The sequence below is a fragment of the Nymphaea colorata genome, chromosome 2 (assembly GCF_008831285.2).
Source record: "Nymphaea colorata isolate Beijing-Zhang1983 chromosome 2, ASM883128v2, whole genome shotgun sequence".
In the NCBI taxonomy this organism is placed as follows: Eukaryota; Viridiplantae; Streptophyta; class Magnoliopsida; order Nymphaeales; family Nymphaeaceae; genus Nymphaea; species Nymphaea colorata.
Genome location: NC_045139.1, coordinates 6,473,578 through 6,578,181, shown reverse-complemented (window position 1 = coordinate 6,578,181; position 104,604 = coordinate 6,473,578). Strand labels below are relative to the sequence as shown.

Below are 104,604 nucleotides of genomic sequence, written 5' to 3'. Positions count from 1 at the left end.
CTAACACTCAAAGGCGCTTTTACCAAAAAAAAGAAAAAATAACATAAAAAATTATCCTTTAAACTATTAACAACTCGCTTTAATAAAGAACTTTATAACATGAATAAAAAATAATATCACGTCACCACTTCAAATATTAAACGAAAAGCTAAGTTATTTGGATACAATTATTCATGCATTAACATTATTGAATGTAGTTTAAAAAGCTAATACAAATTAATAATTTACAATTTACCTCTATTTAATGTATTTTGATCGCTTTGTCTCATTTGCCCAAGCTTAAGTTAGCAGCTAGAATTATGGAACAAACGATTGCTTCCTATGTCTTTCTAAGAATACAAAAAGGTTACGTGCTTTTTATTATTTGTGGAGTCTTTCTTTTATTGTGCATTTTTAGTTAGCGTCACTTGAGTGCAATTGCCTGAGTCCGCAAAAAAAAAAATTGTATCTACACTCTTTCTTAAACTTTAAAACTTCAACTCTTAATGTTGTGGACTGACTATGTTTAACTCGGTCAAGCCAGCAGTATGGAATGTTCCTTGGCCAGTTTGAGCATTGCTCGAAAAGCATGTAGGATACAATCAAACGTTGAGTAAAGCAGAAAACAATGCACTTGAAATGTGCAACGCGGTGGTATAACGACAAAGTGTAAAAGAGCATCATGGTCTTCAGTCCCTTTGAAACATGCAAGTCCGTCGTTGAAAAATCGATAGGTTCTCCACAAATAGTGTTTGGATGCACACGAAGGCCTGCATGGGTTAGGGGCAATTCCCTTGGTGGACGCATATGTTGCGTCCACAACCACGTAGAGTCACACGGAGGCGAGCAAATGAAAGCTCGTTGTCGAGTAAGGGGATGGTCGGCCGCCTTGCTTAATGACATATAGTCGGCAATTGGCTTCGGCTGGTAACTTCCTTCTAATTGAAGTCTACTCCCACCCAGATTTTATATAGAAGCAGATAAGCGCTTTGAGGAATGATGGCGTTTTGACAGGATTCCATGGCCACGGCTTGCCGATGGTCAACTGTGGTATAATCCTAAATGATGGAGTGCCGAGCACCGAGCACTCCTCGTCTAGTCCATGGTTCTAAAAGTTTGATGAATGTTTTCGCTACATTAACTGACTGAAGGCTTAGAAAACCTTCAATATCACACAGACTAAATAAGGTTTTACAAAATCAGCCTTTGATACTTAATGCCCTTCAACTAAAAACTTTTTGGCTCCCTGTGATCGCTTAAAAGAATGTTGAGAATGTGATGTCAACAAAAAATGCAACCAATTTTTGAGTTGAGAAAAAGCTGAAGCTTCTGTTGGACTCTTTGTCGGAATCTCTTTTTCTCCTTTTCTGTCTCTCAGGATAAGGAAATGCAAACTAATTTGCTACTATAAACAACCCAATCTTTAGCTATTTGTCTTTCTTATCATGATAAGGAAAGGCATAAAAGTGCAACTAATTTGCTACTGTAAACAAACCAATCACTAGACCGGTAGTGTGAAAATAGCAGTCCGACCAATGACTTGAAAGCTCAACATAAATTCCTCGCGCTGTTTGACCTTAAAATAACATGCAAAATTTAAAAAGGTTTGAAAATATTTTGTAAAATTAATGTAAAAAAGTGTTTTAATATTCAACTGATTATATATTTTTTCATTTATTGATATTTTTCACCGATTTAAGCATTCAAGTGGGTTGAAATTGGATCTATTCCGAACAATGACATAGTATTAATAAACATCATTACGACTAATAAACAACGTCTCACTTAAAATGTCACGTTTGTTGGTAGAGACAATCATTGGTGGTTTCAATCTAAACTCGATAGACTTATTATTTTAATATGTTCTATAAGGCATGGACCCAATGTAGCAACGAATAAGTATTAAGGAACCTCCGGTTACTATTATTGTCATTATCGGCGTTATACCTCAGTTTACAATAGGAACTATATGTTTACGGATATTAATATATGAAATTTGGATCAGATATATATAATTTAGAAATCGAATCGGGTTTAGATTTAAGAAACCACATTTGATTGGATTCAGATAACTAAATATCCAATCATAATTGGATTTGGATTGAGGTCAAGTTTAGCTTTAAGTAAATATCATATATCCAATGGCCTTTAGCTATATTCGGTTTAAAAATTGGATTTGAATTCATATGTGAATTTAAAATCTGATTGAGGATGCGAGATCCTTTTTTTTTTTTTTTATTGGACGTTGGCATGACTTTTATTCATTTTAATTAAAGTCCGAACATTGAAAAACTGGGTTTAATTAAAATTACATTAAATTCAAATCCAATCCATTGACTTTCCTAAGCATCTTACTATTCCCATTGCCAAATGTCCTTCTATTGGCATGAATCATGCAACCCGACATACAATAATATCACGATCTCATTTTTAAGAACAAGTTAAACCAGGAAAATTCTCATTATTTCTATTTTTTTTTAGTTTTTTTTTTCCATGACAGATTTCAGAAAAAACTTGCTAGTATATTTAAAGATGTCAACGGATAATATTCAAATTAGGTGTTCCATTAAACTACTTTAAATAAATCGAATATGTGAAAAAAAGATTGACATCTAAGTAAAATATGAGATTGGGTTCGAGTACAAGAAATGACATGTGATTAAGTACAGATTCAATTTTCAATAAATATCCGATTAGATAATAATAATCGATTTGACCAATTGAATTTGCCTATGTTTAATATCTGTACATGAGAAAGTTATTTTTTAAAGTACAATATACGGTTCAGGTTTGATTGTGAATTTAAAACTCAGATTCAGATATTATGTATGTCTTATTTATTAGCATTTTGGTGAGCATGGCGCTATTCCCGCAACACAAGGCCAAAGGCCCCATTCCTTCATCCCGAGGGGCGGAGGTAGAAAATTTTCATGAGTGAAGCCGAATTAAAGTTTCTAAATTTTGATTGAGACCGAAATGTCATTTTGTAAATTTTTTATATAAGACAAACAAAATTTTATAAAATTTACATATAAAAATTGTTTAATATATATATATTAGGTGGAGCCAGGGCCCATGTGGTTTCCCCTTAGCTCCGCCCCTACTCACCCCCAAGGTTTAGGGCTGTTATATGGTACATCAGAGAGTGACACTCTCACTATGTTTCAATTTGCACATTGATGACTGCTTGTTTACAACAAAGAGGGATGAGGGGTGGAGTCAGGATTTTTTTTAGGGGCGAAACAAACGGTCAATTGAACTTATTTAGGTAGGGTCAAACTAAACCTAAACTCGAATATAAAAAATACATTATCCAACAAAAATTTATCAATTTTTGTAATGTAATTTTTTTTTCCAACAAGTTGTGGTAGGGCCATGGCCTAGGCGAGCCCCCCCTCCCCCATCCCTATATGAAACAAAGACGGGCTACCTACCAGCACTAACTCCCATTTTAATCCTAAAAATGAATATCCCATAAATCAGATATACTATAAACTAATACATCAATGTGACTCATTTACATTCTTACGTACTTTTATCTTAAATACATAAAAATGCAAATAAATACCAAACAAATTTCCAAAAAGAGTGTGCGATCCACTTAATGCACACTTACTGACACAGAATGGGCCCTTTTTCAGCAGTGCGACTAGTTTAGGTGCATTCCGTTCATGGCTGGAACCAAAAACTCTTTCAAGTGCTTTCATTTCTCACGACCATGACGTCCTAGCTATTTAATGTCCTTCGTTAACTTATCTTAATGTAGAGGATTTATATGTGGTAATTATTGGATAGATTTGTTGATTTCTCTATTAAAGTTTGGATAGAGAAATAGTTATGCCTTTTATATATTAGCATTTGATATGTTTTGTTTTAATCACACCCACCCGATACAATGTGTTAAATGATTATAATTAAAACGATCTCTCCTAATTTTTTCAGCTGGTCCATGTTGGACTAGTAAAACTATAAAAGTGCTAGTTAAAACTACTTTTTTACCATGAATGAAGAAGAAAAGTGTGTTTTTCTTATGGTGCCGGTCGCATCATCGCATGCTTGGTAAATTTAAATGGCAAATCTAAACATTGGGCAATAATATAAAAACGGCCTTGTGTTTTCAATATTATCAAAAGCATGTTAAGACGTTGTGTGGTAAATTAAAAAAAAAGGTTCGCAGAGTCTCATTCTAATTAGGTCAGCAACTAAATTGGTGGAATAATTACTGTTTTGTCCTTCAAAAAGAATCCAAGGGACAAACCTATGACCTAAGTTTTTGAATAATTAACACAGCCATAAGTATTGCAATATAAAAAAAATAGCACACACCTAACCATTAAAAGATTCATCTAACCAATTTAGATGCTGCTAAAACATTTATTTTGATGAAGGTGACATGCCGATGGAGTTGAATATAAAAGAGAAAGAATAAAACTAACGGGGCGTATATATTTTGAGGAATGTTTTGGTAATTTTAACCCACTAAATCAGCTCCGGTTAGAGAGAATCGAGGACAAATTGATAGAACAATATTGATCATTTACTTTATTATAACTGCGTTTTGAAACTATGCCCAAAAAAGATTCAAAATATAATAAAAATTAGTGTCAGAACGAGGAACCTGAGGGGGATATATTTTTTTTAAAATCATTCCCCTTTTGCCTTTATAAAAAGAGAAGAAGGGATCTTTCATGTAGTCAATGTGGGTATTCTGATCATTTTTCAGTTTATAATAAGCAATTAGTCATAACGTATAACATAATGGTCTTTTAACAGCTTAATAAAACCCTAAAAAACGTAACTAAAAGAGAAAATAGAGGGCCTTGTTATAACAACAGGTCGCTTAAGCACTTGGGATATTATAAGCCTTGGCATCGGGCCCGCCCAAACTAGGCTCGAGCCTGAGCCAATACTTAAAACTCGAGCTTGATTCGATTGAATTTAAAAATATATAATTTAATATGAATAATATTGAATTTAAAAATATATAATTTAATATGAATAATATATAAATATAATTAATAATAATAAAATATTATAATTATATAAAAAATTAATATATATTAAAAATATTATCAAGTTCACTCAAGTCGGTCCGTTAAGCCTAAGCTCGAGCTCGACTTGTGTCAGATACTCTCCAACAACATGACCCGATGCTCAGGCTTAGGCTCCACCAAGTAAACAAAGCCAATCCAATGTCCCTGACCCATAATAAATCGGTTGATTTAGACACTTAATTATAGCCATATTCATGAGAACCGATCAATCAATATATGAACGATTGAGAGATAAAAAAATAACTACAAGTATGATATATATATATATATATATATATATATATATATAAACACACATTGTGGTTGGTAGCCTAGGTACTAGTGGGGGCCACCGGGTGGCTCGTCGGCCTCTCTCTCATGTGTCTGTCAGATGACGAGGCAAATAAATGCGTGATTCGACCCGAAAGTTCGGGCGAAGAAGCCGTCTGAATCTGGATCTGGACCCCTTTTCGAATCCGAAACCTAAATGAGAGGTGAAGCGAACCAGCAGGCTCGGGCTTGTTAGGCTTTGACTCGGGCTGGGCCCCATTAGGCGCCAACCGAACAACTGAACAAGGGAAACGTCTTATATTGCCATCTAGGGACCTCCTTCTTTTATGTATTTTGAAAAAAGAAAGTCTGCAATTGTTTTCAATATATTATCGACAAGAACCTGGCGTATTTGGAATTATCTGGGTAAGCTATGGACTGTATTCAGAATTTTGGGGATAGTTTGGCGGTATTGGAAATAAAGGTCAAAAGTTGGCTAAAATGTGGTGGTCTTGAAAACATAATTTTCTTGTGCACCAGCTAATTTTTGTAATCATTGAATATAGATCTAGCTTTATCGTTGCTTTATTACTCAGATAAAATGATAAAAAATAGATAACAAGACGAAAAATTTCTTGTTACATATTGAGACAAAAGTTTTGTTTTCTACTTAAAAGGGAAAAATAAAAAGGTATATGTTGTGATATAAAAATTTTAAAAAATGATATATCGATATCAATCAACCTAAGCAATACATGAGCACTTAAAAGGAGAAAATACCAGCTTAATTTAGGACCTTGTTCGGTCTCGAGACAGGCAAGAAAAAGAAGCTAGCGAGGTTCGGAATCAAAGTTCAGGCATGGTGTCTACCTCTCACACTAACGCAAAACAGATTAAGATTAATGAGTCCTAATCGGTTCGCGCTCACAACTAAGCTAAGATTACGCTAAAAAACTTACTAAAACCAAAGCAAATTGCTAGACTAAAAAGGAAGAACAGAGCAAAATTAACATGGAACAAAGATCTTGTATTTCATTTATTTTCCAACTGTACTATACAAAATGAAACCCATTCTCCCTTATATAACGGAGGGAATGAATTTCGGTTCTGGATCCATTTACATGCAACTTCTCGCTTTTGTTTGCGTTGCAGGATTCGATCTCTTTTGCAGAAAGGAAGGACGGAAACGAAGAAGAAGGGTAAAGGCAGGTGGTCAACCAAATACAGTGATTTTGAGAATATTGAATATAAGATATTTATTTAAAATTAAATATAATCGAAATCCAACCAAATATTTATGTATATCCGAGTCCAAATCCAACGGATGTCCAAATGTGGTCAGATTTGTTAATCAAATATTAAAGAAAAGAAAAGTTTTTGGATGACACTTTCCTATAACCCAATTTTGTAAAAACTATATTTTATGAAAACCAAGTGCTCTGTGTTTTTTCTTTTTGGGTGATACATATTGGTTTTTGAATAACTTAAAGCTTTTCACTCCGTTTCACAAAACTGGACTTCATTCAAACACCCCTTCAATTTTTTGAAGATCTTAATATAATTTTATAATTGATTTTCTTTGTGTAAACTTCATTCTTGCAGGCAATTATTAAATATAGATTCAGCTTTATCATTCTTTCCTTACTCGGATAAAAAGATGATCCACTCGAATTAAAAACGGCAGATTCTCTAGGGAATGTCGGAAAAGTACCTTTTTTTTTAACTTAAAAAGGGTAACGTGGAAAAGGTATGAATTTTCGTTTGTTCCCAAATGAAAATATTATACACCAACCTGACGAAGCCTGTTTTGATATTTTCACAAAATTTAATGTGAAAATAGAAAAAAGCATAATTATAAGTGCCTTTTTAAGTTATAGTTGAAAATTGTGCGCCATTGACGAACGTTCCCGTTCGGCGAAAAGCCTCGACTTTAGGGTTTTCGGTTTGGAAACAGGCAAGGGAAGGGAGCTAACGAGGTTTGGAGTCGAGGCTCAGGCATGGCCTCTCTCTCTCTCCTCCCCACCCCGAGAAACTAGCCGTTGTGAGGACTCAAATTCTCCCGCGTCTCTCCCATGGCACTGAGATTACTTCCCTCTCTTATTTGCAGGATTCGATTTGTTTTGAAGAAGGAAGAAGACGAAACCGAAGAAGAAGAAGGATGAAGAGGGCGGTTGCAGAATTGGGGGTTGGAAGAAGCATGTCTTTTTTGTTCTTCCTCTAGAAGAGGAGAGAAGGGGGAGGTTGGGGTGGGGGTGGGGTGGAGGAGAGGAGAGAGAGAGATGGGGACAAGGATCCCCGTGCAGCACTACAATATCAGGTCCGCCGGCTCCTTCATAGGAAGCCCCCTGCACGATCTCAACACGGTCGACGCGAGGCCTGGAGGCATCAAACGGATAGGAGCGGTGGAGCGTGATGCCGTCACGGAGGATAGCTTGGACAACGACGAAGAACCCAGTTCGGTGGTGGGTTCTTCTGCTTGTGGTTGGTGGCAATTTAGTTAGGAGTGTTTCCTGAGTTTGTAATTTGTTTGATTGCTAATAACTTTCAATTGCAGTTACTGGTAGCTCCTTTTTGTGCTGAGAGATAAATGCAACTAAAAATTGTGATCTTGGACTTATTTTGGGGTGCTTGTGAAATCGTCGTACTTATTGTTTTTTCTGTTAATAAATTTAAGATGATTCTTTGAATATGTCAATGCAACAGATACTGCATTTATGTTCACTATTCGAGAATTGTGCTTTCTAACCACTAATTATAACCTTGAGATGTCTTTTTCACGTGTTCTGTCTTGCAATTTGTTGAAATTTTATGTAGACTACTGTTTGGATAGGCAATCCTGGGTTAGGACCCTCTTGGTGTGAGAGGATGAGACAGTGACCTTCAAATGATGGATTCAGTTTCCACTTACAGTTCGAATTTCACAATAAGGGTATCAAAGGAAGACGGATTTTTCTGTGTCCTCTTGGCCCAACCCAAGGTGAACATGGTTAGTCCAAATATAGATGGTGGTTAATGAGGAACCCTCTTTTGCCAAAGAGGCAAAAAAGGAAAAGATATTTTGTGTGAAGCTGGCGTTGTATTGTATGTTTTATCTATTACTGTTTTCTTTGTCAATATCTGCTTGTGGTTTTATATTTAGTGATTTGCCTCTTCAAATTGCACATACGAATATTCAGAGCTGAATTCCTTAAGAATCTCACTTGTGTTGTTTCACATAATCCATTATCTTCGTATCTGCATCAGACAGGTCTGGACAAATTGGTGAGTTCCTTTGCACTAAATGGAATATTGGCTAAGAAACACGTGGCAAGTTTTTTACCAAGAAAGGGATATTAAGAAAGTTAAGTGGTGTTTCTACTTGAAGATTGTGAAGTGAAGATGAAAGGATAGATATGCTTTAGTTTTATAAGCAAAGGTTTAGTTGCTTCCAACCTTTTTTTGTGTTACCAGATATGAGCATTGAGAAGTAATCTAAGAACACTGAATGCAACAAAAGCAGTGACACTGAAGGATGTGGGCCGCAAGGAAGACAATGTTTTTTGATGCAAACTTCCTTCGTATGAACTGTCAAGCCCACATAATTGCCACAAAAACAGTAGCGAGACTGTTCAAAAGGAGATAATAAAAGCATGAAGAAGAAAGCCTGAGAAGATATATTTATTTTCATTGAAAGCTTGTCCAATGATAGTATTCTCCACATAATTACCACAAAAACAGTAGCGAGAATGTTCGAAATGAGATGATAAAAGCTCACAAAAAGATGCAGGAGAAAATATATTTATTTTCATTGAAAGCTCATCCAATGATGGTAGAGCACATGGTGCTGCTAATCAATTGAGTTTTCTGGGAGCTGTTCTTTCATTCTCAATATGTCAAAGCTGAAGATGCTCCTTGCTGGCTAAAACTGTTGATAGAGAACATAGACGATGCCCCTTGCCGGCTAAAATTGTTGATAGAGAACATAGACGATGCCCCTTGCCAGCTAAAATTGTTGATAGAGAAAATGGAATTTGTTTCGAACATTCCATGACATGTATTAGATTAGCTTTGCTTAAATATTCTAAGTTCTTCTATTCTGTTTTATTATCATTGTATTCGTCTTATATCCTTGGCTTCTGCATTTGTTAGGACTGCATGCACGAATCCTATGGAAACTCTCTGCCACTGCATACTGTTGGAGTTGAAGGTGATCATGTTGCACTGGAGAGTGATGATCCGTCTAGAACATCCTGTGGCATTCTGAGTATTGAAGGTGACTTCCATATTGTCGTTTTCTGAACATAAGGTCCTATGCTTATGTAGTTTACATGATTGATCGGTTGACTTCTAAAGAAGCTAAACTAACTTCTGATTTAATTGTTTTTAGATGTTTCTCCAATTGAAACAGCTAGAGCAAGGTTTCTGGATGTTATTGTGGACCATTTTCTCAGGGAGCATGTCATTGAGGTGCAAGATTATATGGATTCAGATTTTAATAACCAATCTGGGCAGGACAAGCTAAGCAAGCGAAAGTCAAAAGAAACACAGTATGAAGGTGACTCAAGGTTTGTCTTACCCTTGATGTATGTGGCTAATTTATATGAGACATTGGTACATGATGTGAATATGCGGCTATCCTCATTGAATGGTACACGTGAGAAGAATATTGGTGTCGCTCTTGAGGCAGCAGGTGGTTTGTACAGAAAGCTTGCAAAAAAGTTTCCAAGAAAAGGTATTGTTAACTTTGTGTATTTGATTCTTCATATATTTTATGAATTTTTTTCCTTGGAGATTTTACTCATTAGAGTGTTTGACACCCCCACATGTTTAGGACCTTGTTCCTTCAAAAGAAGGGAACTTGCAACTTCCCTTGAAACAAGAACAAGATTTCCAGAGCTAGTGATACAAGAAGAAAAGCGTGTACGTTTTGTTGTTGTTAATGGTTTGGAAATAGTTGAAAAACCAGATAATATGTCAGCAGAGAATGCTGAATGGTAAGTTTTAGAATGGCCTTTTGCATTCTTCTGGTTCTTATGATCATACTTATTATCGCATATGAATCTATAGCCTTTCTGCAAAGCGGTTTTCCTTCTACATATACTTTATCTCTGGTCTGTGTTCTCAATTCCAGTACAAGTTTACTTCCTATATCTCTTCCATATCTGCATACTGGAAACCTAAAATTCTAAAACTCATGGCTTGATTCTTTGTTTTGTATAAAGCAGATATCTTTTATGTTTATCGAAATATGGTACTCTTGTCTACTACCTAATCATAAATGTTTGTTGCAGGTTTAAATGCTTGACTGGTCGGCATGAAGTTGCTGTATCAGCAAGAGACTATAAGTTTTATTCACCTAGGCACAAATACAGACGTGTGGCATCCCCTTCCATTTCCAGCATTCACGGTCTCCAAGTGAGTAATGCATACTTTGCATATTAATGTCAGGTTGATTTGTGAATATGCCGGAGCTTCTTATTCTTGCTGATCAATCTACTTTCAGGCATTCCCGAGTATTGAACATTCTCCTTCCCTTTCAAATGCCCCTGACATCCGGCCTCCTGTGAGTATGCTTATTGCAACTCATTTTTCTTCTTAGCTTAGGCTACCAACAAAACTTCATTTCTCGCCCTTCAATTATTTCTATGTCCATTTTTCTTTAGGATCTTGTGTCTTTAACTCCAAAGAAACCTTATCTTTATGTGATTCAACTTTTAAGGTTTTCTGTTTAAGCATGGGAATTTGTATTCTGATGTTTTGTATACTCTTAAATTTTTTTTAATATCTTGGGTCTCCCTATCATCAAGGATTAAGCAAACCCATTGAAGAATGACCTCTGTCGATTAAATAACTTGATGCCACTTTAAGAAATAGGGGTTACGGGATACCCCATTCTCTTATACTTGAAGATTGAATTCTGTCAATTACAAAATGGTTTGAGAATCTGTTGATGCCAGGAAGAATTTTACCTTCTTTTTTACTGTAGCAAAACCATGATTGTGTTGGGGCACAGAAAAGCCATCATTAAAGCCTTAAAATGTAAAAAGCCTTTGAAAGTTGTGAGGTCTGCAGGGCTACTCCATCTTTGCTTCATTTTAGCTCTTATGGTCTGTCAACAATTTCTGCAGTAGAATGCTGGTCAATGTACAAATTTTTGAACTCCATCCCATCATATGTTTTATCAGCACTACATGTGTTTTTATGCTGGATAACTGTTAGTGTCCTTAATGCTGGTTGAATCTATGCAGTTTAGGAAGCCATATAATTGGTAATGTTTTTTTGTGTACAAAAACATTTGTCTTAGATTGTCAAAAAGAGTTAATCCTTTCACTTTCTGGAAACATTTTCATCTATTATGGAAAGCTCCAAGGATGTAATTGTGCTTAGTCTCAAAAGAGAAATATCACCTTTATTTTTCATTTGTTGAAGCTTTTGTAATCTTCTGATACTGCTGAACACCTTAAGCTGTATTTCTACAGCAATGCAACAATAAAAATGATAAAGGAGAAAGTTTTTAGCAATATTATGTTTCCTAGTAAATACATTGGCTTCTTTCCTTTAACAATAAGGATTAACAACATTTGCATAACAACTTCTTTTTCCATACCAACCCATAGTGAAACAGAACAGATGTGAAGGAAATAAATGGCAAGTATTACAACAAGGAACGTCTCATAATTTTCTAATGACTAATGCAACTTATGCAACATTATGGACCTCAAAAAATCTAGATCTGGATCTGAATCTATATCCTGATTCATCAACTTATTTTTCAATAATAATATCATGTCATGTTAGACCTTAAGGCTATTAATAATTTATGAGTTGAACTATATGTGAAGGACAATTATTTTCCTATCAGATTTTTTTCACGATATCTAATCTTTTGACCTTGTTCCTGTTTATTGTTTCCAATTTTTTTTTATCATTTATGCTAACAGTTAGATTCATATCTCAATGGTAGAGCCTATGCTTTGGTTTGGTAGTTTTTGTTCTCTTGCAAATTAGTAAAATCATGTTGAACTGTAACTTGACTGCCACTTTTTCACTATCCCTTTTGATAGATCTTGTCTATATGAAATATATGTTCTTTTAACAAGAAAACAAACCACATTTCAACATTCAGTACCAATATTTCTGTCGCTCAATCCTCATCTATTTGTGTGTTGCTAGCTGCAGCATCAGCAGGATCCTCAAGCCAAACATCATTTGCCATCTTTGATGCATGAACCACAGGTTCATTCTGTGCATCAACTGCAACACCAATCTATTCACCAAAACCAGCAGGTACCACACTTGTCGCATCCATCTCATGCACAACAGTGTGCCCATGCTTCTCATGTATCAGATATATCTCATACACATCAATCACCAAGCGTCTCTCATCAAATGTCCTGCCTCCAACCTTTACCTGGAGCTCATGTTGCAGGGCGCCTACATGTCTTGGTAAGGATATATGTTCACTTAATATTCTTTTTCTCAGAAGTAGAGATTTGAATACATTCATCCATCTTAAGTTGGTACCTTTTATCTGCAATTTCATGTTACCTTTGAGTGATGGATCTAAAAGCTATTACGATTCATGAAGCATGATGATGATAGGCCCATTCCGTTGGTTGTCAAGGACCTGGGCTTTGAACTCCAAGATGAAGAGTTTAGTTATATAATCAACTTGCATCTTTGTTAACAAGATGCTATAACCATGACAGGTTTAATGATAATAACGTTTCAGGTCTCCTTATCATGCCATTAGGAATGATGGAACAATTACAAGAAAGTGTGAAAAGGGATGTTGTAAGACGGAAATGTTTAATGCTGATTAGGCCAATCATGAAAACTCTGAAGCATCTTTTCAATAAATATTGACAAGTATTGCCCTGCTACTGGTAGCTCAGCTCATGCTAGACAAGGAATGCATGAAAGGAAAGCATATTTAACTTTTTAATTTCAATTCTGGAATATAACCTTTCAAACCTCGATTGGTTATTACCTTGTTGCAGCTGCTTTTGTTTGAAGTTATTTGCAACTATGAATACTATTTATATGGGTTGGATAACTTGGTTGCAGCAGCTTTTGAATTAGGTGTCATGACCTTACTAAACATGATTCTCCCCAGTGGACTGACCAAACCCTTCACTCGTTGAACAATTGCGGAAACTACTAAAATCATGATGGGATCTAATGCTAGTTATCTCAGTTATAGTGATTCTGAAGCATCATCGCTCGAGAACGTTATAAGATATTCATTTGACAATGTCATATTTATTTTATACATATCTATCTTGACATATAAACTTTTAAAAGATTATCAATCTTTATCTTGTGACAGACAGCCAATTTTTTCAAAGCTACTAGGTATAGCTTTATGCAGCCATGGTTACGTACCTAATGGTTTGGATTTAGATGGCACTTTTAACTGGGGTTGACACATTAGTGATCAGTTGCCATTTCTGCTATTTATTTTTGGTGCATAAAAATGTTTATTTAACATTTGTCTGAACCATTTGATTTCGAGGGCTCTCCTTGGACTTCAAATGTTAGTACTGAATTACTGATTCGTTTATTTATTCTGTAGTACTAATTTTTCTCTTTCCTTTTTTCTCCTCTTAAACCATTTCAGTCAACTACTCCAGCAAAGTTTTGTGATGAATGTGGAGCTCCTTATTTACGTGAGACCTCAAAATTTTGCTCAGAATGTGGTGTTAAGCGGCTTGGCATTTGATTGGTACATAGGTTTGTTGCATTTACTGAGTACCATACCATGCAGCACACCCTATTTTTTGAATGGGATCGGCATTGCTACCTAAGCGAAAATTTATGGTACAAATGGTCATGAGCCATGCTCACCGTCAAAAGAGAAAGGACAAAGGATTTTGTTCTTTAAATTCTGATTCTTGGGTTATGGGAGGTCCCTTGCTGCATCCTGCTGATAACGTGGATGGTCACTCAATCTCATTCCGGGCCTAACGAAGGGTTTTATGTAGCAATTAGCTGATACCATGGAAGAAGTCTCATGACTCTCATCCCTGCACTAACAGAGGGTCTTGAACTTAACGCAAAAGTGCATGAGTTTAGAAGATGGCTGCTGCTTTTGTTTTTTATTTCTGGAATGATTCCCTTTTAGATGCCAGATCCGTATAATTTTTTTTTGTCTTGTGATGTAAACAGTGGCCTCAGATCGTACACATGGAACAATTGTATAATACATCAAGTTTTTAAGTAATTCTTTTACTGATTGGCATCAACTTTTATTTCAAGATTCAGCCTGCAACAATGTTAACTGAATTGTTTACTTGATGAGACACTGGTAAGTTGTAAATGAATCATAATCATCTATCTGATTATGATAATTCTACAATCAAATACAGTCATCACCAACTTTCTTCATGTGCCTCATGTTTCTTCATATTTACTACTTGCCATATCAACTCTTAGTCAAGATGACAACAACCTGACCAGGATCGAGCCTTAAAAATCCCACGTTCATAGCTGTTACACGTGTTAACCTAGTTTTTTTAGGGAAAAAGAGACGTAACATTCCGTTTTCACAAAATAATTTTTTAATGGAAGTGTAAGAAAGAAAAAGCAAAAAAAACCTTGAGCCCCACTTTCTCGGAACAAAAATGAAATATTTACGAAAAAGAAGGCCGTGAAAAAAATGTGGAGGTCGCAAGATGAATTGAACCAATTTCTTTTCCTCATCAGTTACTTGTCACGTTTCAGTTACACATTCGATTCGGAAGTGTTTTGTCTGCTCCTGTACATGTCATGTCAAAAAGTAGCGGCTCTCAATGTTATGTGACCTGAGAAGACATGTTCCTACGTTTTTATTAGAGGGGTATTTTCGTATTTTTTTACATCTTTTTTTGTTTTTTTTAAAGAGAATATTTTGGTCATTTTATAATAACACATAATCCCTTATTAGAGACCATAACATATAGCCTGCTCTCAATGTGAAGCTAACAATGAGAAAAGAGCATCTTCCCTTGCATTCCTAAAAAAAAGCTCGGAACATTATATATCAAATTAGCAAAAAAAGCAAACCAGAACAAGGTCTTATAAATGGAAGAATACCAAGCCTAATTACCATGTCTGCTATTTTTTGCTAAAGCAAAGCAGTTTCTTTGCTCTTGCACATTATGTGAACCTAATGGGGAAAATACCATCTTACCTGAATCTTAACTTTTCAATATTTCTGAGTGGATGAGAAGGAGTGATGAAAGAGTTGAAGCCCCAACCCTTCTTAGGATATCATGTCTGTTTTCATTGTCTTGGGCTAGCGCCTCTGCTATGCTGCAACTTGCATATAGTGCCTCCTCTTTTGCAGCACAGGAAATTAACGCTTCGAAAGCTTCAAAGATTGGATCACCCACCACCCTCTGCCTCATCCGTGGCACCAATCCTCCAAGAGATTTATCTTTCTCATACTTAATATGAAGTGTTAAAAACAAATGAAGCCTTAAGATAGAAAAGTAAACCAGCAAAGACAGAAGTTTGGAACATGTGGACGAAAATAGATCTTACAAGAAGCCAAGGAAGTGCAATCTTTCCTGAGCATTCATGAATTCTTTCCTCATTCTGCTTGGGAAAAGTTGTACTTTGGTTAATGGAACAGGGATTGCTCATGTTTCATTACTACTCCAAATGTACTAAATGTAGAAAAAGACACATTATTTATTAACTTAGCAGAAAAAGCTAACTAGAACAAGGCCTTATGAATTGCAAGAATATCAAGGGAAATTGCCATGGATGGTATTTCTTTTTTTAGATTATAGAAATGTACGTTTAACATTTCCCTAAATCATTTGCGCTAGAGAGCTATTCTTGGGCTTCTATTGTTATTATTGAATTACTAATTCTTTTAGTTCATCCCTAGTACTAATTTTGATCTTTCGTGATTTCCCGTCTTAAACCGTTTCAGCCAACTAGTCTGTTAAATGGGAGCAAGAGCAAATCGACCCCAAAAAGAAGGTTTAATACTTGTTTTCAAATCGACCCCAAACGTGGAAAAATGGGAGATTGTATATCATATTAGCAGAAAGCATCTAACTAGAACAAGTCATATTGTTTAAAGAATACCACATTAAAAAAGAAAACCTAAAATGGATTTTCATGAATTGGATTAAAAAACTATGAGAATGGATCTCCCATAGATTTAGTAGGAAAAGCCTTATATTCCAATTTGAAGCGAGTTTTATTATCGAATCCAGATTGATACTTGATTCTTACTGCAACCAATATCAGATTATATGGAAACGATTGACAACAGTATACCACCTTATTCTCACATTGCTTCAGTTTTACTTTCCAATGAAGCAAGCCGCACCTACTGTTTGGAATGTGAAGCAAACAAGAAATCTGTTTGGATGGATGGTCGATCCACGTCTGAAGCACACTGTACATTAATTTTACAGGAAAAGAATTCTCTACGAGCTAATCAGCTCTGAATCTAGTCGTACAAGAAACGGAATGCCAAATCTGAGCAGCTTATATCCTTTGCCGCAGATGGAAAAAGTAGGAAAGATGTACTTGTTCATGGGGATCATCCTTTCCATTACATAAGATTTCCTTGCACATGCCGTGACCCTTTTCCCTAGTTTGTAGGTCATGCAAGCAAAGAATAATGCATGGGTACCTGAAGTTTCAAACCCAAAAAGCTGATCCATTTCTTGCTGGGTACGAGCAGAAACCAGTGGGCAATTGGGTCTAGGTCATATTCCATTGAGGCGCCATTTGGTCTCTAAGATGATGTTTGGCGATAGTAAAAGTTTGTTACTGTTCCATGAATGTGAGTACTGTCCCACAATAATGTTACAGTATTTCATGAAAAATTTGTGGCACAATAATTGCTCCTATTTCTGAGTGGCCCTTCATATAAATATTTGCCCATTTACAGTTGAACTTGGTCAGGTCCTTGAACTAATATGTATCATTGAGCTTGGGGGTTCCACAAACCAGCCCATGCATGCTGCATGTCTATGTTCAGTAAAGAGTTGTTTGGCAGTTGGGCCGCTCAATGAGGATCACATAAATGTGCCCCAAAGATTGAGGCAGATTTGTGGTACACTAGAACTGGTATTTCATGAATTTATCCAATCTTAACACTGAGTGCTTCAATATGCTCCGTTATATTTTTTTGCTTTGTTTCGGTTCCACCTTTGAAAGTGCCACAAAAATTTTCAGATCTAGGGGTTGCCTCGTTTGTGACGAAGCGTGTGGGGTTTCTTTCAACCACACCTTTAAGGTTTTGTCTCAGTGCCTGCTTCTCATGATGGCATGCTGAGATGGGCTTCTCTACCTAAACAGGCTTTAAGATAAGCAGCTTCTTGTTTTCTAAAATGTAGCCTTGAGATGAGCACCTTCTTTTTCTCCAAAATGTATGTTGACATGGAGAATTCAGTTCAGTTCAGTTCAAAAAATTGGTCAATCGAATGAGCTGGTTATCTTTACTTTTACCTTTGCCTCTTTGGTTTATAAAATAGTTTGTAATTGTTCCATGAATCTAACTTAATAGTTGTCTCGGAACAAATTAATATAATACTTTTTAAGGTGTTTCATAAATCTGTTCTAATTTTGAATTATATTCATGCAATAGTTTCGTCCTTTCGTTTGTGAAACGGTGGCAGGACCCTCTTGTATGAAATGGGTTAGAAGAAGCGGCTGCCGGCTAATGGTCTGTCACCAGAACTGCTGCTTTCTTCGCCGGTCTCCTGGCACCAAAGGATCCAGGTTTGAAAGATTGGTGTCGGTGAATGGTGCAAAACGGTAGGTGCAGTACGAGACACACCAAAAGCGTTAGGTAGCAGCTACGAAGCAAAGCGGGAGCCAGAAGTCAGAATCAAAACGGTGCATTTATCAGAAATAAAACAGGTGACAGAAGGAAGAGGAGAGAGAGGTCTCGCAGCTTTAAAACAGAGCTAGGGACTCCGTGACTCTCAACTCAGGTCACTCGTCTGAGAGAGGGAAAAGAGAGAGTCTTACAGGCTGTAGAAACCTCGAAACCTCTCTCTCTGCTCTCCGTAGGCTTTGTTCGGTTGTTCCCTCCTCAGAGCAACACAGGGGAAGAGAAAAAAGGGAAACGAGAATGCATCTATCGACCTCCCTCCCCAATCACAAAGCCCTTCATCACCTTCCTCTCTCACCTTTCCTAACCAGCAATTTCCCCTTCCAACGACCCACCTTGATCTCCACAACCCCACGCTTTTCCACCGCTCTCACCGTATCCGCCCGCCGGAACACCACTCCCCAAATCAGCCCCTTCCTCAGGACCGCCGGAACAGCTGTTCTCACCACTGCCCTTCTCTTCGGACGCTTCTCCCTCGCCCCTGCCAAAGCCGATGCCCCACCGACGCCGCTGCATCCTCCTTATTCTGCTGAAGAAGAGCCCGAAGCGCAGAAGCCCGTGTTGGAACAATTTCTCGAGTCTCACCCAGAATCGAGCACCCATTTGAGAGCTCTGGTCCAGCAGAAGATCGAGGCCGGAGAAGACGCCGAGGCTCTCTCTGTTCTTCAATCCCTCATCCGCTCCCAGCCCCGGGAATCCGAGTGGAAGTTCCTGGCGGCGAGGCTCCTCAATGAGATGGGCCGGCCGGAGGAGTCGCGGGCGCTCTTCGAAGAGATCCTTGCCGAGAACCCGCTCTCCTTCGAGGCTCTGTTCGAGAACTCCATCCTCATGGACCGGTGCGGCGAGGGTAAGGCTGCCCTTGAGCGCCTCGAATCGGCTCTAAGCGCGGCGAAATCGGAGGCCAAGGAGAAGGAGGCCAGAGACGTCCGATTCATCATTGCCCAAATCCTGTTTCTGCAGAAGAAGGTGGAAGAATCGTTGGCGAGCTACCGCGAGTTGGCCATGGAAGACCCCAAGGATTTCCGTCCATACTTCTGTCAGGGGGTAATCTACAGTTTGCTGGACCGCAATGCAGAGGCGAAGGAGCAGTTCAGGAAGTACAAGGAATTGGCGCCGCGGAAATTCGAGGTTGAAGGTTACTTGCAGACGCCATTGTCAAGGATGAAGATCTTCGGTTCGGACGATTCGACGCCTGGAAAGGTCAGCGAGCCCGCGGCAGCGGTTGCAGAAAGGTGAAGCTCATCTCAATCTGAAGCAAGATTTTGGTAGTACAAAATAATGGCTTAGAAATACTGAATTATGGGGTCATGGAGAGGTTCTCCATTCGAAGTTCTGCTTCTGTTTTGGAGATTTTCTCTTTCTTCTATTGTTTTCTGACAGACCAGGAGACTGAAGAGGCTTTCTCGTTGTCAACAAATAGGAAGCGACATAATAATGATATCGTCTCTTTTTTGACAAGAATGATTAGATTGCTTATCCATGATGTCCTTTGTTGGTTTTCATTTCTACTGAAGTATGTTCACGCAGGAATTTGAGTTACAACACCTACCCTTTAGAATCTTAGGTTGGTATTGTGTAAAGTGAATGAATACTGAATAATTAGAGTCAAATGGTTATTGGGCAAGAAACTCGAATGATCTAAACATGCATATTGTGGTGATCTTTTAGTAGCCCAACTGCCCAAGCATAGAACTAGCTTATTCAATCTTTAAGTTCCTGCAGTTGTCTGTTTGGAAACTTGTTACCATTGTGCTCCTCGTCCTCATTGCCCGTCTTGGTAGCGATTTACTATGTTCTCCCTTCCTAACCAGTCTTGCGAGTGATAGACAGCAAGATGAGGCGTTTAGATGAAAATCCTATCTTCTGTTTCAGTCCCTACTGCGAATGGGGTGGGTCGAGAAGCTGCTACATGCATTTTCATGGCGAATCATCCCTTGTCTATCAGTTTCATTCACATATCAAACTCGTGTTCCTCAAACCCAGTTCTGATGCATTCAAAACTCCAAAAACATGTACCTGGTTTTGGAGTGCCATCCAAACGCCTCCTTAGTCTTGATATGTTCTAGATTATCACTTGGGGGAACCACCTCGGGAGATTTGATTGCTAAGCCCTCTGCTCTCAATATCCTTATAGGTGATAGATAGGCTTTTCCAAAAATTGGGCACGATTCGTATTGGCAACCCGCCTTCTACCAGCCACTGGATACCTCTTGGGGTTAACATGAGGTTTACACACGTTGAACAATGTTAGAATTGACACCAGATCTTTAAGCAGAATACGATGGTGGGACAGTGGCATACATAGAGAACTAAATCAACTACCACTGTTGTGTTTTGGCTGACGTCTTCAAGAAATATCATTTTTTGAAGATCAGGTTTTGTGAAAACTTAATGTTTTAACTAGTGTTTGAAATCTAGTTCGTATATTTAGGTAACATGACCAAAGGGACATTTTCCCCTAAGGAGGGGCCAGCTTATTCACGCTTTTTAAAATGTCATCTTGTCAATAAACGCCATTTTGCCTTCAAAACAGTGTTTTAAGGAGCTGTTTGAGAACAGCAACACTATGTTATTGTTTCATTCATCTGTCCGAGGCAGATTTATGGAACACTTGTTAAGGTGTCCAATGATTCTAGAGTTAAATGCACAAGGCAATGTAACGTTACTGTTCCCAAACAACCCAAATATCAAAGAAAAGGCTTTACAATTTGTCCACGAACAAACCCGGAAACAACAAATCCCTGCCCCATTTCACTGGTGTAATTGGAAGGTGCGGTATACATATTCAAAAGGTTGATCATGGATGACCACGTTCTTCATCAAATTGGCGTTAAGAGCATAAAGCAACTCCACCCACCAATTATCCGCATCACCTTTTTCTTCTGTACCGCGCAGATCAGATGAAAGCCAAAGTTGCTTAAAGAAGCAGAGAGCAGGTGGCATGGTGCGCGTGCGGCTACCGCGAGACAAGTGGTGAAAAAGGTTAGCGTTCATACCTTGCAATAAGCAAGTCTTGTGGACTCGAGCGAACGACTCTGGGCGTATCGAAAAGACAAATTAATTTACAATGAGAAATAATGCTTGCAGAGAACAGGCCGTCAGGGACGTATCAGGACGTGAGAGACATCAGTGATACGAGATTCATGTCCCCTGAATCGAACCGAATTAATGGCAGATTCATTCTATTCTATGACAGATTCAAATATCAACTATTGTTTAATACGTATCAAAATTTTAATTTGCGCTTATTTTTAGTAAATTCTTTATTACCTTTTTAGTTAATGACTTTTTATTTTTGGCAAAGAATCAATGGAGCAGCCGATTCACCGAATCAACGGCTACATTGACTCATTTTACAAACCAATTTTATCTCTTTAGGGTGGCATAGTGGAAGTTAGGGATGCCAACAGATGAGATTCAAATCGGATCTATATTTCACCATATCTGTTTTTTTTTAATATGTATATATTCGGATTGACTTTAGATTCATAAGCCAAACTGACCTTCAAAATTAACATATGAATCTGAATCCGACTTTTAAACAGAATCCAAACTACATTATACATGTTTAAGTATATTGTATTATTGAAAACTATATCACATTGTAATCTGAATCTAGTCAATATTTACTTAAATACAAATCTGAACGGATGGCATTTCTTATATGCGAATCAAACCTGAGTTCTTAACTGAATATCAATTTTCTTTTTCACATTCATTTTTTTTTTCAAATGTAGTTTGGTCGGATATTAGTCCCAAATTGGATCTATTGGTATCCCTGCATGGAGCATCTAACGTGGGACAATCAATCCTCGGTGCCGTTTTTAACAAGCTCTTAACAGTAGTGGAATGACTACAGTTGTAATATAAAAATTATGCAGATCATGAATAACTGTTAGATTCATTCAGGTGAATCTGCATATTTCTTGTTTTTTTAAAAAGAATAACGAAAAAATAATTTAAACCAATTAATAAAAAATAAACTTGTCCAATATTGTTTCAGCATACCCTACATTTGAAATATATAATCCAAGCTCTTTAAAAAGGTCTTGGGGTGCTGGACTCGTGTTTGATTGTTAAAAAATTGTTTTATATATATAGAGAAATTGGTATCATCCATGGCCACGGGAGCGACGGGACAAAAACCAGACAGCTCAACTTATTGGTTAAAAATAATTTAGACAAGAGATCAACGTCCCAATCTTTATACACACTAGTAAACACTAGTTTAACATGAAAAACGTTTTAACTCAAGCTGCATTTATGAAAAATATTGATTTTATACTATCTTGAAGTTGTAAAATCCATCCATTTTTTATTACCATAAAAACATTCCTAAACTAAAAATGATTAACCTAACATATGTTTCTCACCAAAACATTGTTAAGATCGTGTGTGTGTGTGTGTGTATATACATATATATATAGCGGTGAGGGGGATCTTCTGGTTTGAGATATATATTGCAATAAAAAAGCATATATATACAAACTTGGACATGTTTGAGACACCGATAGTCGAGATAAATCATACAAAGCTCCACAAGATCGCTTCATCGAGGTGTGCAAATGCTAAATGCATCTGTATTTCTTGGACTGTCATTTTTTTCGTCGATTGCGAGACTTGTTTTTTGGTCTCTGTTCATTTCTGCTTTCGGATTGAGGAGCCACGGCGGACTCTGCAGCCTGCCTGCACTTTTTCCTGCTCTTTTTCGATTTGGCGTTTGGTTTATTTGAAGCAGCATTGTCTTGAGAAGGTGCGGTTTTAACATCCGAAGGCGTGGAGTCAGTACCCTTTTCACGTGGAATCATGGAATCCACAACTTGTTGAAGCCTAGGTTGATGCTTCTGCAACTGTTCACACAAGGCTTTGATGAAATGAGCGTCTTCTTCAGATCTCTCACTGGAATGAACATATGAAATTTTTAGATCAGACCAAAATTGAGGCAGGATTGACTATTTATTATTAGAGAATAAATGAAAAACTAACCATTTCTGCATAGCCATGGAGAGCTGCTTCAGTTCACTGAGCATATTATTTATTTCATTGGGTAAATCTTTGACTCTATCAACTTGATCGTTCTGAAAATTGCTTGCCCCATGTAAGAATTCTTCTGCAGCCACCTACATAAATGACCAACTTAACCGTAAGACGCAAATATCATGTGGCGTGCTTTCTTTCTCTTTCTCTCTCTGAAATATAAAATAAACGACGAAGAAATTCAACGATGATAACAAGCTGACATGTGATTTGTACCTTCACGCTTTCTATAGTGGAAGCAAAGCCTTCTGCCCTCGTGTTCCCATCGTCCACAAAAGAAGAGAAGGCGATGAACATGTTCCACAATTGGATAAAGCTGCCTTGAAGGTCATCACATTTTTTTTCTATGTTAGATTTCTGATCGTCCTCCGCCATATTTGGACTATCACTGACCAATTCATCAACACAAGCACTATTACGAACAACATCCTCAGACGAATTTTTCATCTGGCTGTCCCTCTTGGTCGATTTTGGGAAAAATACGTCCAGGACGTTGTTTCTACATTGAACTAGCTCAGGAGTAAGAATCAAAGCTTCCTGCTGCAAAAGCTGCAAATTGACATTTTTCAAATTCATGACCACCATTGGATTATCAATTGCCTTCAATGCTTTAGCAAAACCCACAAGAAAGTGGATGTTTGAAACCCTAAGACGACTTCCTGCGTTACAAAACTGCTCACGGAAACTTTTAGGCAGAATGAAAAGGATGTTTGGGCTATTCAATAGCCTACAGAGTACTCCAAAATGACTTCTAGAGTTCACATGTATGATAACGATACAAACAACCAGCTGCAATATCAGCAATGGATAATACTTGCTCACATTCATCCCCGACATCTTAATCCATTCCTTGGTCACGCCACCCTGAAATAAAAGTTCTTCCAGAATTTTCAATACCAAATTGAAAGTATGCAAGAATGTGTCTGGACAAACATTCTCGCCCACAGAACACAAACCTACAAAAGGCTCAAAATCTGAATGCATGAGCAGACCACAGAATATGGACTTCGTACAGTACCAGCAGTCATCTGACACTTGAGAAGCTGATGTTAACAACACAAGTTGCTCAATAAGAAACATGAAACACTGGGGAGATATATAATCAACCTCCTTAGTCCAGTTGGCATCATAACTACACTGCAAGGCAGCGGCAAAGGCACATATAAAGGAAGGCCTTACGCATCTTGAGCCCAAGTATTCCTTCAGTTCTACAATAAAAGGTCTCCAAATAGGCATGCCATTCAGCCTATCCTTGACCAACTCAAAGTGTTCATCACCAAATTTTCCACGCAAAAACAGGAGCACTACAAGCCTCCCTATCCAGCCATGTGTCATTCTGTTCTGCTTTACATGGAAGACCTTTTCATGTATTAGTTCATCAAGGAGCCGCAAAGCTTTATCATTCTGTCTCAAGTGAAGCAACTTCTCTGACATTCCTTCTTGCCAATCAAGAGGGAAAATGATGTTAAAAAACAAAAACTTCGAATCGCCGAGCAATTTATGCAGCTTGCTAGCGTGACATTTAGCCTCCACTGGTGTCTCTCTCAAAAGGAAGCTTGATATGTCAAAAACCTGAAGCACAACCAGACCCTGAGAGAAGCGATCTGACTTCTGACTAGAATACGTACAAAGTGCTTCCAGTTTCTCCAAGACTTGAAAACCAACATAAACAAGCTCTGAACACCAATATTTGCGTGCACATGACTGAACATGTTGAGAAGACAGATGGTAACTATTGCCTTTCTTACAGAGTATAGATTTACCATTTGCTTTGAGCCAGCTAGCCTCAGGCTTTACTGCAACATAGAACTTTGGATCGTCCAGCTTTTGGATGCCCATATACTCTAGACAGAAGCACTCATAGTTCTCCAACTCACTGCCAGAATTTTGCTCAAGTGATTGAATGCATTGAAGAACAGACAAAATCATATTTTTAAACAGATTCCAGAAGTAAACTAGTACCTCTGGCGAGGTACGGTTGTGGAGCATCATCTCTGTCACATGCTCCAATGGATTCAAAACCAGTTCAGATTCGAAACTGTACCTTGAGGGGTTTACTTTACAACATAGGTCAAGAACTCCACGATAAACCAAAGCCTCAAGCTTGATATTTCCCAACCTACGTGCAGTGTTGAAGTCTTGTAACAATTCTGAGAAGCTTGTTTCTTGCCTAGCTAGAAAATCAGCCTCAACAAAAACAGATTCGTTAGAGGCGAGTGGTTGCATTGTAGCAAGTAATTTCGCTTTCCTTATTAGCTCATCCTTCTGCTCAAATTGCTTCAGCGGCCAACCCCTGCTCCCTGACGTCCAAAGTGAAGAAATAACAACATGAAAGATAATCAACCTAGAAGATTCCCCAAAACATCCTGCCTTTTCTAGCATTTCAGCTTCCGACAAAAGGTTGCCCATCATTTTTGCAGTTTTAGCAGCTTCCAGAAAGTTACCGCATTGCTTTTCAATGGCCAATAACTCACCAAAACAATGCCTGTCCCTAAGAAAGGAACGAGTCAAGTCCATTGATGGAAAAGCACAGACAAATTTCATCATGGACTTGTAGTCATTGCGCTTGTGATAAAGAAGGGCACACCTCTCCAAGTAATCATGAATGATCCTATTGAATTCTTCAGAGATTTCACGTTCATGAGTTGAAACTTCTTTCCATAGTTCAATGAAGTTCAGACCTTCATCTAAAAGCTCTCTTTTTTCACACGAAGCCAAGCATTTTGCAAAGAACTTCAGATCTATGAATGGTAAAGCACGGACAAATTTCATCATGGACTTGTGATCATTAAGTTCATGATAATGAAAGGCACACCTCTCCAAGTAATCATGAATGATCCTATTGAATTCTTCAGAGATTTCACGTTCATGAGTTGAAACTTCTTTCCATAGTTCAATGAAGTTCAGACCTTCAACTAAAAGCTCTCTTTTTTCACATGAAGCCAAGCTTTTTGCAAAGAACTTCAGATCTATGAATGGTAAAGCTCGGACAAATTTCATCATGGACTTGTGATCATTAAGTTCATGATAATGAAAGGCACAACTCTCCAAATATTCACGTATGACTTTGTCAAGTTCTCCAGAGTTCCTAGCATCATGTTCAAAAGCTGAAACCTCTTTCCATAGTTTGATGAAATCCAAACCTTTATTGAAAAGCTTTCCTTTCTTACAAGAATCCAAGCATTTGGCAAAGAACTTCCCTTTAGCATATACATCAGCAGCCTCCGACCAACATGTTGCCAAGGCAAAGCAGTCACCAGCATCCTCCAACCTTTCGTTCCCACATTTCTCCATGTAAATTTGACCTTCAGTTGTTCACGGAAATACCAATGTCAGGACTGCAAAGTATTATCTCATTCGGAACAAATACTTTGCTGCTACAGATAAATTGAAAAGTGCCCCTATGTTGATAGCTAAGATATGGCTGCTGATTAAGTGAAGAAGACAATACATTAAGCATGAAATTAATAACACCAAACGGATATAAATGAAGTCTTTCAATCAACTTTGCAGATTTATGGATTTCTTCTTATAAGGATAATATCTTTCTGGTGAGACAAAGCTTGCAATGGTGTTATCAAGCAGGAAACTCCACATTTAGGATGGTCCAACTCAAAGAATTACCTATTCAAATCAATGTGGTAAACATCGGTTTTTGAACCAAACCAGCAAGGCCTCTGACTCAGTGAATTGGCCGATAAAGTCAGTCAGCTGAATTTGTTGTGAATAAGCCAAATGAAAATTTTCATAAAAATAAATCAAAAACACAAAACCATAAATATTTAAAAAATAGCTAAAAGCTAATGCTTGGCACCCTTAAACCGACCGCCGCATTGAATCGGCTGATGCAGGCCAATTTTGACAATGTTGACAGACTATTTGCACCACAGGGGAAAGACCCCTTTATGTGCATCATTGAATCATTGAGTACAATTGGTCGACCCTTCTATTCTTTTCCACCAACCAATACCGTATCATTGTCCTGGAAATGCACTTACGAGAAGATCCCAAAAAATATAGAATGTTAGGATGGCTCAAAAAATAATGCAACTGGGATACGTTTGGCAAGAAGTCTGGCCACAGGGCTCGATGCAAAACGCCCCTCTCCCTCTCCAGACTCCACATTCACATATAGACACGAGCATGGGAAGGCACAACAGAATATTCAGGGTGCATGCATAAAAACCATATAAAAAACGAAAGAGCATAGAACTCTGAAGCATTAAATGAAGATCAAACAGAAGCATGTATAATTTATGACCTGCAATCCTATATTCTTGTAACTTCATATAGCAATTTGCAGCTGCCTCCATTTTTCCTATGGTTTGATAAATCTCAGCAGCTTGCGTCAGCACGTTTGTAGCCATACAAATATTTGTGCAAAGAAGATGATCACCAGTTGCTTCAAGGCTGGCAGCTTTAGCCATCATTGCGCCATAGACATCTCCAGCTCTTTCAAAACACATGGTGGCCATAACAAAGTTTCCTTCATTAAAAAGCTTTAGCATGCCAAAAAAAAATGTCAGAAATGTCATGCTAGGAACCATAACTAATTTGAAAAAAGGTGAAAAGCATAACAACTAAAGGCACACCTTGATTCCACGGATTTTCCACTCCTCTGCAGTGCTTGCAACTCCCATTGACTGTATAATTGAGCTATCAATTTGCCTTGTCTGAACAAGGCCTAGAGACTTCCAGTAATCAAACATTGGCTTAGAAAATTCATCATCTGTCTCACAAAACCAAAGTCTTTGACGAGTACGAGTTATAGCAACATATAGTTGCTTTAGTTCTGAGCAAAGGATGAGGTGTTTTGTCTCTTCAAATCTTGGGAAACCGCTGGGATGGTGGACATTGAGCAAGTTTTTCTTTTCCATAAATTGATATATCACCCTCCAGTGATTCTTCAACGGTGATGTACTAAAAAAGTTGTACAACAGAACATCCTACAGAACAATTGATTTTCTGGTGAGTGTATAAAGGGAGAATCATAGACATGCATAAAGACACAAAACAAAAGGCTCAGGTAAGTATTGGTTGCATCTACCCAACTTACCTGAAACTCCAAACCCTTGCACTCAACAATCGTCAAGACAAGTGCTTGATTTCCAACGTGATCAACAACGAGTTTCTTCATGCAATCATCACGCACCAAAATCACTTGTTCTGCTCCAAAACCTTCAAATTTTGCAGTGAAGTTCCCGTTACCACCAAAGATTTTTATCATGATGTTTTCATTGCTTCCTGATTCTAGCACGATTGGAACTTCCCCGCAAATAAGACTCACTTCAGGGCTTAAAATATCAACAGACATTGGGAAAAAATTGTATATGAGCTCAATAACAGTCCGTGCCAATTTGAGGACACCATCATGCGTTCGAAAATTTTGGTCGAGAAAGAACAAGTCAGACATCTTCAAGTCTCTATCCTTTACTTTCTCCATGGAGAAGGTACTAAATTCTGAAAGAAATTCCCTATAAAATAGGGATCTAATTTCTTGAAACCGAAAATCAACTCCCTTCGCAATTGTTTGTGCAGTATCACCGGCAAAAATAAACCCATGACAGACATTGCTGCAAACATACTTGAAAAGGGCAATTTGTCTCATTGTAAGGTCTTGCACCTCATCAACGAAAACAAAGTCCAGCTTCTTTCCTCTATATGGCTGATTCTTCAAACGATAATGAAGATTGATGATTAGATCAGACAAGTCAAAATCACCACTTTCCAGTTTCCTTTTCTCATAATCAAGAAAAATATCATATATAACTTCTCTTTCTTCCAAGTTCAAAGTGGAGACACGCTTTTGGGAAAGCATAAGATACTGACTGCGACTAAGCGTGCAATCAAGTTCTGCACCAGACTCGTAACCACCCTTAATATGAGAAATTATCTGAGAAAAAACTGTTAATGCATCAAGTTTTTTTGTCTTTTTTGCATCGAAGTGGGGCCAGTAAAATGAATGAAAGCGATCAAACACAACCTCTTTCCTTTTTATAAAAGCCAGCAATGCAAGAGATTTTGATTGTCCACCTTCATGCAACCAAATATCTGTCACATCACGGAACCTAGCAAAATACGATTGAGGTATTGTGCCGTCTAACATCAACAAGAACTTCTCGAAGGTGATAACCAGAGGAAATTGTTCATCATGGACGTCTGTAAAGCTATCTGGAATATTCATTAACTCAGAAAGACTATCATTGATGTCATACAGATGGGCAGAATCATCAACATGAGAACATTCTCCCTCCAAGACAACTCTGTCCAAGAAAAAACACTTTTAGCAGATAAAGACAAAAAAACACATAGAAAAACCATGGCTAAAGTTTCCAGATTCTAAAAACCTCTATTAAACAAAATAACATTGACCATATGTTACTACAGTTGCATGGACATTATGGCCTGATTTTTCCCCTTCAAAGTTATCAGTATATTTAAAGTTTAACCAACAATGAAGGGAAGATACAAATGAGTAGCAAATCTTGTATAGAAAAGCAATCTAAAAGATATACATTAACAAGCCAAATGCTATATAACAGATTGTCCATATGCCAGAATGTCATTATATGATAAACCCCCAAGCTACAATTCAGAAACAACAAATGCAGTAGGATACACAATTACATACCTTTGCAGCTTAACTACATGATTTTTGACTGCTGAACAAAGTCTTTGGCTGACAGTAACAAACATCTGCCTTAATGGATTCTCTATTGTAACTGGCTCTTTTAAACTTAGAGTGTTGGTGGACAGTCCTTTTGAAGCAAGACGATAATTTTGTTCATTCTGGATCAGCTTCATTGTAAGGGCAGTCGTCTTCCCTGTACCAGACCTTCCTAGAATAAAAGTACTGTTTGGGAACAATATTATTTCCTGTTCCCTATCAGTGACTTCAAAGGGAAGTTCAATTTCATTCCCATCTTTTGAAGTAAGCAGATGCTTGACAACCCCATATGACAGCGAGTAAAACTTCATTAAAAGCAAACTTTCATGTACATTTGACTTCTCCATAGACACTGGAAGATCCGAAGCCTCAGGTCCCTCTGAAGCATAATTCTCTACTGCGCCAACAGCCTTATAACGAACAAAACCCTCACTATATTCCCAGGTCATTGGCACTACAAGCTTTCTGTAATACCAAATTATTAGATCAGAAGTACAAATCAGAAAGAGCAAAAGTGGAAAAAAGGAATAATTAAACACATCAAAGTGCAAAAAATAAGCATACAAGTACAACAGCATTAATTAGAGCAGTTTCAGCAGACATCTCAGGTGCGTGTGGCACTTCTGTGTTCACTTTTTATATATCAAAATAACTCCTTTTATGGTTGGAAAAACCACGGGTCCACAACATTTCCTTGAACGACTAACCATAACAGTCTAGGCCAGCCTAGCAAAAATGAATTTAAATGTCCAAATGCTCAAAAAAAATCCTTCGCTACTTTGTGAATGATTCTAAGAACAGCCAACTATGAGTCACAAGCAAAATTTTGAAAACTATTTTACATGTCTTGCTTGATGGTGTAGGTTTCTAGGTCTAATTGATGCATCATTTGCTTGTTTGAATGATCCACCTATCAAGTGAAATTTCAAGGTAATACTGCTCGTTATGTATTAATTTCAAGGAAATTTCTAATGCACAGTAAAAAATTTGACTGCAATTACTGTATAGATTTTCATGCTCGTGTGATTTAAGCTTATAGCTATAATTGATACACTAGTTGTTTTGGTGACTTATGATCTGTTCTGTTTTACTAATTACTGCACCTTCTATACAAATCCGCTAGAGAGAGAGAGAGAGAGATGCACATACAAGGATCAAGTAAAACCAAAGTTCTGCATGTGACAGTAATATTAACAGCACCAAGAAGATCAATAAGCAAAACATACCCTTGAATATGCCTTGTCTTGCAATAATTTGTATAGATGTCAGTATACATCAAGAAAATGTTTTCAAGCCGCTTAACAAGTTTAGGGACACCAGCTGGTGGCAGGATATCCCAAACCTTCAATATCTGGACAAGGACAGAATCCTTAATGACATCAACCGTCCATACAAGTTGAAGTCCTTCAATCTTATGATGGTTCACAAGCTGAGAAGCACTTTCCTCAGTTCTCATCCACATTTTTGGTCGCCAACCACCGGCAAGTTTCAATAAGAAACTAATGATGAACTTTTTTGTATGAAGAGATGCTAATTTCATGAAAGACTTCTTGAATTCATTGCTGAAAACAACCTATATAATCAGACAACATCGAAGATTTCTAATCAAATGGCTTGCAGAAAAACAAAGACAAATAATTCGTCCAATAAAAGGTAAATGCAACAATATAATATGTTCTGCCTCTAAGACGGCAATCATAAAGTATTGTCAGTAAAGCATATCTTTTCAAAACATTGAAAAAACTCACCTGTCAAGTACACAGGAAAATTTCCATCAAATGGACGCAATATATGTGACATTGTGATGCTTATTGTTATATAAATGTGCTCCTTTTCCAACAAATACCACGAACAGTAATTAAAATAAAAATTATTTAACTAATGGTACTAAAATACTGGTTGACATAATTTTAATGTGGATTATGTATCTAGAAATAAAAAAAAACGTTTGTGGAAATTGGAGATTGATGGAAGAAAATTGATCCAATAAAGACCAAACTGGACATTTGACAAACTGCAAACTGTAAGCACTGTGTGAAATACACTTTGAATTTTAAGTGCACCTGATGTTTGAAAACTCTAAAGAAGGCAACAAACTTTTTAGTTGCATACATCGTGGAAGAAAGTACATTTTTGTGCCTACTAAACAGAGATCAAGATAACACTGCTCGTTATGTATTAATTTGTAAACATGTTGGACATTTTGTCAGGCTCAAGAATACATCCACTGACACATGTCAAGAAAAAAAATTGTCTCTTGAGCTTTATCCGCAGTTTTACTCTCTTATTGTTTCATTGGACATAGTACTGCAGCCAGTTGGACCGGGGCTTGGTCTGAATCAGAATGTGCTAAATGCTTGGGCCAACTCTGAAATGAGGAGCTTGGCATTCATTGTGAGCTTTCAACTGCTTAGTGCCATCAACAGGTGACAGACACTGTTTAGGGCTTGTAACCACACCTCAATGATTGGTTTTGGCCTAACATCAACAGGGTTTTTTAAGTAATATTATGGCACAAGCTACCATAAGATTATTCTTTTACATAATTATCAATCATTAAACTAAAATTCAGACACACCCTTACCTTCCATCTTGAATGCATAAAAAGAACTGAATCTTCAGAAAGCAAATCATCAAGTTGATCAAGTTCTTGTTTAGTCTCAATTATAACTTGAGCCAAGAATTTGCACTCTCCAGCATTGAAGAAAAAACCACGTTGCTTTGCATCAAGGACCAGATGCTTCCAGACAGAACCACTGGAAATCAAAGTTGATTCGTTTCCTATAACCCATAAACAGTACCTGCATTGGTTAAGAAGGACCATGATGAGAGTGCAAACATTTGAGAAGTGCAAACACAGAAAGAATTACTAGCATAAATGCAAGAAACGTATATTGCAATATGTAAATGTTCATACTTGTTAATAAAGCTAATACACACAAAGGAAGTACCTAGCCCTTGTTAATGCTACATTTGCTCGATTAAGATTTGAAAGAAAACCTATAGAACCCCCAGCATTGCACCTCACAGTTGAAAGAATTATCACGTCAGTTTCACCTCCTTGATACCCATCTATAGACTTGACGCTCAAAACGAAGTCAGCATGCAGGTCATACAGCCCAATAAGCTTCTCTTGGATTGCAAGAACTTGTGCAGTATATGGAGAAACTATGCCAATGCTGAGTCTGTCCTTTTTGCCAACCCAAGCTGCAAAAGAAAGATGGAGATTGTCAATATGCCTTTTCCAGAAAGGTGAAGAATAGTACGCTTCAGGAGAAAAAGAAAAAGAAAAATCAGATGAGTTGTCAATCTGATATCTGCAGAATCATGGATTTAACTAGGCAAGTTGGCAAGTTCGTGAGCATCATATATTACAGCAGCAAAGGTAATAAACCAGCCGACAACTAGAACCACAGACTTGAGCTGATGTTCAGGCTTCAGAGTTCTCAAAAACACCAACAGGAGGACCAAATATATGTGCTGAAGGACCCCGATCAAGTACACTTATATAGCATTGAAAGAAAGTGTAGACAGAGAAGGAAATATCCCAGTCTAAGCAATGAACGAGCAAAATAAACAATTTTTTCAAAAAACCATGCATAGCAAAGGTAAGTAACAAGTTATTACCTTCAAAAAGCCTTCTTACAATTTGGCTTATAACAGCAACTTCTACAATATTCTTCCAACTACCTGTCTCATCTTTAATCTCCTTTCCCTCAGAAACATTTATAAAAGAGTATGTGCTGTACATACGTTCAGGAAGGTAAAACTTTGTATATTCAGCACAACGCACATTTGGACCATCCAATATTTTCTTGCCATAAAATGCTGAATTTGGGAAAATACTTATAGATGGATGCATCCTATACTGCACATTGAGCAGATCCTTAGAGTGGCCTAATAAAACCAGCCGCTCAAAAAGACTTCGGCCGAAACCACATTCTTCAGAAATCTAAGAAGTAAAGAAAAATGAACCCATTCAGCCAGCAAAAAGTAGTGAAGCAAAAAAAATCAGTAAAATAAGCAAACCTTGCTTTTGACAGTTGCGCACAGTTGTCGTTCATCCCCAATCAAGACAGCATGTCTCAATCCATCAAGTTGCAAAGGAATGGCTGACTCACATTCTTTTATTTGGGCAGCTTCGTCAATGACCAATACTGACAAATGGTTGATCTCAAAACTATGTAAGAAAGCAGCACTGGAGGTGGTGCAGAAAACCAGAGAAGCACAGCGCAACAAATCCTTTCTCCCAATTGAGGATCGTTTGAAAGATCTCTTAAGATACTGAAGAGTATCAAGGCAAGCAATTCTAACCACTTGTAATGACCTACAGGTAGCACCTTCAGAAAAAACATCATTCAGACTGTTTTTCGTGGATGAAATTTCGGGAATGTCAGTGTTCATAGGACTTGAAAATATTCTTTCCAGTTCTATACTTCTGCTGTCCATGCTAGACATAAGTTTTCTCAAATGAGAGAGCAACTTGAGAAGCAAGTCAATATATTCTATCTCAAGGTCCGATATAAACTCTCTGGGCAGATGTGTCGATATAATGACAGCATAATCTTCAAGGGTTACTGCAATAGAGTCGAAGCGTGGTCTCAAAAAATCCACAAAGCATACTGCAGCTTTACTGTCCATATCAGCTGTGCACCTATTGTACTCAAAGGCACACGTGTCAAGAAATTTGATCATTGATGCTAGCTTATGCTCCCATCCAGTGCGTAGATCAAGGCATTCACTAAGCCTAGCAACTCGATGGTCGAGAAATATTTCATTCAGATCATCATCAACATCAAGGCTCAGTCTTTCTTTGTTGCCAACCAACAATATATCTCCTAAGAAACAACCATGCATGTAATCTCTGGAGCCCCAATTTGAGTCTCTAACTAACTTAAGGACACGTGATGCAACCTCCTTAATTGCAACATTGGTTGATGCACAAGTAAGGATGGTAAAGTTCTGTTGTAATAGTGTCCACAAAAGTTTAGAGACAGTATTTGTCTTCCCTGTTCCAGGAGGCCCCTGGATGAGTTTCACTGCATGTGAATGCGTGCATTTGATCGTTGAAATGGCAGAAGATATAGCGCTAACTTGCGAATCATTTAAATTATACTGGCTCAGAGATGAAACTAGAGATTCTCTGAAAGAGTCCTCACACTGCTCAGATGCACAGATCATACAAGCTTCCCGTTCCTAGAAGAGAACATTTCCAAGATTTAAAAAGAGAAAAAGTTTGTATATACGTCTTAGAACCGCAACTTTAGAACCCATGAAATTGGACTTGCTTCAGCACGACCAGATGGAAAGACAAAAAATACTTTACAGAATGCAAAAAAGGGAAACGCAAGAAAAATAAAATTGACGCACCCAGGACTTAACACGGAGGACGTTTCTGATGATCTTCAAATTTACATTAGCATATTGCATCTTCAGTGCAGTATGAATCCTTTTGATTGTCGTTAAATTCATCAAAATTTTCAAAGATGTAAATTTCTCCTCGCCACCGGTTAACTTCATGCATTTCGATGCCTTTATTGACAGCATTCTTCTGAATTCCATGTCTTCTGGAACGTCAGTTACTAAGGCAAGAAAATAAGCGGCTCCATACCTACCCAAGTCAGAGACTTGATTAGGTCGTAGAGTTGATATAATTACAAGGTCACCCACATGTACTGCATCGGATTTATCATAATCGACAATATACTCAGTCTCCCAAAAGCGAATTCGAACATCATAACCGCAAGACTGTCGCTTGGATTTCTTCATAACTATCCCCGCTGAAGGAAGATCTTTAATTCTCTCCAAGCTTGAACACAGTTCAGCTCGAGTGTCGTCAACCAGAGGAAATATAAAAGATCCCAGGTGATCTTCAACTGATGAAAATTCGAAAGGAATCTCCTTGACCTGCAGAGCAGGAGATTTAGTTCAATTCTGCAACCGAGAAACTTGCATAGTAAACAAATTGTACTGCCACTACCAACATCCCTCCTTCCTACGTCCCACTTACTTACACCTGAATACCTCAAATAGTGAGGACTTTCGTAAATGTATGCTTCCCTGTAGTAGTTTAGCACAAATAGTGAGGACTTTCGTAAACGTATGCTGCCCTGTAGCAGTCTAGCAGATTAACGGAATTTAGTAGAACAATAATAAAATGAGCAATTGTACTTTATAAATAAGTTTTCATTTATGGACCATTTATGTTTAATTTCCCAAAGATGATCCTCACGTTCCCCAGTTTCCATATAGAGGCTTCACTTTTGACGGACAACTTTCAAAAAGTGGCTTCAGGTTAAAGATGGGTTGAAAGTTGAAACCATTGCCACATATGTGTATGGCGAAAAATTTCTCGAGTCTAATACTTACAAAGTTGTAAATCTTGAGAATTTCTCAGCAAATTTTTAAAAATTCAAAACATTTAATAAATTATAAAAATTATGAACAGAAAAATTAATAAAAATATGAAAACCATGAAAAAACACATATTATACGTGCTTTTTTCACATTTTTTATTTTCTAGAGTTAAAAACACATTTTATGAATGCCCTCAAATATCTTACGAGGCAACCGCTGCAAATTTAAGCAATTGTCACAAACATCGTGGGCGTTTTCAAAAATATTGCGCTAAATATGAAATAATAAGGAACAAAAAAAATGCAAAATCTCAATATTATGACAAAAATTGCGTTTCCACAATCTGGGGAAAATTTATTTTTAGTATAATTTGATCTTTTAAAATTTTTATCAATGTTTTTCTAGGAAAATCAATATAAAACTCAAATATGCACAATTATTCTATTAATATGCGTACATATTAATGAATAAAATTTTAGTCTCAACATTCTTACGGAAACAATTTCTTAATCTGAAATTTCAACGTAAAAGGCACCGGTCCACCGATTCATAGCTGCCATCGCTCCATCTACCATGAAAATTTCAACGCCATCCCACATGCATACTCATTAGATTGATCAGTGACAAAGTCTCTCCACCTAAGTGTGCTCATCGATAGACGATTAAAAACAACTGCCTGCTTGCTTTACTGATCAATCTGTGCAAATTTAACTGCATCTAGTGACTACCAAAAAAGGATGAAGCCGTTTACCTTGTCCTTCAGAAGATCTTCATTGAATATATCTTCCACTGACCAGTTAAGGACCGTCTCCACCAAATCCAGTCTTCTTCCATCATCCAAGTCGCTAGCCATCTCTTCTGCATGCATTGACAGGGGAAACAAAAAAAGGAACAGTATCAACTTCTGTTCTTCACCTCGGCCTTATATCTTCCTCCAGGACTTCTCTTAACCATTAAGAAACAACGTCGAGAAGGACAGGTTCGCACCAACGCCACCAACTACTGTACTATCATGCTTTTTGGGAGATTCCAAAAGAGAAAGGGAAAAAGCAATTCAAGAGGAAACACGAACTACAACAGTAGTACGGAATTGTAAAAAGGCCCAAATAAAGAATTGTAAAATTGAAGCAACGGACCGATGATTTTGCAGAAATTTAAAAAGCCATCTTCAGAAAAAAAGAAAAAGTGATGACAGAAGAAGAGAGGACGATGCAAAGACAAAATAAGGATGCCATTTGACTCAGGAAAACCAGGAAACGACAATGGAGCAGCTAGAGTGGCTTTGAAAGAGAGAACAACAACTTATAATCTTGTATTCCAAAAACATCACCAAGAATGAATCAAGTACCTGCGGCGGAGCTGGTGAAGAAGAACCCAGAAAGACGACGATGAATCGTTTCAACTTTATCCGATGATTGGCACGCTAGAAAGGGAAGGAAAAAAAGGAGATCAAGGGTGTACGGCCGTGAGGATATTAACTGTCATAATGCACGAAGCCACCGCGCGCTCCTTCGTCTTGAATACGGCAAAAACGACAATCCACCTTCGTCTTGAATACGGCAAAAACGACGAACCTCTGCTTCTTCTTCGTCATATTGGGCGCGAATCTCCATTACCGAACGAAGCGAATAAGAGAAGGCGGAAAGCTCGAGAGATTTTGAATCTTTTGATGCGTGCATTTCCCGGCGTTTTGTCTACCCGCCGTTTTTTCTTTTTCCGGGAGGTCGGTGAACTCCACTCGGTACGACGGATCCGATTATAGTGTTATTCTGGATCCCGCCATCACAACACGCCATTCCTCTGCAAATCCAAATCCACTCGCATCAATATCCTCTTTGGCCGTTGGTATCGAATCGTAATTCAAAGTCTTTCATTAGAGGCCGGGTGTTGAAATACCTACAGTATAAAGTATACCATTAGAATACTTAGTTTGGAAAACAAGATCCAGGTATAATTTACATCAGATCAGAGTTTCTAAAACAATGTAATGTAATTTGGACACTGTCAGACCCAGAAGTCGGACGTGATTCAGTGTATTAGTTTGATCTTTATGCAATGCTAGCAGTGCATGGTATGGTGATATCGACTTATTATTACTGTTGTTGTTATTAGGAAAGTGATGTTACGCTTTAACATTTTGGAACATGTTGTGGATCCGAGTCCCATGATTTTGAATTGATAAGCTGTTCAACATTTCAAGGAAAAGCAGATCAGTTGTCTGGAAGCAAAACCAGAGAAAAAACTTATAAGGTCGTTCGTAGCTTCATCTTACAAGGTTTTTACATGTGAACTTTATTTTCTACATGATAAATTTTATAAACAATTGATGCCAAGGTTTGATTTTCAATTCTAATTGTGGAGTCCTTTGTTTTCACAGCTTTAGTGTTACAGTAACGGCGCAGATAAAAAAAAGCTAGGAACAAAAACAACAAATCACATAGCCACTTTGTTTATAAGTCATTTACGATTTATTACGATCTTAATTACGAGACTAAACTTTTTATGGCATTGTAATCTAATCATTCATGCACACGCTTGCATGTGAAACCTTAAATCTAAGTGTTGAACTGACTCTGATACCAAATGTTACAACTTTGTTTGACAAATTCTAGCCCATCCCCTAACAACTTGGATTCAAGCCCAAAAAAATGTAAGAACCAAGACAATCAATTACGAGTCTCAAAATATTTTACAAGTTACAACCCTAAATATAAGACTCAACTTTTAAGGTGTTAAAATTATGGTTTGTTAAAAAAATTCAATTAAATTGAACGGATGGCAAGTTACCGCCAACAAAAGTAAGTTTAAATTGAAAAAAGTTAATGAAGAGTTAAATTAACCAGTTTTTGAATTGCATGAGGAGCGATTGTTGGTAAAGAAGATTATAAAGGGCGCTTAATTGAAGATCGTGTAAGAAGTTTGAACTCTCTTTTATTTATCAGTGTTTAACAGAAGTAACTGAAAGGTGGTTTGAAAAGATGTGTTATTCTCAACTACAAAATTTTGAGAAGGGTGAAAATTATATTTTGGATCCGAATCTGTAATCCCATTTTTACTTTTGAAGCGCAAAAGATTCATGATCCGAGTGCACGGGCACTTCATTGGATCCAAATGAGAGCCTAAGAACCGATCTGATAGACCTATTTCTTTGTGGGATTAGTAATCCTAAAGGTTCGACCCGACCCGCTTATTGTCCCCGACCATTCCATTTCCCACTGCAGAAAGCGCGCCAAAAGATGGTCGTTCATCTCTCTCTCTCTCTCTCTTCATTCTCCCTCTCTCTCTCTCTGCGTCCCCTCCCTCCAAAAAACCGAGAAAACGGGAAGAGGAAAAGAGGGATATGGAGAGGGGGGATCATCTTGGGAATTTAAGCGCAATAATGCTCACGGCGGCGGCTCCTTCTCCTCCTCCTTTTCTTCTTCTGCAAGATTCCTGTCTGGCCTTCTGCTACTCTTTGTCGACCGGAGTGCTGTGTTCTCTCGGAGGTGAGCATCTTCTTCCTCAAACCATGGATTCTTTATGTTTTCCTTGACTCCATGTCTATATTTATTTCTTTTTAAATAATATACAGTGTAGCTCTTGAACCATCTATTACTTAGTAGGGAACTGAGTATTCCTCAAACGAGTTATGATTGCAAAAAATTCAAGAGGAAGAATATGCGCGAAACGATTATCTCTTTTTTTCCTGTTCCTTTTTCAGTTGAATGACACGGCGCTAAAGTTGAAAGCATATTCTACCAGTTTTTTTTTTAAATCTCTTGGTGCCTTTTTTCATGAGTACTACATAATTCTCTTCCTTTGGTAAATTCGATTGCTTTTAGTTTGAAGAATTTCTAAGCCTTTGAGGTTTCTTTTGGATATTCTTCCCCTCGCTTATGGTCCAATGACAGATTCCACCTTGTTTCTAAATATCATTTTCCGATTCTTCTCAAGCAGAAAAACTAACATCTGGTATATGAAGTTGAATTTGGTAACAAAATATTTCTTTCTTCTGGGTAGAAAGAATGATTCGAGTTCCTTCTCAGAAGAGAAATAATAAATGAGTTGGATCGAATGGTCCACAAGGAACTGCTGTTCAATTGCATGATTTGGAAGGACTGCACCGTAATCATGGTTGGTAACAGAAGATTGAATTTGTTTGAAAAGCCCAGATTTGTGTGAAAAGGTTATTTGGAAAACGGCTGGGTTTTGTAAGGGTAGCATGATTCTTTTAAGTAATATTGATTGAATCCATGCATCTCCAACCAGTAATAAGCTTCTCACTTTGGTCTGATGCTCTTCTTTCTTTATGGTCTGTATTGTATGGCGTGTTCATGGATAAAGTTTTTGTACGTAAGAAGTCAGTGGGGGACATGGTTGGGCCATGATTTTAGCCGCCCATATGGTCCCCAACCCACTACACTCTGCTGGGCTGGTCGTATAAAATTTAGGAAGATAAAAGTATTTTTTATTTCATTAAATATTTGAACATATTTTTTATTAATTTTAATTAAACTGAAAATAGCCGAACGTAAGTCGTACTGGTTTAGCAAACCCATTGTGGATCTGTTGAATTCCGATCCAAAACACTTTCAAAAGAGAGTGGTGGCTTGCAAAGGGACCTCCAAACAGATTTATAAGAAACACGTTGTTCTCTTTCGATCCAGGAAACGCGTTTCACAAGATGGATAAGCGGTTCCTGGATTCCTCTGGGGGAAGCGGCAAGCTTCTCGCCCTAAGAATGATCTTATGGGCAAGATTACACTTTTCTTTTTCCAAAAATGCTTGAAATACTCCTCAAGTAGAGTGGAACCATGCAGGTAGTGTTCGGCCGAATACCCACCATTCCCTTTGCACAGAGAAGTCAGCAACTCAGATGACCCCGATATCATGAAGGAGGTCGAGGAGCCCTTTACTTGGCCAAGGGATCATATTTTTGCAAATAATTGTCACTTTCTCTTTTGGTTCATTTGTCCGATATTTTGGCCTTCCATATGTTCTGGTTGATATCCTTGTGGGACTGCTGCTTTGAGGGTGTTTGATAAGAAAAATATTATGTTAAAGACATGACAATACACAACGTAAAAATATTATATTTTGTATCTGTAATTATAAATATTATTTCTGTATCAAATAATAAGATCTCTAACATTGGAAAGAAGTGTTATAAGAACAAGTGGGAACATCTACTTAGAAAAAAAAAAAAGACAATATTCTTCCTAGGAGAAGCCCTTTTTGTGTCTCTCTTATCGACTGAGAAGGCTAAGCTTCGTGTAAAATTGAAACGAAGGAAATGCAAAGGTAATTGCTTTATTGGACTAAGAAACACGCGTCCTACACTGAGAGGGCTCCATTAAGTTGCTTCAATGCAAAGACATTACGCTTGATACTAGTGGACGAATCTTCTTTGTACCTTGTATTTTGGTGCTTGTGTTGTCCATTCGATCACTGTTCGCCTCTCCTCCTTTATTGGAGGCCCATTTCTTAGTGACCAAGAAAAGACACCGAGTTTTTTCTTTCAAAGTGGAACTTCTTTGTTCAATTTGCTGCATCTTTGTCTTCCTCATCGGTGCAGTGGGGAAAAGCCCATGGAGCGCAGTACGAAGGTCATCAGGCCAGACGTTGTGGACACGATGCTGAGATGGTCGATCGAGGACGTGTTCAACGAAGATCTTTTCAAGGATAAGGTGAGCTTCGTTTCGTTGATCTCTTCTACTCATCGTAGCTACCGACTGACAAGGCCTCTGCTCCCTTGGTCGGTCCTCCTTCTAACATTTCCCAAAATGACTTACATACCCAAGCCGAAGAGACGTTTACAGTGTGCTTTTCTTGCTAACGGTTGAAATCTCATTGTAAATCATGGGGAATTTCAAATATTTACCTATTATCAGCTCTGGAACTTTCACTTTGAATGAACTTAAAGCCGTGTATGATAGGCTGTAGAAATCCACTTCTAGTTTTTGAAAGCAAAATTCTTGGTGCCCGAGTTTTGCAATCAAACGCTTAGTGGGGGTTCAATGGGTCCATGCATAGAAATATGACGGCAATTCGCATTGTTTTTCAAGACACTATTCGGTTGCTCATGCATATGTATATAGCAAGTTACCACATAACACGTCAAAAACACAAAGCACAACATTACGTGGTTTTCTTGTTAACAGCTTGACAGGGCTTTCTCATCTTCTATTCCTGCCATTCAGGGAGCTAGATGAGTGGAAAATAAACCAGCAGTTCAACATCACCGATAATCACAAGGTTGGCTAAGCATACCAGTCATAGACGGCTTGCCAAAATAAGAAATCATGTATCTGTTATTAAATGAACCGTTATATATTCTGATGCTGGATTCTTTTTTTTTTTTTGTCTCAATGGTATATTCCCTTCAAAGCTGGAGGACTTAAGGTAGAAGAAGAGGCAACTTTGGATATAATAAAGCTGTATTCCCTTCCCAAGAAAATGTTCATCTAGTTGGCCATTCTTTTAAAAGTTAGCGTTTTCTGAATTTTTTAATTCGCGAGGTCATCTCTTGCTAATAATGTCTACATAGGGGGTTCGGTCTAAATTTTCATAGAACTGAATTAGACTGAGTGAATTGGCTTTCTCTCTTTCTCTTTCTCATGTTTAAGAAAACAAACTCGAACTTAAAAAAGCAAAATGCGACAGTAGAAGGTTTCTGACTTAAAATGTAGACTCTAATCGCGGACCTTTACTCGGTAGGTGAATCCAGAAATGAGAGGCCAGCTTTTTCGGTTTATAGCAGAAGATAGGTGCGCGATTGCTACGGATCGATGATACGCACCATGGTTTTCTGACTTCGTCCTGTTGTCGCACGTTGTTAATTCTGGCTAACTGTTTCTCTACCATGCAGGTTTCGCGAATTCCATCGACATTTCCTTTGCTTGTGCATTACCTTGGATCATTCATCTTCCCGCTGATGGAGGAAGCACGAGCCGAGTTGTGCTCCAGCTTTGAAGTTGTCTCCAAGGCACTGAGAGGGGACATACTAGTAGCAGAAGAGTGTCCTGACCGTGGTCGTCCTTATTTCAAGATTGTGATTGGTCATTTGGAATCCAGAGGAGAACCTGATGGCGAACTTGCAAAGCCAAGGAACGGAGATCTTATCATCTTGTCGACCATCAAACCGAAACATATATCTGACTTTAGGAAGCACGGTACATCTTATGCTTTTGCTGTTGCTTCCGGGATGCCGCCAGATGAGAAGGACATAGATGCTGAGGTCATAGATGATCCTAATGGGCTATATGAGATGACAGTTTATGCACCAAAATGGGTTGGGGAAGCCACGTTTCTTTATGCCGTCTTCCTTACAAACTTGACCACTTATGATAGGATTTCGGATGCATTGAACTTTGAGATTTGCCAGGGTAGGAACATGAACATCATCGGACAGTTACTGAATACCAAGTCAATGTTGGCGACGGTAAGTGGATTCATCTTTTAATTTCTTTGTCTGGAATTGTGGTTACTAATCAGCAAACATTCAATTCTTGCTTTATATTTAGATGGTCGTGAACCTTCGAGTTTATAGTCTGTGCAGTTTAAATCTGTGCAGTTTATTGAAAACACAGATAATGTTGATACTGAAACTTATATATTCATAAGTATTGTAGCATATGCAAGATCTTAACAGCTAAAAATATTGCGCAAGGGTTGCAAGAGATGGATGAGATCTGGCAAACTTCAGATTGAGGATGAAGAGAAATCACACATCTTGCATAATAAATTGGGGAGGAAATTGTTTTGCATGACAAATTTGGAGAAATATTCTCCAAAAGCGTAACAGTAATCCTCTATTTTATCAAAACATATCAACACAACACAAAATTAACTAACTCTGAAGACTAAAAAGAAGGCTGTCGCCGTAGTCATCCGCCGCCATCCATCAACGGTCGATCAGCTTCTAGCCTTCTATCACTACTACTGCCGGTCGTCATAGAGAGGAAAGAGATATTCGGGAGGACTCGAATCCAATTCAAATGTGCTTGTTGATATAGTCGTACCCATATTTTCTACTGAGTGGGCCTACCGATATGGCCCGGTCGTTGCTCTGCCTATCTCTCGTAGCCATGTCATTCATGTAATGTCGCACGCGAAAATGGTTTTTATTTATTTCTATTTGTCATGCAAGCCCATCCTCCTTTATGCATTCCGTATTACCCTTCTTTTCATTTCCTCAAAATGTTACTCATGAAAAAAGGCAATCCACATAATTCCCTTCTTCATGAGACTTTTGCAATGACATGTCTGCATTTTTAAACACATTGTGGCTTCATCTGGAACTACCCTTCTGGTTTAAGGAAATGCTTAATGCTGACTCTTAATCCTGTGAAGATTATTTTTTGTCAGAAGAGATTCTATAATGATTTTCCTTCACATCTATCAGGATGGTTGTGAGAAATGCTCTTCGGAGCATGTTGACAGGAGCATGGAGAAAGAGATAGGCAGTGAATTAAGGTCGTCGAGGCTGAATGGGTCGCAGGTTGAGGCTGTCGTGTCTGCGTTAGTGGCTGCATCTTGCACTCACTCGAATTTGGTGAAGCTCATCTGGGGCCCCCCTGGCACGGGCAAGACAACCACCATCTGTAATCTCTTGGAGAGACTTTCGGAGATGACTTACGGCACTCTCACCTGCGCCCCAACAAATGTTGCGGTCATGGAGATTGCTTCGCGTCTGGTTAAATTGGTCAGAAAGTCACGCGAGAAACTTGGAAATGGATTCTCTTGTTGTCGCTTGGGAGACATATTGCTGTTTGGCAACAAGGAAAAGATGAAGGAGAGGGTGAAAGCTGATCGTGACCTCCGGGACATATTTCTTGACACAAGGGTTAAGAAACTGGCTGCCTTCTTCTCTCCAACTACTGGGTGGAAGCGTTGGTCAACAATCATGATTGACCTTCTCAAGGATCCCACAGTACAGTACCATAAATTTCTGGAGGAGAAAAAGCGGAAAGCCCTTTGTGCAAAGGAAGACAATGTCGAACAAGAAGACAGAGGTAACGCAGAAGGCGAAGGTAAGGGAGCTGGTAAAGGTGAACAGACAGTTCTTAGTTCTCGAATCAAACGGAAGGAAGAAGAGAAAGCTGGTGAGCAAGGGACGGATGAAGTCATCGATAAATGCGAAGAAGGCAGTGACGGTCATGAAGAAGTTAGTTTCCGGCAGTTTCTGACCGAAAGTTGTGACAGAACTATGATTCGACTCGAGGAACTTGCAGCTACCTTCTATACCGATCTCACTGTGCCCTTTATTCCAAAAGATGGTCTCCAGATTATCAAGGAGCTTCTTAACAAGTTTGCATCTTTTAAACATTTACTACGTGTTGCTAACAGTAATGAGGTTGCTCTGGAGCTTCTATTTACTTGTCTTGAAGAGGCTGAAGAGTCTGGCATTGACAGGAAGTTCGATGGTCTCTGTCTACAATGGACTACTGAAGCTGAGCTTTTGCAGACTAGAAAAGAATGCATTAGCATTCTCGAGTATCTTGACAATGTTATGAAAATGCCAGATGTGGTTACCCGTGATTTCTTAGAGCGTTTATGCCTGAGTGCTTCCCTACTATTCTGCACCGTTGGGAGCTCTGCTAGGCTGCATCGTTTGCCAATTCATCACCTGAAACTCTTGGTCATTGATGAAGCAGCACAACTTAAAGAATGCGAAGCACTAATAGCATTGGAGCTTCAAGGCTTACAGCACTCGGTTCTTATAGGGGACGAGTTGCAGTTACCAGCAGTAGTCAAGAGCAAGGTTCGACTTCTTTTTTGTCAGATTGATTATGCTCGTAAAACTCGACTCACATCATTTTTTTTTCCTTCATTGCTTCAGATCTCAGAGAAATCGGGGTTTGGAAGGAGCCTATTTGAAAGGATGAGCCTGCTGGGCCACCGCAAACACTTGTTAAACGTGCAATACAGAATGCACCCAGATATAAGCCTTTTTCCAAATAATAAATTCTATAAAAAGATGATTTTGGATGGAGAAAATGTCAAGCAAAGAAGTTACGAAAAGCGCTATCTTGAAGGCCGCATGTTTGGGACCTTTTCGTTTATAAGTGTCACTGGTGGGAAGGAGGAAAAGGATGCGAGAGGCCACAGCTGGAAGAACGTAATGGAGGCTTCTGTGGTCTGCGATATCGTTGAAAGGCTTTTTAGAGGTGATTTAATTTTGTTCCTGCCAATTTATTATTTGTATATTATTTGCTTTTCTAACTGGTTTCTTATTTTTTATCAACTAGTATTTCCTTTTTCCTTCTCATTCACGAGTATTTTGCTTTAGCTGCTTTTACCTTCATGGGTTTCCTTCTGTTCGTCCTTAGAGATTCTGCTAGTTGAAGTTTTACTGAACGGTATTGTTCATTGGATTCCATATTTGAAGCTTAAAATGAATCGTGCTTGTGCTGAAGGTCTGCATTTACAGTTTGGAATCACGCAGCTACAAGACTGAGCATCGGTGTCATATGCCCATACACCGCTCAGGTTGCTATTCTTCATAAGAAGCTCTCCTGCAGGTACAAGATGTGCGGAAACTTTTCCGTTGAAGTCAAATCGGTTGACGGCTTCCAAGGGAGCGAGGAGGATGTCATAATCCTTTCCACCGTGAGATCCAACAATGGTGGATCAATTGGCTTCTTATCCAATCTCAACCGTACGAATGTAGCGCTAACAAGGGCTAGGTATTTCCGTGCCTCCTGTCTCTTTCTAGGTCTCCAGCATCTTCCTGCATCGGTAAATGAAACGGACTAAGCTGGGCAGGCACTGTTTGTGGATCGTTGGAAATGGAAACACTCTGAGCTTGAAGCCCTCCATATGGAGAGATGTAGTCAATGATGCCAAAAAACGTCGACGCTTCTTCAGCGCTGAAGAGGATGATTTCCTGACGAGAGCCATTCTTGATACCAACCGTGAACTTGGCCGCGTTGATAAGTTTGTTGGGAGAGAATCTAATCGCAGTCGTTGGAATTCTAAGGTAATTTCTTAATTGTGTGCTGCTCGGTTTTTTGTTCCTCGTTTCTTTCTTATTGATTCAAAAAATCTAGTTGGTTTGGTATGTGCCCATAAAATGGAAATTCATGCCAAAGTGGGTGACAAAATGCAACTATATAGTACAAAAAACAAGTTAGTTTGGCATGTGGAATCAAACTAGTGTTCAATGACTCCAACATTACGGCAGACCAAGTAAAGACGTTGGAAAACATCTCAACAAAAATGTTCTCTACGTCTTTTTTTTGTTCTTAATGAAATGGGAAGCTTTGCTAGAGATTAAATGTGGGGGAATGGAAGGAACAATCTCGCCTGAAGGGATGTAGTAGAACAATCTAGTTTGGAACTGCTGTGGAAGAATGGTCTTTATCCCATGCCGGTTCTTCATCTCTTGTCAACTTTAACCATCCAACTTATAAACGACGGACGTTTGTGGAATCTTCCGCTTCGTGCTTTGTTAGCTCAATCTAATTGTATACTGTGAACTTCAGTTTGTCTCTTTCAAAATAAAAGAAAATGATCAATAGCCTTATCCTCTCCCAAATAAAACTCTATTACTGCATTCAGGGTAAGGAGAATGCTGCTGAAGAGCTTGAGTTATCCAATCAGTTTGATCAGCTTCATCTGCACAAGGCGTCCAGTTCATCTTCTTCCTTTCGGTGAGAGTACTAGATTTGCTTTCATGTCATAGCCAACAGTGCACGTAAACTTTTTAGTTTAATTGCTATACAACTTTTCTCCGGAAATCCATATAGCCAAGTGCTTTTGAAAATTTTCCAACAAACGGTCTGTTAAAAATGTCATTTAATTTTCAACGCTGCTGGAAAATCTCAAGGGGTGGGATTTATGGCTATGGTTCTTACTTACTGCTTTGAATTTTTTATCTTTTTTAACAAAACATATTAGATTGTCTAAATCATTTCCACTAACCATTTATTGCAGGAAAAAGGAATCTTCAAAGAAGCCGGATTTTGATGTTGCAGAATGCAAAACCCAGTGATAAACTTGAGAAAAGTGGCCGGGGCAATCTCTCCTTCTCTTGCTCTCTCTTTTTCCGTAACTCAATAGAGCTTACATATTTTCAACTGCTGACCATACAATAGATGCTTACAATTTTGTCTCCTTATTGCTTTGGTTCATGGTAATCAAAATGTTAGGTATAATATGGGATGGACGTAATGATGGTGGTTTTTTTGTTTTTTTAATCAAAAGTGGCTATACAGCAAGAAACAAGCGTAACAAGAAATGATGTTTTAATTTCTTACTTTCAAGAACAATGGAATGTAAAAAATTGAGATTTTCTTAAATGACTTGTTTTTTTTTCTTGAGCAACCTTGCCGGGAATTGCCCCAAATCTTATTAGTAAATACAAAATCACTGTAAAAGTGTGCAAAAAGTGTGCAGAAAAAAGATAGGGTACCAGTAGTCGGAATGTAGGTCTTCCAAAAGATGTCCGACGATCTTGAGAAATTATAAAGTAGAATGATGTCCGACGATTTTGAGAAATTACAAACTAGAGAATAACAATTGCGATGGTTGTTGGGGATGGGAATGAAATGCGTATTTCCGGTGAGTACGGAGTAGGGGTAGTTTCGGTGAAGTGGTTTTTTAAGGGGTTGTCCAAAATACATGGCTTTCTTCGGTTCCCAAAATAAGTTACTTGTCCCATGTTTTTGCTCGAAGACAATGTTTTTGGTGGAAAACATTGGCAGCTTCATTGAAATGAAAAACACTGTTACTGTTGCCAAATATTCCATAAGATAGATGCCTGAATGAAAGTTCTCCATTTGATATATGGGAAGGTATCTCAGTGACTACGAGGAGTTTCCCTGTCTCAAACACGTCCGCCTTTTCACTGTGGCGGAGCCATCCTCACAAAGTTCACTTATTCTTATATTAGTAATTTATATATTTGATTGTTTGTATATATATCTTCAAAAACATTAAAATTATTGAACTAGTGCCCTCACCAGTCAAAATTTCTGGCTCCACTAAGGTTTCTTCATTGGTAATGACGATAGTTGACAACAGAAAAGAAGCTGTGGAGATGTAGGTTGGCCAGCTCCAGCATGTCTACTGTTTGCCGTGGGCAATGATATCACTCCTGCGGGTGCTTGATCGTGTCTAATTTGAATCAACCTCCTTGGGGTCCAGATCCAATAGCATGAACATGCTGCAAAGGGGTCATTGGAGGGGGAAGGCCGGAGGTTTTATGGCAGCCGCAGCAAGCAAGCGCAGTAGTGGACGAACGCAGCAGGCCAGTGGTAGAAACTTGACCTACTGGGCAGAAGTAGACCAGCGTTAGGTTTTATGGATAGTTAAACAAACATTGGCGGTGAGGAGTTGCCGGTGGCGGAAGCTAACAGCCCATCGGACTCCCATGGTGACCAGTAGGGCAGCATGGTTGCTGGAAGCCCTTGAACAGTCGGGGTTACAGTCATCTGGCTGAGCCACAACTTTCTGGCCGAGGGGCACGCTGCTTTGTCTTCACAAGGCTGCAGGGTAAGAAAACGGGTGCAATAGGGGCAGCTCCATTAGGTAGGGCTGCACACATATTCAACTTGCTCATAAAAACTCATTCGAGATCGGCTCAATTCATCTACCGTGAGCTTAAATTTATGCTTGAAACGGGTCGAGTTCGATTTACAAGACTTTGACTCATTTAAAGTTGGCTTGACTCGACTATGTAAATGTGTCATGAATGAGAAATTTTTGTTTACGAAGTTTTTCTTTAAGGAATATCTAGATGCGGAATAAGTGCAGGTTTTCCTGTTAGATGGTAGTTTATAGTTGAACTAATTAAAAGAAACCAATTAAACCAGTCAGTGAGTTAAGTCACTTAATGAGTTAAAAGAAATAGGATAGCTTAAGTTAATAGAAACGAGTTAACCAAGTTAAGTGAGTCCAACTTGAGCTTGATACTACCTTGTCGAGTCGAGCTTGAGCCGGTTCTATAGATCTCTACTTGTTCTGGATTCAACACAACTTGGCTTGTATGCAGCCCTACCATTTGATTGCACCCGGACCTAGCTTTTATACAAAGGAGTTTTCAGGGACCTGGATGGACATGCACATGTGGCTGCGCCCATTAGAAACCCTAGTCCACCTCTTTCCCACACAATGTAAAAACACACACAAACCTACGAGTGTGGCAGGTCGCAGTGTCTTGCATGACTATAGTGTTTATGAATGTCGATAAAGCCACAATGAAAAAACATGTCTCCTTAGTAGTCTCCATCTTGCGCCTGGGGCAAGTTGGGGTTGGGTCCATTTGGATTTCAGGTTTCATTTGGTAGCTGGTGGTGAGCATGTACTTTTTCTTTTCAACCATTCAGCCGTTGGACTTTTTCCAGACGTAAATATAGAATTTGTCTTTCCTCACGCAAATGCCAGCCGGCTGGTATGGGGCCATGGGCCGTCCACGGGAGAGGCCATCTCCCCCCATCACTGCCGCCGGCAGCGGACCGTCCGTCGGTAAGAGGAGGGCGGTGGTGGTGGCAATGGGGGAGGCTCGCCTCCCTTTTTTCTTATGTTGAGACAGGGGAGGTCCTCGCCTCCCCTTTGCTGAAGAGGCTCACCCTACCCAACTCGTGGAATCTCTCTCTCTCTCTCTCTTTCTATATATATATATATATATATGATACCTTACTTTGGTTTCCTGTCGTGTATACAAATGGTTCTTGAAGGCAAGGAGTAGTGGTTGTCGTTGAGACAATGTAGAGAGATTTTGAAAATCTGCTTCTGGAATCCGGTAGAGATAAAAAAAGACAAAATTCCAAAATCATACCTAGCTCTTCCCATTTGTTGTTATGTGCAGATGCATTGTCCGTTCATATTTTCGTATCATGGCAGATGGCAGCAACCATTTATCCCTTGACAACGTCAAAAATTTAAAATAGTTCAATGAGTAAACGTATAATAGGCATTTTCCCATTGTTGAAAAGTCAAAAAAGGAAAAGAAAATTATTTCTATTTTCACGTTTGTTGAATCCTCTCTCTCTCTCTCTCTCTCTCTCTCTCTCTCTTTTGCAACACAAACTCTTTGAAGGCAAACAGTCGTATGTTGAGCGACTGATGCAAAGATCTCTCCTCTCTCTCTCACACACACACGCTGGCAAACACGCGCGCGCACGCACAAACACACAAAGAATTAAAGGGTGCAGAAATATTGATAAACATGGAAATTTTATTTGGAAGACAATAGAAAAAGGATATCCAATTTTTAATACAAGCCTATGTAGCTTTCGCCCGTATGTAGTTCAGAGTACATGTCATAATGTAGGAATCGAACAGGACGGCAAGTACAATGTGCAAGATGCAATACATATAAAAATTTAATTGCACATTTCCATATTGGAAGAAAAACTTCTCATAGAATGTCTCACAAGTATAATCACTTTCACACTTTCAAACTTCAATCAAGCTCAGATCTGTGCATGTAACTTGGAAAAAATCCTTACTTCAGACAGTTAGCATCGATCCTTGGATAAGCTGCAAGATGCAAAACATATAAAAATTTAATTGCACATTTCATATTGGAAAAAAAAACTCGTAGAATGTCTCACAAGTATAATCACTTTCACACTCTCAAACTTCAATGAAGCTCAGTTCTGTGTATGTAACTTGGAAAATCCTTACTTCAAATTGACAGTTAGCATCGATCCTTGGATAAGCTATATTCCACGGTGTTGCATCATATTCTTTTGGACTACAAATTTCTAGAAAACAACTTATGGTTTGCCGTCTAAATAGATCTTGGAGAAGTAGTCCGACATATCATCAATATCAAAAGCAGGACCCTGTATTGCAGAAACAGCATTTTGGATGTCAGACAGCAAAACTGAGTAAACCAAAGGTTGTACAATTGGGAAAGGACAAGAATGAATGGGGTTATGAAAGTATTGGAAGTTGTAGAAACGTCTCCCAAGTAATTCTGTAGTAACTTTTGGCATAAGAGGCGTACTTCATCCCCTATACATTGTCTGAAGGAGTCGGAAGTATTTATGCCATTCGTAACACACGATTTACTTGTCGATTGCAGAGAATTAACGCTTGATTTATTTTTTCTTCTCCGAGATTTCCTGCATCCAGGAAAGAAAGTCCAATGTGATGGTCTGATCCAAAAAAAGACAAGCATGCAATGACTTTCCTGCTTGGTAAGTATTGCACTCACTTGGTCTTTGTGGTTGATGCTTTTGTATCCCCATTGACGTCCTTCTGATCTAAGAGGTCTGAATTTGATGACCTCTCAAGATCATCTTTCTTAGCCTACATGAAAAAGTATATTCTTAGTCGAGCTTTGATTCACTTTTTCATTGCTATGCAGCTTTGGTTACATGTAAGAGTTTTTCTTTTCCATTTTTTAAAGAAGTCTGCTCAAGACATAACCGGAAGAGCTTCAGCACAGGCATATTAAGAATAGAATACATCACATCATATTTTCTAAAGAAAGATCGTTCAGCAAAATATTGGATGCACCCAGTTTAGATATCTTAGGTTCTACCTTGGCCTTCGATATGCTCCTGCTGCCTGGGAGCAAAGAATCCAACAGTTCATTAGCTTTATTCCTGCCACAGTTGACTGCCTTGACCAACTCTTTGTCATGAGAAACATCAAAAAAGCAGCCACGGACCTTTGCGTCGTAAACAAGACTAGTCCAAACTGAGTCACTTTTCATTAATGTAGGCCCGTTCCCAATAATCCAAAGGCAGAATCTGATATGAACCCATGAGTTTGAAACTTAGAATGAAAGACCTCGATATAAAGAATTCAACAACACCCATGAATTTAAGCGAAGAAGAAAAAAAGAAAATCAAGCTTTCAAGAGAAAAACCTAAAACCAGAAAAACATCTAAAGAATTTACACATATAGCTTACCTTGCTCTTGTCAAAGCAACATTTGTCCTGTTATGGTCAGCAAGGAACCCAATAGAACCTCTGCTATTACCACGGACAGTAGAGATAATAATAACATCCTCTTCACATCCTTCGAATCCATCTATTGACTTGGCTCTCACAATAAACTTGCTCTGGGACTTGTATCTTCGCAACAGTTTTGAGTTGATAGACCCAACTTGGGCTGCATATGGAGATATGATGCCAACACTAAGGCTCAGGTTACTGCCAGAAGCAAGGAAAGCTGCAAATTGAAAAATTGGAAACTGTTACTCGGATGAAAATGCAACATAATACGTGACTGGAGCAAAAAGAGGAAATATCGTAACATGCCAAGAAACAGAGCATGACAACTATCAAACAGATACATGGTTGGTTGTGAACAGATCAGGATGTACAGCAGAATGTGTTGTAGGTCAGATTGGAATAGGATGTCAAACATTACGAACTGAAAAGATCCTGAAACCAGAACCAGACCCACCTGCAATCCTAATGCACACATAAGATAACCTGCTAATAAACTATGAAGAAGATGGGACAAAAAATACTTAGTGTGAAGAACAGTTCTATTAAATTAAAGTGTGCGTGCACAACTCAGCTAGCAACTCGGAAGCAAGAGAATCTGACAGGAAACCAACTTGAAAGTCACTAGCAAGACAAAGATGAAATGGCCAAATTAGAGCACTACAAGCACATCAGCTAATTAGGAATTCATAGTTACAGAAATGGCGTTTTTTTTAAAAAAAAAAATCCAAAAAAAAACGCGATAAATTAACTAGCCATTTAAAATTAAAAAAATAAACGAAATTAGTGAGTTTTTAACACGTTTTTTCAGTTTTTTTAACGTCAAACAGTTTTTTTTTTCATTTTATATTTTTTTATTTGTTGCAAATCTATTTATCTTTTGATGTTTGTGTTATTAATTTCTCACTTATTTTATTTTTTCCTTATTTTTAGTTTTTTAAAATTTTAAAAAATTTACCGTATTTTTTCTGTATTATACCAAAAAAAAAAACTCAACGTTTTAAACATCGAAGCGTTATTTGTGACTAATAGGAAATACCGAACTCAAAGTTGGTATTAATACCTTTGAAAAGTTTATCAACTATATGTAATACAACAGAAGCCTCCATGGGGTTTTCCCAACTTCGCCCATCACCAAGTACTTCCGTTCCATCAGCTACATTTATAAACGCGTAAGTGCCATACATCCTCCCCCGAAGCAGGTTCTTTGTATATGATGAAGATGTTACGTTAGGACCATCTTGAATCAAACTGTCATAGAAATTAACATTGGGGAAGTGGCTGATGGAAGGGTGCATTCGATACTGCTGGTTAAGAAGATGTGTCGTATGATCGAGGGAACGCAACCTTTCAAATAAGCTCCTTCCGTAGCCAACGTTCGTAGAAGCCTAAAACAAGCCAAAAGAAGAAAGCAGGGAATGAATTACAAAAAAGCGACTAAGAATCAGAAAAAAGAGAACAACCAATAAATGTGACACCTTGCTCATAACCATGGCAGGAAGTTGACGTTCATCACCAATTAAAATAGCATGACGCAGTCCGTTAAGCTGCAGCGGAATCAAGGACTCTGCTTCTTTCAATTGTGATGCTTCATCAATGATCAGGAGTCTTGGATGTTTTGAGACCTTGAATGAGTGCAGTTTGGAAGAAACGGATGCAGTGCAGAAGACTAAAGAAGCATGATCTAAACAAAATCGTTTGATCTTGCGCCGGTTATTTAAACGTGGCAGTCTCCTACAAAGAGTATCTCGTATTTCACGTAAAATATCGACGCATTCCAAAGTTTTTGCCAAGAATTTTCCTTCTGGGCTATCTTTTCCTGCACCTTTCTTGACTTGAAAATCTTTCACCAACTTTGCACCATCAAGCTTCTGCTTCTTGGTCAACTTCAAGATTTCTGTCATCAGGTTAAGGAGCTTATTTGTTTTCTGTGTCTCCTTTTCCACCATGAAGGTTGATGGCAGATGAACCTGCAATACTCCTAGACATTCTTTCAACGGCCTAACGTGCTCACTGAAATTTTTATGGAAAAAACTTGAAAAATCGGATACATTTTTTTCAGAGCTCTTCTTTAGGAGTGAGTTGTACTGTAGGGGATAGCTTTCAAGAAAATGCATGAAGGTAGCCACCTTCTTCCTCACACCTTTTGTGCCAAGACAAGCAAGCAACTTATGGGTCCTCTCATTAGAAGTCCATTCATCAAGAAACACCTCAGTAAGGTCATCATCCACATTAAGTCGATCCCTGTTACCTAGCAACACCATATCTCCCAAAGTGAAGGAACCATGCAGCCCTTTGCTTTCCTTCCTCGAGTTCTTAACCAGTTGAATGGTTCGAGTGACGACTTCATGAATGGCAATGTTGGTTGGGGCACAGATAACAGTCTTGCACTTAGCTAATAAAGCCGCCCATAGAATGGAACACAAGGTCTTAGTCTTACCTGTCCCAGGCGGCCCCCAGATTAACTCTATCGAGCACGAGTGATCACAACGAATCGAAGAAACTGCACTGCGCACTGCACTCATCTGGGAGTTGTTCAATCCAAATGAGTCCAATCCCGCCGGCAACTTCCGACCAGTTGCAGTTTCTGGTTCGGAACTACAGGAAACGCAGGAAGAGTTTTCCTGCACAAGGTCAAACCCAACCATTCAGTTAACATATATCATAGTGGACTGAATCAGGAAAACACGGTAGGAATTCCATACCATGTTGCCCAAACACAATGCCTGCGCAATTAAATTAGGTTCAGCAGCAGTGTTCTTCTTTAATCCCCGCACCAGAGCATCCCATACTCGCTGCTGGGCAGTCAGATTTGTCACAACAACAGCAAAGTATCCATCCTCTGCTCCAACAGAAGGAAATCGTCTCGCTGTCAACGTAGTCTTGGACATGTTCTTGGTAGGTTGTGCAATGGATGCGGATGCGACGGCAGCTAAAACGCACAGTGAGCTAAAGTGATGGCAGTAAAGCTCACCGATAGGACGAGATGACAGACTACACAAGATGACCAAATCAGCTTTTCTTAATATGTTGCCATCTTTTAAGCTTTCCGCTGCAGTCTTGATCTCCCAAGAACTAGTTCGCTCGTTGAACGTCCAATTTGAACCATTTGAATTCCCTATGCGAAAAGTGTGCTTGTGCGGATCCTTTGATACGCTCTCGAGGCAAGATTTCAGCTCCGCGCGAGCTTCCTCTAAAAGAGGAACCATGAATGACGAGAAGTACTGCTCTGTAGAACCGAACCTCTGTGGAATGGGTAACATCTGTGGCGAAGGTTGCACCCGTTTATATGAAGATGAACTCATATGATACATTGGCGTTATCTCATCGCAATATCGCAAGCCATAAACAGCTTCTAGTCCCAAAACAATATGCCTAAAATTATAATTTTTTTAAATCAAAATGCTCACTTTTTAACAAATTGAAATTATTAGACAAACTGGGTGTTCTGTTTTCGAAATTAGGAAATTGAAACTCAGAGTTTTGATTCTATTCCAACTTGAGGAGGAAGTATGATTCTAGAATTTTCATTCTCTTATCAAAGTTCCAAATCATCAAACGCTCCCTTCAGGGTTGGCATAATGGGGAAGGCTTTAATGTTATGAAACGGGTCATAGTTTAAAATTTCATGAATGTCATTGGACCCAAATAATGTTTGCTTGAAATATTTCACAAAAATGAAGCGCTCATGTTTCAATGGTCTAACAAAAAGCACATTCATGTCTAGATTTCCTTTATTTGATATTGCTTCTTATGTAATCTAAGATGTTAAATCAAAGGTAGGCAGGTTTTTATTTCTCGAAAGTTTCATTTTTTTTGGGATCTCATACACACCCTAAATTTCCAGGGCATCAAAACGTCTTTTTCGCCAAAACTCAAAGAAAAAAAAAGTATGCTAGTTTGATAAGCAATTTTTATAAGCGAGTTTAGTAAGAGGAAAATGGGGTACCTTATCTTGGTAAAGGTCATCGTTGACGATATCCACTAGGGACCAGCTCAGGATGATATCCACCAGACCCAACGGCCTCTCCTTCTTGTCCTTCATGGCTCTTTGAGACATGGGCAACCTCCAAAGGACCGCAAAAGAAAAAAGCACCTATAGGCGTTTAGGACCATCAGCAAAGGGATATATTCGAGATCAGAGGAAGAACATTTCTCAAACCAACTGTAAATGTATAGATCTAGATCCACAATGTTCATAATGACCAACAATTTTAATTGATTAAAATATATATATCCTTAAGTCGATCGGTCTATCGTCTAAGGAAATTAATCGACTAAAATGTACAAAATGGAAGGTCTAACCTTTTGTATATTATCTAATTTTGACATGATTCTGAGTAAAGAAGCTTTGTTATTAACCAAGTAATGAATTATCATGAGAGTAAAAAGATTAATCATCATGACATAACCAAGTAATTGATTATCGTTTGAGGAAAGATTAATCATCGTGGCGTGCTTATAAAGTGCATGATTTAATTGCACATTCCACAAAACTCTCATGGGGGGTAGAGAGAGAGAGGGATCCTAATGAACCTATGGATTTATCCGAAACTTGAAACAGATTCCATAAGAGCTTGGAGACAGCTCGCCATTGCATATATATAACAAAACATTGTCGGAACCGGGGTGGCTCAAGCCCATTTTTACAGGCTTGGTCCGAGTCCGACTCGTGAAAAGGACATCAAACCTCATGATTAGGAGTGAGCATTGGACTTCCCAAACTGACCTGGCCCGATTCAAAGTCGGAGCTGAGCATTTTGAGTCTTTTTCATGTTTTCTATTGCACTGAATGTGATTAAACCCCACTCTGAATGAAGGAGGCCGTCCTCTTTGGTCCCACCCGTCCACTTCACGTTTCCGCTTTCCACCTCAGACGAGTGCAATTCAAAACTAAAGCGACTTGTGAGTTCCCATTGTCCACCTTCTCTTGGCTTGGCAGCGAAGAAATGGAGGTACAAATTCCACGTTCATCCTTCTCTTCCCTCCGAAGAAATCGGGGTACAGAACTAAAAAGCGACAAGGCGGCAGTGGTTGGTCGGTTATTTCCCAGATGTGTAGGGGCATTTGAGTTGAGAACCTGGTTCCTTGACCTTTCATGACTACCAGCAGAAGAAACCACGAAAAAACATCTGCTGACCAAAGAGGAAGCGGGTCGCGTGCTTTGCCCTAACGACGAAAAGAGTAGCTTTTTTGCGTATGCATTTCTTGTTTTTTGAAGAGTTTCATTCCAAATAGCAATGGCTCCGCCATCGGGCCTGGTTCTCTTAAATTTTGGAAATCAATTTAATTTCTATATGGAAACGTTCTTTTTCAAAGGAATTCTCACGGCTGATCGTCGCTTTTCTGACGAAACAAAACGAGTCGAAATTTGTAATGTTCCAGCGTTTGATATGGACCAAGCTCGGAACATACACAGACGATGAAAATGAAAACGAACAAAAAAACGCTAAGCAAAATGAAACCGTAGATGTCCGTCGCCTCCGAGAAGAAGATGAAAAGAAATTCCGTACCTATATGCGATACACTGATGTCATGAGAGTTGAGAAAGAGAGAGAACCTCGGTCTGCTGAAATGGACGAGATGGCCGGCCCTTTTATGCAAATACAATCAGCAAGGATGGTGAAGAGGAAAAGGTGGGAGGAGGACGGCGACGATGATCGGAAAAGAGCTCCGGCAACAACAGCCTTGCTCTGTCTTTGCACTCTCTGCTCACACAGCAGGAAGTGGCGCTTCTCTCTCTCTCTGACAATGCGGAGGGAAGTGCTGATAAAGCAAGGAAGCTCGGGAAGGTGAAACGACGCAATGCATCCCCGCCGCCGGCCCCACAAGTCCAACAAATTATAAAAGTACCCCGACTCTTTAGGAAATAGTGAAAATACCTTGGAAAAGCATTGGGGTCAGGTTGGACCGGCTAAAAAGCTTTTCAAACCGGTTCGGGTCGGACCCAAGCTATTAGTTATTGAATTGGGCTTCATGGTACCGAATTCGATGTCTACCGTTGTACATCACGCTAAGATATATATATATATATATATATTAAAAAAGAACAAATTAATATATATACCTGATCGAATCAAAGTCCTATATATTAAAAAAGAACAAATTAATATATATACCTGATCGAATCAAAGTCCTTAATACTTGACTCAAACCAGTTCAACCTAGTGAAAAATTTTCTGAGTTACGACGAATAAAGTGTCCGACCCATCACAAACTTCTCGGCTTAATGCTCTTATAAACCTCTTAAGTAAATAACTTGGCATGAACTCGTTCACGAGCCGAGTTTTAATAACGAGTAGATGGACTTGTTATTCACGCTTAATTGTGAGGCAAGTAGAAAGTAAAGGGAAACTTTGAATTCAGGTACAATTTAACAAAGGGTTCGATATGAATCAATTGAAAAGCAGCAGCCAGATTTGACCAAACCCAAGAAAGAACGTCAAGTCTCCATTGACCCTTCACGTCAAGGTGAACTCCAACTGTCTAATTGGTTTCTGGTAAATGGAAGGAAACGGACTATGGTCAATTCAAAAAATCAATAACAATACACATCACATATTCACAATCACCCTCACAATAAATAAATTCATTATATATATACATATATTTATATTTATATATATTTATATATGATTTTAACGTCATTTTGAGCTCCGTCCAATCACGGTCGTATGATTAAAACATTAATCGATGTAAGCTGTGAGATTGTGAAAGATTTTGTCATTCAAATTCCATTAGAGAAGTCCACAAATGATATATATATATTCAAAACTGATGGGACTTACCTGGGTTTCCATTGCTTTGTCCTTCATATTTTATGAACTGCACGAACTCTAACTTCAAATCAATGGAAGATCAGGTGACCACACGAATTTGAAGGGTTATTTCCCTCAGAGACTTAGTCCGGTAAAGACAGAATTAAACTACGAAGATTGTGGTTAAAAAATATTTGAAACAAAATGTAAGCATGTGTGCTTATGATAGCTAATTCAGTGCAACATATAATTTAGTTTAACACAGCGTTTGTGAAAAGACATTGGTTTTTTTTTTGTTCATTATCAAATCTTTAATGTTACAAGAGCCATCGTTCTTGCATTCAAATTGATTGGTTGGTAGGAGTGGAGCCAGAACTCGTTTTTTTGTTAAAGGTGGATAAATGACATCATCAAAATTATCCATAAATGACATCATCAAAATTGTAAACCTACCACGAAAGTGATGACTGAATCTTTCCCTACTTTTTAATCTTCCTTAGCAAGCCTGGGCAACCCCCGATAAGAAGTCGGGTTTGGTCAGTCCAACACCTAAAACTCTGGACCCAGCCCGACCATTAAAAAGGAGTCCCAGCCCAGCTTGATTAAATAAAAAATTAATATAAAATAATATATAAATATAATTAATCATAATAAAATATTATATTTATATATATAAAATAATAATAAAAAAAAATATCCAGCACACTAGGGCCAGCCCCATATATTATCGGGTTGGCCTCTTTTGGGCTCGAGTCAAGTCGGGTAGTACCTAATGGCGGCCTGGCCGGGTGCCCAGGTTTGCTCTGTAGTCATGTTATGCTTCAACTTATACATTGGTGTTCCGTTTTTTACGTCACAAAAAATTGATGTCATGGAAATAAAGACCAACTACTTACCAACTTCCATCCTTTTCAGAAATCAATGTTCCTTGATAATTGCCTCAACACCATTTCATCATATATTCACCAATGGATTGTGCACTAGATTTAATTTATTTATCCCATTCCCTCTGTAAATAATGGGAGAGAAGTGTGGCATAGTTAGACAGAGACAAACATTTATGATCGATCGTGCTTTAGCATGGATGGACTAAAAAGTCGAAACATAACTTATTTGTACCTTGTGTTTATATATATATATCTTTTTGTTGCATGTTTGCATTAAGAATATGGATGCATATGCATTTATAATTATAATTAGGATTGCAATCCATATATGCAATAAGAATGTTATATGCATTTGCAATTATAATTATAATTACGATTGCAGTTTATAAATAATTAAACTTTGGGAGCATTTTATGTCATTTTTTAAGTTCTTAGCTGGTACATGTGTATTATACATCATCTTATCATTTTTGTTTAGGAGGATTAGAACAGAAGACGCTTTTACGTCGAACAATGTTATGTCAACATGAATTATGATTTTTTATTCCTTTTTTTTAAGATTAGACAATTAATTTTAGGTCCCATTTTGAATTTTTTATTTTTAGAAATTAAAATTAGAAAATCTAACAGTACGCATATAGCATGGTAAGCGCGCAGACAGAAAGGTAGCGTATGGCAACTATAAAGTTTATCTGTACAGTCACTCGATGCACGCAACCATACATGCGTATAAGTGTCTGGATATTTATTTAATCTCTTGGTATTATTTTTAATAATATATATTAGGGGATTGTATACGTGATTATATATAATAACATAGAGCGTGGAACTTTATTAATTTTTTGGCCACTTAAAGAGTCTAGTCGAGCTTAGATGCGCCTAGCCGTGCTAATGACCGGCATGGGTTCCTTGCGTTATATTATATTTAGTCGGCCGATACTTATAAAATATGAAAAGTTCTTGTTACATTATGTTACTAATTAATGATCAAGATTAGTGCTTCAACATTTTTTTTCTGGATCTTCGAGCTCCAAATCTGAAATCCAAACCCGAATTGTATTGGGCAGATTTCAAAATCATCAAATTGGGATTATACTCGAAAATCGAATTCAAACTTCAGCCGTTTTCTTGGGACTTAGTAGCAAGATGCGTTGTGGATCCAAATTAGCTTCTGCAAGTTTAGATTTCGGTGATGATAATTGGCCGGGATTGTATTTTAGCATGATTCGATCCGTTTGCTCACCCACCCTCCTGAAATTTTAAATGCTCTTTAAAATTGCATTTTGCAAGTCACTCTCCCTCTCTTCCTTCGCCAGCAAGACGTAGAAGAAGAGGGGCAGCAGCGGCCGCAGGAGGCGAAGGAGGAGGAGGAGGAGGAGGAGTTGGAAGGCGAGTAAAGGGAGGACAGAGAGCGATGGAGGCGGAGATGATTAGAATCAGATGGCTCCGTTGCTTCCTGTGGCACGCAATCCTCTCCACCTTCTTGTTGACCTCCTACCACTATCTCCTCCTCAGCCCAGCCCTACGCAGCGCCTTCTCCCTTCTCCTCCACCTCCTCATCTCTATTCCACTCTCCTTTCTTGCTTTCTCTTCCCTCACTTCCCCCGACCTTGAGCCCTCGGCCTCCCTTGCAGAGCTCGCCTTTGGTCTCGCCCGGGTCGTCCTCAATGCAGTCGTCGGCGCCTCCCCGGGATTCCCGACAACCGCCTCTCGCCGGCGTGCTCAGGCCTTCCTCCGACGCGCGGCTTTTGTGGTCTTCTTGGGACTCTCAGCTGGATTGTCTCTGGTCTCTGCCCGTGGAGGTGGTTGGAGTTGGAGGGAGTTAGGGTTTAGAGGGGTTTTGGTTGGGGTTGTTTACGCCGGGGTATATGTTTATAGAAAGAGATTTGTGTTAGCTTTCCCAATCGTTCAGGTTTGTTGTTCTTCCTTTTCTTTATGCTCCCTCGTTTTTTCCCAAGTTTTGGTTACTTGAATTTTGAAGTTGCCCATCCCATGATTTATTTCGAAATTGATGATGAAATGCTGTGAATTCATGATCGGGATTTACTTCTAATGAATTGCTACTACTGCTGTTCGTGCCCTGAATGACGTTCGTCGTATGCTTTACATCTAAACGGAAATCAAGTCGACCACACACTTGATTTGTTGAGTAAGAAACAGTAAGACAATTCAGTTAGCGAAGGCTTTGAATGATTTATTTTTCCTATGTTCTGACAAGTAGTAATTGGAAAAAATCTAATTGAATAACTTTAACGCTTGTAAGTGGCAGATCACTGTCAGAAAGTTGTTTTCTAGGATATTGCAATTTTAATAGAGTTCCATTGCAGTAGTGCACTTTATGCGAGTATCAAGAATTATACGTACTCTACTTATTCGGGATTATACATGCATAGAATTGACAGATTTCATATATTTAAAGATTAATAGTTGCATAAAGCGGGAAAAACTGATTTTATAGTCTGACCTTGGTTACTGCGAGCTGCATTGGGAAACTGGTTCTGCGACCAGATCCTAATTTCATCTAAATTGGTTTTCTTGAAAATTTATCAGGTTAAACAAAATGAGTATGCATCCTGACTAGCGTACTTTTTTTATTTTTTTATTTTTCCAAGTTATATAAATGCCTGTTGAGTTTCATCTGGAGATGTGAATATCTGTTGCACAGGGAGAATTGGAACTGGCCATATATATGCAGGCTTTTGCCAGTATTGTATATTTCACATTTGAGGCATCCAGTATCTCCTTTATCTGCAGCGAGAAAAGGATAAACTGTATCATAAATGTCAAAGTCGTGTTTGTCCATACCCATGTGACGATAGGATGATGCCTAGACCAAACTAAATGTATTTCTGTTTATCTTTTCCATGAGGTCAAATTAGAATTTGATATTGGTTAAGTCCTAATCCTTGTTTGGTCCATAAGTCTAACTAAGTTTTCTATTCTATATTTATCATTTTTGTGTTTGGTCTGTATCTTGATAATGTTCTTCAGGTGAATGTGTGTCACTTTGACCGCATATACAGCTGCTAGGCATGTTATGTTAATCATTTCATTTTTAATTAAGACTTGAACATATCAGGTGCTTCTTGCAACCGTGAATGTCAGACCCCTGGAAGTGAGGGCTTGCTAGTGTTAGAGGGCCCCTATGCTAAAACATAAGGTTTTGCAAACACCATTGCAGATTAGAGGATATCTCATATTTGATATCCTTACTTGTTTTAGACAAAAGTGTGAGGGTCAGGTATCTAAATTCCTGTGGGGGGCAATGTTTGAAATTGAGATCCTCAAATCTGTATCCTTCGGATCTGATATGGTACCAAGCATACCCTTAGTATGACATATCGGTACTTTATTAGGTGTTCACTTGTTACTTCTTTGCAAAACATATTCGTGCTTAATGATTGTTGGGTGATGTTGTGCAGCGGCCCCTTTTCTTTAGTTTCAAGATGGGAATTCCTGCAGCCTTCAAGCATGCAGTGAGGCTGTCATTTGTTGCAGTGATGTTCTCAGCATTCGTTGTGGCAGTTCTTCCTAATCCAGTAGAAAGGAAGAAATCCTTGGGGCAGTTTATTGTACAGCAAATCAATCTGTGGCTTGGAACTTGTACTCTTTTGTTCTCTTGGGAGCTAACTCATCATTTGTTACAGGTTTGATTCTAAAACCTGTTTCTTATGTTTCATTGTCATAAGACAGTAATTTAACATTTCAGAAGTTCTCTACTACACCTGGCCTGCGTTAGCTGGCTTTCTAATTTTGTCAGGTTTCTTATAGGTGCTGTACACAAGGAGGTTTCTCTTTGCACCACCACAGGGTTCAGCTGCAGCTGAAACAAATCCCAGTGGTCTCTTGCTTGAGGCTCTGGAGCAAAGCACTCCAAGGTCTCTTTTGCAGTATCTTGCATACCTGGACATGTGTATGGTTTGTGAGAGTAATGTTGATTCCTGGCGCAGAGCAGCTTTCTTTGAAGAGAGTGGTGAGACCTACAAAAGAGTGGTAATAGCATGCTTGAGACATTTGGAACAACTCACTTCTAGGTTGGGTGAAGGTTTGGAGGGTCACTTATCGGGTTCTAAGGATTTATTGTCTCAGCAAATGTCATCTCCATTTGATACTCCTATGGCCTTGAGTGCTGATGAAACATTCATTGATTTTCAGGTATATTTGTTATTGGTTGTATTCAATGTGCTATGCGTCCACTTTTGCTTTTTCTAGTTCATATGCAGATGCATTGCCAATCTCTGTTTTAGTGCTGATCATGTTTTGCAGTTTTCTCCTTAACAACCCTTTTCTTTCCAATGCACTTTGGTGTGGTATCATTGGTCCATTTTCTTTCATTTTGTTACCAATTGTAGGGCTTAGTTGGTTGATTTGGACTCAAGAATGCCAAAAGAAATGTAGAAACTTATCTTATTATGAGGTTGAGTTGATCTCAGCTTGATTCATGCACCAAACCAACTTGAACACATCATGCTCAGCTATTGCCTCGTCTACTGGCTCTGATTGGGGGTGATATCAGTTGCATTTGCAATCACATATTGTCCTTTCTGACCACAACATCCACACACACAGCTGAGACTTGTGCAACAAATGATACCGATGGAAATCAAACCATGACTGCTTATCTGACAGCTTGAAGGCCGTGCAGGCCGTGTCCTATTTACTCTTTAATTTATCAGCATCACTTATCATGTGGATGTTAGACATGAACTGTTTGGACGGGCTTATGGGTGCTTCAGAAGGTAAGGCTTCAGCTTGGGATGTCTGATAATGGTTCGTACTTCCCTCAATAGTTGGTCTTGGTGTCTGAAACTCAACGTTTAATTAACCTGACAAAGTGAGTTATATTTTTTCTTGCATGCGTGATAACTTCTATTGCTGGTAGGTTGCAAAGCAAATAGCAGTCATTAACAGTATAGCAGTGTTTAGTTTGGCATTGTAAATTTGTCTAGGAGAAATTATTCTTCAGCTTATGATGAAGAAGTTCATCACAAAATCAGTGTCCGAGCAAGTGACTGAAAATTAGTAACATCAGTATCATGGTGGCTTAATTGTTGTTGTTCCCATTTCTTTGTATGCGCTACAAGCATGCATATGATCCTCTCTAACTTGGTTTTATCTGGCTTTCAATCAGCTGAGGCTATTGAATGCTGCTTAGAAATGAAAATTGTCTGGAAATCTCATTTTTCTACATTCTTGTGTAGTTATTTCCTCTGTTTTTTGAGACCCATCCTTTATTCCCTCTCCCTCTTCTGAAAATTAGTAATATCAATATCATGGTGGCTTAATTGTTGTTTTCCTCATTTCTTTGTATACGTGACAAGCATGCATATGATCAATCTCTAACTTGGTTTTATCTGGCTTCCAAAAACCTGAGGCTATTGAATGTTGCTTAGAAATGAAAATTGTCTGGAAATCTCAATTTTCTACGTTCTTGTGTAGTTATTACCTTTGTTTTTTGAGACCCATCCTTCATTCCCTCTCGCTCTTAGCGTATGGTTTGTTTAATTGTGTTTGTGTAACATGATGCAGCTTTGTGCTTGGGGTGCAAGGGCAGTTGCAGAACTGACAGCTAAGTCACATAGTGAAGACAGGTACGGGGTTGCTCAACTTACAGGCTGCAATGCTGGAGTTTTGACAACATTGCTGTCATGTCTCGTCGCCGTAGAGCTATGCCTTGGTAAAAAGACCAGTCCACACGCTGGACAATTGATGGGTCCTGCTTCCATTAAGTGGGCAGCGCCTGCTGGAGGTCCAGTCGATGTAACTGCGAGGAGGCAAGGTGCGATAGGTGTCCTGGGCAAGAAGAGAGGTGCTGCTCTGCACAGCAAGGCTTACGCCATGGCTGATGTGCTTAGGACTTCTATCTATCTAATTGTTTCAGTATTCCATGCTGAGATGCAGCAAAGTTTGAAGTCAGGAAATCTCGAGAAGGATTGGATTAGTGTGAACAAGCCGCTGTTCGGAACTCGTGAAGTTCTTGTACACAAACTGAGTCTTTTTATTGATTTCCGAGCCAGTTGAGTTCCTTTCTCTGGTCAGATTCGTGTTCAGATATCTGTTCTTTCTTTTGTTTTGTTTTTTGGGTTTTGGGGAAAGGTCCCATTTCTTTGGTTTTGGTGACTGAAGATGGGGATGCCCATTTTAGAAATGAGATTTTTTGACGATCCCCGTGTTAGAAATGCAATGGTATTGTACCAAAATGTTGAGTATTTGTGTATCTTGTTTATCATCTGGGCAAATTGTTGCCTTCATTTCTGTCAATGATCCTAGTACGTGCCTTTCAAATGAGAGAACGCTGGGCCTTTAAGGGTGTGGTTGAAACTCGTGGAAACTAATTTGTTCTGTTAGCAACATTTGGTGTCTTTTCATGGGAGACGTGGGACATGCAAACAAGCGGTTCATTTTCCTAGTGGAAAACTGCCTTAAAATACCAAATGAAGTGTATATAAGAATGGCTCGAGTCGCTACCAACTGAGCTCATGCTCTCATAAGCTTTTGAAGGAAGGCAAGGGAAGGTGCTGGATTCATCCTACTATGTAATAAAACGAAAACCAAAACACAGAACCCGGTGGCGTACAGCATACCTAGTTGGTTTGAGGGTCACATAGACTATGCTCTTTCAATTAGATTGTTAAAGGTGCTATTTCTTTTGGCTGTAAATGGTGATATGCACGACATTTTAATAGTGGTATATGCAGCATTTGTAATGTTGAAGGAGATATTATAGAACCATGTAAATTTGAAGATATTGTAGAAACACCCAAGTATCTTAACTCGAACTCTCGAGGTGGGGGGAAGGGAGTAACATAAGGCAAGCATTTTCATGAGCCAGGGTGAACACAGCCACCGCGCTGCTTCCGAGCCTAACAAGGAAATGGGTCCTGGTTTGACGCCGGTTGGAGGCCTTGTCTCTGTCGTTAAAACACTTGATTGGACATAGCCCCGCCCATCTCCGAGGGACTGACTGGTAACCTGCCTAGTGCCTCCTGCAACTCTCTCCCTCTCCGGCTCTGTCAAGCCCCTCCTTCCTTCTTGAATTAGGGTTACAGCTCCTTTCTCCGTCGGAAGCGCTTCACACTCCACAGCGGGAGGGTCATCCATTCCTTTGAAGGGATTATTAGGGTTAGGTTTTTCGACCACTACGGGATAGGCTTCTCTATTTTTCCAAGAGAGCGGCTTCGAGGCTGTATCTTTGAAGCGCAGAAAGGAACGACCTTGTCGCTGGTCGCCATTGGATTAGAGGCGTTTTCTTTTCTTTATCTATTAGTCGATCCGCTGGGCCATGGAGTACGCGAACTCCAATGACCTTGGAGGGAAACGGAAGAGGGACGCGTTCGAGCCGGACGAAGCGGAAAACGGCGGCGTTGATTTCGCCCTCTTGGAGGCGATTGAGCGGTCGCAGAGCGCTGTCGAGGCCATCGACGCCCGCGCCGTGAAGAAGCTCGTTCTTGCCTTCGAGCGGCGCCTGAACAGCAACCTGGAAGCTCGCCTGAAGTACCCGGAGCAGCCGGAGAAGTTCGCCGACTCGGAGGTGGAGCTCCACGAGGAGATTGAGAAGCTCAAGATCCTTGCCGGCGCGCCTGAGCTCTACCCGGAACTCGTCCAGTTGAACTCCGTTCCTTCCATCTTGGGGCTCCTAGCGCATGATAACACCGACATAGCCATTGACGTTGTCAGCCTCCTCCGCGACCTCACTGATGAAGACGTGGTCGAGGACAGCGACGAGGGCGCTCAGGTTCTTGTTGATGCTTTGCTGGAGAACAATGCCCTCGAGTCTCTGGTCCAGAACCTTGGCCGCCTTGACGAGTCCGATCCTGATGAGATGAGCGCGGTATACAACACGCTAGCGACGATTGAAAACTTGATCGAGGTGAAGCCGGCGGTTGCAGAACTCGTCTGCGAGCGGACGAAATTCTTGCGGTGGCTGCAGAACCGGATTAAGGCCCGTGAATTCGATAGCAACAAGCAGTATGCAGCGGAAATCCTCGCAATACTCCTGCAAAACAGTGCGGCCAACCAGAGGCGGCTTGGTCAGATTAATGGAGTGGACACTGTGCTCCAGTCTGTGGCCATGTACAAGTCGAGGGATCCGAAAAGTGCTGATGAAGAGGAGATGGTCGAGAATCTGTTTGATTGCTTGTGCAGCTTGGTGATGCCTATGGAGAACAAGGAAAAATTCGTCGGTGCAGAAGGGGTGGAGCTGATGATCATCATCATGAAACAGAAGAAATCTGCATATGGTTCGGCGATCAGGGTACTCAATTTTGCCATGACGAAGTTCCCGCGAGCCTGCGAACGGTTTGTTGATGTGTTGGGGCTGAAAACAGCGTTCGCTGCTTTCATGGGTAAGGCAAGTTCCGTCCTTCCACGCCAATCACTAGTTAACGAAAATGTTAATCATCCCTATGTCTTCGAAGTCTTACCTATAAATTACCTCGTTGAGTTTGTAAGGTTATTAGAGATTGGTAGGAGCATGTATAACATGAATTTCTAATGCTCGATTCTTGTCCTGTGATCATGCTATAGAAGAACTGGTATTAATGTGCTTGCTACCTATCTCTCTTGATAGGTAGGATCCAAACTTATAAGACAGTTGATAGGTATTAAAATCAGTTCATAGGTATTAGAATCTCTTTATAGAGATTAGAACCTTTTATTATTGACAAGAAGCAGGAAGTGGAAGCAGTTGCAGATCGAATTTCTTGGGGAAGAATGATGATTCCAATGCCTGTCAGTAATGGCACTGTTATTCTGAACTTTTATTGTTGTCATGTTGATGATAAATGAGAACATTGCAAATATGGTGAAAATATAATGATGGTATCCAAAGTTTTTTTTTTTTTTCCTTTCAAGATTTAGAGAACTGCACTTTCTATTTTTCAAGTATCCGTTCTTTCCCTTTGCTTCTTCTATCTAAAAAGTCTTGTGTGCTTGTTTCTTTATAGTTTTGCAAGAAAAAGTGTAATGCAGAAATTATTATTTCATAATCTATTTTATCATTTTTATGTCTTTCAGTTTAAAGAGCTTCTAAAACATTCTCAACAGGAAGCACTTTTTTAGAACTCTGAAGAACAACCTTGCTGAGATTGCTAAGAATTGATAGAGTGACCACGTCCTAAGCATGTGAATCTTGATGATATGGCATGATATTTTGATTGATATTTTTAGGAGCGACAGTGCCTTTTGACTTTTGAGTTATCGATTTTGTCAATGGTACTGTTTCTCCAATTTACTAGATTTTACATGTTACTTTTGTAAAGATTGTTGTAACTGCATTTTTTCCTTTTTGGAACCTTGACATTTGAAATGAGCACATTTTGGTTTCAATCTTTTATGGTTTTCATCCTTGCTTTGGGGTCTGTGAGTTGACTCTTTTTTTTGGTGACAGAGAGTGGGTGGGAAGTTTTCTTTTCAACTTCAGTTCTATGGGGACAGTTTTCAGTTTTAATGCTCTGGAACTTCTTTTCTGTCGTGGCCTGACAGTTGGCCCTTGAGAGCTTCTCTTTCAAATTAAACCTCCCTGCTTTTCCATTATAATGTGTTTCTTGCAGAGAATTGTTGAGAAGGTAGATATTTCATCTGTGTACCTAGGCATTTCACCGTATAACCACCATCATCAGCGAGTAAGTGCTTTGTATGCCTAACTAGGTATTGTTTAAAACCCAAGATAGAGGAGGTATAAAGTTCAACAACTTGGCGTTAAGTTCTCTGTGTCAAGGCTTAAATGAGAGTGAAAGGTACAGCAGGGGAAAGAGTGTAAATGGGCAAGAGAGAAAATGGTCATTAAATTTGTAGAGAAAAATCAGGGCAGGTCTTTTTTTCTCAAATGTCATCTAATGTCATTAGCATGGAGGAAGAAATAGTAGGACAAACAATTTTATTTTTGAACGACATGCATGTACATGTCTTCCTTATTCGTTTTGCAGCTCTTATTCTCCTGATTGTAGCCCTTCCTTCTTATAGATGATTTGCAAATTTTTGGAATTCAGTTGTGATAAATTAAACCTTCTATGTGACTGTCAAGTGTGAAGGGTACTTATGAATGTCAAAAAGAGTTCAATATTTTGTGGTGAGAACTTCACCTCTGTGTGCCAAAATTACAGATACTTTTCATTGTAATCCAGAAAATTGGCTGACATCTTTTAAAGGCATTTAGTTCTTTATCAGCAGTGTTTCGACTTCATCTTATAACCTTTTGTTTCTCCTTCCTAAACATGGTGGATAAGTTGTTTAATGTACCTTGGTTGCCTTGTGTTTGGGTATTTAGGTTCCTGTGCACAAGAGGAATAAGAAAGAAAGCTATCAGGAAGAGTTGGAAGAGCGTATTGTGTCGCTAATCGCATCGTTATTTGGTAAGAAGGCAAGTCAGGTGTCAAAACTTGTTTCTTACGAAGTTTTCTGCTGGATCTATTGCATTCATTTGCAACATGGAAGTGTTACTCTGATTGATTTAATAACCTTGATTTCTGTTTACATCTCAAAATTACCTAACCTCTGTACTTTATGGTCTTGAAACTAGTGTTTTGGAAGATGTGAAACGTGATGTATGTTCATTTCCATCCTTGTATGCAGGCAGATATGAAAATGATTGCTTATATCCTCTGCCTGTCCTATTTCTTGTGTGTTTTAAATCAATAAGTACTCCACTTTGCTGTCTTAGCATTTTCTATGATGTTCTCCTATGATAACTCATTTTGAACATGAAATTGTTTTGTCACTTGGAGTGTCATGTATAGCATTAATCCTGCATCTGTGTAGATACAGCTAAAAAGTGTTTGTGACCTTTTGATTTGAAGCCAGGTTCTTTTTATTGGTTTATGTTGCTTTTCTATCTTCACTTGTATCTGATGTAGGTAACTGTTTAATAATGTAAAGTTGTAAACATAGTTTAATCTGATTAAAGTAAATTCAAATTTCAGCGATTGTCTTACTTTGATCTTTGTTGAACTTAGGTGGCATCACTCGTGGTTCAAGAAGGGATCGGCTGCTTAGCAAGTTCATTGAAAATGAATGTGAAAAGATAGATCGGTTGATGGAACTCTACATGAGGTAAAGTTGGGAGGATGCTGTAAGGTGTTAGTATTCTTCCTGGGGGATTTAATGTTTGAAATGTGTCATGATATGGTTGCTCAGAAGTTTGTGACTTAAAAATGTTTAGGTTTCTGTTATAAGTGAGCCAATTGTTGTTCTGCTATCCTGATCAGGATATGCTTTAATTCAGGTATTCAAATCGTGTTAAAGCAGAAACAGAACGGCTTGACCAACTTGAGCTTGATGACTTAGAGGTACCTCGTCTGTCATTTGTAGGCTAAGACAAATTTACATTGTATTATTCATGGAACTTAACAAATGCTATTCTCCACTTTTCATCCGCTGTCTTCTTATAATTTGATAGATGGACGAAGAGGAGCGTTACAATCGCAAATTGGAATCTGGTCTTTACACACTGCAAGTATATATAATATTGGTTATTTCTTTACATAAGTTTTGTATATTTATGTTGAAATGGATATAAATTTTAGTTTTTATTTCTTTTCAGTTAATTGCAGTTATTCTTGGTCATCTATGGTCGTCTGAGTAAGTAAACTATGTTCTGCTTTGCATAAATTTTGCTGATATTTTGAATGTTAAGATGTTGTGTCCTGATTCAAGCTTAAATTGTCCATTCAGCCATGCTCGAATGAGAGCCCGGATTGAGCTTTTGTTAAAGCAGCATAGACTATCAAAGAACGATGTCAAGAATGTGCTGCAGGTGTGTCCTATTTCTCCATCTTTTTGACCATGCTGCTCCGTTCTTGTTTTAGAGTCTTAGACTAACCTGACTCCTAATGTAAATTCTTGCAAGCGGCTTTCAAAGTCTGCCTTCTTAAAATAGTAAAGTTAATTGGTTCCAGCACTCTACCAGTGTTTTAAAATTTGCCGGGTTAGCTTTTCTCAGTTGACTCGGCTCAACTTGGCCCTTATCGAGTCAACCCAGTAAGGAGACTTGTATCTTGGTGGCTTGGCTTGACTCAGCCAAAACTCCGTTCGACTTGGCTGAAACTTGGTTTCAGTTGGCCAAAACTTGTTCGATTCTGTGCAGTCTGGTGATAAAACTTTGTATCTTGTAATCAACGTTGCCATTGGTTGTTAACTATTTAAGTACTTAACTTTTGATGTAAATCTTGTGACTTATTGGAATGTAAGAATTTAGATTTATTTTTCACTTATTAAATTTGCATGTTTGCAAATGCAAAATTCAAGCTGGTAAGTCTTCAATTTAGGTATGGTCATCTATTTATTTCAATCTTTAGATTATTGAGCTCTATGCTTTGTACTTTTCATTTTAATTAGTATTTACGTGTTGAGTGTGGATGGTTGTAAATATTGAATAGATTGATTTAGTGCTTTGTTCTTTTAGTTGCTTGTCATTAATAAATTGATTCTTGCTAAATTTTGTTGGAATATGCAACCATATATCAAAAGTTGCAGCATAATCGTTCCTTGTTCTTGTTATTTCATGAGTAAATATAGCTTTAGTTATTACTTGAAGTTAGATGGACTTATTTCTGACTTATAGATGTACCCATGTCATTTTATAACCTTTTTAAGTTTAAATGATAAGTTATATGTCGGTTTTCTTGCAAGACAAGAGTTAATAAAACATCGCCTGAGTTACTGAGTTGACCTGACAAGTCAAATCCCGAGCGGCTGGGTTTTCAAACATTGGTATCTAGTATCTACATTTTAATTGCTATGTGTGAGTGCCTTTACTACTCAAAAAGAAAGGAAAAAGAAAAAGAAAAAAAAAGACGGACGAGAAGTAGAGGGACGGAGATTGTGGTGGGGGTGGGGGACGTTATACATTTAAGCCAATTTCTCTTAGTTTCTGATGGAGTGTCATCCTGCGTATGTCTAAAGTTGTTTGGCGACTTTACCATTGCGCTTGGAGAGGGTATTTTTAAGGTAGCAATTGACAGTGTGAGTAACGAAAGCATCAGCGTTTGCCTTGAGTTGAGATATGCATTAAGTAATGGGTGATTAAGTCTGAAGATTTCATTTTTATTTTCTTAATTTCATTCGATTTGAAATATTGACTTGGTTATTTGCAGGAATACCATGACAACATTGGGGATCTCGATGGTCCAGAGGAAAAAGAACGTGCACAAGCCAAGATTCAAAAATTTATTGAAGCTTTCTGATATGCAGTCATCGTACATCGTAAGTTTTTGAAGCTTTGCAGAAGATGGTTGAAGATCTTCAAGAGGTTTGACTTGTAATCTTGAGTGTATTGGTTTCGCTGTGTACGAATTGACAGAATCATTCAATCTTAAATGGTCAAATTCCTTTTTCTTCCCCATTACACTTCCCATCTTCTCTACTAGGCTTGGTGAATCCTCTTACAAATTACGAACCTTCAAACATTTCGGACTCTCAGACTGCAAAACCCCATCCTTCACATTTAGTTCCAGGATAATTCTCTTTTTTCTTTTTCCTTTATTTTGCTGCCATTTAAATTGCTGTTGAATTTGATATTCGTTCCTGCCTCCTATCTGTGTGAATGCCCAAGTGAAGCTACTAAAGAGCATGAAGGGCGCCTCTCCAAATCTTCGGAGAAAGTCTTGGTGGCCGTCCCCCAACTTTGTAGAGAACATGAATGGGGCTTCAATCCCTTCAAAAAAAAAAAGAAAAAGAAAAAAAAAGTAGAAAAAAGATGGTATCGTTCCCCGACACTATTTTAATAAAATTGCTCGTCATGTCGACATTTTTTTTTTCGTATACAACTGTTCCAGGGGTAACGGAAAAAAGAAAGAAGCCTTCCCGATTTAAGAAGCTAATTTGGGCTTAAGCAATGGATTTTGTTCAGAAAAAAATTGCAAAAACTTCACTTTTAAAGTTCAGGCGTTCAACTTTTAATTCATAGGAACTTAATTTTCCAGAAGCAGGGTTCCCCTGTCGCCCTGTGCACTTGCGGCAATTCCCACCTTCATGCACAGTATAACCAACTCTGCTATCCTTCATGCACAGTATAACGAAATCTGTTCCTTTCATACACAGTATAACCAAGACTCAGCGCTTTCAGAATAATACAGATGTCGTGTCACAAAAATATAGAAAAAGACCTAAAAGAGAACAATGTAAGTTAGCCTGCACGCACACAAAATTACGTCTCTCCACTTCTTGATGTAGGAGGTAATGAAGAAGCCAAAATCAACCACGTCTCTCCACTTCTTGATGTAGGGGGTAATGAAGAAGCCAAAATCAACCGTACGACATTCTATTTCAATTTTAGCATTATAATGAAAGTCTTTTACCAGCCTATTGAACTTTGGCCATAGTCTATTACCTTCGTAATGTTGCCATATCCTAAGGACTAGGGCTTTCACCCTAGTGCATATTAATATACAACTGGCATACTCTTATGATATCTGAACATCTTTTCCAGCACCTCCAACTCGTCAGCAAGAACCCTATCTCTTGAATTGAAGAAGTAGACATACCATTAGCTTCGTCACTAAAATAAGAGTTTCCTGAAAATAGCCCAAATGCTCACTGTGCCTTCCATCTCTCTTAGCCATTTGATACCCAAGAAGGTGCCCACACATGTAGACCAAATGTCTTCTTTAATGTTGATGGCTGTACTTGTTTTTTTTTCACAAGTCATCTTATTTCGATGCCACATGATTCGCCAGCAAATAACAAGAAAGGTGATTCTCCAACACACCTTCCTCCACGCACCATGCACCTTCTTTTGCATCCACTGTATGATTTCGAACTTGAAGTTGCGAGTGGGTGAATAGGTGACGTCAAACTTAGCTGAAATCCATTCCCAGATTTCTCTGCAGTGAAAAATAATATGTTCATTAGTTTCTTCAACTTTCCTGCAAAAAATGACAATAATTAGCAAATTGAAAGCTTAACTTCTTGATTATATCTAAAGTGGGCAGCCTGCCCTCTCTGATGAACCAGCATGCACGGACAAAGCTTTTCCCTGCCAAGAATCAAGTCAGAAAAGACAACAACTCCCATCCCCAAGCTTCCATTCTGTCTTATCTTGTATAGGCCTCCAACCCCAAACAGGGCATTTCCAGCCTTAGCTTACTCAGGGTCCAAAGACTATTCTTTTGGAGATATTTATCCTTATAAACATGGGCCCATATGCCATCATCCATTAAGAGTCTAGTACACCTGCTAGCCAAAAGCGCGCGGTTCAAGTCCTCCAGCTTGTGAAAGCCGATGCCCCAAGATCATAAGGATTACACAATCTAACCCAACTAATATGGTGGAAATGTCGAGCAGACTCACTGTCATTCCAAAGAAATCTCATGCATATGTTTTCAAGTTTTTTATTTGTTCTGCTAGGGAGTCGAAACACCATCATTCAATAGTAGGGAAGGGTAACACATATTTAATAAGAATGATACGCCCTGCATAAGAGAGGATGTGGGCTTTTCAACTCGCCAATTACTTTCCAATTTGGTTAACAAGGGATAACACATGTTCTCAGTGAATTCACCACCAAAAAAGAGAGTCCAAGATACTGAGTTGAAAGAGAACCAATTGGCCATTGCATTATGTTCTTGAGATTCTTTACCCTATAGTTCAGAGTTCTATCCAAGAAAATAACGTATTTTTTGTTTGTTCACCTTCATATAAGCCAACTTCTGAAATTACTTTAGCATCTCCTTAATGACACAAAAAAGAGCTTATAGAGGCCTTAGGGACTATGAGAACATCGTCTGCATACATTACCACTTCTATTTGCTGGGATATCTTCCGAATCATGTTAATCTGAATGTTCTTGTTCTGAACCTCCACCCAGATGTTGCGATTGAAAATTGTCATAACTAGAATGAAAATGTATAAGGACATTATGGTCACCTTGTTGAGTCTTTTAGAAGCAATGAACCTGTACCCCAAACATCCGTTGACCACCATCTTGCATGACACTGTAGGAACACACTTCATCACTAACTCAATCCATTTGGAGTATAAGACTAGCACTTACACACTGTTCTAAAGAAATTTTGAAGGAACTCTATCATATGCCTTGAAGAGATCCAACTTAAGAAAACAACTCCCTTTCGATAAAAAATCTTTAAAGTTTGCAATCTCATTCGCCCATAATATATTATCTTGAATCTGCTTCCCTTCAGAGAAAGCTGCTTGGTTCCTTTGAACCGTGTCTCTCTCACTCACTCACACGCATTGCACACGCACCCACTTACTTGGAGTAAAACCAAGTCAATGAACTCCAAGCGGCCGATCTCATGGAGGGATATAGGGCCTGAGGCCCAAAGAGGATGCAGCCACGCATGTCTATGTGAAGGAGCTTCGGTAGAAAACCAAAGCTATGAAGGAATGCGGCCTCCAAAAGCTGAGCACCTATTTGTTAATCTTAATCTTAAGTTTAGTGGCTGTTTTTTTGTAGTTTGTTTTAAGATCTAATGTTTTTAAGTGCCAAACTTTAGATCCAACATCTTCTGTATCCAATATGACATTATAGATTTGAGATCCAATATCCAAGTTCAAAATCAAAATTCTAGATCACGCCATGAGATCCATTGTTCTAGCTTACGGTCTAAGTCATTATAATGTTTGTTTCTAACTTGAGTCTTTGGAGTTCGATTTTTGAATTTGTTGAATAAGAAATGTCTTTTGAGCCTTTTTACCTTTTTTGATTTTCCTTTTTACGTTTACAAATTTTTTTTTTTCAAAATGGGGGCATTTTTGTTATTAATTATATTGGCACACGAAATTTTCGTACATCAATACAACATATATGACTAGTTTTGATAAGTTTCGGCATCCATTTCTCAATTTGAGGAGGCATACCAATATACGAAAGTGCTTTTTTTTTTTTAAGACAACCCTAATCTACTGGCGCCTCTATCAGGCCGCAGCTTAATAGAAGCCCGTGTCAAATTTAAAACGTATCAAGTATGAGGGGATTTTGAAATCATCATCAAAAGGTTATGTGAATAAATGAACTGAAAAACAAAAACCACTCTTCGATGATTATCATTCACACTAAGAAGTCGTACGTGGTATAAGAACTATCCATTCCATTATAACAACATAACTACACAAGTTACAATTAGACGAACAAACAATTCTGGAAAAAGAATAAGATGGCCCCGTCTTTTGGAAGCCACCCCATTTATTACACGTCTTGCCTTTGGCAAGAACAATTGGAAGCCCCTGTATAAACAATTTCATGCAGTGAACAAATCAAGTGCATGCCGAAGCCATCAGTTGGCAGCCCTACAGATCTCCCTGACTTGTCCCAGTGAGCCAGTAAGTGGGGAAATGTCACCCATCCTCACCATTGCAGCCGCAAAATCAGCATAGAAAAGGGCACGGTTCTTGCTGTACGCCACAACAAGTGGGTCCGTGGAACCCCCACCAAAAAGGACTTGGTCCGAGTCGAGAAGGCCCTTTCTCTGGATCAAGTTCTTGAAGTAGTTCTGGTCGAAGCTGGTGGGCGTGACGAGGTCCAAGGGGGCTAGGTTGGAGTCCCCGTCCCCATCCTCCTCCGGGCAGTGTCCTCGCCGCATTCTCGCAAATCCGGCATCAATGTTGCTCCCGTCGTAGATCCGTTCTTTAAATGTTGCACACCGGGCTTGTCCAATTGTATGGGCACCTGCAAAAAGTTTGGTGGTTAATTAGTCACGTTAGTGAGATCTTGATTTGTTTATGCCTTTTTCTCTTCCAAGAGATCTGCGACGGATGATGTCCATCTAGTGCTGATAATCTCAATGCTTCCAGGCAATTAGCGATAACTAAATCATATAAGAAGGCCTGTTACCGGCCAAGAGATGGATGCTGGTCATCAACTACAAGAAGTTTATTCTGAGATATATTGATAATAATAAAAAATATTTGTATATTGAATGAAGGATTTTTTAAGTTTCTAGAGAGAAGATCCGAAATAGAAGAAGAAAAGAAGAAGGAGAAGATGGATGGTTCTTGAGGGATTGGTGTAATAGTTGTTGAAAAGGAGCGAAGTGGCACTCCAAAAATACAAAAAAAAAAAAAAAAAAAACCAAAATGCATCTTAAGGGGACAAGACAAGAGATTATCCTCTTTGCTCACTCAAATCAGAAGAGAAGATTGATCAGTTTGAGTACCTGACAGAGCAACCAAGTCTGCTTCACTGAGTCCTTTGTCGGCGAAGACAGTAATGAGTTCCTGAAGAGTTGCGGTGAAGAGGGGCAGGTTGTTCTCCGCGTCGCTCTTGCTGGCTGTGAGGGAGTCTCTCCGCCCAAGCTTCACCTCCCACTTTGGCCCTCCCATCTGCAATATTCGATTCGACGTCAGCCAGCTATCAAGTACGTGGCCTCAACATTGATTCCATGCACGTGAAAGTTGAACTTACAGCTTCAGACGAGTCGCGTGCGGCAATGGCGAGTATGTCGGCACAGGAGACGATGCCAGGGCATAGGCCTTCCACCCGAGACTTGATGCTGTCGATCACTTCGAACCCTCTAAGGGACCCCTCGTTCTGTGCTGCGCCCTTCTCGCCTTCCATGGAAGACGTATCGTCGAGGAGAACCGACGCATCGCATCCCTAATAAAGCGCGCGTTTGTCAGCGACCAAACTAATTCATTAATTTTCTGAGAAATTTGCTTCGTTTCTTCGTGAGAAAAGAAACGGTTTTAAATGGATCTACCAATTATTATGGAGATGAGAAAGAAGAGTGATGAATGACGAGGGAGAGGAATTGACGATGATGGCGGCGACGACGGGAGGAGATTAACGATGGTGAACGGAGATGGAGTGGGGAGGTCTTACGTTGACGAAGCAGTCGTGAAAATGGAGGCGGAGGAGAGAGGCACCCATGCGGCGTTCCCTCGAGATGGCGGTGCGGATGACGCTGAGAGCCTCGGGGCAGCTGGCGTCGTAGAAGTAAGGAGAGAGCCCGGCGGCGCTGGACAAGGGAGCCACCCACCATAGCATCATCATCATCGCCAAACAGCTGAACGAAACACCTCCATGCTTATGATACAGCTTGAAGGAACCCATCTTGATCTTTCTCGCGCGCTCTCTCTCTCTCTCTGATCTGCTTGCTTCCCTGCTCCCGTTGTCTGAAAATCACTGTCTAAGATTTGCTTGTGAGAAGGGAGGGCAAGGAAACATTAATTTATAGACGTTCAACACCATCGCCGGCCGGCTGGACACTGACGAGGACCAGGCGCATCTGGGCTCCTCCATTGGATACATAAATATAAATATAAATATCAATAAATATTTCCTTTTAATTTTTTATTTTTAAGCCTAATTTCTGCCAAACTTTTAGAAAGTATTCGTGTTGCTATTTTTTGCCTGCCTTTCATGACAAGTGAAGATTTTGAAGTGAATTTTAGTTCATTTAAAAGCAGAAAAGTTTTAATTAGACTGAGAAAGGTGCAGTCTAGTGACAGAAGATAACATAAAAGAATTTCAGCTCATGTTTTCTATATTTTCAAATTAATGAAATTCACTTCATATCTTATTTAAAGTTTTAACTGTAAATCAGTGTTTGATTATTAAAAATGTATGACACCTTTACAAAATTATGGGCAAAAGATAGGCCCTTCTTCATTCACTTGTCAAAAGGCCTTATCAAAAGAGAAAGAGAGACCAAGTCAAGAATGGGTGAGCTCATTGGTGTAGCTCAAGGCAAACTTTTTATTTTGTATTGATATTTGGGAGTAATTTTTCTCATTTATATATTGGTACCCCTTAAAAACTTTAAGTACTCCTTAACCAGAATTTTCTGACTCCACCCCAATTAAAACAATTTTGGTTGTTGTCCATTGTGCATATAGCCAAATAACACCTATGGTTCCTGGTATGAGCAAGACACAAAGAATTAGGAAAGCCCATAAACTCAAGATATAGTTACATTTGATTGGAAAATCTTAATAATCAGCTTTAATTACAGTTAGAAACAGCTTAGACAACCAATCTTTTAGCACGTAGGAATGCCAACCAATCACCAACATATAAGGCTCCATTTCTATAACATTAAGAACCTGCAAAAATTACAACACATGATATTTTCTAATAGTTTCCAACTTCTTTTGTAAACCCAAAACTACAACTATGGTCTGGGGTTGCTCCTGTTATATACAGCATCCAGTCTATCATGTCGAATAATTTGTTTGTACATAAAGTCAATATTTGTGTGTGTGTGTTTGGGTGCATGCACAGTGTCACGCCAAAAATGTTCTAACCAAATTAAACAAGTAGGCTTCGAGTCATGCTCTCTAATTACAAAATCCAGATCTTGATAACTAACTTTTTCGAACAGTGATTTCAGTTTTTAATTAAATAGTCACATGCATTAAGAAAACGTGGTGCAAGGATTAACAGATTTTCCGGATATGCTGATCTTACTTCTTTGAATACGGAGTTACTTGTATAAAGAAAAACCCAGGGGGTGTATAGGCTCCTAAGGGGGCGTTTGATTCATTTGGAATTAATGGAATTATAGAAGCATTGTTTCCGCTCTTTAAAAATGAGAATTGCATTATCAAACAAATAATTTTCATTCTAGAGTTATAGGAGAATTTGAAAATCAAAATTCTAGAATTATGATCCCACCTGAGGAGGTGTGATTCCAAAATTCTGAAACCCTTTCATCTCTCTTTGGGGCACAGGGCATGAAGAATTCATGAATTTTAAAATTGTAATTCCCTTTTTTTTCAAACAAGTTATTTTAATTTCTAGAATCAAAATTCGATAGTATCAAACTCAAACAAAAATTATGGAAATTTGATTCTGGATATTTTTATTCCAGAATCAAAATTCTAAGCCATCAAACACCCACTTAATAAATACATACAATGTTCATGGGGAACCGTTGGCAACTCTTGGGGGGAAATGAGTTATTATTAGTATGGTAGTTTCTTGTCTGTTTCTTTAGAAAGATATCATAAAGAAAAACGACAGGGTTTGCAGAAATGGGCAAGGAGGGATCGGGTGAAGTGAGGTTGAAGAGAGAGCAGGCAAGCTAGTTCCCACGAAACAATGATTCAAACTCATTGTGTGAGAAATATTTTCCCTTTGGCTTGAAGGAGAAGACGTCGAACAAGGAATGTCCAGAACATTTTCCATGGCAACACGCGCTAAGAGAATTCATTAGGGATATCAATATATCTGATTTGGGTCAGATATCAGACTAAACCATTTCAAAGAATCAGATATGAAACAAAACAAACTATCTGATTAAGAAATAGGATTGGATTAAGGGTTTAAGAAATAACATTTGATCGAATTCAGGTGCAGATTTAAATACAGGTTAGAATTGGTTCAAATTTCAGATTCAGATCCAAATGTGAATGTAAAAATTAGATTATTTCTTTCGTGGATAACATAGCGGCACTTAGCGTATATCTTTCCACATTTCATTCACTTTATTAGAAAAGGGAACGGTTCTTGCTGTACGCCACAACTAGTGGGTCCGCAAAATCACACGCCCTATATCGGTTCTTTCCTATGCTGATTTTGCAGCTGCAATGGCGAGGATGGGTGACATTTCCCCACTTACTGGGACAAGTCAGGAAGTTCTGTAGGGCTGCCAACTGATGGTTTCGGCGTCCACTTCAATAAAATGTTAAGCAAAAAAATGAAATATATAATACAATGTACAACAAAACAAAATAAGAGGGGTGGAGAGAGAATAGGGAGACGGAGTGATATGTGTGTGTGTGTGACTGCTGCTGACAGGGGCTTCCGATTGTTCTTGTCGAAGGCAAGACTGTAATAAATGAAGTGACTTATTCGTCGAATTGTAACTTGTGTAGTAGTTATGCTGTTATAATCGAATGGATAGTTCTTATATCACATACAACTTCTTAGTTTGAATGATAACCATCTATTGCTACAAGCAAATTTTGCAGTATCCAAATATTAAATTTAAGGTCAGCAGCGATTCCCTAATAAAGAAGCAGTTTCTTTTTTAAAATAATAATAATAATAAATGGCACGCTAACAGAATAAAAATGACTTCTCTTGGAAACAAGAAATACCTATGATTCTATTGTTGTATGCCATGAACAACTAGAGATATTCCTCTCCCGAATATGTGACTTGTGGCCGTGCATCCAAGTTTATGAGAAGACTGCCAACCAGGTCTCATACTGCAAGTGACAAACATGACTTGAAAACCTCCGGTCATCTTGTGCTCCATCCGGCCGCCGGATGCATGCGGCGGATATGATTAAATACATCCGTCATAACGAATCGGATAATGCATTGGAGGATATGGTTAAATACACCCATCGTAATGGATTGAACGACCCATATTCAAGCTATGTGACCACCAAGATATATTCTGATCTGGATAATCAGACAGGTGAGTATGACAGGTGATCATGTTTGCAAGCGACAAAGCTTATTGCCGTAGCATATGAGATCGGAGCTGTGGTGAATCAAGTATTTCTAATGGAAGAAAATGACCACTAGTGAAAAAAATATATATGAAAACCTTGTAAAAGAGAAAATGATAACGTCTTCTTCAAAAGGTTTATAATAAACGGAAATAAGTAGTGCTTCATAAGTGTCTTCAGGCACTTGGAAATCGTCTAGTGGACCAAAGAAATAACGCATTGCCGGCAAGGCTTATCGAGCAACTTGTGATGGAAAGCAAATGACTGAGACACAATTCACCAGAGAAATTGCATCAGGGACGATGCAAAAGTTTCTTGTTGCTGGCAACTGAATGCTTGTTGTCACCTACAATTAAATAGCGGTGCAAATTATCCGGTGATATTATGCAGTCAGATCCGGTGACATATATATATTTATATATATATATATATAGGTAACTTTTTTTACTAAAAAGGTATTCTAAATAAAACATAAACATCTTAACATATTTATAAAAACTATTTTGATATAAAATATATTTTCAATCAAGTTGTTTTGTTGAAAAATGTTGATTTTCTTATTACCAAAATGTTGATGCTATGAGGGCTATTTATTTTTTCGTATTGTAAAAACACTATTAAAACCTAAAAGATGGTTAACTTAATATATATTTGGCATTAACTTATCCCTAACATGGTCAGATTGAGAAGATAAGTTAAAAAAATAACACTTTAGGCATCATATTTAAAAGGTTTGGTTTCTGCCAATCACTCATATAAAAATTGCTAAAAAATGAATATTACATATATATATATATATATATATATAGAGAGAGAGAGAGAGAGAGAGAGAGAGAGAGAGAGAGAGAGAGAGAGAGAAGTGTTTGTGATCTTGTTAGGCAGGGGATTTGGAATACTTGTAAAAGAGAAGTAAAGCTGTAGAATTGATGATTGACATCGACAAAGGCGGTCACTGGACTTCAGGCCCCTCAACAAAGGACGCCTTTGTCTGGAAGGACGCAAATAAAGTCGCTATATGAAATTTGGAAAAGATTTGCAATAAATTAATAGACTAACAAAATCGAACGCTACGTAGTTAGCCTGTCTATTGGACAAAAAAAAAAAAACTTTTAAAATTGGAACATAATATCTTTGAATTCAAATGCACACAAAAAAAAAAGTTTGTGCCTGACAAGAGTTTTTTGGCAAATTTAAAAATTTTCAATTAAAAAATATGAAAAATAAAAGAATAATATTTCGATCCAGCACATATGAGATGGAGTCAGGGAATTTAATACTCGAATGCCAATTTTATTAAATGTTGTACGCGGCGCCCAGAAGGCTTCAACTGGTACTCTTCTTTTGACTACCAACTCTTTGTTATGAAGCCGTAAACGTTTTGGATTTGAATAATTTAATTTAGATTACATGAACTTTATTTAATGTTTATTTAAGAGGAACCATTTTCTGTGTATTTTTAAAATTTCGAATTATTTTTAGAGTTAGAATTATGTACATATGAAATTTAAAATGTTAGGTATGGATGAACTTACAAAATACATTTTTTCAATTCTAATGTGTATCATTTTTTTTTTACAAAAAATTTTTTAACAACAAAGAAATAACTAAAATTTCGGAAACTAAAATCCAAAAACCGTAGACCCGATAAAATAGGTTTTTCGAACATTTTTCTGATTTGATGTAGTAGTAGTTTCTTGTAGAGAGAAAAAAAAAAGAGCTAATTAAAGTCCCTCTTTTTCCTTGTTCTTAGGGTTGAGGATCGCTTCGACTTGCTCAAAGCATTATAGAGTCGAACCAAGAATTGGCCTTCTACAAGTTAATTAACAGAGCTCAGGATGACTTTACCCTTACTAACTGAACTAGCTTTATACATATTCACAATCCCAATAAGTTTTACAGTGAGTAGGAATATTTCGTCATATTGCCCGATTGAGAGCAAAAACTTCTACTCTTCTCCCCTCTCCTTGAGTATGAGACCTGTTTTTGGTGCATCAGGGTGACGCTCTTGCTGTGTTTCAATTTGATTAAGGCTCGCTTTCGCTATTCAAGGAAATAGAATTATTATGTGTACATATTTTTAGAAAGAGAAAATATAGGAAAATTTCAAAGACAATTGCAAAAATTTAACATGATTTAGAAATATAGAACTAAAATGAATCGGATCCATTGTAGACATTGTCTAGTTGCTGTACTAGATCCAGATTTGAAGCCGACTTGCTAGGTATTAAGCTTCACGGCTAGAGCCAAGTTGCATACCTGTCGAACTAAGCTTGTAAATTCCATTCACATGGTCAAATCTTATACAAACAACTTACTACCCTGATGATATTATAGGGTTGGTTATACGTAAATCAGTTCATATCGTATATGTGATCTACAAAATTTGATCAGCTTTTTAAAAATCAGGAACTGAAGGAGCGAGATCGACTGACCCACTGACTCAACTAAAACTAAGTCAGTAATGAACCAGCAAGAAATATCGTCTTTGTAAAAGAAGTTCAAAACATCCAAACTTGTTATAGTGGACCACGCTACTAATAATGCATGGCCAACAAGAGTTTTCCAGTAACGTGTAAAGGAAGGAAAGGGAGTGACTACAAGGTGTGGAAAATAAAAACTTTGCTTTTATATTTTAAAAGTTTTTAGTTTAATCTTTATAAAATTTTTGAAAAAATAAAATTTTGTCTCTTGTTAAAATTTCGAAACTATGGTCCAGTTCATGCAATAAATTTTTTTTATCTCCACTCAATTTTAAAACTATAATTCAACCCCTACGACAAAAAATTTCTAGCTCTACCCTGCTCGGCAAAACATTGTTTCCACTCGATTTCATGTCTTAAAAAGATGATCTACCAAGCGTGAAAGGTTATGGAAAATAGGAATTTCAATCAATTTCGCCAGAAGCCGATTCAGCTTCATATTCACCTGGATTGGCCATAAAACAGCAAAAAAATATTACTGCAGATATCTTTCTAAAGAGAATACAAGAAAATAATTACAGTAGCAAAGCTGAAAATATTTAAAAAATAATTAAGTTAAGGAACAACAGAGGTTGCACCTTGCATGGGCTGATGAATTCAATCAAAGGCCAACGTTGATCAAGTTTTACAACATTGGATGCACCCATGGTGTGGTTCTACGGTATTTTAAAAAATCAACAACCACAACAAGTACCAAATTTCAAAAACTCGTTTTCTTTTCACAAAAAAATAGCATCAACTTTGGTTCTTATTAATGAACACCGCGGCCACCCCGACCCCCCCCAACACATGGCACAGACGTGCGTGGATGAAACTCAATTATTGAATGGTGTGACGGCTACAAGCGGCCGGTGACTAAGAATGGCATATAAATTTGGGTGGCTAACCAGTGGAGAAGGATCAGAGAACACTGTGACAGTGTGACGGCTACAAGCGGCCGGTGACTAAGAATGGCATATAAATTTGGGTGGCTAACCAGTGGAGAAGGATCAAGAACACTCCTCTCTCATCCATAGGATTCCCTTCTTCAATGGCCTCAACGTTTTGCTTCCTCCTCTCTATCTTTCTGGTAAGCTCAGAGAGAGAGAGAGAGTTGCGCCTGGTGTGTGCGTGTCTTTATGATCTTACTTTCTTTCGTTCTACATGATATATTGCTCCATGCATGCAAGTTTTTTTACGCCATGGCCCCCTTCCCCTTGCAGCTTCTGGTATACAGCTCTCTCTCTCTCTCTCTCTTTCAAACTAGCTAATGTGCTTCACTCCTTCTGTATTAGACCAAAAGCGATGTAAGCAATGCCCCCACATACGTCATATTAGCTTCCCCAGGCAGCCTTGATAGCAAGTTCAAACTAAGCCTAACAACGACGCATTGCTAACTTTCGGTCTTTGGGCGATAATATTATGTCATTTAATTGGCAGAAGGCCATGTAGAATGAATAGCAGAGGATCGCCTTATCATTTCAATTTCATATTCACCGTTCCCACTATAAGAAATTAGAAAGTGTGCCCAAAGTATAAGTTAATGAAACGGCAACCGACTTCGGCTGCAAAAGTCACAAGTATAGGAAGGCATCACGTCATTTGGTACGCTTTGATTATTGAAGCGTCACGTGATTGCGTACGTAGACTTGAAGTTGGTTAATGAATTATAGGTCGCGTGGTTTAGTTCCCAATATAAAAAGACTTTACAAACGTACAGGGGGCTAGATTGGTAGGGGCTTCATTCTTTAAAAGCTTAAATGTTTATGAGTGGTTGAACTTGGGTGGACTTAGTTTTAATCATATAGGACAGTTCTATCAAACCCAAATCAACGTTTCATATTGAATTGAAAATTTGTTTATTATAGGAAAAAAAAAATCTAGCTCCAAAAACGCATAATGATATAAAATAAGTGAAAAGAAAAAATGAAGAAAGGTTTGATCTACAGGCAAAGCGAATAAATTAAAATTTTAAGGGACATCAACACGTAAATGAAAAAAAATACAGAAAAATATTTTTTTTTTTGTGGCTTCGTGTGAGCAAATGTCTAGACATTGCTCACACCTGCCACTATCCCTGGTCTGGTCTCGGCTACTTAGATACGTAGTTTTAAGCTAATCCCTCCACTAATTCACCTCAACTTTCTCCAAACGCTCCACAGATTTTTTTTTATTTTTTTCTAAAAAATATGATCATGTAAAAAGAATTTGATGCAATAATAATTATCTCACCATAACAGTTTTAGAGGAAGAGCCCTTTCACCAGAGTGGTTGAGAAGATTTAATATATATCTACCAGAGTTTTATATGCTATATTTAATATGAATCATCTGAGTTGTTGTTGATTTCAAGGTAGAAAAAAGTTTTAAACATATGAATTTCATTGGTTAAAACCCCTTGCGTCCTTTAAGGAACATTTAAGGGTCAATGACGTTTATATTTAAACTTAATATCGTTAGAAGAACAATATGCAAAATATTACATATGTGATGTCGTAAAAAATAAAAACAAATAACGAGTGAACATTATGTATCATGTGACGTAATTTTCGCAAGTTCTTAATGTTATAGAAGTGAGCAAGGAGGGATCGGGTGAAGTGAGGTTGGAGAGAGAGCAGGCAAGCTAGTTCCCATCACTGGATGAAACAATGATTCAGACTCATTGAGTGAGAAATGTTTTCCCGTTGGCTTGAACTTAAAATGAAGAAAATACGTAAGGAATGTCCAGAACATTTTTCATGGCAGACCGACAAAGCAAAGTTGAGTCACACACTGTTGTCGCGTAATGTTTCTGTTGTACTTATTTTGAAAAACAAAGAGGACCTAAGGGAATTTACTGGTGATATCAATATATCTGATTTGGATTGGATATCAAACCCAAACATTTAAAAAAATTAGATATGAAAACAAAATTACTATCCAATTAAGAAATAGGATTGGATTAAGAGCTTAAGAAATGACATCGGATCCGATTCAAAATTCAGATTCATATTCAGATGTGAATATAAAAATTTAGATGATTTCTTTCGTGGATAACATAGCGGCATTTTAGTGTATACCTTACCACATTTCATTCACTTTATTGCTTTTCCTAGTTGCGAACAGCACGCTTCACCTAATGGTACAGAGCCAAATGTTGGCAGGTGTGGTCAGTTGCCTACACCGAATTTCTTTATTTTTATGGAGAGACTTTCAAATATTTTTTAGTTACATATATTACCACTCCTCACTCCTTAAGATATAAATCTTTTGGATTAAGGCCCTTCAATCACGTAACCCTGAATGGGGCCAAGTGTCAGTTGTCGGCACTTCTATATGAAATTTTTGGCGTGACAGATTTGGTGGCGGGTTTTGATTCGACCGCACGAAGGTGAACCGTACTCTGATTAATTGAAAAACTTATCTTTAAAAGCAAACTGGGATTACATGTATTTTTAAACCCAAAGTGCTGCATTGCATTGGCAGAGACGTTTTTCTTTTGTTTCCTCGTGAGCGGAGGTTTCACATAGAAGTTATTCTTTCATTCATTCCATTCTTTCCACATGTATATATATACTCACACAAGACAGGCAACTTCCTAACGCAGTAGACTGCAAGTTCCCTCGTTGCAGCTATGGATTCCATCGAATTGGCAGAGGGCTTCGCAGCTCTCCTTGCACTTTTCTTCATCTACCATATTTGGCCAAAGAAGAGAGGAGAAACAAGACGCCAACCGCCTGAGCCTGGCGGTGCTTGGCCGGTAGTTGGCCACCTCTGCCTACTGAGTAGAAGAAGTACCACACCTCTCCATAGAACCTTGGCTGCTCTCTCGGAGAAGCACGGACCTCTTTTCACCCTTCAACTAGGGCAAATGCGTGTTTTAGTAGTGAACAACATGGATCTAGCTAAGGAGTGCTTCACTACAAACGACCGAGCCTTTGCCGGTCGGCCTCCACTACAAAGCTGGAAACGCCTCGGCTACGACCTTGCCATGTTCGGGCTCGCCCCCTATGGACCTTACTGGCGCGAAGTCCGCAAGATCACAACCATCGAGCTGCTATCAAGCGGGAGGCTCGAGCTGCTCAAGCACATCAGGGTCGAGGAGGTGGGCGCTTGGGTGCGGGGCTTATACCACAACTGCGGTGACAATCAACCGGTGGATTGGAAGCATCGGTTAAGCAGCTTGAGCTTGAATATCATCCTTAGGATGGTTGCCGGAAAACGGTACTTTATTTTGGACGGTGAAGAAAACATTGGTGAGGTAGGTGAGTTGAGAAAAGTGATAAACGAGTTTTTCCATCTGTTGGGAGTACTGACCGTCACTGACGCGATACCATGGCTGGAGTGGCTGGATGTGGGCGGTCACCTCAAAGCCATGAAGAGTGGCTGGACCAAATTGCCTCGGCCTGGCTGGCAGAGCACCGGCAGGAGAAAGAGTCTGGCGGCATGAAAGCGGAAAAAGATTTCATTGACGTGCTGATTGAAGAGTTAAAAGACGGTCACTTGTCTGAAAAGTACCAAACTGACACCATAATCGTAGCCACCGCTTTGGTACGTTGTTGCTATTCCTTCTCCTGGTTTTTCCTTTCATATATATTTTATATTTTACAAACGGTGCACTAAAATTGTTAGGCTGTTGCCAACTCTATAAATGTCAACCATTACTTGAAGGCAAAATTTTTAAAGAGTCTTGACAATATATAGTATATATACGTGCATATAACTTGTATACTTGAAAGAGACTTTAAGTTTTTCTTTATGGTTAACCGAGAAGTTGAGTTACATTATTTATGTGCCTTTAAAACAGATCAGAATTTTCTCGCTAACTGATTTTGATGCTTGTTTTACTTGATGACAAAAAGTAAAGTTTGTTTGGTCTGTTCCCATATATATAAATACATATATACGGAAAGACTGAAACTATGACGACAGCGCATGTCACACAGAAGTATATTAGTATTTGAAAATTTTGTAAAAATCTTCAATATGAAACTGCTTTTAAAATCTCTCCAATATATATACTTTGTGTTGTGTTGAGTCATTTTAGGTGTGCACTTAACCAGCTTTGCTTCGAAAGCGCTTGTTATATACAATTCTCATTGAAGTTTTCAACAAGTAACATATGGAAAAAGATTCAATATTCATTTCTTAGAACCCAATTACATACCTTGGGCATCTGGCCCGAATCATTGCAGGGTATAGTATCGGCCGGCACAGACACCGTATCGGTCACCTTAGAATGGATCATTTCCGCTCTCCTCAGCAATCGCCGGACACTAGAAAAAGCAAAAGAAGAGTTGGACTGCAACGTAGGGAGGGAGAGACAAGTGGAGGAATCAGACATCAAGAACTTGCCATACTTGCAAGCTATTGTAAAAGAGTCAATGCGCCTGTACCCGGCGCTGCCGCTCTTGCCCCCTCACCAGTCCACGGAGCCCGTCCAGCTTGGTGGATACCACATACCAGTAGGCACAACCCTGTTTGTTAATGCCTGGAAGATATTTCGAGACCCGGTATTGTGGACGGACGCAGAAGAGTTCTGGCCGGAGAGGTTCTTGACAAGTTGCAAGGATATTGATTTCGGTGGTCAGAGCTTCGCCTTTATGCCCTTCGGGTCGGGCCGAAGGATGTGTGCTGGTTGGACAATGGCTTTACAAGTTATTCACTTAGCGTTGGCGCGCCTGCTGCAGAGCTTTGAGTGGTCGACACCCATGGACGAGCCTGTAGACATGACAGAAGGGTTGAGCATAATCATGTCTAAAGCAGCTCCCCTAAAAGTTCGTCTCAGGCCTCGTCTCCCGCCTCACCTCTATTACTGAAATAGAAAGGATGGAGTCCTTTGCCTCCTCAACCACTCCACCCTTGCCTTACTTTACCGCTGTTAGTGGAAATGTATTAAATCTTGTATTCTTGGTGTTAGTAGTGTTACTTCTCAACCGCTCAACGTCGATTCATGTGTTTCATTCTTTCCTTCCCATCTGTACCACTTGTTTCGATAACTGTCGCTTCTTTGCAACTAAGCAAGCTTTCAGCTTTAAAAAGTCCTCCTATCTATGTCATAAGGGTGTGGATGCAACAACTTTTTTTTTTTTTTTTAATTTTAGTATATATATATATATATATATATATATATATATATATATATATATATATATAATGTGGAAGATGGATCAGCACCAGTAGCAACATCGACATCATCAGACCCATCAGCAACATTGACATCAATAAAATATGAATGCCATGTAGGAGCACCTGTTTGACTTAGGTTCATATCTAACAAAATGCATCACCTTCCTCATGCTTTGTCCGATGGTATACACGAATGACAGCGGCTCCTATTAGATGCAGTTTTTGAGATTTCTCATCACTGCAACGTTTTAACTTCTAGTTCAACTAATTCTAACAATCTTAATAGCTGACAGATCCGATATAAATCTGAAACCACACTGTAATTAACGATGTTATAAAATAATTCTCGATTAACTCATAGTTTGGGTCCCTGCTAAAAGCTTGCGACCCATCCTAGCCCATAATGAGATTGAGTTGTGTGCAGGCACACCAAAAGAAGGAAGGAGGATTGGATTCAGACTCTGATTAATTGATATCTTACTTTTAAAAGCAAACTCTGATTAATGGGTGCGGGTGGTCACCTCAAAGTCATGAAGAGGGTTCACAAGAAGATGGACCAATTTGCATCTGGTTGGAGAAAGAGTCCGACCGCACAGCTATGTTACAATGGTATGCGTATAGGTACGGGGGGTACGGGTACTGGTGCGGCATTTTCGTAAATCTTGGTATAGGTATGGTGACTATTATAATATTATTAATTTATAATACCTAAAATTTAAAGAAAACCAAAAAATCTTTTCACATGTCATAATTCATGAATCCATAGATAATAATCTCATAAGTCATAGAAAAAAATAAAAAACATCAAATGTTCCTTCCATAGATCATAGATAATCTCATAAAACATACAATGTTCTTTCCCGGTTCTAAACATAATTAGAATATGGATATAAAAGAATATTAGGTGTTTGTTCCTTAACATATGAAAAGCGATATGTGGTGTCCTGTTATAAGTTTTCCCTTGAAGATTAGTGATTACCGCATTCACTAGTATAATGTGCCAATTGATTGATTCAGTAAAGTAAGTGTGTGCAGATTGGAATGCATGTATTTCAATATCTCATTTGTACTTCAAAGTATGTACAACAAAACTACAGATAATTTAAACTGACCGACGGTCTGTTTTTATGATTTCGTGTGAAGCATACAATGCATATGATAACTGAGGATGCAGCTTGAGTGGCAATGTTCTTTCACGAAAACAAAAACAATAATAAACCCCTAAAATAATGAAAACTGGCGATGAGTGACTTTAAAACCCCTAAAAACCTTCTAATCACGAACAAAACTGCCCAAATTCCAACACAAAGCAACAATGCAATCAATGAAAAAGACAAAATCACAATATTGGGCATCAAGAGACAAAGCCGTAAAACCCTCCCGCTGCCGTCCGTTGCCGTTCAGTCGCTGTCTGTCACCAGCCACCATTCGCTGTCCGTCGCCGGTCACATCCATCGCCGGTCGCTGTGTGCCGCCGCTGCCCAAGGTGGTGGAACGAAGGCCACCGTTCGCTGCAAAGAAGGCCACCGTTGTTCCAAAGTCAGGAAGGAAGACTCGCGATTTTCATTTTGGTTTCTAACTGGACTTTGGTATGCTTTGGATCTGGTGATGGTCACTTTGTCTGAAAAGTACTCAACTGACACCATAATCGTAACCACCGCTGCGGTATGTTGGTAACTTGCTATTTCTTGTCTTGGTTTTTCCTCTCATGTATTTTACAAAAGTTGTACTAAAATTGCTGGCTCTTGGCAAAAAAATTTAAAAGGTTTTGACAATATATGGTAAAGTATACATACATATAACTTATATATTGGAAAGAGACTTTAAGTTTTTCTTAGTGGTTAACCAAGAAGTTGAGTTGCACTATTTATTTGCCTCTAAAACAGCTCAGGTTTTTCACGCTTGACTGATTCTGATGTTTGTTTTATTTGATGATAAAAGTTTTAAACTTTTCTTTCAGTTCAAGATTTTCCGCATTTAAATAGAAAGTATTGTTTCGAAAAGCCGAACTAAGGCGACTGCGTGCGTCACCAACAAGTAAATTAATACTTGAAAACTTGTAAAAAATCTTTAACATGAAACTGCTTTTGAAATCTTTCTAATATACATACATGCTTTGTGTTGTGTTGAGCCATTTTGGTCATTACATACTCATGTGCATGCTTAGCTCCAAATGGACAGGTAATTATATATATCATTTGTTATATAGTTATTTAATGGTTTAGCAGCCTTATTTATCTATATTTACATGTAAACATTCTGTATTAGAACTAGTTTATTAAAAATACCAGCACTAGTACCAACATTGACATGGGCATGGCAGTAGTGGGACCGCCATTTAAGAGCACCATGTGACGACACATTCATATCAAACAAAGTGCTTCACCTTCCTCATGCTTTTGTCCGACTGTATATACGGATGACAACAGCTCTAATCTGATACAGTTGTTTATTGGAGATTTATTGCGACTATATAGAATCTGTTATATGTTATATAGTGAGCTCTTCCCTGCCATTCACGTTGCATGTTCCTGCTACAACACATCAGACAAAATTCTACATCTAAGAGAATACAAGATTTGGTGAGGATCATGTTACACTTACACTCCCGTGCACGCAACTCGATCTCTCCCCTAATCCTATAAAACAAGCTCTTATTTTCCCATTTTATTCTTTTCATTGTTAATGGACTAGAGAAAGAGAGAGAGAGATGCATCAACTTAAAACATGCCAGTTTGTGAAATTTCACCATACTGCACCGTTTCATATGATATTAACTTGTTATTTGTTTTATTTTCACGACAGTGCATATGTAATATTTTAGATATGATTCTTCTAACTATATATATATAGGCTAGATTTCGATAAAATCAGTTGGGTCATTGAACCCAATGAAAACGATGGTCGATATCAAATAAAAGTCAAAGAGCCCCTTAAATACTCTTGAAGGGATGTTTGAAATCAACAACAACGCAGATGATTCATATAAAATGTAGCATATAAAAGTCTGGTAGCTATATATTAAAGCTTCTCAACTGCCCTAGTGAAAGGGCTCTTTTCCTAAAACTGCTATAGTGAGATGATTATTATAGCATTAAAAATGTTTTTAAAAGATCGTTTTTTTTCTAAATATGTAAGTGTTTGGAGAAATTTGATTCGAATTATTGGAGGGATTAACTTAGAATATGTATTATGCAGATGTTAGACCGATCCAAGAAAGAGGCAGGTGTGAGGAACGTGTAGACATTCGTTCACATGCTCACACGGAGCCATAAAAAAAATATATATTTTTTGTGTTTTTATCTTCATTTACATGAGCAACGTATAGACATTTGTTCACACGCTCACGCGTAGCCACAAAAAATATCATTTTTTTTGTGTGTTTTTTTTTCATTTACATGTTGATGTTTTTTAAAATTTATTACTAGTATCCATTAACCAAAAAATTTTTGGTTCTGCCCCTAGACGGAACCTTTTTTTTTTTTTTCTTTCACTGATTTTGCATAGCTAGATTTTTTTTTTTATTGAATACTAATCATATAGTTAACAAACTTTCAATTGGCCATGAAGCATTGACCCGAATATGTGGAGCTGTTTTACATAATTGGATCCAGGCTGCTATCAAGTTAGGCTTAATTTGAACTTGCTATCAAGGCTGCTTGGGGAAGCTAATATGACGTATGTGGGGTATTGCTTACATCACTTTTAGTCTAGTAAAGAAGCAGTGAAGTACATTAGCTAGTGTGATCATGAAGGAAAACTAGAAGAGATAAAGTAGCATGACCTTTGCTGTTAAGCAGTGTTTGGAGGTGCATTCAAGGAACCTGTACTCAAAGAACAAAAAAGTTCGCATTTTCAAATGCCAAATCATGTCTTGATTCCCGATCAAACTTACTCAGGAAAAGTCAGTTTTTTCAAAGAAAAATGAAAGTTGAAATTCTACTTCACATGCTTGGGAGAAGAGGAAATTCGAAAAGAAAGAAAAAAAAAGGATCACCTTCATATGGAAAAAAAAAAAAAAACACTTAACACCAATCGAACAAGGACTTGCTATGGTTCTGTTGAAGTTCTGATCAAAGCCTGATCATCAGTTTGATTGTGGCGAATGCAGCTATTCATGTCGATAGCAAATGGTGACAGATGTTATTCTTGAGTTGAGTTGAAGGGAGTAATTGTAGGTTCACCCATGCTTCGATGCATTCCTAAACCATCTTAGATTATTAGGCTCCTAAGGGGCCGTTTGATTCATTTGGAATCAATGGAATTATAGAATCATTATTTTCACTCTTTAAAAATGAGAATTGCATTATCAAACAAGTAATTTTGATTCTAGAGTTATAGGATAATTTGAAAATCAAAATTCTAGAATTATGATCTCATCCTAGGGGGTGGAATTATGATTCCAAAATTCTGATATCCTTTCATCTCTCTTTGGGGCACAGGGCATGAAAGTCATAATTCATGAATTTTAAAATTGTAATTCCCTTTTTTTTCAAACAAGTTATTTTAATTTCTAGAATCAAAATTCCATAGTATCAAACTCAAACAAAAATTATGGAAATTTGATTCTGGATATTTTTATTCCAGAATCAAAATTCTAAGCCATCACACACCCACTTAATAAATACATACAATGTTCATGGGGAACCGCTGGCAACTCTTGGGGGGGAAATAAGTTATTATTAGTATGGTAGTTTCTTGTCTGTTTCTTTAGAAAGATATCATAAAGAAAAACGACAGGGTTTGCAGAAATGGGCAAGGAGGGATCGGGTGAAGTGAGGTTGGAGAGAGAGCAGGCAAGCTAGTTCCCACGAAACAATGATTCAAACTCATTGAGTGAGAAATATTTTCCCGTTGGCTTCAACTTAAAATGAAGGAAAGAGTCTAGGAATGTGAATGGGTCGGGCCCGGTGACGAAGGTTTTGCAAATTTGTGGCTCTTTTGCCTCTATTTCCAACCCAAACCCAGCTTGATATCCTGCTAGATGGTGATATGTGCATCCTCCCGATCGAGTCCACCGGATGTCATGTTAATGGAAATGTGTTGATCTTGTATTCTCAGTGTTATTAGTGTTGCCTCTCAACCCTTCCTTTCTTTGGATCCTCCGAATCTACTAACCAAGCTGTGGGGACTGACCTCGTCGTTATACATATTGCAAGTTTCTTGATGCTTAGAATTATGAATAGACTAAGCTCTGATTAATGGACGAGAGAGAGAGAGAGAGATGAATCAACCTAAAACATGCCGGTTTGTGAAACTTCACCTCACTGGCATGTTTTAACTTGTAGTTCAATTAATTTTAACAATAGATCCAATATAAATCTGAAGCCACGGTGTAACTAACAATCTTATACAAATAATTCTCGATTAACACATGATTTGGATCCCCGCTAAAAGCTAGTGCCCAGCAGGAGATGATAATACTAATACGCCTTCTCTGTTTGAAGACATGAGTAGGAGGAGGAGGCAAGCAACCTTTCTCTGATCCACTTTACCTCTTACCTAAACTTTGGGTGGAAAATAAGCGCCCGGCAACAAAACCAAACTCACATGTCAGTGTTTTTCAGGTTCGCCCATTTTCGAAGATAGAATGGAAATATTTCGATCTTGGCCCCTATAATCTTTGAAAAAAATTCACATGCTAATGTTTTAGAGGCCCCTATAAACCGGTAGGTACCAAACCCTGCCAGAGTTTGATGGAACCATTTGAGTCATTGATCCCAGTGAGATAAAATGGACAATAAGTTAAAAAATATGGAAGTCAAAAAGTTTGTAATGCTTCTTAAGAAGGCGTTTGATGACTTTGAATTTTGATTCTAGAGTTTAAATTCTAGACGCAAAATTTCACCTTAAATTGGAATTGAAATGAAAACCTCAATTCTAATTTCCATTTACGTTTAATGGTTTGCAATTTTGATTTTAGAATTGAAAATGATGTGTACATTTGACAGAGTATGATTTAAAATTCATAAAACCCTTTACAATTTTAAAGACAGATAAGAAAACGTTACAATTTTAAATGATTTATCCATAACGAGTGTAAATCTTAGCGGTGGCGCACAGCCCCCGGCCTCACACAACACAATGGTGTCATCTTTCTCTGCAACCAACGGAATAAACGTAAGTTTTGGTTTCCGGAACCGTGTGGCAGTAGAACACGGTTTGTGCGGCCAAATTCGGCGCCACAGGGCTGAACTGTGTACCCTTTGCCCTTGGTCTCTCTCGCAAGTCAAGTCATTCAAAAAGTGCTGCCTTCCCAAGGATCGGATCCATGCATTTTTGAACATAAAACAACCCCCATTCTCCATCTTATTTATTTAGATTTCTTGCATAAAGCGAGTACACCCGAGTACATAAAACGAAAAACAGGGAAAACAAGCAGCAGTGCAGCCCATACACTGGCACCATCGTTGCCTACCAGGCGCTTATACCACGTACACGTACATACCAAGCACTCATGAAGCAAGCAAGGCGGGACTACGTGACATCTTAAGAAGCAGAGTTGGGGACAAATACAAGGTGACCATGAGAAAGGAAGTGGCAAACAGGAGTTCCCGGCTTGATTCCTAGCGCCAACATAGTGGCATGGTTCGGGTTCCATGAAGAGGTGTCCATGTGGCACACCGCCCCTGCCCTCAATGTGGTGCCATCTTCCTCAGCAACCAATGGAAGGATGTAAGATTTGGTCCTTGTAGCCGTGTGGCAGTAGAACACTGCGTACGGGTACGACTGGACGTGGCACACCACCGCATGCTGTGATGCCAATTCGACCGCACCGGGCTGAACCGTGTACACTCTGCTTCTGGGCTCCGTTTCTTCCTTGTTCACGAACGAGTAGGTTAGCAACTGAACATCATTGGTCTTGAGCTGGGACACAGCGAAGTCGACCATGGATTCTAAGGACGTAGCGCAGTAGTTGGTCTCCCCTTGATTGGGTCCCCTCTCGCAATCCTCGAGCGTGTGCCTCACGATCAGAGCGTCGGCAGAGTTTGGATCCACGGAAAAGCGTTGGAGGATGTCGCTGAGTTTGGAAGTTGAGAAAGGAATGGTCTTTGCCTCCCTGCGAGGCAGCACCGTCGGCCAGCCCCCCGCAGTCTCTTGCTCTTTCTTCTCGAAGTCCAGTTTCTTGGTCTTGCTGCCTGCCTTCAAGTCCTTTTCCAGGAAGAGGAAACTGAGTTCATGGTCTTCCTTTACCTGATCCGGTGTTGTCCCGTATTCGTATTGTTCCCAGAAAATGCTTCTACAGTCGAGCAGCAAATGGCCAGCATACTTCCTCTGGGAAGCATCACTGGTTCCTGAACGACGTGACGTCCATAGAAAAGAAAACACGCATGAACAAATCGAAACGAACAACTGTTACGTGTACACAAACGGGGGCGGAACAGGGGGGAACAACTGTTGGCTGAATGAACAATGAAGCCAAACATTAAATAAAGTTCCTCGGTATTTTGCACGGGGGCCACCGTAATGATCTTGAAAATGGTTCTGTATCTGATCTTTACTGAGTGTCACAATTATTGTCTGGATTAAGCTAACAGGAGTCCAGTAGAACGAATGACTTTGGAAAATTAGGAAAGGAAAGGATGCTCTCGAAAAATACCAATACTAAAGCAGTGGCATTAATTTTTGGCTGCTGATGATTTGCGTTATGGCTGTATGTAGGAAACCAGAAAAATAAAAAGGGAAATTCTTTCTTCCCCACACTTCATAGAATCAGTACCTGTAGGCAGGAAGGCGTGGAGAGACTTGGGGATGGGAGTTTTAGGCAGCAGTTTGTTCCAGTAGTCCGTTGGACTCATCTCCCGGCTGCTGCTGGTCGCACCTACAAGCTACAAATTTAAGATGCACAAGGTATCACGATAGGATCTTACAAATTTTCATATAACATGAATTGAAGACCCATGCTATTGAGATCCCCTGTTTTTCAACATAGGATCTTACACGGCATAATTTTTAAAGCAGTCTCAGATCCTCGGACCTGAGATCTGAAACTATCAAGCATGGCCTAAATCTCCCGTTTGCTAAAACAACAATCTCTAAGAGATAAGCCCTTGAGGTAACGTAATAGATCCTCACATACGAGATTAATTATAAGATCCTAAAGGCAATCATTCACGCCATCACAGTTTCAAAAGCTTGCAATATATATCTTATAATCAACTAATCATCCATGAGATAAACTGATCCTAGCTAGCATCTCATTTTAGGGCGTGTTTGAGCGGCACTTCGAAACCAGGGTTTGTAACTTGAAAATCAGGATTCGGAAGTGTTTGGATGTCATCGAAACTAGGTTTGAAGGAAATACAACTTTGACAAAACCTGGTTTTGTAAAAAAGTGTGGGAAAACCTGGTCACCTTTGGTTATTCAAAAACCAGGTTTTGACCATGTCACCCACACGAAAAAACAAAGTCTATAAACGCATTAAAAACTTGATTTTAATAAAACCTAGTTTTGTCAAGACTGGGTAAGAAGAATAGTAACCATTTCACTTCTCCGGTACTTGTTTGTGCAGTCAATAATGTTTCCTTTGCGAAGCTTGTGCATGTGTGCAATATGAAACTAAAGACATGGAAGAGATAAGAGAGAGCGCGCGGTATACTAGAAGCTGCATGGGAAAGGGAGTCATGGCTTAAAACATGCATGCATGGAGCAATATATCATGTAGAATGAAAGACATTAAGATCATAAAGACACGCACACACCAGGCGCAACTCTCTCTCTCTCTGAGCTTACCAGAAAGATAGAGAGGAGGAAGCAAAACGTTGAGGCCATTGAAGAACGGTATCCTATGGATGAGAGAGGAGTGTTCTCTGATCCTTCTCCACGGGTTAGCCACCCAATTTATAGGCCATTCTACTCACCGGCCGCCTGTAGCCGCCAAAACTGTCACACCATTCAATAATTGAGTTTCATCCATGCACGTCTGTGCCATGTGTTGGGGGTCGGGGTGGCTCCGGTGTTCATTACTAAGAACCAAACTTGATGTTATTTTTTTTTGTGAAAAGAAAACGAGTTTTTGAAATTTGGTACTTGTTGTGGTTGTTGATTTTTTAAAATACCCTAGAACTTGACCATGCGTGCATCCAATGTTGTACAACTTGATCAACGTTGGCCTTTGATTGAATTCATCAGCCCATGCAAGGTGCAACGTGTGTTGTTCCTTGACTCTTAATTATTTTTGAAATATTTTCAGCTTTGCTACTGTAATTATTCTCTGATTGAAATTCCGATTTTCCATAACCTTTCACGTTTAGTGGATCATCTGTAAGACATCAAATCGAGTGGAAACAATTTTTGCTGCAAGTTCCCTGTATTTTGGAGCGTCAACTTTTAGGTCTATGCTTTTGACATAGATCATGGATCATGCAACAGCTTGTATAGAGATCGGAAGTCCCCTCTTTTCTCATCCTTTTCAAGTCGAAGGCTGAGTACAGTGTCTCTGATAAAGACAATGCACCTTTAATTTTGATGTCGCCGTCTGCCTTCATAAATCAATCTCCTAAAGGGTGGCACGCATCAGAATCAAACTGTTCACACGTCAGGAGCACTCCTCTCCACAGCTTGTATCACTCTCTTTCCTTCATTTACACGTTACTGGAAAGAAAACTCTTGCTGGCAATGCATTATTAGTAGTGTGGTCCACTGTAACAATTTTGGATGTTACCAACTTCTTTTACGAAAGCTATATTTCTTGCTGGTTCATCACTGATTTAGTTGAATCAGTGGATCAGTCGATCTCGCTCCTTCAGTTCCTGAGTTTTAAAAAGCTGAACAAATTTTGTTGATAACATATATGAACTGATTTACGTCTAACCATCCCTAAGATATCATCAAGATGGTAGTAAGCTGTTTTTATAAGCTTTGACGTAGTAAGCTGTTTTTATAAGCTTTGACCATGTAAATGTGATTATAAGCTTGGTATGCAACTTGGCTCTAGCCAGGAAGCTAAATGCCTAGCAAGTCGGCATGAAATCAGGGTTCTGGTACAGTAACCAGAGAATGCCTATAATAGATCTGATCCATTTTAGTTCTACATTTCCAAATCTTGTTAAATTTTTGTATTTGTCTTTGAAATTTTCTTATATTTTCTCCTTTCCTAAACCCTAGGGCTTTAATTAGCTCTTTTTTTGGCCCCCACGAAACCGTGCAGAATTGGCTTTGGACTTTGGATTCAGACTCTGATTCATTGCAAAACTTACTTTTAAAAGCAAAACTGGGATTACATGTATTTTTAAACCCAAAGTGCTGCATTGTTCTTTTGTTTCCCCGTGAGTGGAGGTTTTCCATAGTAATTATTCTTGTGTTCATCTCATCACCACACACAAAACAGGCAAGTTTCAAGGCCGTAGACTGCAAGTTCTCTCATTGCAGCTATGGATTCCATCAAATTGGCAGCAGCACTCCTCCTCTTTTTCTTCATCTACCATATTTGGCCAAAGAAGAGAGGAGAAACAAGACGCCGACCGCCCGAGCCTGGCTACTAAAACATGCATTATAGGAGGAGGACGCAACCTTTTGTTTCATCCACTTTAGCTCTTACCCAAACTTTGGTTGGAAAATAAGGTCCCTCTCTCACACACGCATGCATTATAGGAACCAACACTAGTAAGTTTGGGAGCTCTTATAATTGATTTTTTTTTTCTTCATGTACTCTTTCAACAATTTTAAATGCATGCGTTGTTCCTGATTAATTGGAAACCGACAAAGGCGGCGCTAGCTAGTGGCCTAGCAATTAAATAATGCATCGGCTCCACTTCCAATTATTTTGCTAGCAACAAGTGCTCAAAATAATACATCTTCATCCTTTTGCCGAATTTGATCACAGTCACAAACTTTGAATTCGACCATGTTCACAAATTTTATTCTCTCTTGCCAAACAATTAAATAAGAGTTTTCACTTTAGCATTTTTTGGTTAAATGGTTCATGATTGGCGCCGGTGGCGAATCTAAAATTAAAAATTTGAGTTCTATCCGTATTCTTGAAGGGAACGGAAGCTAAGAAAGGACATACATTTTTATAGTCTTTTCACAACGTCTGTTCAACACTGGCTGGAAGAGGAACAAAAGGGCCTTACGGAAGCCTCTTCACTGTCCCAACCAACTTACTACCTATTGGTTGAGGTCTGCTCAAGCAGTTGATGAGGCCCCACTGGTTCTTCAAGCAAGGAGATCAGTTCCAATCATTTATGGCCAGTAGCGGAGCCAGCGTGGGCGCCTGCCCACGCCAGCCCAAGATGGCTCCATGTGAAATGGAGCCTCACGCCTGTGTGGTTTTCTTCTCACTTGCAGTCTAGAGCCATTAGGGCAGAAAATGACATCCTTTGATTCCTTTCCGGCTTTACCTCTGCCCGTCTGCCGACTCTGCCGGCTGCCCTGGTGGTGACTGGTGACTGCCTGACTGGTGAGAAGTGAGAACGTGAGACGGAGACCTGTCACCTGTGTTGCGGACCTGCGGTCAAGACTACTATGTTTTGCTTCGTGACTGAACCAAAACGCTGCATCTGAGATTCTGAGGTAGAAATGAATTGAAATTCTAATGGTCATTTTCCCTTACTTATTTCCAATTCCCTGCTTTGCGGTGCAGCAGGTTTTATGGTTATGCAATGTCTTATAAATTATACTTTCCATGCAGCACTAGTTAATGTTGGGGAAGTCCGGCTAGATCTATGCTCGAGTTGGGGAAAACTCATTATATTGGATGGAATTCAACTCTTGCCTATCCAAACATGGATGTTGACTGCAGGGAAAAGAAAAAAGAAGTTGATGATTTGCATAGATGCTTCTGCCGACGAAAAGGGTGAATCACTGTAGAGGCTGCCCGAGTTAAAATTAAAATCACAAGAGAGGCCTGCCATCACTGCTGGACCCACTTCCCTCTGCTGTTTGTTCAAGTCAAAGATACTTAGCCAACCACAACTAGAAAAAGGAAAGAACAAACAAGAAAGAAATGTTGACAATGACTGCACAAACTTTGAGGTATGAAACTAAAAACGTAACGCTATTACACTAAGAAATGCTGATTTGGTTTCCCCTCAATAACACGAAGGAGTCAAGGAAAGCAAAGCTGGGAAGTGGGAAGTGAGAAGCGAGTTTCCCTGCTAGTGGGAAGTCTAAAATAACATAGATTCTAATTTGAATTTTTTTTTTCACATGGACTCCCCACAGCCAAAAAATTTCTGGCTCCGCCACTGACCTTTGTCCATTTGCAATTAAAGAAATTTTCTTTCTATAATGTCAAAATATTTGAACTTCATCCATCTTCAGTTATTTTTGTCCTATATGGCCACGAGTCGGGCGAAAGCCTGCCAATTAAACCCGAAATTAAAGAAAAGGTTTTCACTTTTCACTGGAGCGTTATGTCTTAATTTCTCGTTTTGTTTTATTACTTTTATGTACAAATTAAATTTTCACTTTCAAAAGCACAAACAAAGAACGGAACTATCCATCTTTCCCTGTATTCTGGAGGTCAAATTTTAGTGTCATCTTCCATCAACTGTGTACTTTTTTTTTTTCTGGCTGCTTTTGACATGGATCATGCAACAACAGTTTGCAGTCTCTCTCTTCTTAAGAGGGCCTAAGGATCCTCCCTTTAGTTTGGCCCTTGTGACACAAAATTAATTTCAATGATGCAATCAACACGCCACCGCCCCTGCCTGGAGTGTTTCGCTCCCTTTCCTTGACAGGTTAGTGGATAACTCTTGCAAGCCATGCATTATTCACTAGTCATGGGCCCCGATAAGCATTCTCCACCGACTGTTTGGAGACGTATCTCATGCACCATCACATTTCTGTTTTTAATTGTTTTTGAGAATTTTGGATCCTACCAGCTTCTTTTACAAAAACGACAGTTCTTGCTGATTCATTACTAATTTAGTTGAGCCATTGGATCCGTCGATCTGCTGTTCCTGATTTTAAAAGAGCTGATCAAATTTTGCACATCACACTCATTTATGTATAACCATCTCTAAAATATGATC

General features: G+C 38.8%; 10 protein-coding genes across 17 annotated transcripts; 6 read left to right on the top strand and 4 right to left on the bottom strand.

Annotated features, from left to right (window-relative positions):
• The first annotated feature begins 7,253 nt into the window (after nt 1–7,253).
• LOC116246994 (uncharacterized protein At2g02148) lies at nt 7,254–14,512 on the top strand. 4 transcript variants are annotated; one of them, XM_031618936.2, is made up of 8 exons: nt 7,254–7,744; nt 9,411–9,534; nt 9,649–9,993; nt 10,093–10,255; nt 10,553–10,676; nt 10,765–10,824; nt 12,498–12,707; nt 13,882–14,512. In XM_031618936.2, exons 1-8 carry the CDS (start codon nt 7,562–7,564, stop codon nt 13,981–13,983), a joined length of 1,311 nt encoding a protein of 436 aa, XP_031474796.1. In that variant the 5' UTR covers nt 7,254–7,561; the 3' UTR covers nt 13,984–14,512. The 4 variants fall into 4 exon arrangements, with proteins under 4 accessions (XP_031474796.1, XP_031474795.1, XP_031474794.1 ...); XM_031618935.2 differs by having other exon boundaries at nt 12,441–12,707; XM_031618934.2 differs by having other exon boundaries at nt 12,435–12,707.
• Nucleotides 14,513–17,928: 3,416 nt separating this feature from the next.
• Nucleotides 17,929–19,588, top strand: LOC116246861 (protein SLOW GREEN 1, chloroplastic). The gene has a single exon (XM_031618762.2). The coding sequence runs from the start codon at nt 18,346–18,348 to the stop codon at nt 19,339–19,341; it is 996 nt and encodes a 331-aa protein (XP_031474622.1). The 5' UTR covers nt 17,929–18,345; the 3' UTR covers nt 19,342–19,588.
• Nucleotides 19,589–22,584: 2,996 nt separating this feature from the next.
• Nucleotides 22,585–37,032, bottom strand: LOC116248392 (uncharacterized). Its single transcript, XM_031621160.2, has 14 exons — nt 36,918–37,032; nt 35,180–35,716; nt 33,839–35,005; nt 33,437–33,761; nt 32,761–33,016; nt 32,394–32,610; nt 31,036–31,382; nt 29,774–30,274; nt 28,199–29,405; nt 27,735–28,088; nt 27,404–27,641; nt 23,359–26,447; nt 23,092–23,225; nt 22,585–23,004 (listed from the first exon to the last, which is right to left on the bottom strand). Exons 1-14 carry the CDS (start codon nt 37,017–37,019, stop codon nt 22,701–22,703), a joined length of 8,778 nt encoding a protein of 2,925 aa, XP_031477020.1. The 5' UTR covers nt 37,020–37,032; the 3' UTR covers nt 22,585–22,700.
• A 2,412-nt stretch (nt 37,033–39,444) lies between these two features.
• LOC116249260 (uncharacterized) lies at nt 39,445–48,319 on the top strand. Its single transcript, XM_031622481.2, has 9 exons — nt 39,445–39,651; nt 41,721–41,832; nt 43,014–43,586; nt 44,550–45,908; nt 45,987–46,314; nt 46,578–46,833; nt 46,913–47,126; nt 47,708–47,799; nt 48,083–48,319. The coding sequence occupies exons 2-9, from the start codon at nt 41,734–41,736 to the stop codon at nt 48,138–48,140; spliced, it is 2,979 nt and encodes a 992-aa protein (XP_031478341.1). The 5' UTR covers nt 39,445–39,651; nt 41,721–41,733; the 3' UTR covers nt 48,141–48,319.
• A 3,007-nt stretch (nt 48,320–51,326) lies between these two features.
• Nucleotides 51,327–58,817, bottom strand: LOC116246655 (uncharacterized). Of its 5 annotated transcripts, XR_007572698.1 has the most exons (11): nt 58,620–58,817; nt 57,009–57,155; nt 55,765–56,322; nt 54,538–55,683; nt 54,123–54,447; nt 53,018–53,279; nt 52,644–52,854; nt 52,314–52,408; nt 52,104–52,221; nt 51,779–51,939; nt 51,327–51,631 (listed from the first exon to the last, which is right to left on the bottom strand). XR_007572698.1 is itself a non-coding variant. In XM_050076478.1 (10 exons), the coding sequence occupies exons 2-10, from the start codon at nt 57,117–57,119 to the stop codon at nt 51,871–51,873; spliced, it is 2,895 nt and encodes a 964-aa protein (XP_049932435.1). In that variant the 5' UTR covers nt 57,120–57,155; nt 58,620–58,817; the 3' UTR covers nt 51,327–51,870. The 5 variants fall into 5 exon arrangements, 2 of the variants coding, with proteins under 2 accessions (XP_049932435.1, XP_049932434.1); XR_007572697.1 differs by having other exon boundaries at nt 51,779–52,221; nt 58,573–58,817; XR_007572696.1 differs by having other exon boundaries at nt 51,779–52,221.
• A 3,186-nt stretch (nt 58,818–62,003) lies between these two features.
• Nucleotides 62,004–66,965, top strand: LOC116248716 (uncharacterized). Its single transcript, XM_031621665.2, has 4 exons — nt 62,004–62,616; nt 64,127–64,351; nt 64,476–64,859; nt 66,234–66,965. Exons 1-4 carry the CDS (start codon nt 62,119–62,121, stop codon nt 66,723–66,725), a joined length of 1,599 nt encoding a protein of 532 aa, XP_031477525.1. The 5' UTR covers nt 62,004–62,118; the 3' UTR covers nt 66,726–66,965.
• A 543-nt stretch (nt 66,966–67,508) lies between these two features.
• On the top strand, nt 67,509–74,043 carry LOC116248602 (uncharacterized). Its single transcript, XM_031621484.2, has 8 exons — nt 67,509–69,054; nt 70,972–71,056; nt 71,657–71,753; nt 71,926–71,989; nt 72,100–72,156; nt 72,244–72,281; nt 72,375–72,456; nt 73,796–74,043. Exons 1-8 carry the CDS (start codon nt 67,987–67,989, stop codon nt 73,883–73,885), a joined length of 1,581 nt encoding a protein of 526 aa, XP_031477344.1. The 5' UTR covers nt 67,509–67,986; the 3' UTR covers nt 73,886–74,043.
• Nucleotides 74,044–77,935: 3,892 nt separating this feature from the next.
• Nucleotides 77,936–79,665, bottom strand: LOC116248564 (peroxidase 4-like). The gene is made up of 4 exons (XM_031621436.2): nt 79,480–79,665; nt 79,063–79,254; nt 78,815–78,980; nt 77,936–78,327 (listed from the first exon to the last, which is right to left on the bottom strand). The coding sequence occupies exons 1-4, from the start codon at nt 79,651–79,653 to the stop codon at nt 77,936–77,938; spliced, it is 924 nt and encodes a 307-aa protein (XP_031477296.1). The 5' UTR covers nt 79,654–79,665.
• Nucleotides 79,666–89,014: 9,349 nt separating this feature from the next.
• LOC116248524 (nicotine N-demethylase CYP82E3-like) lies at nt 89,015–91,462 on the top strand. The gene is made up of 2 exons (XM_031621370.2): nt 89,015–90,048; nt 90,693–91,462. Exons 1-2 carry the CDS (start codon nt 89,833–89,835, stop codon nt 91,314–91,316), a joined length of 840 nt encoding a protein of 279 aa, XP_031477230.1. The 5' UTR covers nt 89,015–89,832; the 3' UTR covers nt 91,317–91,462.
• Nucleotides 91,463–97,902: 6,440 nt separating this feature from the next.
• Nucleotides 97,903–100,467, bottom strand: LOC116248849 (BURP domain protein RD22-like). Its single transcript, XM_031621856.2, has 3 exons — nt 100,361–100,467; nt 99,347–99,455; nt 97,903–98,921 (listed from the first exon to the last, which is right to left on the bottom strand). Exons 1-3 carry the CDS (start codon nt 100,397–100,399, stop codon nt 98,116–98,118), a joined length of 954 nt encoding a protein of 317 aa, XP_031477716.1. The 5' UTR covers nt 100,400–100,467; the 3' UTR covers nt 97,903–98,115.
• Between the last annotated feature and the right edge of the window lie 4,137 nt (nt 100,468–104,604).

What these genes read in the sequence shown, in the direction of transcription:
- LOC116246994 (XM_031618934.2), top strand. Translation starts at nt 7,562, where the DNA reads ATGGGGACAAGGATCCCCGTGCAGCACTACAATATCAGGTCCGCCGGC. An exon ending in AAAAAAGTTTCCAAGAAAAG is followed by an intron (nt 9,994 to 10,092) that starts GTATTGTTAACT and finishes CCACATGTTTAG; the next exon opens with GACCTTGTTCCTTCAAAAGA. An exon ending in CCAGCATTCACGGTCTCCAA is followed by an intron (nt 10,677 to 10,764) that starts GTGAGTAATGCA and finishes ATCTACTTTCAG; the next exon opens with GCATTCCCGAGTATTGAACA.
- LOC116246861 (XM_031618762.2), top strand. Translation starts at nt 18,346, where the DNA reads ATGCATCTATCGACCTCCCTCCCCAATCACAAAGCCCTTCATCACCTT.
- LOC116248392 (XM_031621160.2), bottom strand. Translation starts at nt 37,019, where the DNA reads ATGGCTAGCGACTTGGATGATGGAAGAAGACTGGATTTGGTGGAGACG. An exon ending in GCAAGGGTTTGGAGTTTCAG is followed by an intron (nt 28,089 to 28,198) that starts GTAAGTTGGGTA and finishes ATTGTTCTGTAG; the next exon opens with GATGTTCTGTTGTACAACTT. An exon ending in CCACTATAGAAAGCGTGAAG is followed by an intron (nt 23,226 to 23,358) that starts GTACAAATCACA and finishes TCATTTATGTAG; the next exon opens with GTGGCTGCAGAAGAATTCTT.
- LOC116249260 (XM_031622481.2), top strand. Translation starts at nt 41,734, where the DNA reads ATGGAGCGCAGTACGAAGGTCATCAGGCCAGACGTTGTGGACACGATG. An exon ending in CAGCAGTAGTCAAGAGCAAG is followed by an intron (nt 45,909 to 45,986) that starts GTTCGACTTCTT and finishes TCATTGCTTCAG; the next exon opens with ATCTCAGAGAAATCGGGGTT. An exon ending in CGTTGAAAGGCTTTTTAGAG is followed by an intron (nt 46,315 to 46,577) that starts GTGATTTAATTT and finishes CTGCATTTACAG; the next exon opens with TTTGGAATCACGCAGCTACA.
- LOC116246655 (XM_050076477.1), bottom strand. Translation starts at nt 57,119, where the DNA reads ATGTCTCAAAGAGCCATGAAGGACAAGAAGGAGAGGCCGTTGGGTCTG. An exon ending in ATGACCTTTACCAAGATAAG is followed by an intron (nt 56,323 to 57,008) that starts GTACCCCATTTT and finishes CCTTCGCCACAG; the next exon opens with ATGTTACCCATTCCACAGAG. An exon ending in GCATCAACCACAAAGACCAA is followed by an intron (nt 52,222 to 52,313) that starts GTGAGTGCAATA and finishes TCCTGGATGCAG; the next exon opens with GAAATCTCGGAGAAGAAAAA.
- LOC116248716 (XM_031621665.2), top strand. Translation starts at nt 62,119, where the DNA reads ATGGAGGCGGAGATGATTAGAATCAGATGGCTCCGTTGCTTCCTGTGG. An exon ending in TAGCTTTCCCAATCGTTCAG is followed by an intron (nt 62,617 to 64,126) that starts GTTTGTTGTTCT and finishes GATGTTGTGCAG; the next exon opens with CGGCCCCTTTTCTTTAGTTT. An exon ending in TAACTCATCATTTGTTACAG is followed by an intron (nt 64,352 to 64,475) that starts GTTTGATTCTAA and finishes GGTTTCTTATAG; the next exon opens with GTGCTGTACACAAGGAGGTT.
- LOC116248602 (XM_031621484.2), top strand. Translation starts at nt 67,987, where the DNA reads ATGGAGTACGCGAACTCCAATGACCTTGGAGGGAAACGGAAGAGGGAC. An exon ending in GCTAATCGCATCGTTATTTG is followed by an intron (nt 71,057 to 71,656) that starts GTAAGAAGGCAA and finishes TGTTGAACTTAG; the next exon opens with GTGGCATCACTCGTGGTTCA. An exon ending in TTGAGCTTGATGACTTAGAG is followed by an intron (nt 71,990 to 72,099) that starts GTACCTCGTCTG and finishes ATAATTTGATAG; the next exon opens with ATGGACGAAGAGGAGCGTTA.
- LOC116248564 (XM_031621436.2), bottom strand. Translation starts at nt 79,653, where the DNA reads ATGATGATGATGCTATGGTGGGTGGCTCCCTTGTCCAGCGCCGCCGGG. An exon ending in CACGCGACTCGTCTGAAGCT is followed by an intron (nt 78,981 to 79,062) that starts GTAAGTTCAACT and finishes CGAATATTGCAG; the next exon opens with ATGGGAGGGCCAAAGTGGGA. An exon ending in AGACTTGGTTGCTCTGTCAG is followed by an intron (nt 78,328 to 78,814) that starts GTACTCAAACTG and finishes AACTTTTTGCAG; the next exon opens with GTGCCCATACAATTGGACAA.
- LOC116248524 (XM_031621370.2), top strand. Translation starts at nt 89,833, where the DNA reads ATGGCTGGAGTGGCTGGATGTGGGCGGTCACCTCAAAGCCATGAAGAG. An exon ending in TAATCGTAGCCACCGCTTTG is followed by an intron (nt 90,049 to 90,692) that starts GTACGTTGTTGC and finishes GAATCATTGCAG; the next exon opens with GGTATAGTATCGGCCGGCAC.
- LOC116248849 (XM_031621856.2), bottom strand. Translation starts at nt 100,399, where the DNA reads ATGGCCTCAACGTTTTGCTTCCTCCTCTCTATCTTTCTG. An exon ending in TCCTCCTCTCTATCTTTCTG is followed by an intron (nt 99,456 to 100,360) that starts GTAAGCTCAGAG and finishes TTAAATTTGTAG; the next exon opens with CTTGTAGGTGCGACCAGCAG. An exon ending in CCACGCCTTCCTGCCTACAG is followed by an intron (nt 98,922 to 99,346) that starts GTACTGATTCTA and finishes CACGTCGTTCAG; the next exon opens with GAACCAGTGATGCTTCCCAG.